The sequence below is a fragment of the Tenrec ecaudatus genome, chromosome 6, assembly GCF_050624435.1.
Source record: "Tenrec ecaudatus isolate mTenEca1 chromosome 6, mTenEca1.hap1, whole genome shotgun sequence".
In the NCBI taxonomy this organism is placed as follows: domain Eukaryota; kingdom Metazoa; phylum Chordata; class Mammalia; order Afrosoricida; family Tenrecidae; genus Tenrec; species Tenrec ecaudatus.
This window is the reverse complement of record NC_134535.1, coordinates 110,186,377-110,330,555: the sequence shown is the minus strand read 5'-3', so window position 1 is coordinate 110,330,555 and position 144,179 is coordinate 110,186,377. Positions and strand designations below refer to the sequence as shown.

Below are 144,179 nucleotides of genomic sequence, written 5' to 3'. Positions count from 1 at the left end.
GTTTCTCAACCCTCTCAGTGGTATAACCAAATTAGATTTTAGTATCCACTTAGCACCTTTACTGTTATTGGTCAGAAATAAATGAGAACTTACATAAATGAAAGCTACCACCTCAAAGGTCTTTCAATGTTACAAAGAGGAATGAGAGGGAAGATTCAATGTGGCCATGGAGTGGACCCTTCTGCTAATCCCTCTCCTATAAAGCTGCGAAAAACAGCCAGCAACTTTCTGCAGCCTGAATCTGGACCTCAGTTGAGAAACAGAAACTTCTAATTCACATCTCAGCACCTCAGAGAGAGAAATTGACACAAAAAGAACCCTACAAAAGCTGAGCCACCTCTCTCCCCAACTCTCTGAACTTTGGCTCGCAGTGAGCTCACAGGCCACCTCCTTCTCACCTACCCCGACTGAAATCCACTTCCCAGAATTGGGCAGGGGAACCTTGTGCCCAAACTTGGCTGGGAGGATTCACGGGTGACCCACTCAGCACTTTCCAGTTGATGTGGGGAGATTGAGATGGGCTGTGGACAGCTCCCCAAAGTAGGCTGGAACTCTTTGGGACTGGGCTGTGGCAGAACTTGCTTGGATGGACTTCACATTGGGAAGGTGAGGGTGAGGTGGGCCTGCGTTAGAGGAGAGAATCACTGAGGCTGACATTGACTGGTTTTCTATGGGCCAAGGTCGGATGGAAAGTGCTATCGCCTGCCTGTCTGTCGGTCCACCACCAAATAAAACCCGGAGCCTAGAATGACATAGCGTGATGGCTAGAATAGCTCTGGCCGGCATTCGGGACATGTGTTGGATCGCCTCTTCTCTCCCAGGTCAGGTTGGTCACACCTATGGTTACTTGGAACTCCCTGCAGACCTGGAGCCAGCCTCCACACCGAGATTTCAAAGGAGATAATACTTAAGTGTTTTCTACCTTTGGCTCCTGCTATGAATAGGCTGGTGCTGAACTTGGCCACCTATCACTATCAGGTTTCCTCAATAAATGTGTGGGACTTGCTTTGTATCCAGAAACAAACACATATATTAAAAGCAATACTATGTCTTGAAAACAGTGATCAATTTCTGCACAGGAGAGAAGAGAAAAGAACTCAATTGCCTGGGTTGCATACAGATGTGGCCCTGGAGGAGGCCTTAGAGGAGTGAAAGGTTTAAGATTCTCCCAGAAGGGAGATTAGGGGGAAGATATCCATCTATTTAAGCAATTGGAGGGAAAAATTGATAGAAAGACAGAAAAACACAGAGGCGGCTATGCAAGAACCCAGGAAGAGTCTATAAGACCAACCCAACAAAATAAAAAAAATTTAAACTAGAAATAATTCAGCAACTCCCAATAGAAATATAAAAGGCAAACACTAAAATATTAGAATTGGATATCCAGGCAGCCAAATATATGAAGAAATGTTTGCGCTATTAACAATAACAAATTAAGGGGAAAAAAACGCACTGCCATTGAATCAGTGCTGACTCACAGTGACCTGTTGTGGGCTTATGAGACTGAGACTGCTGTTTACAGGAATAGAAAGCCCAGTCTTTCTCCCATGTTGCTGCTTGTGGTTTTGAACTGCTAACCATGCAGATCACAACCCAGCTGGTAACCATTACACCATCAGGGCTAAATTAGCATTAGGAAAAACATAAATTAAAACAATGAAATACCACGTCACACTGACATCTTTACAAATTTAAAATAATAATAATAAAATCTGGAGAGAATGTGGAGACACCAGAATGTTCATACAGTGCTGGTGGCATTGTAGAATTGTACAAATATGGAAAGCAGTGTTCTGCTTTCTTAAACAAATACAAATATGTTATGATCTCACAGTCTCTCTACTTGGTAAATACACTTAAGAAATAAAGACAGAGCCACAAAAAGACATATGACATATGTACATATAGCGTTATTGCAGAAATGTCTATACTAGCAAAAAGATGGAAATAATAAAAAACTGCAGCGACAGAGAAATGGATAAACAGCCTCTGGTACATTCATACAACAAAATAGAATGCGTCCTTAAAATACAATGATGAGTCTTCAAACACCTTAAGACTTGGGGAAAATTAGGGAGCATTATGTTTAGCAAAGTTAGTTAATCTCATAAAGATAAATATTTTATGACATCTTTGTTACAAAGGAAAAGAAAGAAAAAATGGTTTTCACACCAAAAAGAAATATGACTTTAAAGACTATGAGAAGGGCAGGGGCAGGAGAAGGAAGAGACGGGAAAATGGAGGGAGGGAGGAGGGCTGGGGATTACAAACAAGTACCTGGAGGGGGAGGTCCAGCGTGACACTGGTGATTGATACGGGCTGTGCCACTACCGAGAATATGTGCTTCTTGATAATGCTTAGATTAAACAAGCAAAAGGAAAAAAGTAAAAATATGCTAAATAAATACCTAAGTAAATAAAGGTGTTTTTTTGTTTTAAGAAGCGGGGTCACAGCCTTTCAACTCCTCCAGATTTCTTAGCCATCAGCTCTGAGCACTGGTCGGAGTGTCAGTAAAACGAGGCAACGGAAAACTGACTGGCCTTGGATCTTTAGCAGGATACAGTTTCAATTCATTGTTGTTTTTTTAAAGGAGGAATGAGAGGAGTTAAAAGTAAAATGAGCTGATTCCAGGAACCCAAGTGGAGGGCGAATTTTGAGAATGACGAGGGCAATGCATGTATAGGGGTGCTTTACTCAATTGATGTATGTATGGATTATTAAAGGAGAAGCAGATAAATAAGTGAACAACAACCATACCTAAAGGAAATGGCTGGATTTGAAAAGCCAGTGGAACTACCAGAAAAAGAATTCAGGAGAATTATGATCAGACACAGTCAATGGATTGAGAAAGCTACTGAAAGGGAGTAGTGGGGGGGGAGGAAAGAATAGAAAAACCTTAAAAGAAACCTAGAAACCTTGAAAGAGTAACTCCAATCAGAAACCCAAATGATAAATACTAAGAGAATTATATAACTCTATAAAAGAACAGATAAATAGAACTGAAAAAAAATGGGAACCCAAATTAGTGAGATTGGACACAAATCATTTGAATCCAATTGATGAGAAGAACTAGAAACAAAAAACATGAAGCATCCGAGATAAGAAAATAACTATCCAGGCAGCTGAAATAAATGATAGATAGATAGATAAATAGGTAGGTAGATAGATAGATAGAAAGGAAATCCTTCAAAGAGCTTAATTGACACATGGCAGTAACTGCTGGCTCCAGCATAGGAACAACTGTGAGGCTGGCACAGGATCAGGCCGTTTCATTCTGTTGGGCACACAGTTGCTATGAATTGGACTCGATGGCACCTAACAACAACAACAAAATAAGTGGGAATCGAAATACTATATGACCCAGCAATACCTTTGCTGGGTATATACTCCCAAGAGACAGAACTTGAACAAATGTATGCTTTTCCATGTGCACTGAGGCACACTTCACAATAGCAAGAAGTTGGAAATCACTCAAATGCCCATCGGTGAAAGATTGGATAAATAACCTCTGGTATATACACATGAAGCAATAATATGCATCTAAAAATTCAATGACATGAGACACTTCATGATATGAATGGATCTGAAAACCCTTAGGCTGAGTGAAATTATTCAATCACAAAAGTATGAGTCCACTAATATAAGGATAAACATCTAGATGATGACAGGCTTCTGCTCACAGGTCATATAATCCGTCTCCTAAACAACCAAGTAGAGAGCCGGCTTAGAGCCTATGAGTCACACCCTTTATGTGTGAAAAGAGAGCCCACAGACTGGAAAAGCTTTCTCGGTGACACAAAGGACAAGGAGCCACTCTCTACAAACTAGAGAGCACGGCTACACCTCAATAAGGTAAGAAAAATATCCCATTTAAAAATGGACCAAAGATATGAATAAACAGTTTACCAAAAGTGACATTTAAAGGGCAGGCAGACATGAAAAAAGGCTCCAAATCACTAGCCCTCCAGGAAATGCAAATCAGAACAATGATTAGCTATCACCTTATCGACAGCCCGTTTAAAATAAAAAGAAAAAAACAGAAAATACCAGAGAGGATTTGGAGAGATTTCAATGCGCATCAACTGCTGGTGAGTCTGTAATTGTGAACCAGCACTATGGAAAGTGATGGGGTGACATCTCATGCAACCGGGAGTAGAAGTTCCTTACAATTCAATAAGGCCTCTGATGAGAATATAGCTTAAAGAAATAAAAACCATAGCACAAATCAGCATGGGCTCTCCCATGTTCTTCACAGCAACGTCCTCAATTGCAGTAAGTTGGAAACAGTGCAAAATCCCATCAGTGGAAAAGTAGATAAAGAAACTTTGGTAGATACACACAATAGAATACTATGCATCTATATTTATAGGTTCAGTTGTAGGGTAGCAGATGGACATTGGGCCTCCTCATGCATAATCCCCCAATACAATAGCACCTCGCCCTGCTAAACAGCCATTGCAGGATACCCATCTTCCCAACATGATCACTGAAGACAGACGTGTGTGTAAGCAAATGTGGTGAAGAAAGCTGATGGTGCCCGGCTATCAAAAAAAGATATAGCGTCTGGGGTCTTAAAGGCTTGAAGGCAAATAAGCGGCCATCTAGCTCAGAAGCAACAAAGCCCACAGAGAAGAAGCACGTGGCCTAAGCGAATACAAGGTGTTGAATGGACCATGTAGCAGATACAAAGGAACAAAAACAATCATTGTGTGATCACCTTCCTCACATAATTGCTGAAGACGAAAGTGTGCATAAGCAAGTGTGCTGAAGAAGGCTGATGGTGCCCGGCTACTGAGAGATATAGTGTTTGGGGACTTAAAGGCTTGAAAGCAAACAAGCGGCCATCTAGTCCAGAAGCAACCGAGCCCACACGGAAGCAGCACACCAACATAGGTGACCATGAAGGACAGAGGAGACCAGGTCTCCAACAACAAAAGTGGGGTGGTGGTGAGAATCACATCACCGTGAAAGAGGGGGAGTGCATGATATGGACCCAATGCCCACCTGTAGACAGCTGGACACCCCTTCCAGAGGGGTAGTGAGGAGGAGATGGGTCATTCAGGGTTCAGTGTAGCAACAATGAAACTCAAAACCTTCCTCTAGTTCCTGAACGCTTCCTCCCCTCCCAATCATCATGACCCCAATTCTACCTTGCCTTGCGGACCTGGTTGTACCAGAGGATGTACAGTGGTGCAGTGGGGATTTGGAGGCACAGGGAATCTAGGACAGACGAACCCCTCAACACCAGCACTGGGAGTGGCGACACCAGGAGGGAAGGGCGTGTAGAAAGGAAGAACCGATCTCGGAGATCTATGTGTCACCTCCTCTCTGGGAGATGGGCAAGGGGGAGGCGGGTGAGGGGAGACGCCGGGGAGTGTAAGATAAGATATAATAATTATTTATAAACTATCAAGGGACCAGGGGTGGGATCGGGGAGGGAGGGGGAGAGGGGGAAAAGGGGGAAACCGAGCTGATTCCAGGAACCCAAGCGGAAGGTGAATTATGAGAGTGACGAGTGCAACAAATGTATAAGGGTGCTTTGCTCAATTGATGTATGTACAGATTGTGATAAGAGCCTTATGAGCCCCAATAAAAAGATTTTAAAAAAAGAATACTATGCATCACTAAAGATCATTGATGAAAACACAAAGCATCTCACAGTGTGGATGGACCTGAAGAACATTATGCTGAGCAAAGTTAACCATTCTTCAAAGGACAAGTATTATATTGATCCCCCTATTATTAGGATAAACACCAAGACAAATTCTAAAATCTGTTGTCAAGACATGCATTCATTTCATCTGTCTTCCAAGCTATGTGCTAGCAGGTCTGCCTAATGCTTTTGGTTCAAATAGCTTCCTTTCAAGAGTTTCCAATAATTGATAACTTAAGATCAAGATATAATTGCTATTGTCATGTAGTTATAACATGTCTTAGCTCTGCAGGCACAGTTTTGCTTTGCATTTGACCCTCATTGTTCTCTTAACCTGTGTTGGGTCAAATTTTTTCATCTGTCCAAGTGAACGTCCCAAGTATGTTAGTCCAATAAGCCTTCCTAAGTATGTACATTTTCCTTTTCTCCCTAGTATTTTAAATTCTACGCCATCAGCTAGATCACTGATAGTATTATTAGCATCATCAAATGACAGACAACAGATCCTGACACAGAGTACTAAGTAAATGCTTATTTTATGAGTTAGTTAGTTCATTGTGCCAACCTGGCCGATAAACACATGTGGGATTAATTGAAGGGCGGAGGGATAAAAGGCTTAATGAGTCTCGCCTTTCTAATTCTCCAGTCTCTTGCTTTGTGATGGTCACACCAGGATGCAGCTGCCTTAGCAGTTCCCTGCTTCAGCTTGCAAGGCTGACTTCCTGCAAGACATACCCAAGGAGAATTCACATGAATCTACCCCTATGCAGCCCTGGGTGCTGGAGCAGCTGTGTGGAGACCCCGGACAGTGCTGAGATGCTTACACATTCACTGACTTGGTTTAACTCCTGCAGTCGGCATCATTGCATGTGTTTTGTGAGATAGAGGAGGACTTTGTGGATTGGTGTTGGACATATGGGCTAATGTTGGACTTGTGGGCTTGGGCAGCACTAGGTTGGAATGTTTTCCTGATGCACACTTAATCTTTACATAAAACTCTCTCTTATACATGAGTTGCTGTGGCTTTGTTTCCCTAAACTACCCTAATAGAGTGAATCAATGAATAAATGCAATACACTGTTGGACAGTGTTTCTGAAATGTAATATATTCATATAATCACTTGGGGAATCTTGTTAAAATGCAGATTCGGACTCAGTAGATCTGCTTGGAAGCTCAAGGTCCTGAATTTTAACACGATCTCGGGTGATGGAGAAGCTACCAGCACCTAATCCCCACTTTAAATAGAAGGACTAGATGGGCTACAAGGATGAGTGAAAACTCAGGTTTGTTTTGCTGGAGGGAGCTCATGATCTGGTATCAAAGGAGTTGGCATGCTCACATTGTGACCCATTTGTAATGCCATCTTCACCTTCACCTTTATAACAAAAGCACGTGAAACTTGAAGCAATTGGACATTGGGGTCCATACTGACTAGAAACATTATTTTTAAAAAGATAAGGTGACACATATATGGCTATGACAAAACCATTCTAAGTGGTATAATAAGGCACAAACCTTGGAGAATTATTGCCAATTTGGTATGTGGGGAGAGAGATCATGTTGAAACCTAGCGAATGAGTATCCTGGAACTGAGAAGGGAGAAATTGAATTTCCTTTTGCTCTTGAGAAGCCATGCAACTTTAATGAAGTCACCTAGATTAAATCTATAGTCACCTAAATCTATAGTTTCATCCTCTAGAAATTGGCACAAATAATACCCAACTTAGAGTTATGGAAATACAGTGAGGAATCACAAATAAATTTAGTAATGGTGTCTACCAGATGGTAGTCTTTATCAAAAACATATGAAGTCCTATTTTTTTCTTACACTGCTGAAATGATTCTGAATCAACTGGATGGCAGTGGATTGTTTATGTTTCTTTCTTATATTATTTCCCCAGTGAGTGAGAGAAAATAGAGTTTTGATTTATAAGTTCGATTGCTAACATATGTGAAGAGAAACAAAGATATGAAAATAAGGTAGCTAAGTGGTTTAGAGACTAGCATTTTCTTTGAATTACGCGCTAGCCTAGGAATTGGAAGAAATGAGTCTACTCTAGGCTCCGGCAGTAACTAGATGTGTGCTTTTTGGACAAGTTATTTAACAACCCTGGGGTTCTGCATAATCTACAAAATCATTGCACGCACCTGCCTAAAAACAAAATGGACCATTTCCATGATGCTGCTTAAGCCCCTGCGTTTACATCCACTGCCTTCTTTAAAACAATATAATGCTTTCAACCCTTTGATGTGTGCTTTCTTTTCATTGAGAGTAACAGTAACTGCCAGAATGGTTTAAAGTATAGTATAATTAAAACACTGCTGAAAAGAAAAGGTTGGGTTTCTTCCTCCTGAAACATCTAATAAATATCCTTAAACTATGTTGTTGCCATGTGCTGTTGAGTCCATGTCAACTCAGCATGGTGCTATGGGGCTGTGTGGAAAGCCCCAAAGCTCCTACGTGATAAATCTTCATTGAGCAAAAGGACAGGCTTTTCTCCCCCAGAAGAGCTACTGGGTGAAAGTCCTGACTGTTCTTTTAGCAGCAAACCACTCATCAGCGCACTTTCAAATTGTGACTAAACTTTAAAGAAATAGGTTAAATTACCTAACTTAAGTTTTACTTGGAAAACTTCTATCGTTTTTCCATTAGACAGATGTGTGAAATTTTACTGGTGGATTTATATCATATTTAATATGATATTAAACCACTTAGAATATACTATCACTGAAATAAAAGGAAAACAGGAAAAATATATTTTGGAAAATACTCAAGCTAACAGTGTTTTAACTGGCAAACTCAATATTTTGTTATGCTGTTTATATTTTCTCATAAATTTAAAGGTAAAAGTATGATCCTTCAAAAAATAATATTTCCAAAAAATCATAGTATTTCAATACAATAATTAATACAAAGGGTCATCTGAACTGTAGAGAGCCATCTAACTATAGGCAAATGAAATTTTGGTCTGAAATTATTTTTTATGCCTTGACACCCCTTACACACACATCTTGGTGAATCAGTTATGGGGTACCTCTTTTATGTCTTTTGTTTATATCTTTCAGAATGTCCATGAAATCAAGTTGTTTGTGTCAAATGGATTTAGTTATATCATTTCAATGGCCATGGCCCCTCTCTTTCCTAATAAACACTTTGTTGTTATAATTAATCACCCGTTTTATGAATTTCTTACTAGAGCCTGCTTTGTTTGAGCCTGGAAAATTCACACTAGTGTTTTACAAAAATGGAAAATTAAAACTTCTGCAGTGTGTGACACATATTACCGGCATAAAGACGTGCCATAACTGCTGTGTTAATATTCACTGATGTGTTAAGGTAATAACGACCCATCTGTTGTCTATGAAGCCCTTTCTATCTATAGGGATGGAAATTAATGACAGTCTCCCTGAGCTGCCTGATGTCAGAGCTCAGAAAGGGGTGAAGGGTATACAAGAGCTGGAGTACTAGTGAGCAAGTGGCGATACGTACTCCAATGAATGCTAGTTTGGGATTTTTCATGAACTTTTCTTGCTGCCAAAGGTTTTTTTAATATTGCTGACCCTGAAACATTCAAAGGTAAATAATTTCCCTGTTCTGGGAAAGCATTCTTTATTCAGACTTGATATTAAATATATAGTTTATTATATAATGGGGTAATTTGCTAGAATATTAATTTTCTAATTTCTAAAAATTTTGAAGGAGGAAATTGAGGAAGTAAAAAATTTGAAACTATTTGAAAATTGTTTAAATAGTACTAAAGGTTTATAATAGTAGAGATGATGTTCCTTATAAACTATATTTTTTAAAGAAAACTAGTTTGACATTGTTGCTTTAATTGTGTCCTAGTTTAAAATTTCATTAAGTTTGTCCTGTTTGAATCTTGATTTTAGGGCTGAATCATTCTTTTCAGAAAATTTAAGGAGTAATATCCATCCTTAAGCTGCCGGGACGTCTCGTTTTGCTGTCTGTTGCGTTAAACCATCTGAACGCTACACCCATTGAAAGGTTAATGACTTCAAAGTGTTAGGGTTTTGTCTCTGCTTAACTTGGGAAATTTAGAATTAAATGCTGCCACATAAACAACCTCCTTGGAGCCATGAGACTCCTGACTAAACCACACTTAAGGAGAGCACCTTAAACTATTGCAGTGCTCCCTAAATTCTGTGTTCTTCAAAGAACAATGCTTGTGGCTGATGAATCTCCTTGACAGGACTTTTGACAGACAGGTATGCGTAGTTCCCATCTTGTCAAGAAACAGGCCGCTCGATGTCCCAAGACCAAAGCCAGAACAAGAAGCAGGGCATGCAGAAAGGTAGTTACTACTGTGTTAACCTGATGCGAAACAAACTGAAAGCACGTAAATGAAACATGGACTTTATATCAGGTAGAATTGCATCATGCTACTTGCATAGGTTTTCTTTGTCTCAGAGAGATTTGAGAACATCCACAACATGTATATCTCCTAGAAATGGAAATACATGAAAATAACCAGGGAACAAGTTAAATCCTTAAGAAGTTAGAATCCATCTGCTGTGAGGGAGTTCTTCCATATTGCTAGCTGTCCTGTTTATGAAGCAGAATTGTACATCTATTTTAAAACCAATCTCCACGAGATTACTTCTGAGCTGCTCTGAATGTAAATTAATGCTTCTTGAAAATATAATGAGGTAGCATTCACATCAGGAATTCCTAGGAAGAGATCATTTGAAAGGTGTGGTGTCAGTTAAAATTTTAATTCACCTTGTACTTCAAATGCTTAAGTCTAGTTCCATACATATGTTATAAATAAAATAACAAGGATTTGGTAATGCCTAAATCAGTGTTGAATCCAGAGTCTTATGGGAGTGGACTTAACAGACCATGAAACTAAGGAAAATTATTAAATTTACTTTAGAAAAGAGTTTGCTTCACATTAAAATGGTCACCGTCGTGAGTTTATTTTCCTTTGCTTTGTCTTTTTTTTTTTGGTGGGGCTGGGGGTGAAAATAAATGTTTGTACCTGTATACAAAGATTTCTACTACACCTCCATTTAACAAACAGGATAAATAGACGATTTTCTTGACATTTCAGAACTTATCTAATTTACAGGGTGTTCTTCCCAGAACTGACTGTAGTTTCTAATTAGCATTTTCATGGATAAAAATAACATTTATAGTAGCATGAAGTTATTTATAATCTAGCAGAACAATTGAAGGGTGACAGGGAAATTAGCAGCATTACCTAGCATTTCTGTCAATATAGTGAATCTTTCATGCATTACAGACATTTGCTATGTATCTTTAAGCAAATTGTCTTCATGGCTGTTTACTTATCAATCAATAGTGAAGTGAAATTCATTCAGCAATAAGATCATACATAACCTTATTTATCATCATGTTATTTTTTATTCGTTTCACAATCTTTTACTTTGAGTCATTAGAAATGTTTCTTTAATAGTCTAAAAATTGCTTCCTAGTGTGTTTCTGGAAGTTAGTGTCTTTGTTCTTTGTTCATTTTTTTAAGAGGGACCACTGTCATCTTGTGCTGGGCAACCGTGTAGTGTCATTTAAAACTCTCTCAAAGCTGACAATGTCTGTCAGAAAGTCCCCAAACTTTAAATATCTTTAAAACGTAAAGGTAATAAAGTTTTAGCATTCCATGACATTTCACACAGGAGATTCTATCCTTCCTTTGGTAAAACAGTCCAAGTTTGAATACTTACATAAGAGGGGATAAAGACATGGCAAATTGATTTTACAAAGAAATGCACCCCCCAAACAGTTACTTAATCTTTGTGTGCATGACTGAGACAAAAGGATTGCTTGCCTACCAATTATTTTACACTGTTTTGTAAATATCTGCCTGTCATGTAATCCAAGGGTAGTCAAAATCATAATTATACGAAGACCCAGCTAAGCTCACCATGGGAGCTTACCAAATAAGAGAACCTGGGCAGCACGGGGGATTTTAAAACCCCTGGGAAATGAGGTGATTTTAAAGAGAGAGATTGTAGGATTATAATTTAACCTATCGGCATCACTGTTTCAAATCTCTTCGTCAAGAATATCCAGGTATATATGTGCTTCCAAGAGAAACTGTCAGCGTTGGGCAGGGCTGGGCTGCTAAGAGACAGGTTGGTGGTTTGAACTCACTATTCCACCCCAAGGCAGAGGATGGGGCCGTCTGCTTTCGATGGCCTCAGAAACCCTACGGAGCAGTCTCCTCTGTCCAAGAGGGACACTCGGACTGGGAATCCAGTGGCCGACAGTGGGTTCTAGATGCTTCGAGGTGGTCAACATTAGCTATTAGGCTATGTCTGCCCAGGTAATCGATGAAGAACGGCACCTCAAGGTAGGAACTAGTCATGTCTGTCACCTTTGTTATCCTAATATTTCTATTGGAGAGAATCTTGGATGTGCTGAATAGTCTTCTTAGAAAAACATGTTTGTTTAGGAAGCGAGTTTCACAGTTAAGGAAACTACAAAACTGAAGACTAAATATGTCTTTTAAGTAGAGAAATGACCCTCTAAGTATCATACCTCAGTTTAAAAGCCAAATACCTGGCAATTAAGTCCATTCCGGCTCATGGTCATCCATGAGGATAGAAAATTACTAACTGTCCCATAAGCTTTCCAAGGTTTCAAATCTTTGGAGCAGCAGGTTTTCCCGTCTTTCTCCCTTGGACTCTGATGAATTTGAAGCTCCTACCTCTAGGTGAATAGCCGAAAGAACTATTTTAAGATTGTTTGTTAACCTTGAGACCAATTATCCACTTGCTTCTCAGATATTTAGCACATAGAATATTTTACACTCTGTCCCAGGCATTTCCAAATGTATTTTGGGACATGCACCCTTTTAAACTTTGTCAATTTGACCCTTTATTTCTGTTATTGCTTTACATGCATTAGACTGAAATGTCTGGGCCAACTTGCAATTCCAGCTGTTTTTCCAGAGAAGTATATCATCTTTACACATTTTATGTCCAATGTATGTAGTTGTTGGTTCGCCCCTTGTACATGAAAGCATTTTTCAAATGCTCATTGGTCATGCTTAGGACACTTGCTAAGAGAAAGAAATAATGGAGCAGATAGTGTGCATAAAACTAATATGCAGGTTGGTTAATTAGATCTCAAAGTGGTCTCTTTTGCCTGAATGGTTGGCTTGTGAACCTACACTTACACTCAAGATATATCCACTTCAAGAGACTGTAAGAATTTCCTGTAGTTTAGAAGAAATCGGGGAGTAAAAGCCCTGAAATTTCAGATAAAACTTTCATGTTTGCCCTTATGCTAGCTCTGTACAGAAATATAGATAACAAACTACTCCATATACAACTGAGTGCACTGAAGTAGTTTATTAAATTTTTATCTAAATTATCTATCCCTGCTAGCTGCTTCACATTGACTTTTAGCCGCTCAATCATCTCTTTCCCACTTTACACCGACCCTATATTTTACCAATACTTTCATTTCTATGGAAATGAAACTAAAATATTTTCCTAGCTTCCTGAGATATCTGCCAAGGGGAAGTAATGTTATTCTTTGGTATCTGTTCACAATCCCATTTTGAAATCACAGTTATAAACAAAGGGTAATATAAAAATATAGTGATATAAATAATTTCTGAAATTAGAAATACATATTAAATTTCAAATGAATCATGATTATAATTTCTGAGTTCTCATAATATCGTGTAATTATTCCAAGTAGCTAGATGAAGGTGATGCATATTAATATTACTGACACTAAAAAGTCTTTCTGATTTTAACAGTTAGCTTAGTCTCTCCATTAAAGTTGTCAAAAGCACGGGAACTGAGGAAGATGATAATCATGGATTTATGCTATGAGTAGTAGAATTCCCAGAGTGCCTGTGCAAGGGATACATTGGGTTCCTTGAGGCTTTATAATGCTTCTTAGTCCCAATGCAATTATCTCAGGGAATTTAACAATAGAAATCTACTACTGCTTACTGAAAATAGTTGAGATTTGAATACGCTGTTAATTTTTCCATGTGCTCTAGCTTAAAGGTAAACCTTTGATTCTAATTCCACAACACCATGGGAAGTACATTCCTCAGGGCTTCCAATTCTGTGATCTGTGACCTTTCTTCCAAGGTGCCTCTGGGAACACTTGAACGTTAATGTCCAACATTTTCATTAGTAGTTGAATGCTTAACTGTGGCTAATCCATTTTTTTTGTATGGGAAATTAAATTTATCACTGAGATTTACCAGAATATTTAAAAGATCATTTTCTCTGCACTGTCTAGAGCTTATTTTGAATTTCTAAAGAAAAACTCATACAGTGAATGCAACACTAATCATTTAATCATCTTCTGATCAAAAATTAATGTTACTTTATAATTTTTCTAAAAATCTGACCATCATCCAAATATTTTCCTGAAAAAAATGTACTTAATTAATGAAAATATTTCCGTCAGGTTTCATCCTATAGCTGTGGCCATCCCAATGTGAGGTCTGCAGCCACCAGGTAGAAAAACGGAAGTGCAACACTGCCACTTGTGTGATGCAATGCCTGGCAAGTATTTTAGGTCGATCCGGCAAGCATCTGGGTGCCATTCTCCCACCTTCCAGTGTGGGCACCAATACATATGGCAAGAGGAATACAGCTGAGGGCTTGAACAGACACCACTGAATTACTTGCCCCGGTAGAGGCCAACACAGTTCTACAGCTCTCATTGTTTTATGTCTAAGTACTCCAGTGATTTCCTGTATGATTGAACAGTGCCTTTGTAAAGTTTAGTGTGATTATATGAGTCTGTGTGCCCCATCGTTCCCCTGTCAGACACACCTAACTACTGTATTGAGAATTATTCTAAATCTATTACTAATTAAAGTACCCGGGGGAAAGGCACTCCTTCTAAACTAGAGATGTGCTTCATTTCTATCACTCATGTCAATAGGACCTGAGTTTGCAATTAAGGAGAAAAGGGTAATTCGAAAGTTGGCAAATTATAATCAGCTAACAGTAAAATTATGTGGTTCTGATATTAGAAAACCAGTATGTATAAGTACCCTTGTTAAGCAATTGCTTTGTGCATTTGATCTCAAAAATGAAATCCATAGATAAAATCCTGCCTCTGACTCTATCAAAATAGTCTTTAAAAGCCTTTTTATGTTTTGTTTTTTTACTTACTGGTGCGAAAGGGTTATTTAAAAACATAAAAGCAATTTGTGTCCATGAGGGTCTCATTTTGTAAGACCAACAGTTAGCTTTAATCAGCGGCCTTTATCCTGCGTAAGTGACTCCCAGCCTCAGTCATCTTCTTACCCAGGCTGCTAGAAAGGCAGCTGTGTGGCTACTAATCTTCATATCTTCAATGAAAAGGTCCCGGACGCCTGGAGACCCATTTTCTTATTTAAACTGATCGCAGATTTCTGTAAGAAATTACATGTGTGTAATGCATTTGGGTTTTGGTTTGTTTATAAGGAAATTCTGGCATTGGACATAAAATGCTTTGCTTGTAACAGATCAAGGTCTTCATTCTTCCCTAACTGTTGGTTAAGTACCATTGGATATAGTATTAATTCATGAGCTGCTAACATTGCTCCATTATTATTATTGCATTATTATGCTGAAAGCACTCACATATATATGTATACATACACACACACATATATGCATATATATAATAGAAAGCCGTGTTGGTGTTTGTGACAATCTGACTCATTGATTTGGTTTTTTTACATGAAAATATTTCCTTGTGAATTGTTTATCTATGTGAGTATATGTGACAGTATAGAGATAGGAACAGATATTTTCAGGGAATTTAGGTTATAAATTACTTCCTGAGATATTTTGAAATTGAACCCAAAATTCAAATTAGACAATTAAAATACAATCTTTTAAACTTATTTGTTTAAAATTAGTCATACAAGTGACTCACATAAACACAGTGAGGGCTTCACATACTTTATGGGAAAATTCCATAATCTTTTCATTCACTTTTCCATGAATTTTTGATGCTTCCTTTGTACAGAATTATTATCACATTCATAAATAGCTTTGTTCTTCAACTTTATAATTTATTTCAATTTCCCAATTTGTCTTTCAACCCAGTTGACTTTGAGTTCACAAAAGAACAGATTGCCAGAACCTGACTTAATTGGGCAAGCCCTTAAAGGCTTTCTTTAGGGGAGAAATTGCAAACTGCCCCGAAGATTTCTTGACCTTGAAGGAGCACACTGCCATGTTGTGGAGGGGCCACGTGGCAGGCATCCGTAGGCAGCTCGAGTGGCCAAAGGCCCCAGAAAAGCAGCTGTCGTCCAGTCAACGCTGCCTCTTAGTGACCCGAACTGCTTCTGGAAGTTGAAAGCCCAGCCCTCCTCCCGAGGAGCTTCTGGTGGTTTCAAATGGCCAACTGAGCAGATCGCAGCAAATGCGGTCCCGGTTCACAACCTGGGCTCCTGATGGTCTCAGTCCTGCAATCCCAAATACCTGAATTCTGTCGACAATCATTGATTTGGGCGAAGGGTCCTGGGCTTGCCGTGCTTTAGCAACTCCTGTGAAACCTTGGTTTCAGCCGGGGAGACCTGCGTTGAGCTGTTTCTCCACGTCTGACCTCAGAACCCATGAAACACTAGATGGCCATTGTTTCAAGCCACCCCTGCCCCCCCAAAAAATGCTAACCAGGATTTCAATGAGGGTAGAGGAGTGTCCATGTAGATGATGGAGAAGCCACTATCCAAAGGGAGAAAGGTTAGCAAAACATGATGAAAACAAGGAAAGACAGTAGGAGGTTTTCAGGAGTTAAAGGCATCAGAAGTAAATACTTTTATATACACCATCCTGCAATGACTGAGATCTGTGAATAGATGTATGAACAGACACACAGGCTGAGCAGGTGGAAGAGAAAGAACTGGAGTCTACTCAAAACTGTATACAGATTTGTCAGAGGATGTTTGGTATATCCAGGGGCATGGTGGTTCTTACAGGAGGCAAAGTTATGCACCTTTATTAGACATAACCAAACACCTTGAGAGAATGAGTCGGGGACATCAAGGTCAATTGACATCATAGAGTTCGCCAAGACAAGGTTATACCCCATTTTTCAATGAGCAAAAAGTATTGTGGTTAGGTGCCACTGAGTAGGTTCGGGCTCCCTGTGAATCTATGTACAACAGAATGAAACACTGACTGGTTCTGCGCCATTTTCACGAGTGCTCTGCTGTTGGAGTCCATTGTTACAGCCACTGGGCCAATCCAACTGGCACAGGGCCTTCCGCGTTTTCACTGCCCCTCCGCTTTTTACCAAGCGCGATGTCTTTCTCTGGGGACGAGTGGCTCTTGACGACACGTCCACAGTACATGAGACTGAGTTACACCATCCTGGCCTCTAAAGAAGCAAAAGTTCATTAAAAAGACAGGAAAGAGAGAAAAGGGCAAAGTGGATGTCTGAAGAGATTCTGAACCTTGCTCCTAATTACACAGCAGCTAAGACAAATCGAAGAAATGCTGGAATAAAATTGTTGGACAGAAACTTTCAAAAGACAGCTGGAGAATGCAAAGTAAAATATTAAAATGAAATGCACAAAGACCTAGAATTAGAAACCAAAAGAACACACTCACCATACCCTAAATTGAAAGAACTAAAGAAAAACTTCAAGCCTCAAGTTGCAATATTGAATGACTCCATGGACAAAATACTGAATGATGCAGAAATCATCAAAGATGATAGAAAGACTATGTAGAGTCACTGAACAAAATTGTTTAATATTCCATCATTTCAACAGGTGGCATATGATCAAGAACCAATGATCCTAAAAGAAGAAGTTCAGGCTATACTGAAAGGAGGATCCCAAATCAAGGCTCCAGAACTGATGGCACACCACTTGAAATCCTTCAGACAGCTGAAGAAGCACTCAGTCGTTTATGCTACGAAATTTGGAAAATAGCTACTTGGCCAACTGACAGGAAGAGATCCATATTTGTGCGCATTGCAAAGAAAGGTGGTCCGACAGAATGTTCAAATTATAGAACAATATCATTGATATTTCATGCAAGTAAAACGTATTTTATAAAATTATTATTGAAACAAAACTAAATTTCATCCATATGTGGGATTGAGTAAATTCCATGAAAATAGATTTCCTGCTTGAATGGGACAAGTAAAAATAATCATGTTTCTCAATCTTGTTGGGGGGAAATGCTCTTCCATTTGAATAATGATGCTAAAATATGTCCGCCTTCTTCCCTTTCCCATTACCATACACAATGCATTTAGAACATTTAAAATACATAAACTGAATATTTTAACATTCATTTAAAAATCAAAATATCACTAAAACTATCAATATATTTAAATTTTAATTACTTTTATGAAACTATACTACTGTATATTAATACTTTAAAAATGTATTTCCCCATTTCCCTCAGCTATTCTTGCCATAACCTTAAGACACTATTAATTTAGTTACTGTCTCTAGAGAGTTACCCAGCCAGGATTTCATAGAAAGAAAATCACATCAAAACAACAACAATAAAAGAAAACACAAAAAAACTCAAACAAAAATAAAGCAGAAAATAATAAATTTAACAACAAATTTTAAGATGGGTCAAAAGGGAGAATACAACAAGGTATTAAATGTCAACCTAACAGCATGGGCATACATGTCATTTTTAAAACTACAGTGCTTGGACAATGAATGTACTGACTAAAACTTCTCTGCTCTAAAATGTTTATCAATAGTTCATAGTGACCCACAGTCTCTGGCCTTTCCAATAAGAGAAATCTAGAAATCAAATAAAAAATTCACTTATGAGGCACAAATATGCTTTGATAAGCACTCTGAAACTCCTGTTCATCAGGAGATAAATAGATTAAGTAACTGTACTCATTCAGAGCCATGAAGGAGCTCAGTGCTTTAGTTATTAACAGTAGAATGTATTTCTGAGAGACAATATTAGTAAATCAGTGCTAGCATGTGCCCTGCTATTAATATCCTGAAGGAAATAAACTACGTCAGTTTTTATTAGCTGAATTGGGCACAAACCTCAATTTCCTAAAAGATTAAATAGTTATGGATGGGTTGGCTGATATTTATAGAGGAATTTCCTCCCTGAGGATTGCATATTGACTGATTCACTCTGCTATCCAAATACAACCCAATACTTTTTTATAAGAAGGCCAGGTAATAAGGACCAGAGAATACAAATGTATGTTTTACAGGTTACAAGCGGAATCACTTGGAAAGCAGTCCAGGTGTTCTTCAGCTGAGTCGAATAGAATATAAAAGGGCAAGTCTGTGAAGAGGCTTGTTGATGGCCATTGTGCAATTTTAGAGGACTGTCTACATCTGCTTTTGAATATGTGGAAAGTGCCTATTTGGTAAGGAATCTATAGTAGGCCTCCCATCATGCCTTGGAAGGAATCATTTATAATACAACAACACATTTTCTTGCTGCTAAAGGAACCTCAGAGTAATGAGGTCCAGAGGAAACTCCCCTGGTGCTTCCAATGCCCTTGGGCATTTACTACTGATGTGAAAGACACCTATGCTGGGTCGGAGTCAGTAACGGCAGCTTCTTACAAATTTCAGCCAAGTCTTCACCTCTTCTCAGTTGTGCAGGATCGCAATAGCATCTCAGTTGATGCCAAACCTGCTATTCTCCCTGGTGACCGTGATAGTTAGGTTTATTGCGCCCACTAATGCACACATGGGCAGGATCTAATCAGGTCGCAGCTTGACTGGAGGCATCCGAGAGAAATGCTTTCTGAGGCCCGCATCCCATGTCTCTTGTCCCCTGGTGATCAGACCAGCATGCTGACATTTGAGCTAGTTCTTTGCCTTACCTGTGTGCTGCACGACCTGTGGGCTGAGCCAACCCATGGGTAGTGTCACCTTGCTGTGCATCCCTAGAGCTTGAGGCTTCTTCCAGAACTGCTTTGCCAGGCTGCTGGTGGATCACGTCAAAGCGCAATAAACCACTGGAACTCAAGACCCCATGGGGCCCCGCTTCACTACGCTTCTGTGCTACTGACTGTTGCTGACCCACCTCAACATCCCCCCGCCCCCCACCCACCCACCGCCCTGCTGTCTGTGGTCGGACTCTGCTTGTCTGGCCTTAGGACAGACTCTGCTGTGTTTCTTTGACCTTGGACCTGCAGCTTGCTTGAGTTGAAGGACCTACAATATATTAACTGTTCTATGACAGTGAGCTGAAAAGAGCCCTCTGTACTGCTGTGTGAACTAATTATCCATTATATTTCTTCTCGCTGTATAAACCTACCTACCTACCTATCTATCATCTAAAATCATAAGTGTTCTGATTTTATTTATCTAGAGAACCCTAACTAACACAGTCACAGTGTAGAAATACGTATGAGGTGAAAAGCTGCAGTATGGATCAGAAATCCGAATCTTTATGTATCACTGTTAATCTGAAATCTAAAGGACAAAGATTAAAACACTTCTATTTCTCCATGGAGAAGCCCACCGTTTTGCTGTTGATTACTCTTATAGCTTCTGACAACTGAGTAGCTTTCCTTCTGTTCCAGGGCAAAACCCCTCCAAAGACTAGGGAGAGGGGGTGGACGCATATGTATCCAACCTCACTGAAGTCCAGTGGGACATCCATGCAGCTTACGGCACACTGACCAGGGTGGCCTATCTTAAGCTCTTTTGAGCTTCTACCCCCTCGGATGTAGCATAAAAATAGCAACGAAGCCTCGGCGAGCAGCTGTGAAGACGAAATGAGATCATGTCCGTGAACACAGGTAGGATTTGGGTTGCAAGGGTTGCTGTGCAATAAATGTTGGTCCTTCACTTGCCCTTGTAGAGGGGGTCTCCCCTTTCCCTCTACAATACATGTCTCACAAGGACCGTTTTGCAACAGCAAAACAGCATTGGGCCAGTTGGTGTGGAGGGGAAGTGCACCCGTCCAGAGTAGAGGTCTGCAAGGTACTTGAGGGAACATTTAATAGGTTTTCAATGAGAGATTCCAAGTCTGAAGATGTGAATGTCCTATCTATTTGCTCAGTTCAACTTGAACTTGGTTTAAGTTGTGTGATTCAGTGTCCCAGACCCAAAACCCAGTGTTGAGCTCATGCTCACTCACAGTGGCCCCTGGGTAAGACTTCTGAGACTGGAGATCTTTGTGGAAGTCTATCGCTTTGTCTTTCTCCCACCAAGCACATGGTGATTTAGCAGCCCAATACTTAGCCCACACTGCAACCAGCTCTCCTTGGAAGTTAGGATTACTTCTACTCATTGCTGACCATCCACTGCCTTCCAACTCAGTCTTATAGGTATAGCATATTCTAAGCTTGTTTATGTATATTATTGGACTTAGTCGTCATAATAACCCTTTAAAATAAATTGTTATTCCTATTCTACAAATGAGGTGGAGGGAAAATATTACAGTAGAGGTCACACAATTAGTACTTACAATTAGTAAGTGGTGGGGGCAAGATTTTTAACTTCAACATAAGGAGGCTCAAAACTTTTGTGGGAAAAAAGTGGAATGAAAATTTACCACAAGCTTTTTGAAGTCCCACTTGTGTTTATTCCACATCTTAGCTGAGCATCTACTGTGTTCCAGATGCTCTTTAGGTGCTTGGCATGCGTCTATCAACCAGATGGACCAAATGCTCTGCAATGCTAAGGTTAGGATGGCCAAATTGTAAGAGTTATGCTCTTAATCATTAGTCCTTATACTCCCCAAACCTAAGGGCTTTGTAAAACTCTGTTACCTTCCTTTCACAGATGGTTAAATGAAACCTCTACTAATATTTTCAAGAAGATGTGAGAAACCAGGAAATAATTAAAATAAAAGTGACTGTGTGCGTGCATAGTATGTGTGTGCACACATATACATGAGGGGTACCCCCAAAACCTGATTTTTTTCCCAAAGCAACCTATCTCCCTCACATCAGAAAAACAAGTAACAAATGAGCACCATCTTGATCTTTGATTTCACTTGACAATCTTTGCTGGGGTGAGAGGACGATGGTGTTTTCTACTGACTTGATTGATGTTTGCTCTCAGGGTCAAAAGAATAGCACCATGTCTCATCACCAGTAATGACCTTGGAAACAACATCTGGGTCACTTCTGAGCTGTTCTTTCAACTCCTGCCCTGTTTCCACTTGACGCTCTTTTTCCCCGGTCAGTCAGAACCTGAGGCACAAATTTTGCTGCAATCCTTTGCATTCCCAAATCTGTTACAATTCGCTGAACTGAGCTCCAAGAGAGTGCAGATAACATCCCCACCTCTTCACTGGTCCACAGTCATTCTTCAAGCACAAGTGCATGAATTTTGTCAACTTTCATCCATTCAGGAAGCTGACAGATATCCAGAACGAGGTTTGTCAAGAATCAACATTTCATTTCTTCTGAAATGAGAAAGCCACTCATATACTTGAGTTTTTCCTGTAGAGCTGTTGTTGTAAGCTCTTCGACATCAAAACCATTTCTGCTGCATTTTTCCCAGCGAGAAACAAAATGTAACAGCTGCATGCTATCTGAAATCAGCCATCATAGAAACACAAGGTTTGAGTGAAATTTCTTTTACAAAAAAATTCACTGTGACTAGAGAGAACCTTACCAGGTGAAGCCACTGGTTGCACTAACTCAAAGAGAGCTGCTCGATGCTCACTTAGCGGGAAAAATACATACTATGAAAACTCTGCCCATAGGAGCCTTTCCCTTTTGGTAGGGGAGGTACCCCTTGTACTTATATAGGCAAACATATATATTATTATCATTTCTCATGAAAATGCCATGAGATGGTGTGTTAGTCAGGGCAGACTAGAGAAACAAATTCATGGACACATATGTGTATAAGAAAGAGCTTTATATACAAGAGCAGTTGAATTTTGAGAAAAAAGCCCAGCCCCGTATAGATCAAAAAGTGCATAAGTCTAATATTAGCCCATATGTCTGATACCAATCTATAAAGTCCTCTTCAAACTCACAAAACACATGCAATGGCACAGAATGCAGGAAGATCACAGGCCAGTGGGGGCAATGTCTTGTGAATCCAGTGGCGGTAAAAGCATCTCATCACTGGCGGGGGTCTCCATGTGGCTTTTCCAGTTCCCGGGCATGGGGTCTATCAGCATAGTGTCATGTGTCTTATCAGTACAGTGTCTCTTAGGGAGTGAGCAGAGAGAGAAAGTGTCTCCCACCTCCAAGGAGGATATACAGGAATTCCCAGAATCCTGAGGAGAAGACCAGGCCCTCACAGAGGCCTCATTGGTTATACAATGCTTGACAGGCTAGTTTTCACCCCTTCACTCTTAATCCTCTCAAATTGACAACAGATTATATAACCACCACAGACCATACCTTCTCAATATAACACTTTCACACAACTCTTTATATCTAATTTTCAAACAAATAATAATAAAATCACATCTGTACCTAACAGGATAAAACTAAAATGCATACAATTTAATATGTGACACTCTCATTTAAACATAGAATTCTATAAGTGAACAAAACAAAAATATTCTATGCCTAACAATTGCAGTTAACTAATACCTACTCGTTATTCCTATAATCCTATGAATACATTCCAACACCTATAAAAGTTTATAAGCCAACCATTTCATGTCTTTATCTGCCCCATTTGGGGTACCCAATTTCTATACTGCCCACTTACATCAACCCAGTGCTTTGAGGAGACAATTATATTCTTCGACACGAAGAATCTTCATTCCAGCTGGAAACTTGCAAAATCCACGTCCATAAGCAAAGTCAAATCAGGACAGACCCTCCATAAAATCTGCAGCCATAGGCACCAGTTCAGAGACACAAAAATCTTGTCTTCATCTGGTCAGGTTCTGATCAGCTCAGAGTGGGCTGCCTCACTTAGCCTCCCTAGGGTGTCCATGAATCTCCTTGCATTTAGACCATGGGCCCCATCACAAATTTTGTAAAGCCTAGTCCCCTTTTGCTAGGTCATGAACTTCAGACTAGCCAACCTGCTCTTATCTTCTCTAGTTTCTGTAACCAGGTCCACAGGTGTCAGTGACCAGACTCAGCCCATCTCTTTATTGATGCATTTCTGACCCTTCCACTCAACAAGTGGATCCAGATGATCTCCTAGCAAGCATTTGAGCTTGCCCACAGCCTTCCTTTAATGTTCTGTCCTAGAGAGGAGTTTTCTTCATGGTTCCAGATTTTTTCCAGTTTCTGAAAAAACTACTAAAGTCCAAACTTCAAAAAGCAAAAGTGTTCCTTTTGATTTAATCTGTCAACAGCTCCCAAGCATGTCTCAAGGAATGCAAATGTCCTGAGTACTCCAAAGTACTGGATGGGGCCTATCTTTTCAGCACCTTTTTTGCAGGTGTGTCCTAAACCCATCTAAAGATCAAATGAATGGCAAGTGGGCTTACAAGATGTCTATTTTCATAGTTCCCAAAGTTCCCAAAGTAATTTCTCTATATCCTTATATCAACAATAATAAGCAGAAGAAATCAGTATAAACAAAGTAGAATCGGATTCTCAAAACTCAATTCTTAAAACAGTCAAGTTCAATCCTTATTTAATTTACCTTAATCCTTATCTGAACTATTCCACTAATACAAAATATGGGATTAGGCCTCTTAGAGCATTAAACCAGATCCAGGTTTCCTGTCAGTCATTTTCTCTAACCAGTAGGGTCTCTGAGAAATTCAAGGGATGATCTCTAAACCTGAGCTCAAAATATATATTAACAACATTCATTTTTGCCATTTCACACAGGAATAACAACAACAAAAAAACTTTAACTTCCCATATTCTTTCCAAAAAACAACTCAGTAAACTTCATGGACATAGCTGACTTCTGACTAACCAAAGGAAAAGCACTACCAGGAGGCAGAAATCAAACAAGGATCCACTCTCCAGCTTCATGATTTGTTTCTCTAGTACCCCACTCCCAAGATACCATAATGTGTTTGTCAGGGTAGACTAGAGAAACAAATTCAACCACATATGGATATTGTTATATTGATTTACTGGTAGAAACTAAATAATAGAAAGTGAACTGATTTGCCCATGATCACAGACTTACAAAGAGTATATTTAAGATTTGAATTAAAGCTTAGCAGACACCAAGATTCTCACCATTTCTCTATTTGACATGCAAAATGTTTTTTTTTTCTTCTCCTTCCACTATGGTCTCTATTCTGTGGGCTCATGCTGACTCAACTTGTCTAGGAACTGGACAAGCAATTTATGTGAAAAATATTGATTTTCAAAATATGATTAATTTGTTTGATAGTTACTATAATAGGTTTCACCAAACCTAATTTAAGGTTGTTTTTTATTGTGCTGTTTTCTTTTAAGTTTAAATTGGAAGAACATTTGAACATTAAAACATTTTTTTTAGTATTTTCAACACTGGAAGACAGCTGGTAGCTACCTTTTATTTTCCTTCTTCCCAAATTCATTTATGTTTTCTAGAGAGTTTTATTTTATATTATACCAAGTAAAGAAATGTTTGCTTTTGTGTCTGTTTTGTTGGTTAAATGAAAATTTTGGTCAGTGAATAAAGTCATTACTATAACAAATTGTCATTACTATATTTCTTTATCTTTGAAATATTACCAGGAAGCCTCTCATGATACTCCTGCTGTTTCTGAATTTACATAAACTTTTATCTGTATTCTCTTGCAATAGATGTATCTTCAATCATTCACCGCAGTCATTCAACAAATGCTCACTAGCTTATTTGTTTCGTTGGTACTGTTCAGTGAGCCGTCTAATATACCTTTAAGAATTTCTCAGTTTCTACCTTGCATTTTGATTATGTATATTAAAACCAAAATCACTGCCAAAGAGTCTATTCCAACTCAGAGCACCCTTATAGGACAGGGTAGAACTGCCCCTGTGGGTTTCTACAACTGTAACTCTTTATGGGAGTAGAAAGCTCCATCTTTCTGCCTCAGAGCAGCTGGTGGTTTCAACATATGGATCTTGCAGTTAGCAGTACAACACGTAACCACTACACCACCACCCCCCAGTCTCACCCCACCCCAGGGTTCCTAGTTGATTACACCGGTATTATCTCCTGAGCTGACCAATAAACTACCTAAGGACAAGAATGCACAAGTCTTCTCTGTAATCCACAGGATAAAAATAAGGACCTTCTTTGCATATCACCAAATTCACTGTCCTCGAGTCAGAACAGACTCAGAGGGACCCTACAGGACAGGGTAGCACTGCTCCTGTGAGGTCCCAAGACCTCAACTGTTTGCAGGACAAGAAAGCCTCGTCTTTCTTCCTAGAGTCCCTAGTGGTTCAGACTCTGGAACTTGCTGTTCACAGCCCAATGCATAACCAGTATGCACCAAAGCTTTTCTCAAAATATATCAGACGGATAATTGTATTATATATGTAAAATAAAAAATTAAACAGGAATGGATTAGACTTTAATATGAAGTTATAAATATGAGTAGAGTGTGATGAAATTGCTAGATTGTGGCATCTTACACTCCCTTTGTAAACAGAGACAATAATAACTACCTTAGAGAATTTTATTTAAATTTAGGGATAAAATGTGAAAAGTACCTGGAACATTATTGCTGTTCTATCAGTGGTAGCTTTTATAGTCATTTTATGGACATAAAAATGGGGAATGGTGTCATAGTGGCTATTTTTGCTATTGATAGCAAACTAGAGGGATTTTTAAAAGAGAAAAAAACAAGAGGTAACAAAAGTAGGTAGCATACAGGGTGGGGAAAAGTTCAAAAATAAAGACAAAGGGAAATAAAATAATGATGATAATCTATCCAAATAATAAATAGGATTTGTGTTATCAGATATCTTAGCTGCTCCAATTCCCGGTGGCACAAAGGTCGTTTCACTGCACATCTAGAATTACAAAATTTTGACAGAACCCTTGAAGACATGGGTCCTGAAACTCCTTGATTTAATTGTCTCACTCATGTCTCTCCACCCTCTTCCTTGTCAGGGCATTCCTTTTTTTATTTATAACAAAGGTTCTGATAAATGAGAAGTGACACACTAATACTAAAAAGAGCCAACTCCACAGAGAAATCATATCCTGTTGAGTTTAGCTGAGTTCTAAGACTAGAAGGGTGGGAGATAATTCTATAGGATAGAATTTACATGGTCCAAAATGTGACCACAGCTGTAATAACTTGTCAAAGTAATTCTATCAGGTTCATGAGGGTGTGGTGGTGAAGGAGGGGGAATAAATGAGGAGCTGATACCAAGGGCTCAAGTAGAAAGAAAAACTTTTGAGAAAGATGATGGCAACAAATATACAAATGTGCTTGATACAATAGATGTATTATAGATTATGGTAAGAGTTGTATGTGCCCCCAATAAAATGATTTTTTTAAATTAATTCTATTAAAAAACTGTAGACTTCAAATAAGAAGTTCTTTATCTTCTTTTTTAATTTATTTTTTAATAGTTTTATTAGGGGCTCATACAACTCTTATCACAATACATACATACATAAATTGTGTAAAGCACATCTGTACATTCATTGTCCTCATCATTCTCAAAACATTTGCTCTCCACTTAAGCCCCTGGCACAGGTCCTCATTTTTCCCCTCCCTCCCCACTCCCCCCTCCCTCATGAGCCCTTGATAATTTTTTAATTATAATTTTGTCATATCTTACACTGTCCAACATCTCCCTTCACCTACTTTTCTGTTGCCCATCCCCCAGGGAGGAGGTCACATGTAGATCCTTATAACTGGTTCCCCCTTTCCAACCCACCCTCCCTCTACACTCCCAGTATCGCCCCTCACAGCTCTGGTCTTGAAGGGATCATCCATGGATTCCCTGTGTTTCCAGTTCCTATCTGTACCAGTGTACATCCTCTGGTCTAACCAGACTTGCAAAGGAGATTTCAGATCATGAGAGTGGAGGAGTGGGGGAGGAAGCATTTAGGAACTAGAGGAAAGTTGTATTTTTCATCGTTGCTACATCATCCCTTGACTGGCTCATCTCCTCTCCTAAACCCCTCTGCAAGGGGATGTCCAGTGGCCTACAAATGGGCTCTGGGTCTCCACTACGCACTCCCCCCTCATTCACTATGGTAAGGTTTTTTTTGTTCTGATGATACCTTACACCTGATCCCTTCGACACCTTGTGATTGCACAGGCTGGTGTGCTTCTTCCATGTGGGCTTTGTTGCTTCTGAGCTAGATGGCTGCTTGTTTGCCTTCAAGTCTTTAAAACCCCAGATGCTATGTCTTTTGATAGCCAGGCACCATCAGCTTTCTTCACCACATTTGCTTATTCACCCGCTTGTCTTCAGCGGTTGTATCAGGAAGGTGAGCATCATCGAATGCCAGCATTCTTGCATTGAGGGAGGGAGTACTTGAGTGGAGGCCCAATGTCCTTCTGCTATCTTAATACTAAACCTATAAATATAGCCACATAGATCTATTTCCCCATCCTCATATGTAAATATATTTACATATGTACATGTCTTTATCTAGACCTGTAAAAATGCCCTTTGCCTCCCAGCCCTTTCCTCTATTTCCTTTGAATTTCCTCCTGTCCCACTATCATGTTCAGTCCCCACCTGGGTTTCAGCAATTCCTCTTGGTTACATTACCCTTGATCATCTTCATGAGCTTAGGCCTTGACCATCCTAAAGACAAATGGCCTATATAATTAAAACACTTCAATAACGAGTACAGTTTTACATGAGGAGAGAAGACAATGGTTCCACTGTGGCTGTGATTGTGATAAACTGTGTTCTAGTTTGTGATGATTCACTTGTTTTTATTAGACAAATACCTACTGCTTCATCAGAAACTTGACTATAATTCAACAACGGGTCTTGAATAGAATCCCTGCAGCACACTGACTCCTTTAACTTTCTGTAACTTGAACATCATTCTCGTGCACTCTAGCGACTATTTTTTAAGTCTTCAAGATTCCCTCATTAAAAGACAAATCTCTTTGGAAAAGCAATTACCGAAATTATCAACTAATACTCTTACTGAAGCTAACAGCTAGCAAAGAGCAAAGTCCTCCTGTGAAAGTGGGATCGGTATTGCAGACACGAAATAAGTTGGTGGGGCGAGGGGGGTACGAAAACAGAAATCTTCAAAACAGCGTCAGTAGATTACATCGGGATGAATGAAGAAGAAAAGATTGAAATTTTCAGAGATTTTATTTGACTGGAATCCACAATCCATACCCATGGAAGCAACAGTCAAGAAATCAAAAGACGTGTTATACTGGTCGAACCTGCTGTACAAGACATTTAAAGTGTTAAAAAAAAATCCAAGAAATGACTTTGAGGAAAGGAAGACAAGCCTTTAATCTCCCGTAAAGAGTTATAGTCTTGGAAACCTACAGAGACCGTTCTACCCTGTCTTATAGGGTCATTATGAGTTGGAAGCGACTCAAATGGTAGTGGGATGAGCTCCTACAAGAAATGCCCCTGAAAATAAGAGGCTGTTAGGACAGAGCACTACCATACCCTTGAGTCCTAAGAAATTCAAAGTCAATTTTGGTGGTTTATTAGCATTAATTATAATTATTATGCTTCTAACTCAAGGGCTTTTGTCTACATATGAGCAGACTTCATAGTATTGAAGTAAAGCAGGCAGTTCAAAGAGTGCTTATTGGTTAGTGAAGAACAAATAGCCACTGGACACTGGAGGCTACTAGAGTATGTTATTGCGATAGTAGAAAGGACAGGGTTTCCAGCTATCATAATTTTGCTAATGTCAACTCTTTTTGTTAACTTTTTTTTTCAAAACCATTTTTTGGAGCTAATGCAGATGTCATATTATTCCAGAGATCAATCATATCGAGCACTGGTGTACAATTAATTGCCAGCACAATCACTTTCAAAACTTTCTCTTCTGCTTGGACTTGATAGGAGGACTTACCCTCCCCGCCTTTCACCCCCCAGGAGACCTTATTCTGCTTGCTGTCTTAGTTCATAGCTTCATCCATCCTTGGTTCATATACCAAACACAGAAAAATATATAACCAAAATTCAAAAGGGTTACCCCAATAACAAAATACGTATGAGATAAACCCCAATATGAATACACACACAGAGAAATGCTGAAAACAGATCAGACCCGATCTGCATCAGAGGGGCGATCAATTGACAAGGTTTTAGCAATGCAAGTCAGGTTTCTCATTTTCATCTCCTCTAGTCCTCGCTCCAATGCACTCTGTTTGGTAACCGGTTTCTTCCCGTCCCTCTCTATGGATAGAGGGAGATCACCTGAGGCTTATTTCCTGGGGAGACCTCACACAGGTATCTTGGGCTTCCACTCTCAACTCTTTTTTAAAATGTTGTATACATTTAACCCTTTTTTTCTGTCTCAATCCCATCATTTAGATCTAAAAAAGTAGTAACTTCATTGAAGAATGACATCCTCTCATGAAGATAAAATATAGTGTAAGAAAAGTGTTTATTAGATAAAAGTATAAGGCAAAAATTCCCAGTAAATTGTAGCTGTGTTTATTATGAATTAAAATAATGGGATATGGCTCTGGCCAAAGCATAAAGTATTAAAAATAGGATTTTACTATGTCACTATTTGCATGCACATTTGGCCCCATCTTGATTCCAACACTGGTGGTTGAAAAAAAACAAGAGACAAAGTAACAACACAATGGTTAGGGGATTTAAACCGCTATAACTGACAACATGCTCCAGTGTAGGATTAGTCTTCCAGAGTGCATCTGAACTTCGAAAAGACACTTTTGTGCTTCATCATGGTAAATACCATAACACAACAATTTAATGAATGCTCAAATATGGCTATTTTAGAATGCAATGTGCTTAGGCTCTTTCATATCCTCTAAATATCACACACCTCTAGAATATGCTGCCCTTCTGGGACATTTGAGTCTAGAAACTTAATCATGTAAAATAAATAATACACTGTTTTACTACTAAAATTGAGTTTACTCGCCCTATCCAGTAACTTGAGGTGAATTGTTCTTCCCTCTGAAATATACAAGACTACGGGCATAATGTTTACTCATCCAAACAGTAGTTATAATCAGTATATTTGCATTTGCAACATGTTTTTATCTGGAACTCTGCCTCAGAAAGGCTTAGGTGTTGTTACCCATCTACACACGTTCTCTGTCTTTTCGAGGTAGATAGATGGATAGATAGATAGATAGATAGATGGATAGATAGATAGATAGATAGATAGATAGATAAAAACATAAATATATAGATGATTCAATTATTTGATTAATACATCAAATAATTGATATTTCTTTAAATTAAATTATACCTTATATTTAAGGCATATATTTATGGCATAATTTAATTTACAGAAATATCAATGTATGTGATCCCAATTTTCAGATATGTGTAAGACATATTAACAGGGTGTAATTTAATATTGGCTTAAAAGGTTAGCCAGCTAATGGTTTCCCTACTAGAAAACAGAAAATGAAAACTATATTCTAACTTTGTTCTTCTTTTCCATGTACAAGAGGGCTTCAAAAACTACATGGAAATTTTTCATTATCTCTTGATTACATTTTTTTTTCGCTAACTTGATGAAGCTCTCTTGTATAAAAACAAGTTACTCTCCCACATAAATATAACAAAACACATTGTAGCAAAATCAGAGGTGGGTTCACAGCTTCAGCACATGCGGTTTGACATTGTGGTTCAGATTGACTTTGAATATTAGGTAGTCCTTCCAAGTAGCTTCATTTAGCACGGATTTTAACACCAAGACTCCCGCATGAGGAAGAGGAGCACCTCACAAAACACAAATGGCCTAAGTGCGATGAGGGAAGACATGAGCACACCCTCATTGAAATACAAGAAAGAAGATGGGTAGTAAAAGAGCCAGACCTTCTGCACAATGAAGTAATATACTCATTTTTTGCTTCACTAGGTGATACATTATTTTCTTACAAAGGTAAATGAGTCCATACAAATTAATACATGCACACCCATGTTCATTAAGGTCTTATTCACAATAGCAAACAGATGGAAACAACATGCGTGCCCACCCACCGATGTATGAATACACATGCCACGAGGCATACATAGATACACAACCGAGTGCTGGGCAAGGCTAAAGATAAGGATGAATCCACGAAACACTTCATTCCATTCATGAACTGGAGGACATGATGCTGAGGGGATAAATCACAAGAGGAGAACTATTGTATGAAGACCACTATTATAAAGAGTCACAAAAATGGTTTACCCACAGAAAGAAGCATTGCTGATGGTTACCAAAGGTGACGGGGGAGGAAGGGAAAATTCTAACTGGAGAGGGACATTTATTGATGGGTGAAGGGAAAGACATTCTGCACGAAGAAGGAGGCCAGCGCGTCACTATTAGGCAACAGACGGCATTGGGGGAGGGGGGGTGCGGGGGTGGATGAAGAGTAAGAGGCAACAACTATCACATGCATACATGATGCTGCTCTAACCGTGACAACAAATCATTTATGAGTGGACAAATGTAGACGTCTAGGCCGATATGTAAGCTGAACAAATGTGGTGTAGAATGGGGGAATATACTCAAGAGCACACAGAAGCTTGGCTGAGGACGTTTCTCTCCATGTCTTAGTACTGGCTATGTTGTCAGGAGAGACCAGGCCCTGGAGAAGGACATCAGTCTTGGGAAAGGAGAAGGGCAATGAAAAAGAGAAAGGCCTTCTACAAGATGGGTTGACACCGTGGCTGCACTGATGGCCACAAACATAAGGACCATTGTGAGGATGGCACAGAAGCAGGCAGTGTTCTGTTCTGAGGTATGGCAGACTGACTCAACAGCACCTTACAACAATAACAATAAAGATATCTAGGCATCTAGTAGAGCTTTCCGAGGTAAAGTTATACAAAATCTTCGCCATAACCAAACACCTTGACGGAATAAGTCACTGGGCTTGAAGGTCTAGGACCGCAGATCGAGGGATCATCTAGGCCAATTGCCATAAGGGCTCAAGTAGAAAAGCAAATGTTTTGAGAATGATGAAGGCAACAAATGTACAAAAGTACTTGACTTACAATGGATGTATATATGGTGTGAAAAGAGTTGTACGAGCCCCCAATAAAATGATTTTTTTAAACCCAAATAATATCCCACATTAATTTTGTTAAGTGGCAACTGGAGTCTTACAAGCCAAAAAACAGAGCTCAGAAGGCAGAAAGGGGCAGGACAGATAGGTCAATGGAAGTATGAAACGCAGTGGGGAGTTGAGAAGAGGGCTGGGCCATGGAGTGAACTGACGCTAACGTCACAAAACAAAACACGTACACATTTGTAAGACAAATATTGGTATACTATGTTCATATTACCAAATTCAAGGCTATTTCAGTGTCATAAAAATATATCAATCACATAAAGGAGTTATACAAAGCATAAAACTTTACATATTTCGAGCCCAAGATAGAAAGAAATGAGCTCCTGTGGCTTATCCTACACTGTATTCTCTTCAACAAATATGGACTTATAAATTTTAAATTCAGAGTGACTTTTGTCCATAAGGAAAACAATGTAAGCTTAAGAAAAATATATTCTAGTTTTTAACTTTGGAAAAGCATTACATTTCTAGTTGAAATAATGATAAAGCTTGCAACATGTAATGTGTGAGTTTGGGGACAGGGTCAGAAGGATAATACTCTGTCATCCTCAAGCTTGTAAATCCCCCACTAATCTAACCTACCAGTTTAGTTTTCCCCCTGTTTTATGCTCTGATTACATTACAGCATGGACTTTGATAACACTTTGGAACACTTAAACTGCAGCTGTAACACGTGAAGTACTTCTATTTTTCAAACAATAAAAATAAGTATCTGTGATATTCTCAGATTTTCAATGCAATCTATATAGATATGCATAGGCTTCTGGGGTAACTACATAATTTCATGTCAACTTGAAGATATGAAAGTGTAGGGGTGGAGTCTAGCCTGTCAATCAGGTCACAGTCTGATGGTGCCTCCTTGTGGACATCGCCTTCTCATCCGAAGGATCCTGAGAACCTCCCCCTCTCTCTCTGCTTCACCTCCCTGCAGGCAAGCCATGCTGAGACCTGCATGAGCCCTGTGATGCTTCCACTGCCATTGGATCCACAAGACTCTGCACCCACCGGCCTGTGATCTCTTTGCATTTTTCATTACTTCCTGTGGATGTGTGAGTCTGAAGAGGGATTTATGGACTAGTGTTAGACTTGTGGACTTGATCTTGAATGGGCTGGCTGTTTGCTGCATATATAACTACCTTTTTATTTTTTAAAAACATTTTATTAGGGGCTCATACAACTCTTATCACAATCCATACATATACATACATCAATTGCATAAAGCACTTCTGTACATTCTTTGCCCTAATCATTTTCAAAGCATTTACTCTCCACTTAAGCCCTTTGTATCAGGTCCTCTTTTTTTCCCCTCCCTCCTCATTTCCCCCTCCCTCATGAGCCCTTGATAATTTATAGATTATTATTTTGTCATATCTTGCCCTATCCAGCGTCTCCCTTCACCCCCTTCTCTGTTGTCCATCTCCCAGGGAGGAGGTCACATGTAGATCCTTGTAATAGGTTCCCCCTTTCCAACCCACTCACCCTCTACTCTCCCAGTTTTGCCCCTCACACCCCTGGTCCTGAAGGTATCATCCACCCTGGATTCCCTGTGCCTCTCTCTCTTACACATATATGAGTGTCACTGAATCTGTTTCTCTAATCACCCCGGCCTAACAGATCTCTATAGAATTAACTAATGTAAGAGATAACTTCCATGGAAAGTAAATGTCTAGAAAAGAATGATGAAATACATGTACGAATATGTCAGATACAATTTGATGTGTTGTTTGTAACAAGAGTTGTAAGCTCCCCCAATAAAATGATTTTTTAAAGAGAGAGAGACATAACTTCCCTTGTCAAATCATAAAAAGAATACACACCCGCTCCCACTGAGTTGATTCCAATCATAGTGGGTTACTCATTGGGCTGCTAACCACAAGATCAGCAGTTCAAACCCACTAGCTGCTCCATGAGAGGAATATGAGGTTTGCTACTCCTGTAAAGCTTTACATTCTGGGCAACCCACGGGGACAGTTCTACTTTGTCCTATAGGACCACTATGATAACGAGAATGGATACCCAAAAAGTAAACTTGAAAACCAGTTGCCCTGGAGCTGATCTGACTCTGGTGGACTCATGTTGGTTAGGGTATAACTGTACTCTGTAAGAGTTTCAATGGCTGATTTTTCAGAAATAAATTACAAAGTCTTTCTCCCAAGGACTGTCTGGATGGAGATGAACCTCAAACAGGCTGGCTGCCATCCAGACAGACACACTGTATATAATAAAACATTAGTGATGTCAAATGATGTCAAATGACTATCAGAAAGCATAACTTACTATAAGATTCTATCATCAGCAGCTCCTGCCATTGTTATTCCAAGACAAAATAACTGGAAATTTGTCTTGCTTGGTGCAATGCAGTGAACTATTTAATCCAGCCGTTCTAGCCATAGCAGTCCATTTTGTGATATACAAGTAAATCCTGCCTCTATGCCTATGATTATGATCCCATTATGGAGTACATTGTCTATTATGGTAATTAGGCACCTTACTCCAGCCACCACCACCCTCAGTCTTCTTGGTTCCCTGGTCTACATCCCATGTATAGAAATATTGGCAAAGTTTCCTTTCTTGTTCTGGATCTTTCATCTGGCTTGTCTTCTGTCTGACCTCCTATTCCTGGGTCTTGAGACAGCAGCCTACCATTTGACCCGAGTCACCAGTTTCCACAGCCTTATCAGAAAACAGTCTACCTTCCAATTCTGAGTCATCATTTTCCTGCACCCACATAAATGAAGAAAATCCTCCAGACTGACACTTGAACCACTAACTTGGACTTGCCAGCATCCATATCAACATGAACCATCTCCTGGTTTGTTTTTTAGTTCTGTGAGACGTTTTAGGTCCTATCATGGTTTCAAATAATACTCTCTAATGATCCATTTGCTGAGATCAACAATTCATTGCAATGGCCACACCAAACTTAGGGACAATATTCGCAATTACAGTGTTTATTAAGGGCAGTTAATAACTTACAATGTAAGTTTGAAATGCTTAGGATACAGGTGTTCAGTAAGGACATGTTACAGAAGTCTTTTCAAGGCTGCTAATAAATGTCCAAAGTGCATGCCACTCCACTATAAGAATTAACCAATAGGCATTCAGCTCAAGGTCTGTGGGTAAGCAAACCCAACTCCCCTAATTAAGTTCCCAGGGCCACCCACTCTGCAAGCAAGCCTTCTGTCTCAAAGCACTCAATTTTACGTGTTCTGAGAGCTGGGAAATCCACCACACTATCGTAGGCTGTGGCTCTTGGTCTTCGCTGCTGCTGCTCTGTCACTTCTCTGATGCTGTAGCTTTCTTCTGAATCACTGTACAGAGGTCGCAGGATCCAGAGGACACCCTCCACTCCTGGCTCTTGCTAGTAGTAAGATACTCCACTCCTACCTCTCAGATGATCCATTTGCACCCAACAGAAATGCGCTCCCAATGAACCCTGTTAACAATTACTCACCAGTGTATCCTATCAGTGTTTCCTGCCACTTTCTTACCCAGACCCTTGCAGGAGAAGGTCATTTGGTGAGAGTTTCGGAGAGGTTGTCTAGAAGAGTCATATTAAATAACTCACAGTCTAGAACCGAATTCACATAGAATAATTAACTCTTTAAAACCTAAAGGCCCGTGTTTATCCGAGGACAAAATCCAGAAGGTGAGGAAAGAGGGAGGGACAGCAATGGGACACACATGGAGAAGTAGAATATGGACTAGTCCACCGAGGGGACTGCAAATGAATGAGTTTCAACAAAGCGTATATGAGTTTTTTAATATGAAACATTATATGCTCTATAAACCTAGTTCAAACTAAAACCAGAAAGATTTAACAAGAAGAGTATTAAGACCACAACAATGACCTAATGACATGATAAGTCAATTATATTTAGCAGACATATAGAGAACACTCAAAATAATACAATATGTATCCTACTCCAGTGCATAAGGATCATTCTCAAGGATAGATCACATTAAGTTGTAAAACAAATCTTGAGAAGTTTTTAAAGATAGACAATGTGATTTTCCTCTCACTAAAATAGAGTGCAGCTAGAAATCAATAACATAAAAATACATAAACATAAAAATGAAACAATACATTTTTAAACTACCAATGATCAAGGAAGAAATGAAAAATTTCCTAGAGTCAAATAAAATAAAGCACAAAATATTAAACTTACGGAATGCAGCAAAGGCAATACTCAGAAGACAACTGATAGCCAAGGGGAAAAAAAGCCTAAATAAAGAAAGAAAACAGATCTCAAATCAACATCCTAACTCAACTACTTCAGGGCCTAGACCTGTGGTTCTCTACCTTCCTAATGCTGTGACCCTTTAATACAGTTCCTCGTGTTGTGGTGACACCCCCCCCCAACCATCAAATTATTTTAATTGCTACTTCATAACTGTAATTTTGACACTGTTATGAATTGGGCGACCCCTGTGGAAGGGTCATTTCTATGAAAAGTTGAAGCTTTCGCATAAAATGAAAAGCAATCTATAGATTCAATGCAACCGTAATCAAAATTTCAACTAACCCTTTATGGGAATTTTTTTTAAAGATCTTCCATTTTACATGGAATGACAAGAGACCCTGAATAGTAAAATCAATGCTAACAAAAAAGAGGAATGTAGAAGGACTCACACTTTCTGATGTTAAAATATGGTATTCAGCTATCATAACCAAAGCAGCCTGGTAGCAGTACAGTGACAGACACATAGACCAATGAAACAGAATTAAGACATAAATCCACATATCTCTATTAAGTGATCAATTTGATAGGAAGATAAAAATCTCTACAGTGAATGATACTGGGAAAATTGGATTTCCACATACAAAAGAAAAGGGAACCAAAATCATTTCTCAGATTATACACTAAAACAGATTTATAAAGCATTTCAGACCTAAATGTGAAAACTAGACCCATAAGATTCTTAGAAGTAAAAGCAGAGTCAATGTAGGCCTGACTTTCAACAGTGGAGTCCCAAATAAAACACCCAGAGCAAAGCATCAATAGTAAAAAGCAAAATAAATAAATGACATCTCAAATTCAGAACTTTCGTTCATTATAAATTTTATTTTAAAAGGTGAAGACACGTTACTGACTGGGAGACTATCTTTAGAAACCATATTTCTGACAAAAATCTAATAACCAAATTATACATAAAGCACCAACAATTTAGTAACAAAGAGACAAATAACTCAATCATAAATGGGCAATTAACTTTCACCAGTGAAGGCATTCAGATGGCTATCAAACCCATGGAAAGGCTCCCGGCTTCTTTTTGTTTTTTAAGTACAAATAGAACCTATAATGAGACACCATTTCAAACACTGGGATGGCTAATAACAAATACAATAACAAATAACAAATGTTGGGCAGGATATGAGTAAATAGGAACTCTTATTGCTGGTGGGAATGTAAAATGTCAAAGACAGTGCAGAGATTCCTGGGGGTGGGAGGGGAGTGGAGAACCTATCATATGATCCTGCGAGTCTACCCTGAAGTACACAGAGTAAATAAAAAAGAATTGTTTGAACAACACAGAAACGGCTATCACAGCAGCCTGGCCCTGCTTAATACTCGCCTGCAGGAAGGGACACAAAGTACACAAAGTAGACAGAGCTGTAGCAAAATGTGGGGAGAATCCTAGATGGTGCTGGGTCTATAAGATAAAATAGCATCTGGGTCTTAACATTTGTTTCCAAACAAGCAGTTGACACCCAAGTGAGAAGTCACCTAAGTCCACTGGGGAAGAAGCACAGCATCATCAGTCACTGCAGGACTGGATCTCATATAACCCGAAGATGAAAAATCCTGGTCAAAAGTGAAAAAGTAGAAAGGAATTTCAAATTCTCTAGGCCTGCAGGTTTCCTAGAGTTATGAAGGGTACACGCAGAGACTATTGCCCTGAGATAAACTTTAAACCAAAAATATCCCCAAAAGGTTTCTTAAAATCAAACAATAGTTTGCCCATAATAGTTTTTTTAAAAGTCTGCCTTGAGTGTTATGGCCACTTAAGAACTATCTGTCTGTGGTCTCTATGAGTCAGAATTGACTGGGTGACAGTGATTGGAGTTGCAGTAGATCAAAGCGACAATACCCACTGTGGGGAGTTGAGTCCTACTTTTAAGACCATCCCTATGTGGTGTTTCCATGGCTATAAATCTTTATAGGAACAGAAAGTCTCATAGTACTCCCTCAGAGAGGTTAGTAGGTTCAAACCAATGACCATGGGGACAGCAGCCCTAAGTGTCCCCCACTACACTACAAAGGGACATCAGCATCTTGAACACGTGGATAAGACGCTTACGGCAGTCAATGTGTGTTCATGGAGAGGAGCAACTCAGAAAAGGAGAGTGTGCATGACTGCATAACTCAAAAGGACGTGCTCGCTGAAAAGAAATAAATGACTGCCGACTGTGAAAGACTTCAAATTAATTACCATGACAATACAATAGCGAGAAAGTCTACCATTAGAATTTCCTTTTGTAGAGTGGCCTTTGTTTTATGAAAATGCTTCAGATTTCTGTGTGAAACAGAGTCATCTCACATAATTTATGGCATGCCCCTGAAGCTAAAGCTACTGCTAGGGATGTGCAAAGAAGTTTCCAGGTACGGTAAACTGCTTATGGGTAAGCAGAAAATTCTCAATAGCATACTGAAGGGAGTGGAGAATTGCAAGAAGAAAAAAACCTTATGCTGTCTCAGAAGGCCAAATATTTCATGAAAAGAATATGTTTTGAGGAAGATTTGTAAAGTTTAAGCAAACCCACCTTTGTGCTGTAAGCAAGTCCCTGAATGATACAAATGGTAGGCACACCACTTCTAAGCTAAAAGTGAGTAGTTATAACCCACTCCTCAGGCTGTGGAAGAGAACGGGCTGGAATCTGCATCCAAAAATAACAGACAAGAGCACCCTATGGAGTTGTAACAGCTGGGGTCACTGTGAGTCACAATTAGCTTGTTGACAACCAGGGGTGGTGGTGTTTATTTTTGAGTGGGGGTGGAGATGAGATGACTGCTCCTGAGCAGGGTTTATATTAGAAATTCATTGCAATTGCAAACACCTGGAACAAATGGAATGTATATGGTGTGATCAGAAAATAGCCTTACCTCCTTTCAAATTACCTAACAAATTGGTCCCAAAGGATAGTACTGATAGCACAAAGATGAGGAACTCAGCTACCAACTAAAAGGTCACAGGTTCAAGGCAACGATCTCATGATAGGAAAGATTTTGCAATCTGCTCCCAGAAAGACTACTGTCAAGGAAACCCTCTGGGGTCACTGTGAGTCAGAATACACTCACGAGCACCCAACAATACCATCAAATGAAATCGCAGACAGGCCACACCCATTTCTGTTTGTATACAAAAAAGGAGAGTCCTCTGGTCACTTGTAGTCCCGCTAAAGGCTAAATTCTGGGTTAATATAACCAGTGGACTTTGGAATTCACTCATTTACATGAACACTTCTTTCATCTCACTGCTACCGATGCAAAGCTTACAGTGGGAAAGGAGCTCCACATTATTTCCCTAGTTCCCAACCTATCTCCCCCTCATTCCTTCCCAGTGCTTAACAAAGATACTTTGTCTTTTCCAGAGTCAAAGTTTTCCCAGGAATAGATAAGAAAGCAGGAAATGTCATACATGCCTGATATTGCTGTCCTTGGGCAGCTTATTGAAAACTGATTCTTTCCCTCTTGACCACTGTAGCAAGTTCATTGAAGAACCCACCCTTCAGTGATGATTCATCACCAATGCAGCATCTTTGGCAGAAATGAATGCATCTTTTCTTTGTAAAATGCACAATTAAAATTTCTCCCCTCAACTTTACTTATGCAACATATACTTTTAGCTCCTTACTACTGAGGTGTCTTTGGCTCCAGTATGGCCCAGCCAGGACCTAAGACACCTGGACACAGCTCCATTTCAGACGTAGTCATCTGATTTATCTCTTGGTAGACAGATATGGCCACAGCTTTTTGCCTGATAAAGTTCTTAAGCATAAGTTGAACATCTGTTTTATGCATCTGTCACACTGCAGAGGATAAATATAAAGAACTCTGAGTAAACTTCTTAAATGTAGGCTCACTAAACTTGAGGTCAGGTACAAGAATTTCCCGCTCCAGACAGGAGGAAGATCAAGGGAAATAGAGGAAAGAGCTGGGAGGCAAAGGGAATTTATAGAGGTCTAGATAAAGACATGTACATACGCAAATATATTTATGTATAAGGATGAGGAAATAGGACTGTGCACATATATTTATAGTTTAGTATTAAGGTAGCAGAAGAACATTGGGCCTCCACTCAAGTACTCCCTCGATGCAAGAATACTTTCTTCTATTAAATTGCATTCTATGATGCTCACCTTCCCGACACAACCGCTGAAGACAAAGCGGGTGAACAGCAAATGTGGTGAAGAAAGCTGATGGTGCCCGGCTATCAAAAGATATTGCGTCTGGGGTCTTAAAGGCTTGAAGGTAAACAAGTGGCCATCTAGCTCAGAAGCAATAAATCCCACATGGAAGAAGCACACCAGCCTGTGTGATCACAGGGTGCCGAACGGATCAGTTATCAGGAATCAAAGAAAAAAAAAATCATATCATTGTGTGCTCATCTCCATGATAGGATCACTGAAGACAAATGGGTGCATAAGGAAATGTGGTGAAGAAAGCGGATGGTGCTCGGCTATCAAAAGAGATAGTGTCTGGGGTCTTAAAGGCTTGAAGGTAAACATGCGGCCATCTAGCTCAGAAGCAATAAAGCCCACATGGAAGAAGCACACCAGCCTGTGCGATCACGAGGTGTCAAAGGGATCAGGTATAAGGCATCATCAGAACAAAAACAATTTACCATAGTGAATGAGGGGGGCATGCACAGTGGAGACCCAAAGCCCATTTGTAGGCCACTGGAGATCCCCTGGCAGGGTACGATGTAGCAACGATGAAAAATACAACTTTCCTCTAGTTCTTCCTAAATGCTTCCTCGCCCCTCCCCCAGCCCCACTACCATGATCCGAATTCTCCCTTGTAAGTCTGGCTAGACCAGAGGATATATACTGGTACAGATAGGAGCTGGAAACACAGGGAATCCAGGGTAGATGATCCCTTCAGGACCAGGGGTGTGAGTGGCAATACTGGGAGTGTAGAGGGAAGGTGGGTTGGAAAGGGGGAACCAATTACAAGGATCTACATGTGACCTCCTCCCTGGGGGATGGACAACAGAGAAGTGGGTGAAGGGAGACATCGGACAGGGCGAGATATGACAAAACAATAATTTATAAATTATCAAGGGCTCATGAGGGAGGGGAGAGTGGGGAGTAGGGGGGGAAAAAAGAGAACCTAATGGCAAGAGCTTAAGTGGAGAGCGAACGCTTTGAAAATGGTGAGGGCAATGAATGTACAGATGTGCTTTACACAATTAATTGTGATAAGAGTTGTATGAACCTCTAATAAAATGTTTAAAAGAAAAAAATGAGGAGCTGATACCTAGGGCTCAAATAGAAAGAAAATGTTTTGAGAATGAAGATGGCGACAACTGTACAAATGTGCTTGACACAATGGATGGATGGATGGATTGTGATAAGAGTTGCATGAGCCCCCAATAAAATGATTTTTAATAAATAAATTAAAATAATGGAATATTTTCATGAACTTTTTGAAGTCCCCTCATGTTGTATAATCTCCTCTGATGCACATGGAATATTCTTCAGGATAGATAATCTTTTAGAAAACAAGGAAGTCTCAATAACTTTTAAAAACTTAACTCATACAAAATATTAAATAAAGCTAGAAATTAAAACAAAAATAATAGTAGAAGTAAAATCACATAATACACAAATATGTGAAAATTAATGCATGACTAAATAATCAATGGGTCAAAGAAAAAAATTCAAAAAGATTTAAAATGTGCCTAGACAGGAACAAAAATGAAACTATACCAAAACCTTTGGCAAGCAATAAAGAAAATATCAAGAGAATGTTACAAGGGATACAAAAAGCCTACCTTAAAATCAAAGAAAGATCCTAAATAAACAGTCTAACACTACAACCTGAGAAACTAGGGGAAAAAGAAAGACTTTCAGAAGAAAGGAAATTTAAAAGATCAGAGCAGAAATAAACAGAACAGAAAAGCAATAGGGAAAATCAACCCGGACTTTTAAGTCAATCAGTATTAATACTTGTAAACACAACAGTCTCACAAAAGTATGATAATTAAAGGACTTCATGCCCTCTGGAGACAGACAAGCCTTCTCTTCCCCTAAAGAGCGAACCTACCTATAGGGTCGCTGTGAGTCCGAATTGACGGCAAGGATGGCGAATTTGGTGTGGATTTGGGGAGGGGACCTCTGCCCTGACTGTAGAGAAAGACTTTAGAGCGACTGAGGTGCCTAGTTAGGATTTCCAGCGGACACCTGAGGGTATATGCATAGCGCAAGCTGGACAAACGATAAAATATTTCCTCTGTTGGCCAATACCAACTCATCTCAGGAGGCGCGATTTGGCGTGCCATTCAGCCATCCATAAAAATCTCTAAACCAAGGCTGGAGGTGCTTTCTGTTTGACAGTAATTTGGCCATATTTCTTTCACTGTACTTCCAAATACTGTGTGATTTCTTCGCTTTGTTTTTTACAAACTGAAGGTTTATCGCAGCACTGTGAATCTATTGGCATCATTTTCCAACAATGTGTTGGAAAGAGGTACTGCGTGACTCTAACATGTTACAGTAATTCTCACGGTATTTCATATCCTTTCATATTGCTGTTGCACACATGATAGACTGCAAAGCAGACAGACCCACAAACAGCAAGTCACGGCCATCGGCGGAGGGGGTGACAACTCCGCGAGGCTGTAAATCACCGTGGGCAGCCTGCCGCAGCTCTCGACAGTGACCGTCGGCTTAGCGGTCCAATGCTGCTCTACATCTCTGCACGGACTCCTTGAAGGCACCGCAGTAAGCAGAGTGTGAGCAGGACTTTTAGGTGCACTGAGAAACAAACAAACAAAAACATCATGTGACCCACTTGAGTGGGGATTTGCTTGATTGCAGTGGTCTGCTGTCAACCGTGGATTTCCAAGTTGTGCCTCTCCCTGCTCTCCGGAGGGAGGGAGTCCCTGGTGATAAGAAAGTTTTGTCTTGGGAGGTCTCTCAGACCTCATTCAAAGCACCTTTTCGTTTTTCTCCGTTCATACTGTAATGAATCTGTAGTCATAAAAGTGCAATATATTCGCTGTGAATCCCGTGTGTTGCATGAACACAAAGTAAGGGTGCCTGTCCGGTAGACTCCAGCACTTGTGGCCTGGGGCTGCATCATGAAGAGGGACTCATCCTGAGCTGTGTTCTAGTCAGGATCTATATTTCATACAAGTTTCACCATAGGTCGTGCTTTCCTTTGTTTTGGTTTTATTTTTAAATTAAATGAAAAGTTTTAAAGCTTGTATGGAAAAATAAATGTGTGTGATTTACCTAAAATTATTGAAAAAAAGGTGGATTTGCCACAAAACACTAAAACTCTCTGTAACACTAATATGAGTCAAGCAATATAGTTTAAGAGTAAGGATAAACTGAGTTTCTACTTAGATCCAGTATATATCTCTTATAAATACCAAAATAATAATTTCATGCTAAAAGATCAGTTAATCTGAAAAATGAATTTTTTAGAATCCTATTTCTACATGAAAGGGAAAAAGAAGCAATATCCCTGCCTCATATATATCTATTAATTTAGAAAAGATAGTATGTTCATTATTTCAAGATTAAAAATTAAAAATATTTCAAAAAATAAAAATGTAATTTTAAACTTTCATGGTGGAGAACAGTAGCTTTCAAAAGACAAGAAACTAATAATAAAGGAAAAATGTAGCATGGCTTCATAAAAATACAAATTACATAGTGGAAAGAATAGTTGAGAAAATATTCAAACATATAAGAGAAACAGGATTTATACTACTAAAGTAAAAAAAGGAATTTATACAAATTGATAAGAAAAAAAACAAGCACAGGTAAATATATAAACTAGTGTTCAAAAGGGAAAAAACACAAATAGACAAAAAAAGAATATCTCACTAGTAATATCTCATGAGTAGCAAAAAATGCAATTCAAAATAACAGAACAGCCCATTTTATATGTTAAATTAGCACACCTTTTAAGATTTATAACATTCAGTGAAGAAAGAATGGGGCTCAAGTTGCAACCTGTATTGCTTCTACATTGTTACATATCTACACAGGTAGCTTTATATTTTTATATACATATACATGAGTTGGAAGGAAACATGGAAAGAGGTGCACCAAATAGTTTTAAGGGATCTTGGGGGGGGGGGTTGTATTTTTTACAATATTTTGTTATTTGACTTTTTAACAAATTAACTATATCTCAGTTTTGAATTTTGAAAAATTCTAATGACGTGTGTGTGGGGGTGGTTAAGAATCATTTAGACTATCCTGTAATGCAACTGCATATTTGAAGAATTCAAAATACAGATCCATATATATGTATATATATAAACAAATAATTAATATTAGTGTTGCTTAAATTATGCTTTAAATAGAATTCTAGCCAGCACTATGAGAAAAGTATAGACAAGGTAATCAAAGTATAGAAAAACCCAAAGCATCTTATATTTTAATTTAAGATTGTCTTTTCCCAAGCAATAAGGATTGAATTGTAACCCACATCCCGGTAAGTGAACTACTTTTACCTTAGCAGTCACCTTGATCTCCTTTCGCTGCTGCTTCTATACTGGAAGATCATCAGGTTGGTGAAAAATTACATATTAAGTAACTGATTGTTATAAAGTAGTGCAAACATGTAAGCTAGAGCTTCTTGTTCTTCTGAGAATCGGAGTTGTAAATAATGAGATCTTTGTTTATATAACTTTTAATCCTTTGCTAAAGTTTCTTGGATTCTGAGGGCTACGTAAAACGGGTTAGAGAGATTAGCCACTTGGAACCAGCAGCTCCTCCTTGCTGTTTTGTTTCAAAGTTAACTCTTAGATGGCCATGAATCTAACTCTAATTTCATATCAAGGCTTCAGAAAAAGCAAAATTACTGTTACTAAACTTCGTAGAGCCTCAAATTTTTTGTTGTCTGTTTCCCCTCCGCATGATGAAGCTGCCCCAAACCTTTGTCGATCAGAATCACATGTTAATTCACGTTCTGATTTACTTAGTAAATTCAGATGCCCATATATTCACCCTGAGTTGCTCATGGATTTTTCTAATGTTGCTGGAATCTAAGAAAAGATGATTCCAAAAGTAGAAAGAACTTGGAAGCATTTTGTTGACTTAAACAGAAATGGCCATTTCATTTTTTAAATTATTTTACTGGCACATACTTCACATACTATACAATTTAGCCATCCAATCATATTTACATTTGTGCTATCATCAATCAATAATAGAACATGTTCTTCTTGTCCTCATGGTTATTGGCTCTCCATTTCCTCCATCCTCCCCTGCCAGTTTACCCCCAGGCAATTCTCAGTCCAGCTACTGTCTATGGATTTTCCTGTACCGGATTTCATATATAACAAATCACACAAAACACAAACAGGAAGCAAACAAAACCAACAACACTGATAAACAAATCTCATTCATTTCTGGTTTGGGACCACTGTGAGGAAAGCCATGTTTAAAGATGCTCCTCTCAGCAAGTTCGCAGTTGGCTTGGATAAGGGAAAGACTTAGCCTCTTTCGTGGTTGTGTCGGAAACTGAAGTGGTGATACCCAGGTGGTACCTGGGATGGAGCGAAAAGGATTGTTTAGATTGATATATTCACAGGGGAAAATGTTTAAATCCAGCCCCAGGACTAACTAGGTGTGATCTTGGACAAGTTCTTCAGCCTGTTTTCTTATCTAATCAAGGGATAATTATAATATGAACTTCAAAGGGCAACTGAGATTCATTCTTTTGTTTAATAATTAATATAAAATTAATAACTTTCATAAAGCAATCATTTGATCGTTGTCCAGTAATGGTTTATTGTCTAGTTTATAATAGACATTATTCTTGATGTTAAGGATATTATAATATATAAAACTGGGGGGGTTGTTGCTGATGAAAACATGGATTTTTTTTCCTGGCTGATGAAAGAAAGAAAATAAACAAGTCAACAAATACAATTCAGTCAATACAGACTCACTGCCACTGAGTTGGTTACGACTCATAGTAACCCTATGAAACAAAGTAGAACTGCCCCTGTGGGTTTCCAAGGCTCTGAATTTTCTCAGGACGTGACAGCCTGATGGTTCTCCCCCCAGAGCAGCTGATGAGTTTGAACCATCAGACCACTGTGTAAGCCACGCTGCCCCCAGAGCAACAAGTAGGACCCACTTGTGAAGAGAGTGCATGTTGTTAGAAGACTAAATAAACAATTGAATCGGAATTCTCCATTGTGAGTTTGTGCTCTGCCTCAGTTTCCACTGGTAAAGTTTCCTTCACTAGTGTCAACTATTTAAAATTGTCAGAAAAATGATAGACATGAAAAAAGGCCGACACTTGGTGTCATCTGAAAAGAGAATCAGAGGACAGCTTAAAAGAATAGAATTAGCATGTTCCTGTGAGTTCCACGGAGTCACCTCCAGCTCATAGAGACCCCTCTTCCAACAGAGCTAAATACTACCCAGTCCTGTACAATCCTCACGCCTGTTACGCTTGCGCCCACTGTGGCACTCCACCTCGTTAAGTGTCTTCCTCAACGATCTTCCGCTGCACCATCTAGATGTCCTTCTTTCAGAACCGGTCCCCCCTTCTTCCAAGGCAGATTTGTGCATTCTTCTGGCAGTCCATGGTATTTTCCACATTCTTCACTGAAACTATCATTCAAATGCATCAACTATCCTCCAATCTCCCTTATCAATTGCCCAGCATTCATATATATATATATATATATATATATACACATATACATACATATATATCAATTAAAAATACCATGACTTGGGTCAGGTGCACCTTAATGTTTAAAGGGAAATCTTCACTAAAAAAAAAAACACTTTAAAATGGGTTTTATGCAGCATACGCGCTTCTGTAACCATTGATTGAGGATCCAAGTAAGATGAAATCCTTGACAACGTCAACCTCCGGTTATCATAAAGCTGTCTCTGGGTCCCTTTGTGAGGGTGTTTGTTTTCTTTATGTTGCATTGCATTCCATACTGAAGCCTAGAGTGTCTCATCTTCGTCACTAAGTGCTTCGAATCTTCTGTGTGTCACAGGTTGTTGAGGAGCCTTCTTTGAAAGCATTTTGAAACTTTTCTTCAAATCAAAGCTAGTGCATTCCCCTTCAATAATTCAGATTCTTAAATTATCTGCTCCGCATGTAGACTGAATAAGTATGGTGAAAGGATGCCACTCTGGTGCTCGCCTTTCCTATTTTAAACCACGCAATATCCCTTTCTTCTATTCGAACAACTGCCTCTTGGTTTATATACAGGCTCCTCATCAGCACAAGGAAGTACTCTGTAATACCCATTCATTGCATTGTTAGGCACAGTTTGTTATGATTAGGGACCGACCATAAACTCTTACTGCCATCAAGACGTTTCCAACGCATGGAGACCTTGTGGGGCAGCATAGAACTGCCCCTGTGGGTTTCTGAGACTAACTTTTTACTAGAGTTGAAAGTCTTATTTTTCTCCTACTATGGGCTGGTGATGTAGCAGCCCACTGTGTAACCACCATGCTGCCAGGGCTCCTAGAGCTACCATATGACACACGAATGAGTTTATGCCCAAGAGGCTTGAAACCAATGTCATAACCAGATTTATGTATGTGCATGCTGGTACAAGAGTGAAAACAACCAAAATGCCATCAAAATAAGAATGGGTAAACAAAATGTGCTATATCTGTACATGCAATGGACTATTATTCTAATATTAAGAGAATCCAAATATATGTCACAACCTAAGTCATAAAACATTTATGTGAGGTAAGTGAATCACAAAAGCACAAATGTTGCTTTTTCTACTCAGAGGAACATAAAAAATAATAAACTCAGCATCCCGAGTAGATTCTGACTCATGGTGATCTTACATGGCGCGTCTTAGCCTGTGAATCTTGACTGGAATGCATGGACTCATCTTTCTCCCAGAGAGCAGCTGGGGAACTGCCGACCTTGCACTTGGCAATGCAAAGCTTACCTAGCACCAGGGCTCTCTAGAAGGTACCTCATTCAAAACAACAACAAAAACTCACCGCCGTTAAGTCGAGTTTGACTCCAAGTAAGCCTGGAGGGCAGCATCCAGCTGGCTTTGTGGGCTTTGGAGGCTGGCTCTCCGTGTAGCCGCTGTTCTTGTGGCTCCCAGTCTGCACCACCTGGAGATAGAATGTGGAAACATAGTATCGAGATGCAAGTTGGATGGTGGTTTCCAGTTTATGGGAATGCAAGCAGGATGTTTTTGCTTATGGGGAGGGAAAATGTAAGAAAGGATATTGGTAATGGTTGCAAAACATGATCGATGGAATGAATCCCACAGAATTGTTTATGTAATAAATGTTGCATTGGAAAATACGATGCTATCTATGTTTTCAAACCTGTATAAAAGAAAAAAAGTTATATTGGATATGGACCTGCTTCTGCTTCTACTTCTTCTGGTCAATATCCATATTCTACAGGGTAACGATGAGTTGGAATTGGCTCAAGGGTAGCTATTTGGGTTTGGGTTTTGCATAAGGGTGACAATGAAGAAATATGGCTCAGACCATATTTGGAGGTTTTGTGAAGAGTTTTTGCTGAAAGTGTTCTGAGAAGCTTTCCACAAAGGAGATGTTTGGAAAACTTTGTGGCAACACCTGAATAAACACTTGCAATAGCTAAGGCACCAGACTATAGTCCCTAGTTACTTAATGATTCTGGAATTTTTTTTAACGTTTTATTAGGGGCTCATACAACTCTTATCACAGTCCATACATATACATACATCAATTGTATAAAGCACATCCATACATTCTTTGCCCTAATCATTTTCTTTTCCTTCTTTCTTTTTTTTTCTTTCTTTTTTTTTCTTCCCTTTTCTTTTTTTACATTTTATTAGGGACTCATACAACTCTTATCACAATCTATACATATACATACATCAATTGTATAAAGCTCATCCATACATTCCCCGCCCCAATCATTCTTAAAGCATTTGCTCTCCACTTAAGCCCTTTGCATCAGGTCCTCTTTTTTTTCCCCTCCCTCCCCGCTCCCCCTCCCTCATGTGCCCTTTGTCATTTATACATCGTTATTTTGTCATATCTTGCTCTATCCGGAGTCTCCCTTCCCCCCCTTCTCTGCCGTCCCTCTCCCAGGGAGGAGGTCACATGTGGATCCCTGTAATCAGTTCCCCCTTTCCAACCCACTCACCCTACACTCTCCCAGTATCGCCCCTCACACCCTTGGTCCTGAAGGTATCATCCACCCTGGATTCCCTGTGCCTCCAGCCCTCATATGTACCAGTGTACAACCTCTGCCCTATCCAGCCCTGCAAGGTAGAATTCGGATCATGGTAGTTGGGGGGAGGAAGCATCCAGGATCTGGGGGAAAGCTGTGCTCTTCGTCGGTACTACCTTGCACCCTGACTGACCCATCTCCTCTCCTAAACCCCTGTATGAGGGGATCTCCAGTGGCTGACACTTGGGCCTTGGGTCTCCACTCTGCACTTCCCCCTTCATTCAATGTGGTATATATATATATATATATATATATATATATATATATATATATACATATACATATATACATATATACATATATACATATATACATATACATACATATATATATATACACTTACACACACACATATTCTTTTTTCTTTTTTTTTGCATGATGCCTTATACCTGGTCCCTTGGCACCTCTGATCGCACTGGCTGGTGTGCTTCTTCCATGTGGGCTTTTTTGCTTCTGAGCTAGATGGCCGCTTGTTTATCTTCAAGCCTTTAAGACCCCAGACACTATCTCTTTTGATAGCCGCGCACCATCAGCTTTCTTCGCCACATTTGCTTATGCACCCATTTGTCTTCAGCGATCCTATCATGGAGGTGTGCAGCCAATGATATGATGATTTTTTGTTCTTTGATGCCTGATAACTGATCCCTTTGGGATCACTCGCTCACTCAGGCTGGTGTGTTCTTCCATGTGGGCTTTGTTGCTTCTGAGCTTGTTTATCTTCAAGCCTTTAAGACCCCAGTCACTATCTCTTTTCTGGAATTTTTTTATACAAAAGAAACTGATTTTAGTGGACCTGAGATATAGGGATCATTAAAGTCAGAATTTACTCAATGGCAATAGGTACCCGGAATACACAAAAATAACTTTTTATTTGGGAAAAACTAATCAGAGGATAGTGCTTTATAGTCATGGGACAAGTCTTTGTAAAACAGTGATAATTGCCCTTGGTCACAAACAGCGTGTTATTTTCTTGCTTCTTTGTCTCGATAAGCTACCTCTTTTTATCAGGAACAATGCCTCTTCTTTGACAAACTATCTGAACAAGTTAAACACCCCTCCCTCAGCTGCAGTGAAACACAAGATCCTTTAAACCATCCCTGTTAGCCTTGGCTCTGCTCCCAATACCCAAAGTGATTTCTTTACTTCCAGTACCGCCTTCCCACATGTAATTTTATTCCCAAAGACCTGAGTGCAGGCATCTGTTCAGTTTGCTGCTAAGTCAGCTGAGGTTCCGGTTTCCCACTAAAGGAATATCCAGAACAATAAAACAATGTCCGAGGCCTCTTTTTTGCTGGTGAAAACCCAGTACTCTGTGTCCTGTTAAAAATACGAGTCCCGGAAACTGTCAAACAGATTCTAATCTCCAGACAAGCATATGAAGCAGTGACATTGGCTCCCAAGAGGCTTCGAGTGACCTTTTATAGCTTAGTTCTCGATAGCCCAGACCTAACCCCTGCATTCTGAATTTGTTATCTATCTAAAGAACAGGAGGTGGGGGGAATCATACAGTAAACAATCTCCCAAACCCTCCTAGAACAAGTTCTGAATGGCTGATAGAATACAGCTTTTGTGTTTTGTTTTCAAACATTTAAATTTATAAACCCGCGGTGAAAGTATAGAGCAATTTCCCTCAGAAAGGCTTCTGAAAGTATTGGCATTTCTCACTCACATTGCAAGTTCTTTTACTGTTTCTCTTCCTGCCAATCCTCATCTTGATTCAGTGATTCTGTCTGCAGGGATTGTCATTTGATAATTTCTTTGTAAATATCCTTATTGTCTGTACATAGAGTTCTGTTGCTTCTAAGATCAGAAGATGGCAAGAGAGGACTTTCTGTTTGGGGAGGGACAGTCCCTAGAGGAGGACAGCCCTATACACAGGTTTAGAAGAGAGTGCAGAAGAGGGAGACCATTAGTGAGACAAACAGATACAATGGTTTCAACAACAGGCTCAAACATAGCACTGAATAGGTAGCTGGCGCCGTGTCACATGCAATTATACATACGTGGAGCCACTGGCATCTACATCACAACATCTTACAACAAACCTTAAACTCCAGGTTCAGGTTAAAGGCCATTTTATCCTGTCGGCATGTGTGGTGTGTATCCTCAGTAGCGATATACGCATGCACACACTCTTTACAAACGTGCAGATACCAACCAATGGATGGAGAGTGTAGAACAGGACTAAGCAAATGATGGAGGATAGTTCAAATCTGGCTCACCACCTGTTTGGTTTTCAATCAAATTTTTATTGTAATATAGTCAGACTCAACCATTTACATAAGTATGGCTGCTTTCAGGATACAGTGGTTGAATTCCATGTGATAACAGATTTTATGGTCAAAGAACCTAAGCCATTTACTGTTTCACCCTTTATAAAAGCTTGCAGACACTTGTGTAGAGCAATGCTTCATGTAGCCATAATGAGCAGTAATAGTTTGTGGCAGTGCCAGGAGGAGCTCTGGAAAAATTGGGACTTAAATCTAAATAAATACCAATAAAGAGGATAGGTATTCATTATTGATGACACCTCTACCTTTCCCATGTGTGAAAGCAGCCTCTGAGATCACTGTCATGTTAAGAGCACACGTGTTTCTTCATATTCAGGAGATTCAGATCTCCCTTAAGATGAAACACATTAAGTGTTTTCTCCTCACCACCTTACACTCATTCTTGCCTCTCACTGAGAAAGAGTGAGATGTGGCCTCATAATTTTTTCCATTTTACATTTTTAATATGAGAAGTAACTATTCTATGAGTACTTCATTTGCAGATGATTTATGAATAAGCTTTCACATTCCAGCTCCAATATACAAACTCGTTGCCATTGATTTCTCATATAGAAACTTCTGCTTTCTATCCTGCTGTCTCTCATTCGCTTCTGTTTGTCAGCTTATCTATCCCTACACCAGGGCCAAACTGTGCCTTTATCTCGACTTTCATTTAGAAGTGTCCTGTTTGGGGTCTTTTACTTGATGTAAAATTAGAGCCAACTTTACAGGTTCCAAGACTGTGAATTGCATTAAATCTGTAAGTCAATTTGGGGAGAAATAATATTTGCATAAATGCGTGAATGTGGTTCCCCTACTTACGTACTGCTGTTAGGTTCCCTGGAGCCGGTTCTGACTCATAGCAACTCTATGTGCAGCAGAATGAAACACCCGTTGGGTCTGTGTCATCCTTACAAATGTCATTGTGTGAGAGTCCATCACTGTAGCCAACCTACATAGTTTCTTTATTTTAAAATAAAGGTTTTTTTTTATTTTTCCTATAGAAATAAGGCTGGAGTGCTTCTTCCACGTAGGCATGTTGCTTTTCTGCAAGATGGCTACTTGTTTAACTTTAAGGCTTTCAGATCCCAGATGCTATATCTTTTGATATCCGGCACCATCAGATTTCTTTACCACATTTGCTTATGCATTCATTTTGTCCTCAGAGATCATGCCGGGAAGTTGAGTGAGCTAGTTAAAGTTTATTGTGCCAACCTGGCCGATAAACACATGTGAGGTTAATTGAAGGGCAGAGAGATAAAGGGCTCAGTGAGCCTCCCCTTTCTAGTTCTTGGGTCTCTTGCTTTGTGATGGTCGGACCAGGGTGCAGCTGCATTAGCCAGTTCCCTGCTTCAGCTGGAAAGGCTCACTTCCTGCAAGACATGCCTGAGGAGAAGCCACAAGGACCTACTCCGATGCAGCCCTGGGTGCTGGAGAAGCCGTGTGGAGACCCCTGCCAGCACTGAGATGCTTACACACTCACTGATAGGGCTTTCCTCCTGCAGTCGGCATCATGGTGTATGTTTTGTGAAATGGAGGAGGACTTTGTGGATGGGTGTTGGAAATATGGCTTAATGTTGTTCTTGTGGGCTTGGGCAGCACTGGGTTGAGATGTTTTCTTGATGTGCACTTACCCTTTGTATAAAACTCTCTCTTACATATGAGTTTCTGTGGATTTGTTTCTCTAATGTACCCAGACTAGCACAGTGAGCATCACAGAATGCAAGCTTGTTAGAACAAAGTGATCTTGCGTGAGGGAGGGGTTGAGCAGAGACCCAAAGTCCATCCAGTTCCTCACTGTATTACCATATAAGTACTTAGCCCAATACTTCTATTTTTTTATTGTTAAATAGCTGTTTTTTTTGGGGGGGGGGGGTTTCCGGGAAAACCAGAAAACCTGCTAGACAAATTCTAAAAGAGCTGTTACACTAATACCTCTATTTTTATTAATGTTTACATATGTACACACCCGTTTATACCTCTATCCATAGCTTTGTTTCCTAGCTCTTTCCTCTGTTTCCTTTTACCTTCTTCCTGCCCTACCACCACTCACCCTTCTTCTGCCTCTTAGTATCCTCCCAGTTAGATTGCTGTTGCTCCAACATCACCAGGATCTCTCCGTCCTCCTTGTTATAGATTTTAATTCCCTAGTTGTTCTCCTGTTATGGCATTGTTTGATCACTGCTCTCTTCCCCTGCCTTCCCCTCCCTGCCCCTCTTCCCCAAGGTCCTAATACACTTTAAGAAAACAATGAGTTAGGACGTATTTCTTTTAGTTAAGGAGATTATATGATTTTGGGTTGATCTTTTCATTGAAAACTTGTTAGACTATTTAAACTTGCAATGCCACTTAAAGTTGGGGAAAGATTTTTACCTGTTGCTTTAATTTAATTTGCAGTGATGATACCACTCAAAAAAATTTTGCTTTTGAGTAATCATGATTTTTCTATGAATTTTTTAATTTCAATTTTCAAATTCAAGCCATTCGATATTTGATGCTATATTTTATTAATCTTCTTAACTTCCACCCATTTTTTTCTGTGGTTCTATCCACATCTTGGTAACCTGGCACACCTAAAGCAATAACTTTTCCTGCCATATCCAGACCTGGATGAAAGATAAACCAGAAGATGAATGATGTAGCTTCCAATGTGGCCAACATAACTCAGGACAGCAGAGGAGTTAATGCCCCATATGTGAACTTTGTCAGATGATAAATAAGAAATACAAGAAACCTAGAAATATCGACATGCCCTAATAGCCTAATAGGTTTCCAAAGTTATTTGTTCTACCACCCTTTTCATTAAATACTAAAAGAAAAAATTAGCACCGCACCCTCACAATGAAAAAATGTCCTATAATATAGGATGAAGTGTAATGCAATGCTTTTGCAACTCCCTCTGGCTCGTTCCAGCACCCCCAGCGGCCAATATAGTTAGATGTTATAGAAAAACTTGCTCATCTTTTTGCTAGCTCTGGCCCTTGCGTCTGCTTGTTGAGCCCAGTGTTGGACCTGAGCCAATGGCTGCCTATATGGCCTGGCAATCCTAGGAATGATCAGCAGTCTCCCATCTGACCAGGCAAACTTGGCTTCATTCATCTCTGCAGCCACAAACATGAGCTGCTGACATGGGTGTTTACTTCTCGCTGCAGTCTCAAGCCTGTTGTGCTTCTACCAATGTTGGGTCCATAACCTTCCAGAGTTATTTGAGTCATGAGAATCCTCCATCCTAATATCTGACTTACAGACGTAGAATGTTCCTGAAAACGGAACTTGCTAACTTTTGCAGCTATGTGAGCCACTTAGCGCGCATGCACACACACACACACACACACACACACACACTTCACTGGTTTTGATTTTCTTGAAAACCCAGCCTAAGTCACTGGCTTTCCTGCTCTTGAGAATCCCTCCAAAATCAGAATGATGAAAACTTTTGAACTTGGTGATGATAGTTGCAGAGCATGGTGAATGCAATGTCACTGAAAATATATATGTAAAAATAGTTAAAGTGGCAATGTTTTATTATAAACATTATTACAATCATTTTCTCTTTTTTGGTGCATCCTTTTAAATTTTGATACACACATATATATTTTTAATCATTTTATTGAGGGATCTTATAGCTCTTATAACATTCCATACATCAATTGTATTGAGCATATTTGTACATGTTGCCATAATCATTTCCAAAACTCTTTCTACTTGAGTCCTTGGTATTAGCTCCCCTTTTTTCACCCACCCTCATGAGTCCTTGATCAGTTATATATTGTTATTATTTCATATCTTACACTCTCCATTGTCCCCCTTCACCCACATTTTTGTTGTTCATTCCCATTATCCAACCTTGTGATGGGTTCCCCCTTTCCTCCCCTTCCCTGTCTCCAACCATCCCCTCCCTTCATGATATCACTTTTCCCACTACTGTTCCTAAGGGATTTATCTATCCTGAATTCCATGTGTTGAGAGCACTTATCTGTACCAGTGTGTTCTCTGGTCTAGCCAGATTAATAAGGTAGAACTGGGTCATGGTATTGGGAGGAGGTGGGGAGGAAGCATTCAGGAACTAGAGGAATGATGTGTTTCATTGGTGCTATACTGTATCTTGGTTGAATTGTCCCTTATTTAGAACCCTTCTGTGGGGCGTATCAAATTGTCTACAGATGGACTTTAGGTCTCTACGACAACTCCCTCATTCACATCAATATAATTGTTTGATCCCGTCAACACATCATGATCACACAAGCTGGTGTGCTTCTTCCATTTGGGCTTATTTGCTTCCCTGCTAGATGGCTGCTTGCTTAATTTCAAGTCTTACAACCCTAGATACTATATCTTTTGATAGTCAGGCACCATCTCTTTTTCACCACATTTGCTTATGTACCTATTGTGTCTTCAGCGATCGTATCAAGAAGGTGAGTAACAGAGTGCCAGGGTATTAGAAAAAATTGTTCTTGTGTTGATGGAGGTTTTGAAGAGGGGCCAAAGTCCACCTGCTATCTTAATACACTCAAATATATGTACATTGGCCTCTATCCCTTTCATTATAAATTAATATATTTACATATATACATGGCTATGGTTATTCCTCGATAAATAGATTTTGCCTCCTACTTCTTTCCTCTATTTTCTTTCACCTCCCTTCTATCAAACTACCATGCTCACCCTCCATTTGGCTCTCAGTATTTCCTCTCAGAGACATTACACTTGATAAACTCCAACCGGCAGTATATGCCCTCCTCGCCATCAACTTTAGATCTCTTGTTGTTCCCTTATCCCTGAGTTTCTAGCTTTCCACTTCCCCTCTCTGCCCCTTCCTCTCCCATGTCCCCCTGGAACGTCCAGTCCCATCGTTTTCTCCTCAGGATTGTTCATCCTGCCTATCTTATATAGATAGGCATAGAGCAATAGAAAAAGGAAAGTGAAAACAAACAAAAAACCCAATTGATAATTCCAGGTCTGTCTGCTTACCCTTATGTATGTTTTCCAATTAAGTCTGATGAGATGCCAAACCCTGTCTCTTGAGTCAGAAGTCTATTTTCATGATTTCTTGGTTTCTTTGCTGCCCTGCTGTTCTCCCTTTGCATTTCACCCTGCTGTGCATGGGGCAGACCGGGCACACTTTCTGCACAGTGTTGCCAGTGCTGTCCAAGTAGCACTATGGGTCAGTGAGGGAACGTCCTATCTCCTGTGGGGGCCGGCCCTACGATCCTCTCTGTGCACTGGCTGCTTGGAGCAGGGATGTCATCCTGGGGCTTGCTGGACAACACCAAATAAGAAATCTACACGAAGATGCACTATACTTAAACCACTGAAAGGACCAAAAATCATAAAAAACAGCTATGGGGAAAAAAGATGTCTTACCTGTAAGTCTAAGGAGAGTAGATTTATCACCAGAAGTCATTGCAGTGAGAAAGAAGTAGCACAATTTTTCAAATGAAACACACAAAAGTACACAGAACTTTATTCTTAGGAATGAAGGGGAAATCAAAAGTCTGTTTCGAATGGGCTTGAGAAAGAAGAATAAATGAAGAATTTTTGCTGCAAAGGAGAGGAAAAAGTATGCAAGGTCACTATTGACTTGGGTGACCATACATTCCCATTTTCCTGGGACAGAGCTGGTTAACTCCTCTCCTCTCAGTCTTTCTGCATTTAAAATGTGTAGTGTGCATACACATTATTTGGTCAACCTCGCTAATCATGCACAATAAGCACGTTTTATTTGGGGTGAGTAGATTCAGATTCTGAACACTGTTCATGGATTCAAACTACCACCTCGTTTCACCTGCTTCCTTTAGTCTGATTTGAGCTTTCCCTCTGGAACACTTGTTCTCACACTCACAGCCCTGTAATGACGCTTATTGCAAACATTACGACCTCTAAAATCCTGCCTAATCTGTCCACATTTTCTCTGTTCCTCACTCCTCTTGTGCTCTTCTTGTTTCCATCTCCTGCACTGTGCTCCACCCTAGTGGCCTCCTTGTGACTGCCACACATCTCATTTTAATGCCAGTGTCCTATGCACCCACTACCTCATCCTGCTCACTGCCCCAACGGCTCTTTTCCTGGACATCCACAGAGCCCTCTCTTTCTTCATGTCGTAGCTCAGATATCATCTATTCAACAAGATTTAGCTATTGATCTTAAAATTCTATAAACATCCCACCTATACTCATTGATAGCATTTTTATTGTTCTGAGTGTTCCAACTACTTAACGTCAGTTAACATCGCATTCTTGTTGCGTGGTTTCTTTGATTATTGTGTGTCTTCCTCTGGTAGGGTGAATGCATGTTTGCTTTATTCTCTAATACACAACTGAATGTTTGGAACACTAGTACATCACAAGCTCTCAAAAAATGTTTGTTGCATGGACGAATGAATTAATGAATAAAAACATTAAACAGTTTTCTTATTTGTATCCACATGACCTGAATGTATTTTTCTTAATGCATTTTATTATATTCTTTTCAATAAAAAGTCAAACAAGCTTATTGTGCAGATTTTATTAATCTGATTAATATAAACATTTAAGAAGCTAGATGAATACACTCATATTTAGAAGTATATCATATCAAATGTTCAAATAGAAATTCAGAGTGATCTGAAAGAAAAGAGAAGTCAAAGGCAGAAAAACAGTTACATTTATGTAACAATTTGGTCCCTTGATCAGATAAATCTTATAGGCATGTAAAGCAGACATAGATGGTATCACCCACTCACTGCCAGTGAGTCTATTCCAACTCAAAGATTTTAAACAATTTATTCTGGTACTTCCTGGTGTGTGATTTATCAGTCACATCTTTCTATAGACATGATGCAATCTGTAATTTGGTGCCTGTTCCTCCCACAGGGAAGAACACACTCAGCATATCTGAAACTGAGAGAACTCAAGAAAGAATTAACGCCTTGTGTTAGTCTAGGTAAACTAGGGAAACAAATCCACAGAAACACATATGTCTAAGAGAGAGTTTTATGGAAAGGGTAAGTTCACATTAAGAAAACATCCCAACCCAGTGCTGGTCAAGCCCATAAGTCCAACATTAGCCCATATGTCCGATACCAATGATGCAGACTCACAAAACACATGCAATGATGCTGACTGCAGGAGGAAAGCCAAATCAGTGAATGTGTAAGCATCTCAGCGCTGGCAGTGGTCTCCACACAACTGCTCCAGCACCCAGGGCTGTATCAGGATATGCCAAAGTGGCTTCTCCTCGGGGATGTTTTGCAGGAAGTGAGCCTTTCCAGCTGACACAAGGAACTGGCTAAGGCAGCTGCACCTTGATTCGTCCATCAGAAAGCATGAGACCCAAGAACTTGAAAGGCAAGGCTCACCGAGCCACTTATTTTTCTGCCCTTCAATTAATCCCACATGTGTTTATCAGCCAGGTTGGCACAATTATCCTAAAGCAGATGTAGATGGCATCACCCACTCACAGCCATTGATTCTATTCCAACTGATAGATTTTAAACAATTTATTCTGGTATTTCCTGATGTGTGATTTATCAGTCACATCTTTCTGTAGGCATGATGCAATCTGTTATTTTGGGACTTTACTGCCTGTTCCTCCCAAAGGGAAGAAAATGCTCAGCATATCTGAAACTGAAAGAACTCAAGAAAGAATTTAAGCCTCGAATTGAAATTTTGAAAGATTCTATAGGCAAAGTATTGAATTATGCAGGAAATATCAAGAGAGGATGGAAAGAATACACAGTCAGTGTACCAAAAAGAGCTAGTCTACCATTTCAGGTGGTATCGTATGAATAAAAAGCAATGGTGCTAAAGGAAGAAGTTCAAACTGCACTGAATGCATTAACCAAAAACAAAGTTCCAGGAATTAATGAAATATCCTTTGAAATGTGTCAGAAAGATGAAGAAGTGCTGGAAGTACTCATTTGTCTATGCCAAGAAATTTGGAAGACAGACACTAAACCAGCTTACTGAAAGAGGTCCAGTGTCCATTTCAAAGAAAGGCGAGCCAATAGAATGTTCAGACTATAGATTGATATCATTGATGTCACAAGCAAGCAAAATTTTACATAAGATCATCCAACAATAGTTGTAACAATACATTGACAGGGAACTGTCAGAAGTTCAGGCTGGATTCAGAAGAGGACATTGAACAAGGGATATCATTGCTGATGTCTGATAGATCTTGACTCAAAGCTGAGAATACCAGAAAGATTTTTTTGTGTGTTTCATTGACTATACAAAGGCATTCAACTATGTTGCCTATAATAAACTGTGGATCATATTAATAAGAAGGGAAATTCAGGAACACTTTATTGTGCTCATTTGGAATTTGTATATGGGTCAAAAGGGGGATAAAATTTGTACGTAAAGAGAAAAGGGGGATAAAATCAGGAAAAGTGTGCATCAGGGTTGTATCCTCTCACCATATTTGTTCAATCTATGTGATGAGCAAATCACCAGAGAAGACTGCAGCAACAGGGTTGGAGGAAGGCTTATTAACAACTTGCAGTAGGCAAATGACACAACCCTGTTTTCTGAAAGTGAGGAGGACCTGAAGCACTTGCTGATGAACATCAAGGATTATATCCTACAGTATGGATCACAACTCAAGATAAGGAAGCCCCAAAACATCACAATTGGACCAATAGGTAACATCATGATAAGTGGAGAAAAGGTTGATGTTGTCAAGGATTTTTGTCTTTCTTGGATGCACAATCAATGCTCATGGAAGCAGCAGTCAAAAGATAAAAAAGACATATTGCATCAGGTTAAAACTGCTGCACAAACCTTTTACTATACTGAAGAGCAAGGATGTTACTTTGGGGACTAAGCTGCCCCTAAATCAAACCATGGCATTGTCCCTTGTATCATACACATGTAAAAGTTGGGCATTGAGTAAGGAAGACCATAGAAGTATCAATGCATTTAAATTGTGGTGCTGGAGAATCATATTGAAAGTACTATGGTCTGTTAAAGGGACACACCAATCTGTATTGGAAGAAGTAAGGCCAGAGTGCTCTGTAGAGGCAAGAGAGCAAGACTTTGTCTTACATACTTTGGGCAAGTTGTCAGGAGAGACAAGTCCCTGTGGAAGGACAACATGTTTGGTAAAGTGGAGGGGTGACAAAAGAGAGGAAGTCCCTTAATGAGATGGATCAACTCAATGGCTGCATCAATGTGCTCAAGCATAGGAACATTGTGAGGGCAGTGGAGTTCTGGGTAGTGTTTTGTTCTGTGGTACACAGGGTCGCTATGGGTCACAGCTGACTCAATGCCACCTAACAACAACAGTTTGATTTCTGTACACCTTTATCCGGCCACAGAGGTCTCAATGTATGTTAATTGTCACTGCAAATCCAGCCCAAAATAATCTATTTCTATAAAGATGAGGTTTTCTATTCCTATCAAAAATTACAGTCTTGGCAGCCCTCCCTCCCATGAGAAGAATTCACTTCAGAGGACAGCACTGAAGCTATAGCTCAGGGAAAGGAACATGTCTGATCAGAGCACACAGGAGCAAACGAAGGGGGAGGGAGAGAGAATGGAACACATCCTGGCCCACCAAGCTTTGAGGACAATATTCCTACTCAGAGCAGCCAATGTCCAGAGAGGACCATAGGGTTGCCCCACCAGGAGACATGACACCCCTCACTGACCGATAGCTCTACATAAGCAAATGTGGTGAAGAAAGCTGATGGTTACCGGCTATCAAAAGATATAGCATCTGGGGTCTTAAAAGCTTGAAGATAAACAATCTAACTGAGAAGCAGCAAAGCCCACATGGAAGAAGCACACCAGCCTGTGTGATAGGTGTCTAAAGGATCAGGTATCAGGCATCGAAGAACAAAAAATCATATCATTGTGAATGAGGGGAAGTGCAGAGTGGAGACCCAAAGCCTATCTGTAGGCAACTGGATATCCCCTTACAGAAGGGTTTCGGAGAGAAGATGAGCCAATCAGGGTGCAGTATAGCACCAATGAAACATACAACTTTCCTCTAGTTCTTTAATGCTTTCTCTCCCCGCCCCAACCACGATCATGATCCCAATTCTACATTATAAATCTAGTTAGACCAGAGGATATACACTGGTACAGATAAGAGGTGGAAACACAGGGAATCTAGGATAGATAAACCCCTCGGGACCAATAATGAGAGTAGCGATACCAGGAGGGTAAGAGAATGGGGAAACTGATGGCAATGATCTATATATAACCTCCTCCCTGGGGGACAAACAACAGACAAGTGGGTGAAGGGAGACGTCGGATAGTGTAAGATATGACAAAATAAAAATAATTTATAAATTATCAAGGGTTTATGAGGGAGGAAGGATGAAGGAGGGAGAGGAGAAATGAGGAGCTGATACCAAGGGCTCAAGTAAAAAGAAAATGTTTTGAGAATGTTGATGACAACAAATGTGCTTGACTCAATGGAGCTGACTGAGACTGACACTCCCCATAGGTCTGTCGAACAGAATAGAATTGCCCCTGCTGGTTGATGGGAGGCTGTCGATTTTTACTGGAAAGCCTCATGTTTCCCTCCTCAGAGCAGCTGGGATTTCCAACAGTCGGTCTTGCAGTTAGCAGCCCGACATGTCACGCACTACAAGTCCTATAAGACACTGAGAAGGTCGCTGCCTTCAAGTCAATTATGATTCTGTAACCGGGTAGAACTATCCCAGTGGGTTTCAAAGACTGTAACTTTTAACAGGAGCAGAAAGCCTCATCTTTCTCTGGTGGTGTGGCTATACTGATGTGTTCAGGGCACTGGAAGAAAGCGTTCCCTCTGCCAGAAGCAAAAGTGTCAGGGAAAGAAAATAACCACATTTCCCCCTTTGAATTGAACTGTGTGGCTAAGCGAAGAATAGAGTCAGAAACAGAGACTGGAAAGAGGCCAATGAGGATTCTAGTTTAGTAGTTCAAGTGTAAAACTAAGACCTAAAGTAGTGCAGTCACAATCCAAACTGAATGGGGAAATGGAAACCGATCCCAAATTTATAGGACTGAATAAACTGAATTGGGGGCGGAGGGAGTAGGAAACACTTCTAGTTACTAATGGCCTGATATGACATTGAGAAATACAATAATATACCATGGTATTAAATGTGGTTTTCATGGTTGATTCAGCTCCAAAGGCTAAGAATAATATAATTGATGCCAAGAAGTTCAATGCCTTTAAAACACCAGGTAAGAGGCCCCCAAGGCAGCACATCCCCGAAGCCGTAAAACTGGTTTAGCCAGCATGGGTCCATTATTGAGGTTATAAGACATGGGTTCATTATTGAGGTTATAAGCTCACATATATATGAGCTAGAAAAATCTGTAATGTGATTTTTTGTTGAAAGTTCTAGGTATGCTCTTAGAACGCCCCGACTCTAACCCTACCCTGAGTCATACACACACAATGCACTCATGGTACAGAAGTGGAAGGAAATGAGGACCTATCAGACCCCACGCCGCCCTCACCTCCACCCCTTCGGCCCTGGCACAAATGAAGTTTGTTTAATAGAGCCATTTGGAGAACTTTGTGTGTTGTTGCAAGTTTGAGAGGTAAAGGGATTGGGACCTGATTCAGTTGAAGGCCAAGAGGCACAGTGCCACAGCAAGGGATTCAAGAATGGGAGCAATTCTGAGGATGGCACAGGTCTGGTCTCTTTTGTATAGAGTCACTATGGGTTGGAACCAACTCTATGGCACCTAACTACAACAACAAGAACAGAAGAGTCCCCTATTTGCTGAACGCCTAACACTGGATGAGCCTCCACTAATATCCTTGCATTGATATCCTAAACTTCCCCAAATCTGATATGAATTTCTAACTAAATCAGTCATCATTAAATCGGAAATGCTTTAGGGGACTCCAGAGCAGTATCTCTCTACCTACTTCCTAATTCATTCTGTAACTTTTTCTCGAACATTTACTACGAAGTGAACATTGGAAATACAAAGAAGGAGAGCAAGTAACAATTCCTGCAATTATGGAGTTTTATTGTGATGGTTGCTGGAGGGGCAGATAATAGGTAGCTATAATCCAACTACTAGACCATCAGGTAACATCATGATGAAAGGAGAAAAGATGGAAGTTATGAAGTATTTCATCTTGTTTGGACCCACAATCAATGCTCATGGAAGCAGTAGTTTAAAGATAAAATGATGCGCTGCACTGGATAAATCTGCTGCATAAGAATTTTTTGAAGTATTGAAGAGCCAGGATATTACCTTGAGGACTAAGGTGCATCTGACCAAAACCAACATCTTTCGATCACCTCACATGCAAGTGAAAGTTAGACATTGAATAAGAAAGATCAAAGAAGTAACACATTTGAATTATGGTGCTGGGGAAGACCATTGAAAGTAACATGGACTTCCCAATGAACAAACATATTTGTGTGGGAAGAAGTCCAGCCAGAATGTTCCTTAGAAGCTAGGATGGCAAGACGTCATCTCACATACTTTGAGTATGTTTTCAGGAGAGACCGTCCCTGGAAAAGTGCATCATGCTTGATATAGAGGGATAATGAAAATAAGGGAGACCCTCAGCATAATGGATTGATACAATGGCTACAACCAGGGGCTCAAGCATAAGAACGATTGTGTGGATGGTGCAGGACCAGGTTGTACACAGGGTCCTGATGAACAGCAACAACATCTAACAACAACAATAAAATGAGAGAAATCTAACTTCAGGGAAGACCAGGTGTTATTAGAATAAATAGAGAGGAAAGTGATCCATGGTTACATTCAAAGGTCAGAGGAAAAAGTCGTTAGAGAAGATTATTAGGAAGGACATATGAAAGACAAGAATATATGCAAATTCTTAGAAAAGAGAGCAAGTGATAGATACTGAGAGCTGCAAATGGGAGTCATGCAGAATGTATCACAGTGTGAGAACTTATGAAAATATAAAATCCATTGATAAACTTATTGAACTAGGCCTCCAATGAGATCACCTGGCTACACACAGGACCTATGTTTCGATTTCATGCAAATACCTACCGAGTAGGCGAAATTCAAGCCAACATACTGACTATCCTAAAGACAAAAACCTCAGGACTGTTTACCTGCCACTACAAGTGTCTTCTTATATGCACCACATTTAGGAAGTCTTATCTGACTTTCAGATATGTTCCCCAGTTCCTGAACTGTAGCACAAAGTTTATGGCTTCATACACAAATCTGGCATTGTGAAAATGCTATTCTTAACACTATTTAGAGTAATTATAAATGAGCTCAAAAGGCAGTCCCCACTTCTAGAAAGACGTTGGCTGTCTGTGCTGGTAATAAGTATTAGAATCACTTGTTTAACTGCTTACCACTTCAAGCAAATGATGTTTCATGGGTATCGGTTAATCTGTAGGTTTTCCCACCATATAGACCGGTTAGTCTCAGTTGAATAAAACTAAGGGAGCACTGGAGGCATTGGGAAACACCCCACTTTGAGCTGTTTAGTAGAGTGCAAATACTTCATTACAACACAACTCCTTAGGAAATTGGCAACAGACGGCAACGGAATAACAGCAAACCGGAAAAACATAAATAGTCTCTATAATAAAGAACATAAATATGTCACTGTAGTAAAAAAATAAATAATAAATGATGTAACTTCCTTTCAAAACAAATGAATACCCGCAAAGAAGACGTTAACTACAATAAGGTTCAGGCCTATTTCATTCAGACCCCCTACGTGCTGTTACTTACCAGGAGCTGGCAAGGAAACGTTCATTTATTTTGAGAACATGGTAAGCAACTTTATATTGTACTGCAAATTTCAAGTGCGGAAACAATTGCACATGAAAAATGACTTTTGTGGGAACGATTTTGTGGTTTCGCCTTGACTGATAAGCCGCCCTGCGTGCATGCGCTTTTTACAAATACTGGGGGAACCTTGTATTGCTCCGTGAAGTGGCAAGGCAGCAGTTGTCCCGAATTTCAGTTAACTGGGCTGAAAAGTGAGAGGCGTGGAATAGGTTGATGTTAAGATAGGAGTTTTAATTCCGAAGTCTAATTCCTGGCAGGCAGGAACCAAGAGGCAGAACTTTTGAGCAATTTGTCTGTTTTGGAAATGTTCTGTCCTGGAGGAACACTGGTTTGCCTTTTGATGGGCAACGCTCCCAGTCTCTTTCGGGGGCGCCATCATTTTTGCCCCCTCTTCTCTTAAAATCTACGAGGAAATCCGCAGGCGGGTACATATGCACGTGCGCCGCAGAAACACGGGACTCTCCCGACGGGCGGGGAGGCCAAGCCCGCCAGGCCCCCGTCGGCGGAAACGCGAACCGGAACCGGAAGTGGCCGCGGCGCGGCGGCCCCGCCCCCGGACACAGCGCCCCGCGGCCGTCAGTCCGCCGGTCGACGCGCCAGAGCATGGCGGTTGCGCGCGCTGGCCGAGCGGCGGGGCCATTCGTGGTGGTCGGCGGCGGCATCGCGGGCGTGACCTGTGCGGAACAGGTAGGCCGGGCGCCCGGCGGCTCCGCCCCCTCCCTTTGCCCCTCCCCCCCTCCCGACCCTAGAGCCGCGGCGCTCGGGGCTCCTCCCCGCGTCCCTCCCGCGGAGCCCTCCTGCCCTGGCCCCCGAGCTCCGCAGAGGACCTGCCGCCCGCTCTGCAGGCTGAAGCCTGGGGAACCCCGGGGAGCATGGGCACACCAGAGCTGGCTCAACCAGGCCGTGGCCCTTTCACAGCAGAGCAGTCAAGAGCAGGTGTAACGACTTGGACAGAAAGGGCTGACACCAGAATGCCATCTCACCGCCTCCAGGCACTCTGACTCACAGCTGATTGGGACCAGGTGGAATGGCCCCTGCGTGTTCCCCAGACTGTCACTCTTGACCAGAGGAGAAAGTCTCGTGAAATCGCAAGGTTGAACTTCACAACGGTGTTCTGAAAGAGGTGTTGTGAAGGAACCAGCAAAGGATTAAATCCTGCTGGTAATATTTTTCTGATTATAAATATATATACACATATGCATACATACAGAATATATATATATATATACATATATATATATTTGGAGTCGATATATATCCTTCAAAGGCCTTAAATTGTTTTGCTTTTATCATTTAAAGTAAACATAAGCAAACACAAATGACATAACAGAGGAAGCAATGAGTTTTTGAAATCATTTTATTGGTGGCTCTTACACCTCTTATCACAATCCATCCTTCCATTGTGTCAAGCACATTTGTACATATATTGCCATCATCATTTTTAAAACATGTTCTTTCTACTTCAGCCCTTGGTATAATCTCATTTCACCCCCCTCTCTTGAACCCTTGATAATTTATAGTTTTGTTTCATGTCTTCAACTGACTGCTGTTAAGGTTTAATGTTTGAATGTGTATTTTCCATTTATTCATCAAGTAAGCACCTATGAGTCAGGCACAGTACTAAGGACTGAGTACTCAGAGAGGGTCTGTAGCACCTCCTTACTAGGGACTCGAAGTTTAGTGGAAGAAGCTTAGATGTGAGAGAAACCCTTCTCAGTGTTAAGTGCCATGTTAGGGTACTTGTGGAATTAGTATGGAGTGGATTCGAGGAGACTTTAAAGGAGATGTCGCTTTATCCCAGTATAGAAGAATGAGTAAAAGTTCTCCAGAGAGATTGGGGGGAGGTGGGGGACACAACATTCTACATGGAGACAAGTATCTGTGATCGCTGATGAAGCGTGGCACCATTTAGTAGCATCAAGACTTAAGGAATAGTACTTGAGAAAAGTGACCAGAGAATAAGCTGGAAAGATGGGAAGAGATTCAGTGATAACGGGTTTTATAAGTCATGCTAAAAATGTATACGAATCTAAAATTAGGCAAATGATTTTAAGCAATTGAGTGAGTTGACCAGTGAAAAACTTAAAAATTACATTGAATCCTGAAAATAAGCTTCTGACTCGGCTTGGTACCTCCTCAGAACTGATTGGAAAACACTCATAAGGGTCAGCAGACAGACCTGGAACTATCTATTGTTTTTTTGTTTTTGTTCTTCTTTCACCCAATAGCTATATAAGACAGGACAAACAATACCCAAGAAACAACAGGACGGGTGGCTCTGGAGGTGGGGGTGGGGATGAGGGATTGGAGAGGAGGGGGTTGAGAGCAGTAGCTAGGAGCCAACAAACTTAGAGCTAAGGGAACAACAAGAGATCTATAATCGATGGCGAGGAGGGCATATAATGCCTGGTGGGGGTTGATCAACTGCAGTGTATCCTAGAGGAATTACTGCGAGCCAAATGGAGGGTGAGCATGATAGTGGGACAGTAGGAAGGTGAAAGGTAATAGAGGAAAGAAGTAGGAGGCAAAGCTATTTATAGAGGCATAGCTATAGGCATGTATATATGTAAATATATTAATTTATAATGAAAGGGATAGAGGTCTTTGTGTATATATGTTAAGTATTAAGATAGCAGATGGACTTTGGGCCTCTACTCAAGGCTTCCTTAAACACAAGAACACTTTGTTCTTATAACCTGGCACTCTTTGATAGTCACCTTCCTGACACAATTGCTGAAGACAAAATGGGTGCATAAGCAAATGTGAAGAAAGCGATGGTGCTCAGCTATCAAAAGTTATAGCATCTAGGGTCTTAAAGGCATGAAGTTAAACAAGCAGCCATGTAGCAGGGAAGCAGATAAGCCCACATGGAAGAAACACACCAGCCTGTGTGATCATGTGGTGTCAATGGGATCAGGTATCAAAAGGCCCGAAACAAAGAAAAATATTGATGTGAACAGAGTGGAGCCCCCAAACCCATCTGTAGACAATTGAATATCCTCCACCCCCACCCCCCACCCCCACACCCACACAGAAAGGTTACAAGGAAGGGATGAACCAGCCATGGTGTCCTATAGCACCAATGAAACACATCATTCCTCTAGTTTCTGAATGCTTCCCCCCTACCCCCCTGCTCCCCACTACCCTGACCCAGTTCTACCTTACAAATCAGGCTAGATGGGAGTACACACATTGGTACAGATAAGAGCTCGCAGCACATAGAATTCAAGACAATTAAAACCCCCAGGAACAGTAGTGGAAGTAGTGATAGCATGAGGGTAGGGGGACTGGGGGTGGGGAGAATGGGGGAAGGGACTGAGGGTGGGGAGAATGGGGGAACTCACCACAAGGTTGGATATATAGCCCTCTCCCCTCCCCTGGCAGGGGGATGAATAACCAAAATGTGGGTGAAGGGAGACAACAAACATTATAAGACACAAAATAACAATAATATATAATCCATCAAGGATTCACTAGAAGTGGTGAGGGAAGGGGAAAAGAGGAGCTGGTACCAAGGGCTCAAGTAGAAAGAAAAGGTTTTGGAAATTATGTCAACATAGGTACAAGTGTGCTTGATATAACTGAATGATGGGTTGTTAAAAGATTTGTAAGAGTCCCCCAACAAAATGATTAATAAAAAAGAAAAAATTACATTGAAAGGTTACATTGTGTTTGCCTTGGGAGTAACTGGCAGACAAATTTGAAAGTGATTTCAGTCATGTAAAGAAGCTTTGAGAACCTGATCTAGCAATGGGACCAGAAAGAGGCAAGATGAATTACAGAATAAGCAAAGGGAAAAAATTATGAGAGAGTGGTCACTCAGTACTACAGAAAGTGCACGTGGGTTTAAGGAGGTGTAGAGTACATGAGTATAATGACTTAGTGATACAAACAGCACCCAACCCCCTGCCATCAGGTCAATTCTGACTCATAGCAACCCTGTCATAGGGCAAAGCTCAATTGCTCCCTAGCTTTCCTGAGCCTGTAAATATTAATGGGAGCAGAAAGCTTTCTGTTTAGTTTGAACTGCTGACTTTGCAGTTAGCAGCCAGATTTGTAATTCAGGCACCAGGGCTAGTTTTTACTTTTAGAGGTCATTAAAAAACAAAACAAATCTCAGTTGCTATCATATCCATTCAGCCTCATAGCGGTGCCACATGTTCTGGGACAGTGCTGTGCTCGGTGGTTTTTTCAATTGCTGTGGTCTTGTGAAAGTGGATCGGGTCTGTCTAAATAAAATAGGCTGGATGAACAATCTGGAGGAGAAAACAACTCAACCGACAGTTCCGGGGAAACATGGAAGAGGGGGAGGTGGGGGGAAAGGACGTGATGTTAACAAACCCAGGGACAAGGAAACAACAAGTGATCCAAATTGGTGGTGAGGAGGGTGTGGGAGGCCTGGTAGGGCATGATCAAGGATAATGTAACAAAGAGGAATTGTTGAAACCCTGGTGGGGACTGAGCATGATAGTGGGACAGGAGAAAAGTCAAGGGAAATAGGGGAAAGATCTGGGAGGCAAAGGGCATTTATAGAGGTGTGTGTGTGTGTATATATATATATACCTCTATAAATGCAAATATACTTATATATGATGGGCAAATAGATCTATGTGCATATATTTATAGTTTAGTATTAAGGTAGCAGAAGGACATTGGGCCTCCACTCAAGTACTCCCTCAATGCAAGAATGCTTTCTTCTATTGAATTGGCATTCTATGATGCTCACCTTCCCAATACAACCGCTGAAGACAAAGCTGGTTAATAAGCAAATGTGGTGAAGAAAGCTGATGGTGCCTGGCTATCACAAGATATTGCGTCTGGGGTCTTAAAGGCTTGAAGATAACCAAGCGGCCATCCAGCTGAGAAGCAACAAACCCCACATGGAAGAAGCACACCAGCCTATGTGATCACGAGATGCTGAAGGGATCAGGTATCAGGCATGAAAGAACAAAACATCGTATCATTGTGTGCTCACCTCCATGAGACGATCACTGAAAACAAATGGGTGCATAAACAAATGTGGCAAAGAAAGCTGATGGTGCCCGGCTATCAAAAGATATAGTTTCTGGGGTATTAAAGGCTTGAAGGTAAACAAGCAGCCATCTAGCTCAGAAGCAACAAAACCCACATGGAAGAAGCACACCAGCCTGTGCTATCACGAGGTGTTGAAGGGATCAGGTGTCAGGCATCATCAGAACAAAAATATCTTACGATAGTGAATGAGGGGTGGTGGTGCAGACTGGAGACCCAAAACTCATGTGTAGACCACTGGACATCCCCTTGCAGAGGGGTCTCGGGGAGGAGATGAGCCAGAAAGGGTGTGATGTAGCAACGATGAAAAATATAACTTTCCACTAGTTCCTAAATGCTTCCTCCCCACCTCCCCCACTATCATGATCCCAATTCTACCTTGGAAGTCTGGCTAAACCAGAGGATGGACACTGGTACAGATAGGAACTGGAAACACAGGGAATCCAGGGCGGATGATCCTATTAGGACCATTTGTGTGAGTGGCGATACTGGGAGCATAGAGGGAGGGTGGGTTGGAAAGAGGGAACCGATTATAAGGATCTACATGTGACCTCCTCCCTGGGCAGTGAACAACAGAAAAATGGGTGAAGGGAGACGTCAGACGGGGCAAGATATTACAAAATAATAATTTATATATTATCACGGGTTCATGAGGGTGGGGGGAATGGGGAGGTATGGGAAAAAATGAGGACCTAATGCCATGGGCTTAAGTGGAGAGCAAATGTTTTGAGAATGATGAGGGCATTGAATGTACAGATGTGCTTTACACAATTGATGTATGTATGGATTGTGATAATAGTTATATAAGACCCTAATAAAACGATTAAAAAAAAGAAAGTTGATCACCAGGCCTTCTCATGGCCTCAGATGGATTTGACTTTTTTGTCCTTGGCTGAACTTGTAACTGTCAGTGCCACAGAGGTAGAAGCCAGGTAATGAAGGTTGGTCAAGTGGAGGAACTGGATACTGTGGTCAGAAAATACTTTTCAAGATGTTTTAAAAGTCAGGAAGAGAGATTGTATGTAACAAGGGAAATGAAGAAAGTTAAACTCCTGTTTTCTTGTTAAAGCCAGTAATATTCTAATGTCTTTCCAAAATATATACTAATAGTGTATTTACAGGGGGCAGAATAGGAGTAAAAGCACTTGGGAAAATGATGCCAAGAGTCGAAGTGATATTTTATTAAGGATTGACTGTAATTTCATCCCTTTGAAGGCAGATTACAATATTTAAAATTAAGAAATAGGGATTAATTTTACTGTTAATTGGGAAGGTTGTTTATTCTCACTCTTTGCATATTTAAATTGGTATATAAAATATTACATGTAAATAAAGGTTACTTCTGTTAGAGTGGTCTTCAAGAAGTTAGTGAAAAAAATGGAATTGAAAGAAAGTGCAGTTTTTCCATGGACATTTTTGTAACCCAGAAGCACTGTGTGGTTATGAGTTGGGCTGCCAACTGCAAGGTCAGCAGTTCAAAACCACCAGCCGCTCCTCAGAAGAAAGGCTGGGCTTCCTTCTTCCATACAGAGTTAGAGTCTCAGAAACTCATAGGGCAGTTCTACTCTGTCCTATAGTCAGTTTATTGATGGCAGTGAGTTTTCTTGAAACCCCTATGTATTACTATTTTTGTTTAGTGGATCATAATTAGTGTTCAGTACAAATACATTAATGATCTTTTATCCATGTCAGAAATTCGTGTTACCACAGCTCTATGAGTGTGAAAAAGATGAGATTGTGGGGACTTTTGATGAGAAAGTGAGTTTCTCATTTCCTAGGTTAGTAACAACTAGAGCCCAATGAGTGGGACTGCAGTTCAAAACCACAAGCTGCTCCTAGGTCGACATCGAGGCAATGAGGTGTTTTCAGCTTTGAGATTAAAAACAATATTGAAATTATATTATGCCTATTCCACCCCCATGTCATATATACCAGTACCTAAATTCATTTATAATATTTTTCTTTTTTTAATAAGTTGGCTACTCACTTTCCATCTGAAGATATTCTCCTGATAACAGCGTCTTCTGTTATTAAAGCAGTAACAAATTTCAAGCAGGTAAGAACCATTATGATTTGTTGTATTTTTATTACTGTAACTTGCTTATCAATTAGGGTAATTATAGTGGTTTCATTGTTAAAAGTGACATGTGTTCCTTAGATATGTATTTAAAAAATCAAAACTTGAAGTTCTCAAGAAGATTCTTGTGAAGAAAAGTACATTGCAAATTATATATGTGAAGGGGGTTAAAATGTTTGTGGGAAAATGGAATTAAATTTTCCATAAACTTTTTGAAGCACCCTCATGTACACACACACACAAACACCATGTATGCTAGTATGTATGTTTCTAACTAAGAGGAAAAGTGCTATTGTTTCTTTATTTCCCTCTAGTTACAGATAATGTTTCAGATGTGTAATAAGCATCTCAGAATTCTTTATAGTTCATGCATGTATAGTGCACATCATATTAGGTGTGTAAGATCATTTGCGCCATAGTATCACAGGAGAGTGGTTCCCAAACTTTTTTATCTTGCACCAATCAGTAGAAAATACGAGCTTATACCCCAATGTATGTGTATTTATTACTTTAAAGGTTATATACATGCAATATTGTGTTAAAATTACAAACTTTATGAAAGCTTTGATAAAAAATAAAAACAGTGAAAAATGTAAGTTCTGATTTTTTTCTTCCCACACTAATGCAGGCCATTGCCGTAGTTTTTAAGGCAAGTTTTCCCTTATAATACACTGATACTGGAATATCATTTCCTCCTGTTACACACTCCTAGACCAAGAGTAATTTAATGCCATATACTATATTGCTCCATTAGAACCTCTCAGTACTACAAATACCTTATTACCAAAGTATAGTAAAAATTATGGGATTGGGGGAATCAGAGAAAAAATATGGCTAATAATCTGTAACAAAAAAGTATATATTTAATTACATGCTAAAAGTGCATACATGGAACAAAGATGTATAGCTATTTGGTATGTTTTCCATAAGACTTAAATCAGTGCAGTGATTCTATGGAGTGGTCAGATGAGATCATGATCCTGTTTCTAGAAAATCATTAATGATGTTGAGAAATTATTTTGAGAAAGTATTGGAGGTAATTGTAAAATGACAGTAAACCTAAGCAGCTCTCTTTTACAACTTGACTGTGGAATGCAAGTTTCTTAATAATGTAGAGAAGACGTCTTTCACATGGTTAAATTCCTAGGCCCCGCAGTTCTTTAGAGATGAACTAAAAGGCTTACACAAGTGTTTTGACAAGGTGGAGCTTATGGAGAAATGAAGTTGCTATTTTATCATTTTATCATTTGGTTCCATTTTTCAAGTCCCTTGTATTGTTTTGCTGCATCTATACTCAGGACACCGGGCACAATTGTGGAAATGTCTCAGATACAACTAAACACCTCACAGAACTGAATTAGTGGCCTGCGAGCCCTCTGGATCATGTAGCATAACACAGTGCACAGAGACAAAGCTTGAGGAGGAATGCTTGTGGTCTCAAACGTGTGACTGCCAAGACTCCAGAAAGCAATGATTCCAAAAACCTAGTGGCCCAACGTGGACCACAAGCCCTACAGCCTGCTAGGAGAGAAATGTCATGGTGTCAGTCCACTAGTGAGCGTTCTGAACAGGGATACATTGGATGGCTGTGGTTAGAATGGGAGGAAAATGTAGCCCAAAGTTCAACTTCATAAAAAAAAAATACCAGACTTAAACGGGTCTGATAGAGACTGAAAGACCCATGAGAATATTGCCGTAAGTCACCCTTTAAATGTGGAACTGAAGCCACCCCCAGAGGCCACCTCTCAGCCAAATAACAGCCTGACGTCGCAAAGAAACAACAGCGCCTGTGAAGGAATGTGTCTTTCGGAACAAGCCAATCTACAAAACCAAGAGCAAAATCTGCCCAGAGACAGACATAAGAAGACAGGAAGGAACAGGGAAACCAGAAAACTATAAACAGGAAAAACAGGGAGGAAACAGGGAGAGTGCTGACTTACTGTAGAGATTGCCCAATGTCACAGAGCAATTCACGTCTGAATTATTGATCAGAAAACTTATGAACTGTGTTACTTTTCACCTAAAGTACAGTAAGATGCTAACAGAAAAAAACAGCATCTGACAACAGTTTGAATGCAGGAGCAGAATGTGAAAGCAGTTTGGACGCCAAACGAGACGCATAGCTTCCTTCTGCTCAGTCAGACACTAAAGTGGAGGTGGACAACAAGTGAAAAACTTCTCATGGAAATTTTTGTTGTAGAAAATATAATTGTATATGTGTTTAATGTATGATTTTTATCATTTAAAATTCCTTAAATTTATTTCTCAGTTTTAATGACTGGTGTAGTAGATATTAATAGTTAGCACTTGTACAAACAAAAGCTCTTTGGGGCCCTCAGTAATTGCAAGAGTTTTTTTTTACTCTTGAGAAATGCTAGGGCCAAACAGAACAAAAAGAAAACCTACACCAAACCCATGGCTGTGGAGACCATCGGCCTCATATGACCTTCAACTCAGTAGGGTTTCCACGCGGTGGTCAAGGAGCAGCCTGGGCAGAAGATCAGGGAACATAAGTGGTTTAGTCGGTGCTTCGAGTTGCTAAGTTAATTGTTAAGGGACAAGAGAGCAAGGAAGTAGTGAAGGGTTTGCGTGAATAAGGAATTGACAGTGGAATTGTAGCTGCATAGAAAAAAATGAGTCCAAGATGATGTTTATGGTTTTAGAAAACGGGGAATAGGAATCCAAAGATTGGATCGCAATAAATTGTTATGGTAAATAGAGAGCTGAGAATAATATGCTGTTTGATTAAATCCTCCCAATATGGGGAACAGAGAGTAGTTTTAGCCCGCATTCTGAAGCTCAGCCCTCCGCTCTATCAGTCCGCAAACTAAGGCTCAGTGACTTGCCCAGGAGCCATGGAAGTTCAGGTTTAACAGGGAGTCCAGTCTTCTTTCCCTGTATAGAATGTTATAGCTAACTTTTCTACAGTATGTACATGAACTAGAAGTGCATACAAACAAACAAGTCTTTTTATTAAGATTCTTGAAAGAATACTGTTTCAAAATATGCTCTTTACCTCTGATTTAATACAGGTTTCTAAACTATTAGAAGAATTTGATGTGGAAGAACAACCTAGCACCCTGTTAGAAACCCGCTTTCCCAACATTAAGGTTATAGAGTCTGGCGTGAAGCAGCTGAAGAGTGAAGAGCATGTAAGAAACTAGTTTTTTTTAATTTATTTTATTTACAGGATTATTTACTAGTGGTGAGCTTTTGCCTGCCTTCCTTTGCCTCTAGCTCTGCCGTTACCGCTACCACCACCATCACAATTTCAGTCCCTAACGTGTGAAGCTTAGTAACAGATTTTCATTACTATTAGGGAAAAGTTATACTTTATTTTGAATTGGTTAGCATTACATACAATTAGTTCAGCATGTTAGGTTTCAAAGTTTGAATTAGCATTTATATTTATAGTGTATATGGACATTTGGGTTAGATCCTGGTATCAGATAAGAATAATACAAAGTGCCTGCTTCAGGGACCTCTCTAGAACCAAATTAGAATAGGGAATATGTAGACATGTACACATAACATAATTATAGTGACATGTGGCACTCAGTCATTGAAATGTGATCAGAGCTCTGATCTTAGGGATCTAGGAAGACTTTACCCAGGGATTAATATCTGAGTTTGGTTTCAAAAGATGGGTGAATTTAGAGTTCTCTGCGCGGAAGAGAACATTACAGAAAAGACTGCACATTCCAGTCTTTTGGAAGAAAGGACAGAGGACAAGTGAGGATGTCAAACGGGGTGAGATGTGGATAAGTAAAGGACACTGACAAGGGCAAACACATTTTTTAAATTCTGAAGAGCCTTTTCTCTCATGATACGAGATGGATTTATATTCAATAGAGAAATCATTAAGAGACTTAAGTTAGGCAAGAGTGATAGCTTTGTTTTAGCAAAATATATCCTACAGACTGTAGGGAATCAGCTGGGATGCAGGGAGTCTCTAGTAACCACCACCAAATTAGAAGAGAGTTGCGGAAGCCCAGAGGTGCTAGAGCATCCAGCCAAGACAGACTGAACAAGGACTCATGTTGTCAGATGTCACCTGTCCAAGAGCCTCGGATGAGGATACGAATGTTTTTCTCAGGCAATTTTGATTTATGAATTCTCCCTTAGAAAACACATATATGCCACATTTGAAGCAAGTAATATGAATGGGGGAAAAAGGTGAGATAAGCATTGGCTTTTCTTCATTTGCTTTTGTTTTGCTTAAGGAAAAACATACACAGGGGTACCCTCCCCCCCAAAAAAAAAACCCAGAATTTTTTTTTTTTTACGAAGCAACCTTATGGCCTTCAAAATACTCTCCATTACACTTAACACATTCATCAAATCTGCGGTTCCATTTGCTTTCTTTTTTTGCGATTCCATTTCTTGGAAACATTTTTCAAACTCATCTTTTTGGATGGCAGACAGCACCTCCCTCGTTTGTTTCTTCAACTCTTCTACATCATCAAATCACTGTCCTTTCATGTCCCCTTTCATTCACAGAAACACAAAGAAGTCATGTGGCACAAGGTCAGATGAGTAAGGTGCATCGGGCAAGAGAGCCAGGCTGTTTTTTGCCAACAATTGGCACACTGATGGCTACATGAATGGATGCATCGCTGTGGTGGCAAAGTCAGACCCCTGTCTGCCACAAATCAGGCCTTTTTTGTCACACACACTTAGGCAATCTAAATGCACTACCAGTCGACATTTTTGTCCCTTCAGGAAGTTGACAGCCGTCCAGGAATGAGGTTTGTCATCAATTGACATTTCACCTTTTTTGAAACTAGGAAACCACTTGTACCCTTGAGTTTTTCCCATAGTGCCGTCCAAGTAAGCTGTATTCACCATCACAACAGTTTCTGTGGCATTTTTCCAGAGTAGGAAACAACATTTCATAGCCACACACTGTTCTCTTACATTTGCAATCACAAAAAAACGTTTGAACAAAACTGCTTTTATGAAAAAATTCACTATGACCAGAGAGATCCTTTCTAGGCAGTGCTACTGGGTGCACTGAGGGTGAGTTGCTTGACGCTCGCCTGGGGGGAAATGCATACAAATGCATACGACGAAAGCTCCACTCAGCCCAGCCCAATTCTGGGTTTTTTTGGGGGGTGTATCCTCTCATAATTTTGAATTCAGGTCGGTTAATAGTCTTAATAATGTTAACACATTAATCCATGTATTATCTATATCAATTAATTTTGCAAATTAATTGTGATGGAATTTTGTATGTTGGATCGCTTGGATTAGTGCTCATTGCCATTTGAAAATTATCCCACATGAAGTGCACGTCTGCGGTCTCGTCCTTGCTTTACATTTTTAGTGAATTAGAAGTAGCTTTACTTTCACGTCTGGTTCCAAGAATTTCACAGTAGCTAACAAACCCTCTGGCTAATCCACAGAAGGTGAGGCGTTCTGTTCTAGTGAAGGTCATAGCCTCACCAGCCCTGTTGTACAGGTCTGCTCTGTGCTGGGGGATAGCCGGGGGAGATGGGACTGAGAGAGGAGTAGCGTTTTCCGATTTAATGATTCAGGGTAAGGAGCCCGAGTGGCTCCTCCAGTCACTTCGTAAACTGCTTCTGTTGAAAGCAGTGTATCAAAGCCTGCTCCAGGGATCCGGTATGATCAGAATGCATAATTTTAATCACTATGCTTTACTTTCTAAACTATACTGCTCCAAACACCATAAGATATCCCCTGAAGTTTTGTACTAAATGTTCTCCAAGGAGAGGCCTAGTTTGCATCACATTCTCAGAGGAATGCAGGCCCTAGCACGGTTAGGATCACGAGATTCTGGAATGCATGCTCCCGCTGGTTGGCTTTTGTAAGCACTGCAGCAAATATTGAGTGCCACCAAGAGGCAGCTGTAGTACATTGTTTGTCTTTTAGAATCTTTATTTCAAGTGAAATAGTAACTGTGTCTTTCCCCCTTCACTGCTCTGTTTTCACAGTGCGTGTTAACAGAAGATGGCGGCCGGTATATATATAAGCAGCTCTGCCTGTGTGCTGGAGCGAAACCAAAGCTGGTGTGTGAAGGAAATCCGTATGTAGTGGGGATCCGTGACACAGACAGTGCTCAGGTAACAAGCGGGCACACCCTGCTCTACGGCGAATTCCAGGCTCTACTAACAATGTCAATGCTTTCGCTGTAGACGAAAACGGCCCATAAACTGGAAACTGTCCTCAAGTATTTACAGTGTTCTGTTACTGTCCATTTCCGTTTCTTTTTAGTTGATAATTTATGCATACTTGTGCTCTATGTTCTTTTGATGAGCAGGTTTCCCACCTCACATATACACTGATTACTGTTTGATGGGGGCGGATGTGATCTGCAACACACATAACGTAGTGACTTTCTCCAGCAAGAGCAAAGCATAGCATTTGCAAAACTTACTGATTCCCTAGCAAAGAACGGAAGATAGCAATCATAGAACGGAAAAAGTCACCTGGACAGGTGGGACTTCTGCAGAAGAAGCCTTGTACCACTTCCTGTGGTAAATGACTTCAGGATCTATTAGCTGAGAGTCTAGATGCTCTGCCTCATTCCTGGTCACAGTACCTGGTCTTATCTCAAGCATATTGCTGTTTTTGCTTGGTCACATGAGGTGACAGTTTTATTACATTTATAAAATCTTTTATGTTAATGAAAACCAAGAATGTTTTTCTTCAGTTTATTTATTTCTTAATAACTAAGAGTCCAGAGGAAAACTGAAAGTACTTGGTTGTCTAGTAACATTTTAGATTCCTATAATCAAAAATGTTCATCCAGGAGCTTGTGACTGTGGTCCAGCTTGTGAGCTTGTGACTGTGGTCCAGCTTGTGAGTTTGTGACTGTGGTCCAGCTTGTGAGTTTGTGACTGTGGTCCAGCTTGTGAGTTTGTGACTGTGGTCCAGCTTGTGAGTTTGTGACTATGGTCCAGCTTGTGAGCTTGTGACTGTGGTCCAGCTTGTGAGTTTGTGACTGTGGTCCAGCTTGTGAGTTTGTGACTGTGGTCCAGCTTGTGAGTTTGTGACTGTGGTCCAGCTTGTGAGTTTGTGACTGTGGTCCAGCTTGTGAGTTTGTGACTATGGTCCAGCTTGTGAGTTTGTGACTATGGTCCAGCTTGTGAGTTTGTGACTATGGTCCAGCTTGTGAGTTTGTGACTATGGTCCAGCTTGTGAGCTTGTGACTGTGGTCCATCTTGTGACTATGGTCCAGCTTGTGAGCTTGTGACTGTGGTCCAGCTTGTGAGCTTGTAACTATGATCTAGCCAGTCCCTCAACAGTCACAAACTCATTGACTCCTCTCTGTCATCCTCTGTGACAGTTATCAATCCCACGTTACCAATAGTAGTAGACAGATTGAGAAATCAAGTAATTTTCCTCTATGATATTAGCTAGTAAGTTTACCAAAGTGCAATGTATACTCCTGTCGTTGATCTCCAAGTCCAGTGTTCTTTACACATTCCCTTAAATTGTCCACTGCCTGGATTGAAGGCATCCACTTTGTTTTCTTGTGCAATTTAAAAGTAATCGTAATTTTTAGTGGTTATTGCCGACTTAATGAATATTGCAACAAGATTTGGGATCCCTGTAGTAGCAATGGTAACTGCACAACGTAGGAATGTAGCCACTCGCATGTCTTCTGAAAGCATTGCGATCATTCACTCTAATGAGCCAAAGAATGGCCTTGCTTTACCCACGCTCACCATTTGTTTCACCACATACAATTTTATAGAAAGCAAGGAAGTCAGAAGCTTTGCAATGAAAGCACATTGGAATGAAACACCAAGGGAACCATGGACACTGTTAATTGGGAAAGTGGTAAAGTGAGATTTATTTTGTTATCCCTTTAAAAAATAAATACAATGTTATCAGTGATGCTTCTTGCTTCAGATATTGCCCACTAGTACAAAATTCTGTCTCATCGTTTTCTTTCTAATACAGGAATTTCAGAAACAACTCACTACAGCTAAAAGAATAATGATCATAGGGAATGGTGGTATTGCGCTTGAGTTAGTGTAAGTACTTATTTTTAAATTATATCCACACATTACTGTATAGTGTATATGGTTATTGCCAGACTAGAAAACACTTTGGTTATTTGAAATTAAAGTCTATATTGATTTTCATTAGTTGTAAAGAGAAAAGCTTAATTTATTTTTAGTATTCATGTAATCTATAGTTGAAGAAATCTCCAAATGTTTAACCCATTATTATTTACACAGAAGTGCTTTCTTATGTTCAGTAGTGTTTAAACTCATTTCATCTTAATTCTCACTTTCTTCATTCGGAGAAAATTGGATAAAACCATATTTCTGTTCCATAATCACTTCTTCAAAAGTTTAGGAAAGGCTTCATGGTGTGACTTTCTCTCAGTTTAGGTGTGAAGAATGAAAAGGTCTGGCTTTCTTACTATAGAAAATGACATATTCAAATTCTGTACATATAGCTTCCATGTTCAACTGAGGCTTCTAATTCTCAATATCCTTTATTTGTTATCTCTTCTTCTTTCCAAGTGTAGGTTAATCCTTTATAAAGCATAATTTTCCACCATTATTTCACCAAACTGTACTCTGCCACTGTATCTGTGAGTACTGCAGAGAGCACAATATAAATAAGGGGAGAGGATTAGCGGGTGTCTGTGAGGCAGGGCAAGTACGGGAGTTACACGTGGTGGTTATGCAGGACTGTGGCCTGTCAGTTTAACATATTGATACGTTTAATACTATTACTTTTAAATGATAAAAGAGTTGTATAAAGCAGTTCCTGGCTGATAAAAATTAAGGAAAGAAAGTCATGGTCATTCTATATATATTGAAATACATAGGTTATTCCCAAATACATGTCTTTGACTTATGACAGGGTTCTGTTCCAATGATTCTGTTGTAAGTTCTCATGTAAGTCTAATACCTCTCTTAATTATTTTTAAGCTTCCCATTATTATTGCTCTTATTATCTGTACCTTTATCAGTAGATCTTGGAATATCTGAGACTGATGCCATCAACATGCTGCACCATTGTATGTGGTACATGTTAAAAAGATGTACAAACAAACCAAAAGAGATGGTTACAACTAGTTAGTTCATCATGGCTGAAATACTTTATAAATTGGAGATTCCCTGGGTCTTACTCCTCGTTGATTGGCAAAGATATTTAATCTGAGCACCATAACACAGAATGTTCTCCAAGTAATCTGAGCTCTGTTGGTAGATGAGTTGGCTCTAACTCATAGCAACACCGTGTACTACAGAATGAGACCTAGCTCAGTCCTGTGCCGTCTTTAAATTGCTGTTAGGCTTGACCCCAGCGTTACAGGCACTGTGTCAGTCTATCTTGTCCTGGGCTTCCTTTTTCATTGCCCCTCTGCTTCACCAAGCATGGTGTCATTCTCCCAGGGCTGGCCTCTCCTGAAAGCGTGTACAAAGCGCATGAGATGACGTCTCGTCATCCTTACTCTAAAGAGCATTCTGAATGTACTTCTTCCAAGATAGATTTGTTTGTTCTTTTGGCAGTCCACGATACTGTCGATCTCTTTCACCAGTACCATAATTCAAGTGCATTGATTGTTCTTCAAACTTCCAGTTTTCCTTATTATTTCAGTGTCCAACTTTCCCAGCATATGAGGCGATGGAAAACACCATGGCTTGAGTCAGATACACCTCAGTCCCCAAAGTGGCATCCTTGCTCTTCACGACTTTGACGAGATCTTAAGAGTGCATCAGATTTACCCAGGGCACGTGCGTCGTTTACTCTCTTGATTGCTGCTTTCATGAGCATTGAATCTGGATCCAACCAAGCAAAATAAAATAAATCCTTGACAAATTCAATCTTTCTCCATTTATCATGATACTACATATTGGAACACTTGTGAGGATTTTGATTTTTCTTTACAATGAGTTGTAATTCATACTGCAGGCTGCAATCTTTGATCTTTATCAGCAAATATTTCAAGTTCTCCTTAACTTTCAGCAAGTAAGGTTGTCACATCTCCATATCTCAAATTGTTAATAAGCTGTCCTTTAATCCATCTGCCAAGTTCTTCTTCATATAATCCACTTTCTGCTGATTTGATCAGCATAAGGGTTGAATAAGTAAGGTGAGGATACAATCCTGATGTCCACCGTTCCTCATTTTAAGCCATGCAGTCTTACCTTGTTCCGTATGCATGACTGACTCTTGATTGCTGTGTGGGCTCTGCATGAGCACAATGAACGTTTCTGGAATTCTCATTCTCCCTACGCTACTCATAGTTTGTGATGTCCCACATAGTTGAATGTTTTCTCATAATGAATAAAACCTAAGTAAACCTCTTTCTGCTATTCTTCGCTTTCAGGCAAGATCCTTTGGACACCATCAGTGAAATCCCTGCGCCACACCCTCTTCTGTATCTAACCTGAACCTTTGGCAACTCGCTGACATTGTACTGCTCCAACTGTTTTTGGATGGGTCTTCTGCAAAATTTTACTTGCATGTGATGTTAACAATGTTGTTGTTAGGTGCCATTGAGTCGGTTCTGACCTATAGGGACCTTATTTACAACAGAACGAAACACTGCCTGCTCCTGAGTCTTCTTCACAACTCTTCTTGTGCCCGAGTTCGTTGTTGTAGCCAGAGTGCCCGTCATTCCCTGACAGTTTTCCTTCCTTTCACTGTTCCTCTGCTTTGCTAAACATGATCTCCTTCTTCAAGGACTGGTCTCACCTGGCAGCATGTCCGGAGTACGTAAGAGAAGTCTCCCCCTCTTTGCCCCTAAGAAGCACTCTGGCCATACTTCTTGTGAGACACATAGGCCTGCCCTTTTAGTAGTCCAGGGTACACGTATGATCCTTTCCCAGTGGGTGACAGCCAGAGAAAAGAATTATATTGTACCCATTCTAAAGAAAGGTGGCCAAACAGAATGCTCAAATTACAGAACAATATCAATACCAGTGCTTCCTTCCAGTGCTTCATCAGCTTTTTGAAGCATTTTATTTGGAATTCCATCAATTCCTGGACCCTTGTTTTGGCTAATGCTTTCAGTGCAACTTGGACTTCTTCCTTTAACACCTTCAATCCTTGACCATGCGAACATCTACTAGTTTTTTAATCTTAGCTCTATCGATTATAGATAATGTGTTATGGCATAAAAGAGCCGCAAAAAATCAAATCTTACTAGATTAAGCAAGGGGTTCTTTACCATTTGCTGAAAAACACTATCAGGTGATCCACTATTTCTTTTTCTATTGTCTGCTTATTGATGAACTTGTTATATTATTTTGGTCTATGAAATGAAGATAGCAATTTTATACACCATAAATAAAAGTTAGAAATAGAGCAATGCATTGTTGTAAGATCAAATAAAAGCTTGTTATAGGTAGTATGACCAAGTGTCCTGTGTTGATGCAGGATAGTCCCACTGTATACCGTCTGTATCAAAATGAGTATCAGTGCCGGCGGGATGGGAAAGTATGTGATGCACTAACTACAGGGGGCTTCAGAAGGTTTTGTGAGAGAATGATTGCCAGCAGGGAACCTTCTCAGTACTCAAACCTAGAAACAAAACAGCAGGCGCCTAAAAGTTCTGGCTAGTTCATCAACAAGAATGGGAGGTGACATATATCCCATGGCCGTTGCTTGCTTCATCTGGGACCCTTGATTTTTCTGTGAACTAACATTTTCTTTAGCTATCTGGTTTGGAACTTTTGAGATGAAAGGAGTCACAGGGTAATGGTTCCATTTTCATTTATAATAGTCATTCTCTCCCTTTCCATTCCTCTTCCAGAATGTGATGAGTTGAGTATGTAGAACATTTGCTACCAAATTAATCGACTATTCTCAATATTATTGTTACATAAATTTATCCATCTATTATTGATTAATTATAACCAGATAAAATATTACTATTGGGAACCTTGAAGACACACGTGTAACTTTGTTGTATAAATTGAACACTTTGAAATGCTATTCATTGTGATGAATTTTTATCTGATATTCAATATATGTCACTTTGACTAAACTGGTTAAAATTATTGTGCTATTCTGTTGGTCTTTTTTTATTAGCTTTTATCATTCTTTCTCAATTTGCCTTAATATTTTTTTCTTTTGCCTCAGGAGATAACTTATTTGTAGATGCAATTATTTGTATTTGGACTGTTAACATTACTGTACATAACTTTCCTTTGCCACTTAGGTATGAAGTTGAAGGATGTGAAGTGATTTGGGCTATTAAAGACAAAGCCATTGGGAATACTTTCTTTGATGCGGGAGCAGCCGAATTCTTGACATCAAAGCTCATTGTTGAGAAACTAGAGGCAAAAGTTGCACATAAAAGAACCAGATATACAACTGAAGGTAAAGATAGCATCTAACTTCCTACTTCACAGATGAAACTTTTATAATGCTATAGAAAAGGACGACATGAAAACTTAGCCAAATATTCTTTTAAGAGATAGAAATACTGATCATATTTATTTCTATATCCTTCCATGAATTTTTCAGATATTCTAGAGCATTTTTATTTTATGAAAAACATGTATATGTAAAACTGGAAGTGTAATGTGATTTAAAGTAAACCAACTCATCACCAAACCATTTCATACCCATTTTCAAGTAGATGCTATACAGTTAGGCAGCACTTAACGGTAATTTTATGAAATATGCATTGAATTTAATAAGTAACACAGGTCTGACAATTTCACACTTCTAAAGTTTTAAGTAGTTTTTATGTTGGCCTACAAAATTCAACAATTTTAACTGGAGGTGCGAAAAATTGACAAAATTTTGAAAATGTGTTTTTTTGCCTTAATGTTCACCAGTTAATAAATTAAGCATTCAATTATAGTTCTCCATCGTAAAAATTAAAACCATGATTACAAATATAGATAATTTAATCATTCTATGTGGGAATTATTACATTATTACCTAAAAGCTTCAGAACACAGGCATGCCTTCTCATCCTGGCAACTTTTATATCATTTGAATTTTGAATTCATTTTGTCTCCTCAGGAAGGAAAAAGGAGGCAAGAACCACAGCTAAAGCTAGTAATGTAGGCAGTGCCTTAGGACCTGATTGGCATGAAGGCTTAAATCTTAAAGGAACAAAAGAGGTGTGTGTTCATATACTGCTTTCATATGTTGAAATAGTCTTAAATTCTTGAACTTTGTAATACAGATAGGAATTGGAAACACAGGGAATCCAGGGCGGACGATCCCTTCAGGACCAGTGCTGAGCGTGGCAATACCGGGAGGGTCGAGGGAGGGTGGGGTAGAAAGGGGGAACCAATCACAAGGATCTACTTATAACCCCCTCCCTGGGGGACAGACAGCAACAAAAGTGGGTGAAGGGAAACGTCAGACAGTAAGATATGACAAAATAGTAATTTATAAATTATCCAGGGTTCATGAGGGAGGGGAGTGCGGGGAGGAAGGGGAAAAAATGAGCTGATACTAAGGGTTCAAACAGAAAGCAAAGGTTTTGAGAATGATGATGGCAACAAATGTACAAATGTGCTTGACACAATGAATGTATGTAGGGATTGTGAAAAGAGTTGTATGAGCTCCCAATAAAATGATTTAAAAAGACTGGTTTGAAATGTAGTCCAAATTTGCTAGGTAACTATTTAAAATCTATTCTGTGAGGAAAGAATATCTAACTTGGCCCACTTACCCACTAAAACCACAGAAAAACTCACTGCCATCCACTCGATTCTGGCTCACGGTGGCCCTATGGAGGATTCTGCGCTGCATACTTCTCATGCAGCAGCTGGGGGGTTGCAGTTCGTAACCACATGCTTACCCAACAGTGGTGAACATCAAATGTATCTACAGCTGGCTCTCAGTCTTCTTTGAACATTCCATGTAGAGAGACCTCCCTACCCAAAGGACATGGAGCACACTTACCTGTTGCAGAGGTCAGTTCAGACACCTTCGATGCACTTCTAGGGTTTTAGCAGTTAGGAGCCTCTGGGTGATGGCAGTGTTAACACTCAGCTGCCACGCTTGGCTTTGACTCCACACGCAGCAACTCCTTTTAGGGGTCTGATGATCTACTTCTTGAAAACTCCGGAGCGGAGTTCTGCTCTGACCTACCTGGAGTTGTGATGAGTGGGATGGACTCAGTGGTTAACTGAAAAAATGAATTCTAATCAGATGTTCTTAATATCCTAAGTGACTATAAGCAGATAACGTACTTTTACTCACCTTACTATATTTTCATTTTTAATAGCTGTTAAAAGGCTGTGATGTTCACATATTCTGAGAGCATATGTACAGTCCTTCATTTCTGTGTATGATGTCCTCAGAGGTTTTCAATGTTTCAGATTGATGAGAGGGGGCTGGCTTTATCATTTATTTAACTTTTGCCATGCATATTAATAATTAGAATTATTTATTATAATTATGTAATTATTTTATTATATAAATTATACAAATAATATATTATATATAGAATAATGTTATATATAATATGATTCTATAATTATTTAAATTATTAATTATTAATATTATAATTATTTCTTTCTGACTCTTTAGGTCCTAAGAATTAAGAGTATTTTTAACCTAAAATACTAAAGTGTACTGGTACCTTACTAAGGTTCTGCAATAGGACAATAAATTAACAGTACTCTGCCCTGAAGAGGTTTGCATAGTATGTAACAGTGTTAATTACACACACATACCCGGAAGTATCAATGAGGCTTAGAATAAAAGCTAGGCCTTGGTGCTACCTACCAATAAATGTATCCAATCATTTCGATAATGGATGAATTCTGTTTACTACCTGATGCATAGAACGTGAGCTCCTGTATTTGGGGGCAACCAATGTATTGTCATTTGTATTCTCAACACCTCACTTGTTGACCGGGTTAGCTTCCAAAGTGCAGCTCATTGTATGGAAGTCAGCATCATGTGAGAGTTGAGGATGATCAAATCAGAGCACAAAATGGAAAGTGACTGCATCGTTATGTAACTGCCAGGTGGCATCATCATGTAACAGCCATTGATCATCACGGCTCAGCCAGGTTGACACATAGCCTTAACCATCACAGCAAGTTTCACTCTTGCGCCACACCGAGGCATTTGTTACTGCCAGATACGGTGTTCATATGCAACACAGTAAGATAGCTGATTTCCTATCGTTGTCATAAATGTGAACCGCTGGATACTGAGACAGCCAGTAAGCGGGGAGTGGGTGCATAACCATGGAACCACCTCTGAGATCTAGAACTTAATAGGACTACCCTGGTTTTCGGCCCAGGTCTCACAAGTTTTCCACTTGACAGGTTGTGATCCTACTACATTTCTGTTGTTCCCATCTAGTGGAAACTATTTGAATTTTCCTGCTCTGTCAGGTTTCTGCCTATACAAGCCCCAGCTGTCACAGGCTTAGCATAAGAATTACTTATTCCTTGTGTACAATTTCTTATTCACTGTTTACAATTCAAGTCATTCTCTTGGGAAATGTGTTGGTGACCAGTGTTTCTTTAATTTAGTTTTCTCGTAAGATTCACATTGAGAACATGTGTGAAATAAAGAAAATCTACCTTCAGGATGAATTTATAAATTTGAAAAAAGAATCCTTGATTCTTCCAAGTGACAATAAGTCAGTGAAAACAATTGATAAAGGTAAGTAATAATAAAAATATACAACTACTTATTTAAAAGGAAGATAGCATAATCTTACTATATTATAGCTTAAAATTTCAAATTTTCACATGAAATTTAAATTTGTCAATTGTACAGATTCACAAGTTTGTCCTTTGTACAAAATATTAAGCCGTAGTTTAATCATCCTTTTTTGCAAAGGCCTTTGCTTGCTCGGGGTGATTTGACCAACATAGCAGAGTCAAACAGATCTTAAAGTTTAAAACAACACATGCCTAATGCAGTTAGATGGGAAATTACTTCCAAAAAAATAAAACAAGATTAAAAAGTATCTAGTTTTAAGCTTTAAACAGGTTTCCTAATTCCCATTTTATATCTTGTGAGAGAACTATCATTTGGAGAAATACTCATCTAAACTAGTGTGGGGAAATTTCTTGACTTTTTTTTTTAAAGGAAAGATTGTTAGAATTTGATTATGAAGAGTGAGGAAAAACATACTGGAATATTAATTATCTAGTTGGACTAAACCCTTAGTACAGTATAGCCATAAATAATGGTTTTTAAAGAAATAATTTAGAACAAAGAGTTTAGAAACTCATTATATTTTTAATTGACTTTGTTAGCATTATGTTTAAATTTGAAGGAATAACATTTAGAATCGCATCATTTTATAATTAGACCAAAAATGGTTTTTTGTATTAAAAAATTATTTTGTGTGACTAAAAAATTTCCAAAGCCCAATTAGTAGGATGAATAAATGAGTTTAGAGTTTTAATAGATGTCCTTTATTAAAATGATTAGAGTTGTTTTAAAGTCATCTAATTTGCCTTGTTTGTCATTAGAGTTCCTACAACTTGATGATTACATTGAGAATAGATTTTAATTTTTCAGAGATGTGGCCAGTATACGTGGAATTAACCAATGAAAAGATCTACGGATGTGATTTCATTGTCAGTGCTACAGGAGTCACACCAAATGTAGAACCTTTTGTCCTTGGCAACAATGTAAGGAAAACAGTTTATTCAACTATTATTATTGTTTTAATTCTTTATGAAGGTCTCTAATTCTCCATCAACGAATAATTGCTTTAGCACCAAAGTGTAACTGAAGATGGCTTAAAATAAGGTTATATTCATTTCTCGATTGAAAATTTCCTTTACTGAAGAGTCTTAGCCAGTAAATATAAGCATCATCGAAAGGACGTGATACATGATTCACTTTTCTAAAGGTTAATAAGAGGCTGTTCCAAATGAGATCAAACCTACACCCATCGGTTCAATTCTGACTCACGGCCACACCATGTAGGGCAGAGTACTGTTTTCTAGGGGTTTTGGTCTCTTTAGGAGAGCAGCGGGCACCCTTTCTCCAGTGTAGTGGCAGGTGGTTTTGAACCACAGACTTTGCAGTGAGTAGCCCAGTGCTGTACTCAGAGCACCACAAGAGCTGCTTAAGAGACTAGCCACTATACTCACTGCCATTGAGACAATTCTGACTCACAGTGATCCTACAGGACACAATAGAACTGCGCCCGCTTTGGCTTCTGGGGCTATCAATCTTTATGGGAGCAGAAGCATCAGTTCGTCTGCAGGTGCTGGTAGAGTTAATCAGCTGACCTGGCAGTTCGCAGCCCAATGACTAACCCACTATGCTGCTAGGGCTCCTATAGATTCTTTAAAATGATTGTAGAGAAACTTTCCTGTGTGATTTGCTTCCTAGCATTCAAATCATGTGTTTGTGCATTAAAAGGAATAGTTTTGTAATGTAGATATATACACATATATACATACATCCATCTACATTACAGGACTAAAATCACAGCTAATCAAATGGTTATTTTTGATACTGGAACTTGAAGAACTGTGTGTAAGTAGAATTCCCTTGGAATTTGACTTGCTAGGAATGCATCTTAGATGCCTAAACTTTGCATCATTTTTTATCTTCTCCTTAAACATCAGTATCCCAAAGTGTAAACATGTGTTTTTATGTCAGAGTGAAGACGTTCGGTAGCACTTTCCTTGACACTGGTGTTTATGAGGAACATTGTTCAGTTTAATCTAGGACAAGATGGTGGCCTGAAAGTGGATGGTCAGATGCGCACATCACTTCCTGACATCTACGCTGCCGGTGACATCTGCACTGCGTCATGGCAGCCGAGCCCAGTGTGGCAGCAGGTAAGCCGCCCTGCACATTTAAAGTGAGAGAACCTGTCTGCAAATGAAACTGTCCTACCGGCAAATTCAATAGTGTCTGGTTTGCAGTTCCTCTCTTGGCTAATTTTTTTATCCACCCCCAAATCCAGACTCACTGCCATAGTGTCAATGCTGACCCTATATGACAGGGTGTAGAACTACCCATGTGAGTTACTGAGCCTGAGACTGTAACTTCTTGTGAGTAGAAAATCTCCTATTTCTCCCACAGAGCAGCTGGTGGTTTTTGAACTGCTAATCTGGCACTTAGCAGCCCAACTTGGATATGTTATTTGAAAATAAATATGGGCTGTTATTTTTTCATAAAGCGCTCTGGTGGCTTAGTGGTTATTCGTTGGGTGCCAACTAACCACAGGACCAGCAGTTACAAACATCAGCTAGTCCTCAGGAGGAAGAGGCGGCTTTCTACTCCTGTGATACTCTTGGGAAACCCACAGGCAGTCCCACCCTGCACTGTATGGTTGCTATGAGTTGGAATGGATTTGATGGCAGTGACTGTTTTTGTGTTTTGTACTTTTTCTTTCTTGTGTGCTTTATCAGTACTGCCCAGTGTAACATTCTGTGATGATGGAAATAGTCTAGAATCCTGTCTTGTCCTGTATGGTAGTCACTTACCACATGGGTCTTTGGTGTACTTAAAATACGGCTACTGTGAGGAATTTTAAATGTTCCTTACTTTTTAATTAATTTAAATAGCCACATGTTGCTAGTGATTACCACACTGGATTGTACACTAGTAGATGACCAAAAAAAGAGAAAAGACAGACTATATAACATGGCTATGAACCGTGTAGATGATAACCCATAGATGAGGTTGACTTAGGAGGGTAGAAGTTACAGATCAAAGAACCAGGCAACACTTACCTCTAAGATCAGATTCTCAGATTTACTATGATTTAAGTATGAGGTTGTAGAAGAGTTAAATGTATTTAAAGCAGCCACTGTACTGTTGTGTTTATGTATGTACATGGGTTTTACATAAAGCAGAGACAGTATCACTAACAGTGCCTTCAGCCTGCTTGGATTTTTTTAATGCTTCATAATTACTTTTTCATCTTTTCTATAATCTTCCACAAGTCCTTTCTGTGGTTTTAACCACAAATTATCAACTATAGGTTAGTATTCATGGAGTGTTTTAAAATTTTAATTCCTTACCACCACAGTAAGTTTTTTACATGTATGTTATGATCTAATCTAGGGGGAAATTACCCCTAAATAAATATAAGGGGCCTTTGTTTTGAATGAGTCTTGAATAAATCTACTGGACCTCATGTCTTTCTTTTTTTTTTTTTTTTACATTTTATTAGGGACTCATACAACTCTTATCACATAGACCTCATTTCTTAACTCAGAGAACCAATAAGGGCACTAATTAATGTTTCACATAGTTCAAGATGCAAACTCAAAGGATTTTGCAATTAGGACACACTAGGTTAGTGGTTCTCAACCTTCCTAATGCTGCGACCCTTTAGTACAGTTCCTCATGTGTGGGGACCCCTAACCATAAAATTATTTTTGTTGCTACTTCATAACTGTAATTTTGCTACTGTTCCCTGTGAAAGGGTCATTCAACCCCCAAAGGGGTTGCAACCCACAGGTTGAGAACCACTGCATTAGGTAATGGTCTAGCAGTGTGCTGTCAGGAGCCATTTCAATTAGCCATTCTGTACCTGGTCCCTTACTCTGTTGACTCTGCCCCCTTGTCACAGACTGCTTGTCACTGCCATCAAGCTAACTGGATTTATAAAAAGGGAAAACAATGAAGAATATGTACTACTCCTGATCCAAACCAAAGCCATCCTACTACTATCGAGTTGATTCTGACTCATAGGGACCCTATAGGACAGGTCAGAACTGTGGCTGAGGGTTTCTGAGTTTGTAATTCTTCATGGCAGAGGAAAGTCTCATTTTTCTCCCTGGGAATGGCCTGTGGTTTCCAACTGCACCCCCTTGTGGTGCCAATATGTAAGCAGGGCCCCGAGTCACTAGGGCCCCGAGTCACTCATAGAAATGCTCTACACTCATCTCCAAGATGTGACAGCTTTTGTAGACATGCACACATACTGGGTAAAAGGAAAAATAGTAGTTTTTTAACCTATTTAATGCTTCCAATAGGCAAAAAGTAAGAGCTGTTTATCTTCAGGTAAGAAAACTAGGGCTCAGGAAATTTAAATAACTTATCTAAATGCTTCCATCAATTATTAAAATAATTATCAAATTTAGTGTGACTAAAGATATTCTTTCTACAACACCAGAGAATCATCAAACCCTGTAAAAATACAACAAAAGGGAAATCAATACTGTAATACTGCTGTAGAGAAACACTTACATGACTTCCCAAATCCATGGCTGTCTTGGACTGGACACCAACTTTCTAGTTTCTAAGTGTGTCGTTGGAAATAGAATCAATTATTCAGTGATTAGGTTTGGCATCTTTATTAATCCTAATAATAAATTTCCAGGGGACTGACGAAATAAAATGTTATTCTTATCTACTACTATAGCCTAAAACACTCCAGCAATAGTGAAATAAAAATTGTACCTAATTAGATAATTGACTAGTGCCATCCTTTAACTTTATAGGCAAGGATTTTGATAGAATTAGCAAATGCCAAAGTCAGTTTAGTTGGTTTGGATTAGTGAGTGATTCTGTGGCAGAGACAATGCCTAGATCCAATTGCTCTGCAGTAAATATTGACCCCTTTAAAGGAACTTGCAAGATCAAGGTGATGACAGTTCACAAACTATGATAATGAAGCACGGTAGTGCATAACATGTTGCACTTCTTTCAGATGAGACTGTGGACGCAGGCCAGACAGATGGGGTGGTATGCAGCAAAGTGCATGGCTGCAGATCACCTGGGAGAGTCCATTGACATGGATTTCAGCTTTGAACTCTTTGCTCATGTAACAAAATTTTTTAACTATAAGGTAAGCAAATCAGTGCCTTTTTTGTGCTTGCTAGCCTTATAATCAAATATGATCATCTAACGTTCCTCACTACAGTAAAGCTATGTAGTTTTAATTGTTTAATTAAAAAGTAAATTCTTTTTATCGTTTCTCTAATTCCTTAACTGGTTTTATTGCTACTCTTAATTACTAATCATGTGATAATCAGTACCCATCATTTCATTACTCTGTTTTTCAGTTTAAGGAGGAAAAACCTCCAAGTTTTTTTCACCTTATGTACATTTCTTCTTTATTTTAATTTCATCATTATTATCCTACTTAGTTCTCTTTTTAAAATCATTTTATTGGGGCTCATACAACTCTTATCACAATCCATACACACATCAATTATGCATTCTGCTTGGGTTCCTGGAATCAGCTCATTTTCATTTTTTCCCTCCCCCTCCCACCCCCCTTACTCTTCCCTCATGAACCCTTAATAGTTTATAAATTATTACTTTATCTTGTCTTACACTGCCCGGCATCTCCCTTCACCCACTTTCCTGTTGCCCATCCCCCAGAGAGGAGGTTATATGTAGATCCCCAAGATCAGTTCCCCCTTTCTACCCCCCATTCTCTCCCGGTGTCGCCACTCTCACTGTTGGTCCTGAGGGCTTCATCTGTCCTAGATTCTCTGTGTTTCCAGATCCCATCTGTACCACTGTGCATCCTCTGGTCTGACCAAGTTTGCAAGGTAGAATTGGGATCATGATAGTTGGGGGTCTACTTAGTTCTCTTTATATTTATTATTCTTAGGCAAGTTTTTCTTGTAATTTAGAGATAAGGAAAATACATATATAAACATACACACAGAGGCTGAGTAAAATCAAGTAATTTGCCCAGAAAAGCTCTAACTCTGTTCCTTATTAAAATCTTAAAACTATGACTCCAGCTTAATTATGCACAGGCATGCCTTGTTTCATTGTGGTTTGTTTTAATACACTGCAGATACAGCATTTTGGTTTTTTATTTTAACAAATTGAAAGTTTGTTGCAACCCCACACCATTTAAGTCTATCAGCACAGCACCATTTTTTAATTTTAACATAGGTTGAGATGGTATCATCTGAAGATTATGTTCATTAGAGATGTCTTTATAGATTATTGGTTCTCAACCTGTGGGTCACGACCCCTTTGGGGGGTTGAACGACCCTTTCACAGGGGTCACCTGATTCATAAAATTACAGTTATGAAGTAACAATGAAAATAATTTTGTGGTTGGGGGGTCCCCATATGAAAGGGTCGCGGCATTTGGAAGGTTGAGAACCACTGCTCTAGATGGCATAGGAGTGTCTTATCCCTCACAGTGACGTTTTTAGCTATACAATTTTAAAAACAGATTTTTCTCCTGGCTATTATAGTATAACACAAAAGATCTACATAGTACATTTCCTTTGTGGTAAAATCCTATTTTCTTATCTATAGGTTGTATTACTGGGAAAATACAATGCACAAGACTTAGGTTCGGATCATGAATTAATGCTGAGATGTACCAAAGGACAAGAATACGTCAAAGTTGTCATGCAGAATGGGCGAATGATGGGGGCTGTCTTGATTGGTGAAACTGATTTAGAGGAAACATTTGAAAACCTAATTCTAAATCAAATGGACCTTTCATCATATGGAGAAGATCTGCTAGATCCAAATGTTGATATAGAAGATTATTTTGATTAAAATACAACTCAAAAACCACACCAAGTTCCATATATGGCAGAGAAATCCAAAGAAAATAAATGGAATGACAGCACTGACTTAGTGATGAACACGTGGAAGTTAAGCATTCAGAAGAGATGACTTTAGTGGACCAATATGGAAAATATGAAGTTCTAAGGACAAAATCAGTGCAAATATTTCTATGTATATTTTTCTAACATAAAATTGACTACTTATTGTTTAACAGATCCTGGATTACTTACTTCTAGGTTTTAAACAACATGTTCATTTGTGATTGAGACTTGGTGCAAATTTAGCTAGGTGCTTATCTAGTTAACCAAAATATATTCTAGAAAACTAGAGCCATTCTCTGATGAAGATTTTGTAATGTCAAAATTAGGTTTTATTTATAGTTTTATTCTACTCAAATAGAAATTATAGCAATAGCTTACTGCTATTATTATGTTGATAACTTATTCCTTTGTCGTATGGATCCTACAGCTGCTTTCAAAACCTGAAGCTATCCACATTATTCATTTAAAAAAGTCAATTGTAATGATAAAACATAAAATTTACAGAATAATGTTATCAAAAGATCACTGTATCAAAAGTTACAATAAGGCATAAAGAAAATAAGATAGTTATGTGACTTTATTCTCTTTTGCATTTTACAGCTAAATGATTTTACAAAAAATTATTTTCTCCCTTTTTACATACTAAAAAAATCACAGACAACTCATAATCTCCAATTTTTAATTGTCCAATACTTTTGAGGTAAACCCTGAAAATACAGGCCTACATCTGGATAAAATATTTATGAAACTGTTCTAAAACTTAAACTTTGGTTAACTACAAAAATAATACATGCATAAACTTTACTTGAAAAGTAAAGTTTCAGACATTGTCTCACACATCTTCAATTTTTCTTTTCTTAGCTCCTGTATTCTTAAAATCAGATTGCTGAAGCATGTTTGCAGACTTCCTCTGGAAGTTACCTGGTTTTTTTTCTTGCTTCTTTTTATCAGCTTGTTCAGAATTATAAGTTTCACAGGACGGAACCTACAAAATAATAATGAACCAAGGACCCTGGTAAAAATGCAGCTATTCGATTTCCTTAACATTGATGTCAAATTTTAAAATGAGCTCTTTCATGATTTATGTCTTTATATTCAAATTTCTACTAAAACACAAACCTCACCACCTCTTGAATACAGGGATGTGCTGTCACACGCATACACAGAGTACTTGTCATATCAGTAGGCACACTGATAAGTGGCATGAATTCTCAGGCTTGATAGGACGTGGTTTACAATGGGCATGACTTCTCAACCCATACTGATAGAACCAGTAGCATGAGGGCAGGGTGCAACACAAGATTAGACAATACAATGCAGTCCTCACATTGGAAGTCTGGAAACCCTGAGTCTGTCTTAAAAAGTCTAAAATTCTTATACTTAATAGCTACAGCAAACAAAGGCTATTGTTTCCTGCAAACCCAAATCTAAGAGGAGAACTGCCTTCTCTCTCTCGAGTTAAAGGAAACCTGGAGGTGTTCATGTCCTTTGTCACTTACTCTGGAACAGTTTTGGGTAGGCTTCTTTACTTGCATGGTGACAGTATGTGCCTCACTGTTCAGGAGATTGGCTTTAGGTCCTATTTTCAGATATGAAATGGTCGCATATGCTGTAAAGCTGTAGTCCTCTCTGCAGAAGATAAAAGGGAACAATCACAAAGGTGGGGAGGGAGTTACAGGTCATTAAGCATCAAAAATGACTACAATAATTTAAACAATACTGATGAAATACAAACTGTACGAATAAATCCTTATAGAAAGTGTTTTCATTTTGTATTTGTATGGCTTGTACACGATCAATTACAGCTTCAGTTTGCTTAGTACATAAATTTTCTGTAGAATTTAAAACTTCACATGAAGCTACTGAAAGCCCACATTAAAAAACAAACAAACAGAGGAACCTATACTGAAAGACAAGAGGAAGGGCCTGGAATGGGTGGGTGTATACTTAAGATACTGCTGTAGAAGGAAGTGCGCAATGATCTTCTCCAGGTCTTCTCGGGGAAGCACAGGAGCAACAACGCCTGCTACTCTCAGCTTGGCTGCTCCCTTTCCCATCCAAGAATCCAGCAGCTTCAGTGGAGTTAACTTTTCATTCATGCCCTCTGCCTGTTTCAGGATCTTGATTAGATCTCTGCAGTGCTCAGTTACATCCTTTTTTTCAAATGCTATAATGAAAGAGGCATGGTAAGGCAAATACAATTGAGAAATGGGGGCAGGAGAGGCTGTCCCGGGGGTTAAACCAGTTAAAGGGTAGTCGTCATAGTGAGTCACACTCGACACTCATCACAAGCTACTGTGTCCTGTATCAGGACAGGCTCCCCAAGTTCACTAGACCAAGGGTCAATCACTGCTGGGCACTATGGGATTTACAATGATGGGGCGAAATAGAAGCCTACTTGTCAGAAGGCCTATGGTATGTATAAGGGATCATGGATTGCCTGCCAGACATAGTTATGACGGTTACCACAATGTGTGCTTGACATGACAGCCAACTGTTATTCACACTTATCTGGTTGAGCCAAATTCTAAAAATTAGAGATAAGAAAGTCCTAAACAGATCTCCCCAATTATTCATTCAGAGAGTAGGACTCTGATTTATATATCAGCGCTTTGCCAATTTAGTGCAATAAACTCAAATAAGTTCTGCAGCTGCAAAGTTAAAATGTAGTGCCCTCTGCTAGCACGACATTTAGGATCCAGAGGCCTTGCCCGAGAACTGGTTCGTCCTCTTAAACACCTCTTCCTGGGATGACAAATGCTAAGACACAGTGCCAAACGGTGCCAAGTCAGAATCTAATAAGTAGTTTCTTGTCATCTAGATTAAAAAAATGTTTGCTATAATTTCTTTCCCCATCAGTAGCTGTTGTTTGTCCTTTTTAAATATATTTCTATTCAGAGAAAAAATTTCATTTCTTAAGTCTAGTATGCTCTGAATGTGGCAATATACACGTCTGTACCCATAGTTTGTCCCTTTATTTACCACTTTTGTTTAAAAGATTGTTTAAATCTAGAATATTCTCATTATAGATTTTTTTTTTAGTCTTTTAAAACCATCTTGCAGCCCTATCCTAGTTGGTGGCTCTTAAAGTTTTTAAAAACTGAACTCACAAATGTCTTTACAGCAGTTGTCACACATTTTGTTGCATGCGTCTGCGTTCCACACTTCATCAAAATGTCGAGCTATCAACACACGCCGACACCTGAAAACACATGGAGAGGAACAAACTGCTAAATGGTCTAGGTTTTCAGAGTCCTTACCTCAAAATGCAAGGTGATTCTGTTGTTTCCCTTCACCCCCATTACAGATTTCTACAAACTTAGTGGCCTAAAAGGCATTTCTCGTTCTACAAGTTGACATGAGTCTCACTTGCTTTAAATCAAGGTGTTGGTAATTCTGAGGCATACAGGAACCGAGTCTCTTCCTTTGCTCTCTTCCAGCTTCTGGAGGCTGGCTGCAATATTCCACAACTCAGGAGCCTATTCCACCAAGTGCAAAGCTGGCAAAGGGCAGGCTGGGGTCTCACGTTCAGTAACTGCCACCCTCCTTCTTCCACTTTTAAGAACACTAGTGATTACATTTGGCTAACCTGGATAATCCACATTAATCTCCCCACTTTAGGTCAACTGGTTAGCAACCTGAATTGCATCTGGCACCTTCATTCCCTTTTGACCGATAAGGTAGCAAACAAATTCCTGCAGTTAGGGTGTGAACCTCATTGTTGTTGTCGCTGCTGTTCGGAGCCAGAGTTATTTCTGACTCACCGAGAGAAACACTGACTGGGCCTGTGCCGTTCCCACAATTGTCATGATGCCTGAGCCCACTGTTGCAGCCCCCACGTCAATCCATCTCGCCAAGGACCGTCCTCTTCACGGCCCTACTTTACCAATCGTGTCCTACTTTCCCTCTGCCAAGGACTGCTCTCTCGACAACACATCCAACCTCCGTGAAGTCTCGCCGTCCTTGCCTCTCAGGAGCATTCTGGCTATACTTCTTCCAAGACAGACGTTTGTTCTTGTGGCATCTTTGAGAAGGCCATTATTTACCACAGTGTGGGGAAGTGAAATCACTTGGTTTGGCTTTTATCCAGTTGTTAAGGCTCCCACAAATTACTGAGTGGGAGCATGGGAATTAGGCATAGACGACTCTTAAGAGGGGATTGGCCAGTTTTGTGATTCAGCTCGGTGCGAAGAGAACCATCTCATACACAGAAACAAAGACTCCCACGACCACCAAGAAAGAGCTACCAGCAGTGGCATGCAAGATCCCTGTGTGAAACAGTGGCAAAAGCACAGCACTAAGACAGCATCAGGCTTCTGGGCCCCCGGAAGGAGTAAAGCTAAGTATCTTCAGGCAGGAGGCTAACTGGCTGAATGAGGTACCCTTTGGGAATTTTATCAGCACTCTAGGATCGCCATGAGTCAGAATTGACTCCAGAAAGAGTTTTAGATGGGCGCTTTCTAACACTTCCCTTAGCAAGGCGGCAGCCAAGAGGCTATGTAGCTGAGAGACTGAAGTCTAAAGAGAATTATGCCTGCTGGCATGGCAGAGCAGTGCTGTGGAAAATATCCTTAATGCTTTTTGATCCTGGGTTGTGACCTGTTAAAAATCCCTAATAATCCCCATAATTGTAAACCTTTTTGGTGTGCTCCGTGTGGTCACTGCAACACTATAACCCAGTGGAGCAGCAAAGTGCCTTGGGAGGGAAGAGGCGTGTCTGCTCAGAGGAACCAGCCTTGGGAAGATGCGGGTTAGATTCTCCATAGCCTTTGTGTAGCTAAAGGATGTCAGACGTGGCCTACACTAGTTTCGCACCATGTGTCAGAAACTCGTTGTTTTTCTTTGCTTAAGTTATCAGAGTTTCAGTTTGAGATTCAATATTTTATAACTATCGGTGAGTTAAAAGCAATTTTGTTTCTATTCTGGGTTAATAGCCCCAAAATATGCTTCACAGAGATCTACTGATCGTTTGAGAAAAAAAATTTTTTCCTTCCTACTCCTTTATCTAGATTATTGTAGCTCTGTAGGAGAGAAGTACCCGTATCTATCGCTGTCTAGTTAATTATCATTTCAACATTTTTGAGCCCTTCTGATGTAATGGACTAGGCAGCCGTGGCAGGTACTGAGTGCCAAACTAATACCTCAGTGTTAGCTCCACAGTCCTGCTGCTGCACGGGAGAGAGGTAGGACTGTCTACTTCCGTAAAGAGGTGCACACTCCGAAACCCTACACAGGTCCAAATTGACTCAACGGGGGCGGAACTGGGTCTGGTTTTATGTGATGCTCCATAGAGCACAAAGTTGGCTAAGCCCAAGAAGCCATCAGAAAGCTTCATCTCTAGTGAGAGCCACTGCATAGATGTCAACTCACTTTATAAAGTGGCCCTGCCATCAGTTTGTGTCAACACATCAGCTAGTAGGATGGTATGTGGGAATGACTCAACTTCCAAAATGCCTGTGCATTATTGTGACATTTTCAAAATTATCGAAGCATGGAGCTGTTAAGACAGCCTGAACTCACTCACCGTCACTTTGTATCAAAACCTTCCTTAAAAACAGTATATGTATTTATACATATATATGTATATATATGTGTATATATATATATGTATATATATATATGTATATATATATATATATATATATATATATATATATATATATATATATATGCCAGAGTGAATGTAGGGGGAAGTGCAGAGTGGAGACTCAAGGCCCAGTTGTCGGCCACTGGAGATCCCCTCATAGAGGGGTTTAGGAGAGGAGACGGGTCAGTCAGGGTGCGATGTACTGATGAATAACACAGCTTTCCCCCAGATCCTGGATGCTTCCTCCCCCCAAACTACCATGATTCGAATTCTACCTTGTAGGACTGGATAGGGCAGAGGTTGTACACTGGTGCATATGGGAGCTGGAGGCACAGGGAATCCAGGGTGGACAATACCTTCAGGACCAGGGGTGTGAGAGGGGCGATGCTGGGAGAGAAGAGGGTGAGTGGGTTGGAAAGGGGGAACTGATTACAAGGATCCACATGTGACCTCCTCCCTGGGAGATGGACGGCAGAAAAGGGGGGAAGGGAGACTCCGGATGGGGCAAGATATGACAAAATAACAATCTATAAAGTATCAAAGGATCATGAGGGAGGGTGGAGCGGGAAGGGAGGGAAAAAAAAGGGGACCTGATGCAAAGGGCTTAAGTGGAGAGCAAATGCTTTGAAAATGATTGGGGCAGGGAATGTACGGATGTGCTTTATACAATTGATGTATGTATATGTATGGATTGTGATAAGAGTTGTATGAGCCCCTAATAAAATGTAAAAAGGAAAAAAAAGATGTAAAAAAAACCAGTCTGAAAGGATTCTAAGATAGGTAGATACATGTTTTTTTGCATTAAAGCACACCATAGAGCTTCATACGCTGGTTCCTACCCTTCAGGCATCGATCTGCTCTCTCAGATGTCCACTTTGGGGTTCTATCGGTGTATCTACTCACTTTCCAAAGTATTCAGAGTAGCATCATACACTTCCATATTTGTGATTCCAATTGACAAAAGTGATAGAGAAGAATATGGCGTACTTGCTGATGTTCTGACAGTATGACACCATTTCATAAAGCTTCTGTTGTCCCACATTTTCCATCACCACCATTGAACTTATTCTGAATATATCTCCAAAGCCATAATATAATATACAGTCTGCTTTCATGTCATCCCGACCTGTCGGTTATGAGCAATTTTGAGATTCCATAATTAATTTTAAAAGTTCAAAGCATGCAAAAACAATACATCCCAAATTAGCTGGCAGTACTTCAGTCTATAGCTGCCTCATGCACACATTTTAGCCAGAAATGTGTGTTAATCTGCAACTACCGTCCAAAAACAAACTAAGAACAACAAAAAACAACAGGTGTTTTACCCACAATCCAGTTTATTAGAGGGAAAATATATGTATATATCTATAAGGAACCCAATTATTTAAGCTGCAAATTTTAAACCACTAATTAAAAATTCAAGGGGCCAGGAAGACTATCAAGTTTTTTAAACTCACATTACAAATTCATTAGCACTCCAGCAAAGCCTGGCGTAAAAGTTCTCTATTCTTATGAAATTGCCCCACAGCCTTCCTTATTAGTTCTAAAGTTAGCATTCAATAAGGACTACTCCTGAATTGGGTGTCACATACCTGCACGTCCGCTCTCCTGGTAGTAATTCTCCATTGACTTGCTGATCGAATGATGTATAACAAATCTCACATCTGGTTTATCAATTCCCATACCAAATGCAACCGTTGCTACGACTACCTAAAAATGTTTTAACATTTTATCTGTTAATTGACTTCAAAAAAAAAAAGGCAAATTATTCCTCTATTGAGAATAGGTACTTAACCTGAATTTCGTTGGCTGACCATTGCCTGTGAACCTTGGTCTTATCGTCTGGCTCCATATTGGCGTGGTAAGCACCTGCATGAATTCCCATATTCTGTAAGCTCATAGTAACATGCTCAGAGTCTTTCTGAGAAAAACAGTATATGATTCCTGTAAGAAAGCATGGCCAGCTGTTAGTTAGATGTAGTGCAATCCTGGAGGTTAATTTCCCACATGCACTCCGAAGGTACTGACTAATCCAGCGCTTACTTCTAGACTACTACCCACTGCCATCGAGTGGAAACCCACTCACAGGGACGAGATACGACAGAGCAGAACTGCCTTTCTCGATTTCCAAGGCTGTAGATCTTGATGGGAGTATAAAGCCTCATCTTCCTACCCAGGAACAGCCAGTGGGTTCAAACTACTGACCTTAGGGTTCGCAGCCCAATATACATGTAACCCAGAGTGCCACCAGAGCTCCAATGCAGAGAGGGGCAAAAGAATGAAAGAATTCTAAAAAGTCCAAAACTGTAAGCATATATTAATTTGGGAGTGTTATTCAAGATTTAATCACTGGTTTGCTTTAAATTAAGGCAGAAGTGAGGCCTCCCTCCACCACCAGGTTTGGTTCTTATTACCTCTTTTCATTCCCCTACCTTTATTTCCCACTACATAGTACTTTGCTCACTGTTGTCACACAGCTCCATAGATGTACACAAGTATGCTGTGAAAAAAGAGTTTTCATGTGCACATGAGATTGGGGGATACTGCATTCAAACAAAGCTAAAAGGTTTCTCTCTTTACTCGCAGGGCTAGTCCGAGCTTGAGTGTGGAGACACCCTCTGACTCTGGGGGGGAGGGGGGGGGACATGAAACACTGCAGCCTTTCTCAAACCGATCTGGCCCTGGAGCACCTTTTGCCCAGGACACCCATTAATCACTCCTTAAAAGCTAGAGACCAGCTTAGAAATGCCAACCATACACATTCTTTGCTTCAGTAACACTTGTCTATTCATCAATCCTAAAACACATAAAAATATAGGCTCAACCACATCGATGACTAACCTACCCAATAGTTACTATTTAATTCTTTACTTATTTAGTGTGTCCATTATTAAAGGGATCTTATATACCTTTAGAATTGCTGATCATTCACATCAAATCATCAAGTCAATTCTTTAAAGCAATTAAGCATAAAGAGACAAAAACAAATGAGACAATTTTATGCCTCTTATTATATTACAACAAAAAGTAATTATACCAGAGCATTTTTAACAATCTTCTACCATACACTGTTTTTGGTTTTAGTATCTTTATCAGTGCAGTATTAGTTACTCTTTTGAAAGTTATCTCTAAGTCTTCAAAGTCTATTAGTTTTCTATATTACCTGATTGATTTTTGTATCTCCCATTAATGAGTTTCACAATATCCTCAATAAAATCTTCAGTGTTTGAGGGCTTCTGCCGGACCTAAAAAAAAAAAAAAAAAAAAACTTATTTAAAACTTCTTTTAAAATAAATTTGAAAATTCACAAAAACTGATTTTAAAATAATAAGGAGCCATTTTTTTACAACTATTCAAAGGTGCTATTTTTTCCTGAACTGTCATTTTTTTTTTATTTACTTTTTTTTGAGACTTAAAACACATCATTGTCACCTCTCAGGTTTTCTTCTTGATCTCCTATTTTTAATTTGTTAGCAATAAGGAGACAGAGAATCAGTAAATACCTTCTAAAACTGAAAACTCTTTTTTCCCCCTTTAAGAAAAACAAACAATAGCACAAACAGCTATTCAATGAAAATTCAGAAATGTATTAAACCTATTCTTGGACGACGAAGAAGAAAGCATCTATTAGGCTACTTAGCTTTCAAATTTGTGTCAAACAGACTCTACGTAGGAAGAATTCGCAAACTTCAATGACACATTAATATTTCTATGATTTTAGTAGCTGACTTCAATTGAGGAAGCATGAGTCCTTAGTATTTTTCTATGTGTGTACAAAACATAACAGAAAATGGACATAAGTTTATCCAAGATTAGGCAGCAAAACAGATAAATGAATGAATCTGTAATCACTGCCTGATTTTAAAACATTTTAACCTAGTTGTTTCTCATGTAAAGTAAACCCTTTGTAATAGTAATAAATTGACATAAAGCAAAATACCTCATAATAAAGATTTGGCCGGTTAAAAGAAGCAGTAAAAGTAAAACACTTTTCAACACACAAAATTTTCTGAGCATCCTTCAAGACATGATTGGTGGCAGTTGCAGTCAACCCAATTAGTGATGTGTTAGGGAATTGCCGCTTCAGGATACCGAGTGCCTTATAATCTGAAAATAAACATAAACAGGCAGGCAAAGTGGGCCCTCTTTTCATCTTCTAAAGATTAAATTACACCTTTCACTCCTGTGCAGATAATTAATGAACACTGTAATTTCTTTAATAGGCTGGTTTTATACATTTAACTATTTCTACAGAAACGCCATTCTTGCTTAGAGATGGGGCTCCCTGAAGAAAAGGAGATACACGTAAACATTCCACCAAGGTATCTACTGGTCTCCACCTGCTGAAGAGAAGACTAAGGGACAGTGGGAGGTAGCGAGCGTATTTGAATCTATTACAAATGAAAGGAAAGAGGCTATCAGCCAAAAGTACCATCACCACCTAGTATTTTGAAAAGTTGCATGGCCAGACCAGAACAGGCTTACTGAAGGCATTATTTTTATATAACTTACTTCACAGAAACCATTCTGGGCTCAAATTTATCATACTCATCTAGATAAATTGTCCTCGGTCTCCCTTAAGTACTTGAACTATTTGGCCGATAAAGTTGAAAAAAGAAAATGTGATAAGACTGCTAAATGCTAGGAAAACACAGAGCAGAAAGGAACTTCACGGGAAGCTCTGAAGGTTTCTATCTGAGTTGAGTCTTGGAAAATGCGCAGAAATTCGCGAGGAAGAACAATGGACAGAGAAAACAGCAGACACACCGGAGGCGCCCTGCCAGGAGCCTCCTCAGCGCACTCAGGTAACACACAGTAATAGGTAGGTAGGTAGCAGTGGTTAGCAGCCAAATTCCTTAACCACTTTTACATCAGATTTTTTTTTATTCAGCTGCTAAAACCCACTGCAGTAAAAAAAAAAAAATCAAATGCTATTGAATCAGATATCTAGTACAGCAAGTGGGCAAACAATAATCCCCAGGTTGCAGAATAGAAGGAAAAACAGTTCTTTTGGGGACAATTTTGTTTTAGCTTTGATGTACCGGTCCACAAAACAATTAACAGTCTGATTATGAAGGTTCTAAGAGTCAGAAAATTGGAAATGGAAATAAAACGTTTATAGCTTGTCAGCAGACCCACAGACATAACATAAATTAGGATAATATATACCTAAAAAAACCTCAAACTCACTGTCATCAAGCTGCTTTCGATTCATAGTGGCCCTACAGGATAAAGCAGAACTGCCTCTGTGGGGCTCCCAAGGCTGTAAATCCAGGGAGCCTCACCGTTTACCCCTGGAGGGGTTTCGAACAGCAGCCCCATTCATAGCGTGCTTTGCCACCAGGGCTCCTTAGGATAACACCTAGGCATTGGTCATCAGACCACTCGGGCTGGGACTACAGGGGAAGAGTCGTAAGTCCAACAGCAAATGTGTCTGGTTCAAATAGATATGTATATACCTTGTCTAAAATATTTAAATAAAAAAAAATTTTTTTAAGAGAACAAAACTTTGGCCTAAAACCCTTCTGAAGGTAGAGAATCTAGGCTTCAGGACACAGGTGTGCCACCCATCTCTGGAAAAGCAAAAGAATAAGTAAAGACAGAGGTCAGACCCAGGGAAAGCACTAATATTTAAAGAGGCAAACCAAGAAGAGCTAAGAGGGTGAGACCGGAAAGGAGGAAAACCAAGAGCCTGGACTCCGAACAAGGAGGGGGGCGCAGTAAGGTGAGCGGGAGAAGCGGGCACAGGCTATTGAAATGGGAGAGGAATAAAGGGAGATGGAACAGGAGACACTGGCGGTGTCACCGGGCGCTTCTTTCGTAGAGCAGAGGAAGCAGAAATGATTCACGCGTTCAGACAGGTACAAAAGGTGAGAAATGGAGACAGGGAGCTTAAAAGTTGGAAGGTAAAGAACAGCAACAGGCCAATAACTCACAGAGACAGAAAATGTCAGCAGGATATTTTAGTTTGTCTTTTTGTCTTAAGGAAGGAATCAGAAACTAAAGATGCGGGAGTGCAGAACCTGACAGGGGGCAAGATCTTTCAAAAGCAGGAAAGGATGGCGTGGGAGTGGTTATCCTGATTTTATAAAGCCCTTTTGTCTTTAAAAAAGAAAAAGATTCGTGATGTTTGGAAGGAAACGTTTACGCTCACATCTGTTTTCTGGGAAGTCAGGAGCTAAGGATGAGTTAAGGCCTGAAAAAGTTGAGAATGAAAAACCTAACAAAACAATGCATTTTGTATTAAGTGTGCTGGTGCTGTTGGGTGCCACCCAGTCTGCCCGCCCGCCCACAGAGCCACCCTCACCGGTGTTCCTATGCCGAGCCCACTGTTGCAGCCCCGGGATCAATCCATCTCCTTGAGTCTTCCTCTCTTGCCCTGCCCCTCAACCAAGCGTGATGCCCTCCCTTCTGCAGGGACTGGTCTCTCCTGACAGCAAGTCCAAAGTAGGTGAGACAAAGTCGCACCATCCTTGACTCTAAGGAGCATTCTGACTGTACTTCTTCAAGTGGGATTTGTTAAATTGGGGACAAATAAAAGGTATAACTGAACATGATGATAACTGACCTTAGGTAGACATGAATGCAATATCCCTTTCCAAAAGGGTTAGTAGCCAAACAGCAGGCATGGATGGGGATGGCAGAAGCCAGCAACCGATCTGGTCCAGCGCTCACAGCAGGTGAATAGAAGAGCCAGGCAATCCAGGGGTGATAAAACAGAAGGAGCAGACCCCGTGGGAAAACAAGTGACTGTTTTGTGGGAACTGGTGCCAAGAACAAATAAGGAAGGATTAAAAGGGGGGCCCAAGGGACAGCAGGCTCTGGAGGAAAAGGGGCTGAATCAGGGAAGAAGATAGTGAATGTGAGACTGTTAGCAAAGACCCAGCCTGAGTAAAGTGCCTCAGGATTAGGCAGGTGGAGTGAAGAAAATATCTCACCCAGCGTTTGGACCGAGGGTATGCGTGGGTGGTGAAGACATGCAGAACGATGCCTAATGCATAAAGTTTCTGAGCAATTGCAAACGCCTCAGCAAATGTGAAGGTAGCAAATCCAACAAAGATGGCAGAGTGGAATGTTTGCTACTAAACATACATTTCAAAAAATGAAGTCGATTAGTGGGGAATATGGAGATTAGAAGTGCCTCTCAGCTCCCTTCACATTAGATGAACAGAAATGACCAATAAATGCTCGAGGGCAAATTTTTAATTGTAGCCAGGTTATCCCTGTCAAGCTCAGGACAAAAGTCATCTCTAACAAGAAGGCATTTTCTAAATAGCGCATAAATCCATGGCCACTGAGCTGATTCCAACTCAAAGCAACCCTCGAAAGGGTTCCTGAGACTGTCTTTATAGGAGCAGACAGGCTCATCTGTTCTCAGGAGGGCTGGTGGTTTCAACTGCCAACCTTTACGTTAGCAGTGCAAAGCCTAATCCACAGTGCCACCAGGGCTCCCTGCAACATTCAAAAGCAAAACTAATCCCACTAAACCCAGGGCCCTCAAGTGTGTTCTAGCTCATACTGACCCCAAAGGACACAGTAAAACAGTTTCCAAGCTGTAATCTTTAGGGAAGCAGATTATTTTTAGGGAGGGTCATGTCTTTCTCCTGAGGAGTACTTAGTGGCTTCGAACGGCTGCCCTTTTAGTTAGCAGTCACGTACTTTAAACAGTGTGCCAGCAGGCCTCAAAGCAGACATACCTGGTCTGAAGTCGTGTCCCCATTGACTGCAGCAGTGAACTTCATCCACAGCAATGCGAGTAAACCTTTTTGCTCCATAAGCTTTCTCTAGTCTTGACATAAACATTTTGCTTTTTGCAATTTTCTCCGGCGTCACATATATTAGCTTTAACTTGGAGTTTTTATTTACCATTTCGGCATGGACCCATTTCACATGCTCCTATTAAAATGCAAAACAGACCGATGACATCAAAACACAGTGGTGACAGGAGGACTAATCTAGCACACTGCACCACTGAGCGCTAAGTAAGGCACGCACTTCTCGAAGGCAGCAGTCGTGGGCTGTACTAGCAGCAGGGGCTTAGTTCATGAAAGTGGCAATCATGGCTCCAGATTACACTTCGCAGCAGCTGGGTAAACAGCACTTTTGTCAATTACATCCTAATTGCTGAAGACAGGAAGATAAGTTCACTTGGCAGTAAACAAAAAATTCTGTGTGAACACACTTCGGTAAAAAGCATCTATTCTATGAACACACAATCTTAAATCCATATAAATGCCAACATATGAGCTAAGTAAAATGGCTATGATTATAAAGGTGAGTTTTATTATAAAAAGTGTAACATTTTATGTATAGTCACTTCATAGATCTATATACACATTTTTTCTTTACTAGCTACATCAATAATACTATCAAACCTACTTATGATCTGGTAAGCGCAGAAGCCATAGAGCTTTGTGAAGCACTTTACTCATTACATTAAGGTTGTGGCACTGTCCCCAAAAGTATAAGGTGACATTTATTATTCGTGTTCTGCTATTATTTCAGACAGTATTTAGCAAATAAATGCCTTTTTTCCCTCCTACCCTACTCAGACCCCCAAATGTAAAGAAAATGGGATCTAAAGAGACAGTCAAACTGCTTTCCCTTACTATCAGGCAGAGACCACTGCAAGCATGAGCGTGCCGGATTGAACGCAACACTTGGCCGGTTGACCACCCTGAAGACGGAGCTGAGTTTGTTCTCGGTGCAAGTGTCTCTTACTGGTTCCCTGACAGAGACTTTGTCCCTGGCTCTTTGAATGTTATTGGGGGACTTTTCCTTCTTATGCACTGTTTGTATTTTTGTCTTTATAGGACCATTTTTTCATCCTTGCTACCTTAATGCAACTTTGTTTTCTATGGGTCTCTGTTGGGATTCCCAGCTGTGAGTGGAGGCTTAACCATACTGCTCCTGGGGGTATAGGGAATACAGGGGTGAGGGTGGATTGGGGAGTAACTCATGAAGTCGGGTGGGGGGGAGCACTAAAACAGACTGTGATTGCATAATTCATTTTAAAGTTGATTGACCATGGTGGGGGGTGTGGCTCTAAGACTGATGTGGTAGTGATTGTACAAATTCTCCTTGATAAGAGTGAATGATCGAACTACTAAATTATATGATATGTAAATGATTTGTCAATAAAGGTACTGGGGAAAAACACACACACACAGCTTGCTCTCATCATGACTAACACTTAATTTTGTTAAGAAAAGGCTAACATACCAAACATTTCAATTCATTCGAATGTCCTAGAAGTCTTAGGGAAGCAAACGTAAGACTATTTGCCTCAAACGAGGAAGGTGCAATAAAATACTGCAAGTAACACCTCCGGCTGAATAGGGAACCACGGTTCTTAAAACAGACAAAGACTGGGAGATCCCCTGAACTAGCAGCAGAGACCAGTCCCTGGAGCAGGGCATCCTGCCTGGGTAAGCAGACCTTCATCGGGATGGATCGACACGGCGGCTGCAGCAATGGGCTGAGGCCTAGGGAACAGTGCAGTGGACGTTGGCAAGGCCACACAGTCAGTCCTTTGCTCTGTGGTGCACAGCGCCACTACCAGTTCAAACTGATTCAAAGGCGCTTCACAGCATCAACTCTGAGTGAAGGCAACCAGAAAACCGACCAGGCTATTCTTCCTTTTTGTCTAACTTGCAATTCTCTGCAACTGTCTAAGCGACTTTCTCTAACCGCTACTCTCTTCCTCAGTTTTAAGACAGCATCACACTAAACGAGTTTCTCAACGGATTCCCTCTGTTGACCCAGGGGTTAGTTATGCTTAAATTTTATAAGAGTTTACCTAAAACAAAACATATGAGAAAACTAAAGGAAGTAAGGCTACTTAGAGAAATGGGTGATTCCAGTTCTGAGCAGGATATGTACAAAATGAGTACAGAATATCTTATTGAAAAAGGAAACCGTCAAAAGCTATCACGAGCTAATACAGGAAGCGGAAAGACCGTTTGAAATCGCCCGTCTATAACTCACTAGCGAATTCCTGGGCATGCTGGTGGCACAGTGATTGAGCACTCCTCGCCTGTTAACTTCAGTGCAACCCCAGCCGCTGCTCCCTGGGGCAGAGCTGTGCAGTCAGCGCCCACAGAGACTGCAGCTTTGGAAACCGCATGGGGTGAGCTCTACCTCCCTACAGGGCTGTCAAGTGAAAATCAACGTGATAGCAATGGGTAATATTTTATTATTGTTGGTTAATAAGCTACACAGAGGTTACAGTATTATTAATTCACTTTCTGCATTTAATTACATTACATAAGTAGAAATCCTTGCTTATCGTTTTAGCATGGATGATACAAGGCAGAATTTGGAGAACATTTCCTATAATGTGTCAGACCATAATTTCCTACAGTCTGTATTACAAGCACTCTGCTCTGCCCTAGTCGTGTGAAGCGGCCACAGCCAGTAAGTGAATGAACAGGCATGCTGTGTCCCAATACAATGCTACTGCCGGACACGGCTTTTCAACTGAATACTGGTCACCTCTCATCATCATTAAAAAATATTATTCAACTAATTAAAGATAGTTTTCAAACACTTAGCCTTTGGGTCATACAAAAGCATGATGCACTGAGCCAGAAATAGTCCATGAGCAGTAAGTAGCCTGCCAACTCTGAATATAAAGTTGTCAGTTTATAATTTTAAAAGCAAGTCAACTATAGTTAAGGCTTCTAATTAATAAAGAGCTTACATTGTTTTTAAAACACTAAAATTTTTTTTAAAGCAACTTACCTTAGAACTTGAAGCATTTAACATCGTAGCTGATATTCCCAATTGTTTTAAAACCATTAATTGGTCTTCCATAAGAGAGATCAGTGGACAAATTACAAGTGTAAAACCTAAAAAAGATTTTAAAAATCTATTTTAAATTATACATCAGAATAAGTAGTCACTATTCAACTTCTTTACCATAACTTATGGACTACACCCATAAATTCACTTTTTTCAACCCAATCTTCTTGCAATCTTACCCTCTTAGAGGTAGTTAAGAATCATAAGAGGTTCGTGTAAGCCAAATAAATAAACATATGATTAAAGAGAAATTTCTTTCCTTATTCACTTTCTATAAAAATGCAGATATTAATATTTCAAATGTTTAATTTGCTATTATTTTTAACCACTAGTATTGGCCATCCAAGTAAAACAAGATAAATATAGAGTTGCACCAGGAAAACATTGCCCCAAAGTCTTATAAAGGAAATACAGCAGCCTGTATTATTAAGAATGACAGCTATGAGCATTCTTCTACTTACGGCACTATATTCACTTATTCTAAGTAGAAATCAGTAAGTAGTTTTTCAACTGAAAGAAGTACTAGCAATATACCTCTTTCTTTTAGGACAGAAATGGTTCCTAACTACAAGCACTATTGTACATTGTTAAAATCATCTACCTGTTTCTGTAGTTTGTTCCTGATAACAATCTTGGGAGGAGGCAAACCGGTTGCTGCAAGACAGAGTGACACTGCCCCCAGTGGGGTTAGAGCCTTTACGCAAACAGACGGTCACACCTGCCTCCCTTGGCGCAGCTGGCCGGCTCAGACCCTGAGCTGACTCTGACTCAGAGACCATAGATGACAGTGCAAAACTGCTGCCGAGGGTCTCTGAGACAGTGTAAATGCTAGGGGCGCATAAAACCGCTGCATTTCCCCTCAGCACTTCAGGTGGGCTCAAACTGCTGCCCGTGGGTACCTGCTCAGTGGGTAATCCACTACGCCACTTGGTCTCATTTTCCAGAGAAGGGGGTCAGAAAACTAAGGTCCTTCATATTTTGCCTATAATTGCTTCATGCTATAATGGCAGAGTTGGGCAGCTGCCACAGACACTTTGTGAACTAGATCGCTGAAAACTTACTACCTGACCCTTTAAGACAAAGTCTGCTGACCTTCACTTTTCCTTACGAGTCTCCCTCAAGTCGGCTTTCGCATATGGCGAAGTCAACTGCTCCCAACTCTGGAAACTCTTCAGCCTGTGCCTTCCAGAAGCAGATGGCCAGGGATGTCTTCCTGGTGCTTCTGGGTGGATGCATACCACCAGCTTTCTGGTTTTCCACCACCTAAGCAACTTAACCATCTCCACCACCTCTGCCCCATGCCCTCGCGATCCTCAGCCAGCACCCTCAGGATTTCCAGAGAGCTTGTCAGAAATTTACAATCTTGAATCTCACACAAAATCAGGATCGGCATGTTAATAGGGCTCCCTGGGGGAATTCTTCTGTGTATGTAAGTTTAAGGAAGAACAACCAGTCCCCGTGAACTCAGTAAACGCTGGGATCAGGCCCGGTTTGCTCAGCTCTCCTTCTCCAGGGCCGAGCACTGAGCAGGTACTCAGTGAAACAATCTAACACTCGAATCCAGTCTGCCAAACCCTGTGCCAGGCATCTTTTTCCCTCCAGGTTTTTAAACTTATGTTTCAAAACTAAAGATCAATTCTCTCAGAAGTTTTTCTTCCCCCTTCATGCAAATCCTTCCGAAGTATATTAATGTAGAAATAAATACAAGGTAAACACAAGCACTGGCTTTTATATATATATGACTAGACCCGATTTTTTTAAAAGCCTAAAAATAAATCAAGAAAAAGGACATTTGGTGACCTTGAAACTAATCTTTAAGACAAAATAATCTTTCTTAACACGTACCATCTGAACACAATGCTGGTAGCTGGTAGCACAGGCTCTTCCCACCTCCTGTGGGCATCACAAGGAAGACTTCCTTCCCAGCCATCGTTACATTGATCGTTTCAAGCTGAAGCGATCTGAACCTCTGGAGTTTAAAGACGGTTTGCAGAACATCTTTAACCTTATCAGACCATGGAAAATCTACAGAGAGACCAATAAGCTAACATTAGTAAGAGTATTAGGACTGCACATGAAACATAAGTGTGAATGGCTGCTTTGGTCATAATCAGATAAATATACACTTTCAATACTTATGGAACATTTAAAAATGTTGAGGTTAGTTGAATTCATTACGTGAATCAAAGCATAAACAAATCACCTATTTCAGGAATGGGACATCAGAAAGAAATGAAAGCCGCTTTCCTGTGTAGGATTATCCCCAGAAGACCGTGCTTGATGTGGTATTTGCAAAACAGTTTCCATTTTAATCAGAGATGTAATAGTACCATAAAAAGCTCAAACACCAGTAGAAAGGTTAGGTTAGCAAATATCAGGAAATGCTGATGGGAATATCTTGATAAGAATAAAATCACCGAAAAACAATGGCACAAAAAGAAAAATCGCTTTCTTTAGTGAGCTACACTGAGTGATACGCATAAGGGTCTGAAAAAGCAAACCTGGCAGAGGGGAAGAGGCGGGAGAGAAAGCTAACCTTGTTTGTTCCAAGCATCAGGTGAAGAATCACCGCCCGCGTTGCCTGCCTCAGCCTCGGAGTCCTCCAAGCTCTGCTTGATTTTCTTTGTTAGGATGGCTTTCTTCTGAAGAAGCTCTTGTTGCCTTTCCACAAGTTCCTGAATTTGAATGTCAACTGCATGTAGCTCATTGTTTATAGACTCCAGTTCCTCGGTTAGGGCTATGGGGTGGGGGGTGGGTTAGGACCAAAGATTCCGTGATTAAAGAAAAGAAACTTTTACTACAATCTAAGTTTCCCTGCTGGAGCCGTGGTGGCACTGTCTCTTACATGTTGAATCCCTAACCACAAGGTCAGCAGGCTGGACAAAGAGGAAGCTATTTGTTTCAATAAAGATTCACAGCTTCAGAAACCATACATTACATTGCTATCAGTCAGAATCAATTTACTGGCAATGGATTTGACTATGTTTTTCCACTGTCTAAACCACAGGCAAATTTAAAGTCCTATAGCAGAGGCCTTAAGAGCATATGCTTTGGAGTCAAACAGTGCAAGAGGAAGAGGTTTTCTTCTTACTAAGTGACCCCAGGAAGACTGCATAATTGAGCCTCAATGTCCAAATCTATGAATTGAGGATAAGTTCTAATTTTCACATTATCACTATAATCAGGAGAAAGAACGCATTGAAAGTTCTTGGCATCAAAGCAAAACACCAAACTCACTGCCACGGAGTCAATGCTGATTCATAGTGACTCTACAGGGCAGAACAGAACTATTCCTGTGGTTTTGGAGACTAACTCTTTATAGGAGTAGAAAGCCTCATCTTTATCCCTCGGAACGGTTGGTGGTTTCGAACCACTGACCTCAAGGTTAGCAGCCCAACATATAACCTACTAGGCAACCAGGCCCCCAGAGTTCTTGGCACAGTGCCTGGTAAACAGTTAGCACTCAATGAATGATAGCTATTTATGATGATGATGATGTACAGAAGTGATCCAACAATATCCTGAGTCATTTATGTAAAGTGACAGGCTGAAAAGCAAAAGAAGGCTACTCTTGGCATGATAAGAAGTTGATGATTCCAAATAAGCTAATAAGTAAAAAGGAAAGCAAGTGCACTAGTAGAATTGGCATTACAATCTCATTTGTGTAATGAATTTACAAAGGAGCCACAATGTATTCAATCCAAGTCTTAAAAGAGGTCCCAGTGTGTGGTTCCAATCAATCCAGGTATTAAAGTCAAAGTGACATTCTCTTTGGCATACAATGGCAGGTTTTAAAAATGAAAGATGACTATTATGCTTTCTAATTGCTCTCCCTGAAGTAATCAGTACCCAGTTTTAAACTCTCTTCATGAGATAAAGTCTTACACTTATGATTTAATAGAGGTGGTGGCAGCTTTATATTATACCAACTGCCAGAACCCCCTTCTTTGCATAATTCTGGGTTACAGTTGGCCACAAGTGAACACTGTACAAGATTTCAAACCCAAACTTAGTGCCACAGAGGTGATTCCGACTCACAGCAACGCTCTAGGACAGGTTCTGAGCCCACAACTCTGTACTGTGACACTAGGCCACCAGGGCTCCTCTGCACAAGATGGGAGGATGGGGGAAAAAGTCGTCATCAAGTTGATTCACCCTGAGGCTCCAAGACTCTGAAGCCTCTACAGTTCTCTGAAGTATCTAGTTTCGATACCTTCCCATGCAAAACCCAGCAAGTCTTAGAAGGCGGTTATCTGTACAGGAAGATATGGCTCTGCTTCAAAATCCAAATGCTCTATGCTGTAATGCAAGTATGGGTCTCCGGGCACCAGACAGCACCCCTAATTGTCAGCCTTTCAAGCCTATCTGATCTGTTGGGTCAAATGGCCTCTGCATCCTCATTAGTGTAGACACTTACTCTAGATATGGATTTGCCTTCCAGCCTGCCAGGCCACTGCCAAACCCAACATATAAATTTACAGAAGGCGGTATTGGTCTTCTTAGTATTCCAGAACAAACTGTTTCTGACTAAAGAACTGAGATGATATCAAATAGAGTACAACAGAAAGGTCACGTTAAAGGGGTGAATTGGTCCAGCCGTGTTTCCCATCACCTTGAAGCAGCTGACCAGATAAAGTAATAGGAAGGTATTTTTTAAATTCAACTGTGGCACCAGCTGGGTGGCAATAACTTAAGGATGGGGCAATGCCTTCCAAGATGTAGTATGTTCTGTAAGTTCATGACCAGTGTTGCTTCTTGGCCAGGACACGTGGCCAGTTCATGGCCAGGATACGTGGGACTGTGAATCAAGACGCGGAAATGAAAGTGACTCCTCTCATTTCACTAGTGACTGACTCACTAGCAACATTTCTACTTCCTTTCTGACTGAAGTTTTTCTCTGCTTTATTTTGTTATTGTTGTTCAGGGTTTGGGGTAAGCTTTTCTTTATATGAAATCCAGGATAGATTAATCTACAGAGGCAGGATCTTGATCGACAAGTTTCTTAGGTTATGGCAGGAGAGGTTGGGGAGGGATCGGGAGCTAATAATAAGTGCAAGAAAGAAGAAAATGTTCTTAAACTGATTGTGGTGATGACTGCACAACTCTTACTTAATATGTTTAAACCACTGAATCTTGTGATATAAATAGAACTGTTATTTTTTTAAATAAATACTGATGCCTAGCTCCTCTATGCATTAAAACAAAACAAAAAAGAACCGAAGTGCTTGCTGAGGACAATGGACAGATATATATGAGATGGGTAGGAAAAGGGGGGTTATAAAATGTCAGCTGTGACCACATGACCAGTTGGAGAATTAAGAACTGTAACATCTATGACCTTTTCCCTGCCCCCTCACTTTGGTATTTGGAGCACATGTGGGGTGGTGGCTTAGCTGTTCAGTTGTTAACTGCAAGGTCAGCTTTTCAAGCCCACAGCCACTCCACAGGAGAAATATAAGGCTGTCTGCACCCATATAAATTTGGTATCGGAAAACCTATATTTAGGGTCAATATGAATCGGAAGCAACTCAATGGCTGTGAATTTTTTTTGGGGGGGTGGTTAGACATTAACCAAGTGTCTCTTAATTTTGCCTGGTCCCTTATCTAATTATATAGGACATTATAAAAGTAGCCAATGCCATAACTCAGGATTTAAGTTACACAGCTGGTTTTCAAAGAAGATGTAATTCATCAAGAAGAGAGGTAAGTATCAGTCAAAGATGAAAACAAGGATGTGTACCTTCTGTGTGTGGGTGTGCACAGGGTAGTGGTGCCTTACGTAGGAAAAGCAAGGTTTTGCTATTGGCTTTAAATGGAAGTGACGTATGATTCAAACAAGAGTGCACAGGTGCCAAGTAGCCAAGGCTCTTGTGACTCTGTACTGTGATAGCTAAAGAAAACAGTATTTCCCTTCATTTCCATCCCTGCATATTTCTGGGTTCAGGTTTCACAAGAGAGCTTTGCCAGGTTGTTGGAAGGAGAAAAATGCAGCCGGATCAGGTTAGTGCAGAGTCAGGACTGGCTTCCCTCTTGAAAGAGGGCTGTAGCTAGGTTCACAGCTCCAGCTCCTTCTGGGTGTCTTGGGGAAGCAGCTGTGCTGTAGCTCCTCTCGAGGCTGCCAGTATTCCTCTTTCGGCTTCCCTGAGACCTCCGCTGGGTTTGCCTAGAGCCCCAGTGTGCAGTGCACTGGCTCTCGGACAGGTCTCCTTCATCATCCAAGTTGGAAATTTTAAAGCAATGACACCTTGATAAAGAAATCCCTCTTCGTTGCATTAGTTTCCTTGCTTATGTCAATCTTCTTTTCCCAACTGCTTCCTCTGCTGACTTCAGACCCATTAGTATATATAGTAGTGGTTTTTATATACACAAATATGTGTACATACACATATACATGTGTGTGCACCACCACCCCCTACACACACACACACACGGTGCTTAACCAGTTCCCTAATTTCTATTAAAAACATCCTTTACATCCTTCAGAGTGCTTCTGCTCCACTCATCAAACCTACCTGATACAGAGGCTAATTTCATCCACCCTACAAAGTCACCATCATTGTGTTTTAGATAAAAACTTGAGGGACTAAGACTAAAAGAAACTACATCTTGTCTCTGGTAGGCATCACCAAGTCAGCTCCAACTCACAGTGACCCTGTAAATAGCCACCCCCACAATGATTGTTATGTTTGACCTGATTGTTGCAGCCACTATGTCAATCATCTTGTCAAGAAGAGGATCGTCTTCCCTGATGTCCTTTTTCCAAGCATGATGTCCTTCTCCGGGGACTGCCCCCTTCTGCTAACTTGTCCACAATATGTAAGACAAAGTCTCACCACTCTTCCTTCCAAGGAGCATTCAGGCTATTTCTTCCAAGTATGGGATAGTTAAAATAAATCAAGATACATTAAGATCATTGTTTAAAATTATACCCAATCTAATGCTTCAGAGACAGCAGAATTTCTAGTAATAGACTGCCTTGAAACGAATGATAAAAGGAAAGTGGCCACTATGGAAGCCAGCAAATCCAAAGCAGCAAACTATCCGAAGGCAATTTCATTTCAAACGCATTGCAAGTGCGTAGAGCAATAGAGCTGGTAAGCTTCTTTGAAGGGGCTCAGTCTTTTGAAGCACTTACAATAAAAGGAATCTATCTGGTGGCATGCGCAACCAATGTGGAAAGCGAGATGGAACTATGGCCAATAGATGAGGATGGAAGCCCCACACACGTGGCAATACCTCTGCTGGGTTTACACCCTAAAGAAGGACCACATGAACACACAGCTACACCTCCATCGCCATCACAGCACTGTTCCCAACAGAACAGAGTTGCATAGAGCTCAAATGCCTAAGCAAATGGCCAGAGACGTTGGTAAATACACACAATGGAACACATCCCTAAAAACAATGCCGACAGCATGGAGCACCCTCATAACATGGATGGATCTGGAGACCATGATGCCGAGTGGCGTTAGTCAATCACAGAAGGACGAAAGCATGAGTTTACTACTCTAAGGATAAAAACCAAGGCAAAGGCTTGTATCCAAAGGGGACAGAATTTAGAAGTTATGAAGGGAGGACAAGAGAGAGGAGCTGAATGGACTAGAGGGTTGGCAAATGGGCTGTGGGGAGAAGAAAGGGGACCACAAGAAGGGAAATCTGAGGAGTGGAGTGAGGTAGACTAGGAGAGGGGGCGTGAGTGGTTTGAACTAATGAATACAGAGTTCCTGGTCTGAAATATATCATCCCCACACTCAGTTCATAATAAAAAACGTTTTTTTTAAAGGAACCTGGTGGCACAAGGGGTTTGAGATCAGCTGTTTACCTCAGAATGGTGGTTGAAGCCACCTAGCCTGAAGAAGAAATTACCTGATGATGCGCTTCCACCAAGATAACAGCTAAGACAACAGTATCGCGCAGTTCTAGGCTGTAATGATGAGTCAGAGGACAACTGCAGGGCAGCTCGCAAGAACAATCAAAGCATTCTTTCTGAGGAAATGGCATGGGGGTCATGCCGGCCCTCCTCAAGCTTCCCTAGAGGGAAAGAGACGCCACCTCCACATCTGCCTCTGCCCTTACCCTTCTTTATCTGATTCTGCCACCAACCGTCCCTCCCAAGGCACTCGACTTCTCTGCTGGACTCGACAGCCCGTTGTAATGGCCTCACAAAACTCACAGACAATACTCACATTTATGGAGTTTACTAGGGAAATGAACAAGTCAAGATCCAGATCCACAAATCAATATCCCGGCACTAAGGATGTGGTCATTCTGTACTCAGCAGTGCCTCTTCTCCGCTGTGCCTGCCTTGTCTCACTCTGATTCTCAGCCGCTCAGCCCCTTGGCGCCTCCCCTGCTTGGGAAGTGTTACAAAACTCCATTGCTGATGACAAATCCTAAGGACACTGCAAGTCAGATTCCTTCCCGAAGCACCCTCTAATGGTCTTGGTGCTGTGGCTCCTGGTGCCTCTGCTGCCACCCAGAGATCTCCTACATTCCACTGGTGATTCTCCTTTCTGGACGGTTGTGTGACTCTCTCTTTTCCTGATTCCGAGGCAGTTCACTTTGTGTCCTGAGGAATGTCAAAATGACCAATTCCCTCCCTCGTATCTCTGCACCCGATTTGCATGTGCTTGGTGGGAGTTGCATATACCACGCATAGAAGAGCTATAAAGTTAAATTATTTCATAATACCATCTTAAATAATAATTATCTTTCATTATTTGCTAATTTTTAGATCATATCCCACTGATGAAGCCTGATCTCTTGTTAAAGGGAACTCAATAAAATCTGAAAATGACCGTGCTGGTCCACCTGGCTTCAGTAACATCTCTTTAACACTACTTCCTATCTCTTACCCAAGTAAATATCACTTGGGTGACTATTTAATGTGAATGAAGTTGTTACCAACTACTATTAATCCTCCCTTGGTCTGTGTGAATGAGCCATGATGGACGAGCCATCTCTATTCCCACTAGGTAGTCTATGTATAGAAGCCCTGGAGGTGCAAGTAACTAAGCACTCCGCTCCTGGCTGAACAGCTGGCAGCCGAAACCACTGAGGGGCATCTGGAAGCAAAACCTGCAATCTGCCTCCAAGAAGTCACAGCGTGGGAAACGTTATGGAATGCATTTCTACCAGGACCCAGCCGGAGGTGCCATGAGTTGGAATGGACGTAACAGGAATGAACAAAATGCATAGTTCTGTTTTCCATAAATTGTAAAGTTCTATGTGGGAAGTAGGAGTAGAGGGTATCCATATTTAAGAAAAGCATTATGTTCAAAAGTGAAAACAACACAATCTTGTTAACCCACCTGTTGAGCTCGTAAGTAGCTAAGACCATACTCTCTATATCCTAGAACGACTGACAAATGGCCAGAGTATAATCTCTCCCCTCCTGTCATTCAGCATTTAATCAGACAGAAAGGTCTTACTAACAAATACAGTACAATATAGTCATATTTATAGAAACATTAATAGATGAACAAACATGAGCGTGCTATGAGGGGCTGTCTGGGGAAGGTGATATTATGGATGTGTTTATCTTTCATGCTTTAAAGACAGGTCCTGTAACTCCACTTTCAGGAACAAAATCTTAAGAACAAAACTGGAGTAGCACACAAAGATTTAAATTCAAAGATGTTCCGTGTAGCATTATTTACATTGCCAAAACAGAAATAGCGTTTAACAAATATCACTTTGAAACAACGGAGCATCAGAAGACCGAACCAAGCCTGCTGTCACTGAATTAATTCTGTTTCACAGAACAAACAGTGTAAACAGAATTGATTTACCAATAATCTATCATCTGTGTTTCTTTATGCTTTAAAATTGTGCTAAAATTTGCATAAAATGTTATAAATTTCACTGAAAAATAATACAACTAATTGTAAATAGTACCATTAATCTACATGGCAAGATTAAAAGGATTTGCATACTTTTTTAACTTTCTCAGGTTTCCTAAAATTAAATCAAAATATATTATTTCTACAATCAGTTTTTTAAACATGCATTTTTTAAAGAAAAAGAACAATGGGAAATAAGGCAGAACTACAAAATGTAATCATCATTTCTACTAACCTGTAACGGATGCCATTTTGAAAGTAAATTGGAGATCCAAATTTCTTTCTACATAAAAAAGAACATATAAAACATTTTTAATTGCAGTTCACAATCTTAAATCGGTAACAGACTGTCATTAAAAAGCACACATAAAAAATTAAAAATTTAACTATATACTGCAGTCACTTTTCCAATAAATATTATGTGACTTGTCCCACACTAACTTTCATGGAAAATCCTCTAAGCTTAGAAGTGTCCAGAATAATTTAAACCAGTGGTTCTCAACCTTCCCAATGCCGTGACCTTTTAACACAGTTCCTCATGTTGTGGTGATCCCCAACCATAAAATTATTTTTGTTGCTACTTCATAAGTGTAATTTTGCTAGTGCTATGACTTGAGTGCCCCTGTGAAAGGGTTGTTCGACCCTGAAGGGGTTGCGACCCGCAGGTTAAGAACGGTTGCTCTAAGCCTTTTTCTCATAGATACAATTGGAATTATAATTATAGCGCTGTCTTCTAAATAACACATTGACTATTCAAATGCACTGCCTTAACTAAATTTAGGTCATCTACATTATCAAATTAATTAGCATTTTATTCACACAACTTTTTAAGAGCTGAACTCAATTGTAAAGATATTATTTGGCATGTTATACAGGGGCTAGATTTCAGAGGGAGAGACCACAGAATAGTAAAAGAAATGGGGAAGGAAAGGCATAATTTGTATTTGGTATAATGGTCTAAGGTCAGCAGTACAAACCCACCAGCAGCTCCTCAAGAGGAAGATGAGGCTTTCTACCCTTGTAAAGGGGTGGTCTCAAAAGCACACAAGGCCAAGTTCTACTCTGTTCTACAGGGTGTTTCCATGAGTCAGAACCAACTTGATGGCAGTGAATTTGAGTGAAACACATGGGCAAGTGAAAACATTATTTGGCTTACGGGTCGGGACTTTGTTAGTGTTCGCTGCCATCTTGTCGACTCCGACTCATAGTCACCCTCTTACAATAGAACACTGACTAATCGTGCAGTGGCTTCAAGATTAAGATGCTGGAGTCCACCGCTGCAGTCACTGTGTCAATCCATCTTCGTGAGGGTCTTCTTTTCTTTTGGATCCTCTCCTTTATCAAGCATGCAGTCCTTCTCCAAGGATGGTTCCCTCCTGATGACATATCCAAAATGCGTGAGACAAAGTCTTCTGACATTCTCACTTCTAAGGAGTAGTCTGACCATACTTCGTCTGTGACAGATTTGTTCATTCTTCTGGTAGTACTTGGGCACTTTCAATATAGCCAACACTGTCATTCAAATGCTCCAATTCTTGCTTGGACGCCCATATTTATTGTCCAACTTTCATAAGCATATGAGGCAAATGAAAATATCATGTGGGAACTTTAATTTCCTGTAATTCCAATTAATGCCTACTCCCAGTTCGCTAATACAGACCCAAACCAAACTAAACCTACTCCTATACAATCTGACCCATAACATGGCTATAGGGCAAAGTAGATCTGCCCCAGAGAATTCGCAAGACCATCATCTCTAAGGGCACAGACTGTCACATCTTTTCCCAGACTGGCTGGCTGATGGGAGCCACTCAGGAGTTTAAATCTTTGACTTGTTATTTAGCAGCTAAGAACTAGAACTACCATGCTACCAGGTAGTTATGGACCTCTGATATGCACACTCAGCAATTATAAAACCTAGAATGCTCTCCCAAACTCTCATGGCTAGCCTTAAGTGACTGAAATAGAACTCTGAAGTCACCAATCGGCTAGAAAAGACAGGCTGGCTGGCTTTCTAAGGAGTGGAGGGGCAGTGAAAAGGAAGAAGGCCTTCAACAAGATGAATTAACACAGTGGCTTCAACAATGGGACCAAACATAAGAACAATTGTGAGAATGGCACAGGACCAGGTGGCCTTTCATTCTGTGGTGCTCCCAGGGTCAGTTTAAGTCAGAACTGACTTGACGGTACCTAATAACAGCAACAATCAGACCCAATTGGGCAGATAACTGCAAGGTCAGTGGTTTGAATCCACCAGAAGCTCTACCAGAGAAAGAGGAAGCTGTTTACTCCCTTAAAGATTTAGTCTCAAAAAACAAAAAACAAAAAAGATTTAGTCTCAGAAGCCTTAAGGAACGGTTCTACTTTGTCCTGTAAGGGTACTATGAGTTGGAATCTACTGGAGTCCTTGGGTGTTGCTTTACCTGGAAACTGGAACAGCCACTCCACTAAAAGATTTTTAAGCAGTGGAGGAAACCTAGGGTTTCTGACTCTTTGTTTCTTTGTACACACCATACACACACATACACACACAAACACAAGCATTTGCCCATCACTGGAAATACAATTCATCTTCTCTAGACTGTAAAATTCACCAGCACGACAGAGGATATTTCTTCACCTTTGTATCCACAGAGCCTGGCAAAGTGCTTCACAGATTGGCAGAGATTAAAAGCAGATCTATCTCTCCCAGCAGAAAGGATATCATCTATAATTAATTCTCCATAAATTTAAATAACTCTTTGAATTAAACCAAGACTGCTCATAAACGCAATCCTCCTTCAAATGATGTGATTCAAAAGCAAGATACCTCAACAGGCATGTATTCGGAAATTATTGAGCTACAGTAGACCTATCAGAAGCATATACACGAACACCACAAGAAAAAACTAACATGATGACAGTCACTAATTCTATGGTGGAGGACAGTAACAGGAGGTAGCATCACAGCTAAAATCACACACACACTCCCTTGTCAGCCCCCTAAAACTAGAGACAATTACTTTAAGGACATCATCCTTTACACTGCTATGAAGAGGGGCTGGAAGAAGCATCTCCAATAAAAGCTGACTGCCAATAAACAGGCTGAGTCCTGGTGGCATAGTAGCAGGAGCTTCTCGCTCGCTAAGTAGACTCAATGTGTGAGGAAAGATGGCACAGTTCTATTCTCTCCTTTAGGGGTCGCTATGAGTCAGAAGCAACTTGAGGGTAGTTTGTTTTGCTTTCCCCCTTCCTGGTGACGGAGATCGACCTCCTTATTTATGCAAAGGGGCCTTGAGTGCACAACGCTTACAGCGATCGGCTGCTAACCGAAAGGCCCTGTAGTTCGGGAGAAAGACGCTACCGTCTGCTTCCATAAAGACTGCAGCCTTGCAACTCTAATGAGGCAGCTCTACTCTATCCCACAGGGTCCGATGGATCGCCAAGTCCGAATCCACAGGCCTCACAACGGGGATGGCTTGGGACTTGACGTCCAAATATCCTGCAAGGAAATGGCAGGAAAAATAAAAGAACTAAGGGCAACCCAACGAACGCTCCAGATCTAACTTCGATGACAGAAGCATGGTTAACGTTTCTCCCTGAAAAGGTAGGCGAGACCTAGTGCAGACCAACCTCGCCGTCAGGCAGGAGGCAGATCAAGGAGGAAGGCGCAGCCCTGACACTTCAGATCTGTCACAGGAGCCACTCCGGAACACGTGGTCACGGGCTACGTGGGCACCCTCCAGCTTCCCGGTCTCCGACCCCCCGGGACCCGGCCTCTGGAATGCTACGCACCCTTTCAGTGGAACGCCTAGAACATCTTCCCGCCACCGGCCTGTCCCTTCTTCCCAGCGTGGAGACTCCACCCTTCCGGGTCGGCCCATTGACCAATCGCACGCACCACGCTTCTCTGATTGGCCCAGCGGGGGCGGCCGCTAGCGCGTCATCGAACAAAACCATGAGCGATTGGACTAACTTGGGACCGGAGATAGCCAATGAGAAGCCGGTTCGGAGCTAGGGTGGGGTGGCTGCGTGTTTCCGGAAGACGTGGCGGCTCTCCCCTGGGCGGCTTCCCGAACTCCTCTTTCGCGACCGCGCTTCGCATCCCGCGCCCTCCGTGGTGCTCCCGCCGCGTCCCTGCCGCCGCTGTCCTCGCCACTGTCATCATGATCTCCTTAACGGACACCCAGAGTAAGCTCTGGCCCCGCGGCCACCGCCTGCGCCTCCTGGAGCCCCCACGCCCCTCGCCTGGACTGGGTCGCGCCCCCGCCCTCCGCCCGGCAATGAATGAAGTTGCGCGTGCGGGGGACGGCCTGCGGGACTAGCCCGGGCTGCGGGTCCGGGAAAGCGGCCTTGGCCGGCCGGTGCGGGACTTGCTGCGGAGGACCTGGCTGAGGGGCGAGGGCGGTGGTGGGGTCCTGGTCGCCCGAGAGGCTAGGCTGGCGGTCGTCTGTCGCGCGGGTGGTCCCGCGCGCTCGCCCTCGCTGAGACCGGCGCTTTGTTCCCGGGGCTGCCAACCCGAGGACCCGTACGGCGCCCGCGGCCCGCTTTCGGGACAACGTGTTTTACAGCCGTGGTCCTTTGCAAGTTGTTAAGTGTTGACAGGGCGGGGTGGGGGGTGGCGGTGTTTTAAATGTCACCTCCCAAGGGGCCCTTTGGAAACGTGCCCACTTTGAATATTCGCCTTTGCCACTACTTCATGCAACCTTCCAAAAGAATCTCTTGAAACGATTTTACTTTTCTGCCGGCTGATTACTACCAGCACTAGTAAAAAGCAGAAGTAACAATACTTACTGTGTTCTCCGAAAAAGATTTCAGTGGTTAATGTGTATTGTGCATTGTGGCATGTTTTATTAACATTCCTCTCTGTCTGCCAAGAGCTCCTCTGGCCGTTCTGATCGCTAACGTTGGCATTGCAGTTTAGTTTTCGACAGATAGAAATTGTCCACGTCGTACCACTTCGGAGCATTTTTTGGTCTTAATCACTTGTGTGCCCATCCAAGCCCCGTGTTTTCCTATCTTTTATGGACAGGACAGCATCATTTCGCTGCGCTTTCCTTTATTTGCCACCCCACGTGTTCCTGTGAGCTTATTCAGAGAGGCAAGATTTTAAGACTCTTTATTCTCTGGAAGTGGAAATAGAACTTAATTGTAAATGCTCCAGTTTAAAGTGGCCGGGGAGAAAGATGAGGCTTTGTCTTCCCTTAAAGGATTACTGTCTCGGGAACTCACAGGGACAGCCCTCCCCAGCACATGGGGTGCTTCCGAGTCAGAATTGACTCAATGGTAGTGAGCGTGTGAATTTAAAGTAGCGCCCAAAGGGTTAGTTAGATTCAAGCTTCGGTTGACTTGACTTGAAGGCCAAGAGCATCTGAGCAGGGCGAGGGGTGAATTTGGTTCATTCAAACCCTTGCTGAGAATTTGCTTTCCACCTCAGGCATGTTGAATCAGTCTACATTTTAGCAAGACTTTACCGGTGACTCTTGGGCTTCAAAAAGTTTGTGGGGAGATGGAATTAAAAGATAATGGGATTTTTCAGTTAACATTTTGAAGCCCCCTAGTATTGATTTGAAGTCCCATTTAGGTTCCCTTCCCTCCAGAAGTTAGGTTGGATCTGCCCCTTGAGTCTGTCTTGCCCACAACTTGTGTCCATTTTGCTCAGTTAGCCTCACTTGTTCTCATCAGAGGAAAAGATAACGTGTATTTAAGTGCATAAATGGAGTTTAGTCAGGTAGCAGTGGTGAAAGGAATTTCATCAAAAAACTAGCAAGTGTATAAAGATGCTTTTTCAATTTACCAGCTGCTTTCATATAAATCAGCATCCTATATTCTTGTGAGAGCTCTGAGGCAGATAAATTATACCTCTTTTACAAATTTATTTAGTATCCAAGATAGTCACTGTATTCTTAAAAGAAAAATAGACACTAGAACTTTTTTCGTTTACTGCATCACATTGATGTCAGAGAACACTTGATATAAATAATGAGACCTAAGAATAAATCCTTCATAGCAAAAATAATTTCAACAGTAAATAGGTATCTTACAGAATTATTATGCATTGATTTTTTAGAACTAATATGGAATTTCTTTAAAAATTAAATTGGCCAAGAACATCAACCACAGAGCTGTGCAGATAAGTTGCTCAGATTTATTCCTAATAACCTTTCTTACTCAGAATAAGGATTTTATGTCTAGATAGTTTTCCATCTCACTATATCCTCCTATTTCAGTATGTAGTTATTAAATGGATTTTTTATGTACTTTACAGTTTTAGGGGTTTCTCATTTATTGAAGACACCAGGCTGAGGAGGCCTGGTTGGCATGGTGGGTTACACTTAGAGCTGCCAACGCAAAGTCAGCAATTTGAAGCCATCAGCAGCTTTGTGAGGAAAAGATGAACCTTACTACTCACATCAAGATTTAACAGCCTCAGAAACCCACAGGGGCAGCTATGCCATGTCCTACAGGGTCACTGTGAGGACACATCGGGGCGGAATCGATTCAATGGCAGTGAGTTTGGCTTTTGGATTGGAGTATAGGGCTGAGTACTGATTTACATCCTTTCAGAAACCAGAACAAGGGGACAGAACAGCAGTTGTTCTCCTTCATTAAATTGAGGAAAGTAAAATTTTATCCTTCACTGCTTCCTTGCCAAACGTTTGAGGTGAGTGTAGATTGAATCAAAATGATTAGTGAACCAAAGCTTTTTCTCTTTCAAACTGAGTTTGTGTGTGTGTTTAACTGCAGAAGGTGGCCACCATTCAAAATTGATTTGCCAAAACTATTCTGGATTCTGATTGTGGGAGAAGGTCCCCAAACTCTGCGCCAGAGTAAATAACTATATGTGATGCTTTTAAGGGATTCTGAAATAGCACACACCCTACAAATCACACTGAAGGGCCAGCAGGTGGGAGGAGTTCCCTGTTTAACCAATCAGATCATTAAGCTGATTATAAGCAATTTTTTTTTAATGCTCCCTGGTTTGGGAAGGTATAGACAATGCTGCCTTAATAAAGAGAAGTTCTAAGTAGGATGCCAGAATGATAACAAGTATTCCCATTAGTGATGAGGGGATCCTTCCTAAAATTTATAAAATGAACTTTTTAAAATTCAATAGATTAATTTTATTAGATTATTCCTTTTTGCAAGTACCTTGTGAGCAGGAGGAATAAAGGTTTGATAGTGCACGAGAGAGAGAAATGTATTTCACCATGCATAATTCAGCTGAGTTCTATGAGTGCGTGAGGATAGGTAAGAAGGGAATTCTGAAGCTGAAAAAGAGGCATAAAGAGGCCATTCAAGACAGGAAAGACTTGGCAGGCACACGCCAGTACCAGTCTTAGCAGGTTGTTATAAACACCTCTGTCCTGCTCGACCAGCGGTTCGCAACCTGTAGGTCACGACCCCACTGGGGGTCGAAGGACCCTTTCACAGGGGTCGCCTAAGACCATCGGAAAACACATATTTCCCATGGTCTTAGGAACCAAGACCTCTGTCTCTAGGTGAGTCCACCTACATGCAGACACGCCCACATTCAAGTACCCGGCCTGAAAACTGTTACCCATGCTACACCATGCTTCAAGACAAAATTTCATTTATTTCTCATTAGAAATAAATACTTCACAGTGTATAATTACATATTTTTTGTGATTAATCACTATGCTTTAATTATGTTCAATTTGTAACAATGAAAATACATCCTGCCTAATGATTCACAACAATAGCAAATCACAGTTTTGAAGTAGCAACGGAAATAATTTTGGAGGAAGGGTCGCGGCATGAGGAAAGTTGAGGACCACTGTGCTGGACTGGGATAAAGTAGTTGGGAGGTTTTGGTTTCCGTGTTGTAGGTGTGAGCCCATTGGCTGTGGAATAAGAAGACTGGATTTGAATTCTGACCTGATTGACCACCACCACACACACGTTGCTTCATCTGAGCCTGCAAAATATGGAATGGGGCTACCTTTTACATCACAATTTTGTTTAAAAGAACCCATAATATTTGTAAAAACACTTCCTTAAATGTGTACCTGTATTCAGACAGATATTCATTCAGAACCATATTCTTTTTTTACTGCAGTTAGTGTTTATTTAATAGATGTACCAGCATCACCATTATATTTGTTGACAAACTGATCGCATTAAATGTCTTTCACCTAAAGAAACGTCCTTCGAAAGTTTATTACTGCCACAGCAACAAACGTAGCCTACCCTGAAAAACAGACACTGTAAAGCAGCCTGGCCTGGGGTTAGATTCCAGCAAACCTGGGTTCAAATGCTATCTAAACTTCAAAAGTCTCCAGCTCTCACATAACATGATACCTAACTTGTGTAAATATTGGGAGGCTACGTTTAAATTAAGACAGATAACACGCACTGCCATGGAGTCAATGCTGACTTGTAGTGACCCCTGTGGATTTCCGAAGCTGTAACTTTACAGGAGTAGAAAGCCCAGTCTTTTCCCCACGGAACTGCTGGTGATTTTGAACTGCTGACAATGCAGATCGCAGCCCAATGTACAACCACTACATCACAGGGCTCCCAGGTGGGTAAATCACCTCATAATGCCTACTCCATTGTAAATTTGCAGTACATGGGGAAAATCCCCAAAATAGTGTATAAGAATTAAGATAACCTGTGGAAAGATAGAAATTATTAGGTATATTCAAATAACTCAGTTGCCAATATTTAATCCAAACTCCAAAATAGTATTTAAAAGAACTTTATATGCTTTTGTCCATCTTTTCTTCCAATAAGCTATGCCTAAACAGCAAATTTTCTTAAGTCATTCAAACCAATTCCTGTGGACAGTACCAGCACACCTGAATTCTTCTAGACTAACTTTGAAAGATAGATGGTGGTGATGGAAGGTAGTAGCTATTTGTAGATTGAGGACATGGGAGATATAGATGTAGGTAAAATTAATAAAAATCCTCAAGTCAACAGACCATTTTGTATGGCTAGAGATTTCTTTTAAGTAGCTATAACCCAGATTTTAGATTTCTGAGGCTGGGGCATAAAAGTTAGTAGCAAATCAAAAGTCTTCAATAGTGAGAAACAAACTCGTAGGCACACATATGTTTCAAAGGAAGAAACATTAAGGAAGCATCCCAACCCAGTTCAATCCAAGCCCATATGTCCAATATCAATCTAAAGTCCTCTTCAGACTCATGAAACACATGCAAAGAAGACAAAGGCAGGATGATCACAGACGAGTGGGTTGGAAGAGTGTGTCCAGTGGCGTTGTAAGCATCTCAGTGCTGGCAGGGGTCTCTGTGGCTTCCCTGGCATTAGAGGTCTGGTTGCATCCATGTGGCTTGTCTTCTGCAATGTCTCCCAGGGAGGAGCAGAGAGAGTCAGAGAGAGAGAGGTATCTTCCGCCTCCAAGGAGGAAGTACCAGATTTCTCAGAAGGCCATGCCTACACAGAAGTCTCAGTGGCTATTTCCAGATTGAGAGCCTAGACGCCACCCCTACATTCTTAATCCTTAAATTGACACCAGATTAGGTGACTGCCAGAGTAACTTAAAATTGTGTTTCCAAAAATATAGTGGCTTATGCTCAGGCTCATCTTCATTTCAAATGTTGGAATGTAATAAAAGGATATGCGGCCATTTCCTCCAACGAGCTAGAGTGATCAAAGCGGTGACTCCGTGGCATGAACAGAGGCGTATCACTGTTACAGAAAGTTAGGGTTCTTCAAACGAAAATGTTAAGATTGAAAGAATGAATGTAAAGTCAATAAAATTATTAATCCTTACAGATACATGAACTCAGACTTCAAAGCTTAATGTTATCTATCACTGTATATTCAATACCTGGAACCGTTGCTGGGATCTAATCTGTAACTCTGGGTTCTTGAATGAATGAGTAAACGCCATGAATATTAGTAGTAGGTAAAAACAATCGAAACTTCACAGAGATGACCTTGTTCACTGGATTAAATGCGTGAATGAATTCAAAATGTAATCATAGACAAATCTGTAAGAAAGTTATCAAGAAGTTAAGGGATGACTGTCCTAAAGATTAATTTTGGGGAGACAACTACTGTGATCATCTAAATATTTCTTATTACCATTGTGAAAAGCAGTCTATAATTGATGAAGCATATTGTGTTAATAGGTTAAAGAAGGGATTGATTATAAGAGCCAAGAAACGTGAACAATGATAAATCTATGAAAGAAAACCCATATAATGTCTCATGTCAAAGAGGTTCTCTGGAGGTGGGGGATGGGTTGAGGGAGAATTACATGCCAAAGGTTTAGAACCCTAGTTACCTATTGCTATGTCTGTGAAAAATATAATTATCATTCATGTTTTAAATTTTGAAGTAATTTGTGGCTCTTAATTTGTTTTAGATCTTAATATTATTATGAGTTAGTCTGCTATGTTGGGGACCACCTCACTTATTTGACCCCAAGATAAGTGTTAAATTCTCTTAGCTTACCAGGCTCTTAATGTGACTTAATTTTCCTCTGCACTTAACCATGTAACTTATATTGCAGAAATTGGAATGGGGCTAACAGGATTTGGAGTGTTTTTCCTGTTCTTTGGGATGATTCTCTTTTTTGACAAAGCACTACTGGCTATTGGAAATGTGAGTTTTTAAATATGCATTTTAATTAAATTCTTAAGGAAATTTAACTACAAATGAATCACTACCTGCTATTAAATTTGGAGAAGTAATTCATTATAATTAATAGGTAGAAACTCCCACTCCATATTCTATTTCCATCAGGAATGAAACCTGTTAGCCTACTGTTTAAGTAATAAAAAGAAAATTCTTAATGGGGTTTTCTAATTCAGAACTATTCCATTAAGTGTCTTCTAAATGATTTACAGTGTATTAACTGGAAAAAACCCATTGTTGTCAAGTTGATTCTGACTCATAGCAACCCTAGAAGACAAGAGTAGGACTGGACCCTAGGGGTTTCTTGGCCTTAAATGTTGATGTAAGCGGTCGCCCTATCTTTATCCCATAGAAGTAGTTAGTGGGCTCGAACCACTAACCTTTGAGTTTGTACTTGAGCACTTAATCACTGCACTGCCAGAGCTTCTTAGCTTTCTTTAATTGAAAACTGCCTCTAAATAGGAATTCAAAATAGAGGACTTAATAGTCCGATGTGTTGGTAAATTTGTTAAAATATCAACTTTAAACACCTCAGAGTCCAGGTTTGATTTAGTAACCTAAAATACAGTTTTTAAAAACTTTTTAGAAAATGTATCTTTATTAATTACTGAATGCTTAGAAAGATGCTTATATTATTTATTTGAATTATGTATTATTCATTTGTAGAGGTTCAAATGTTTTAGGAATACGTAATAAAAAGTCACTGAATGACTAAATACTTTTTGAATGGTATGTTCTTTTGAGCTTTTAATTTGAAATAAGAAAAAGATAAAGGATAACAAAATTTTTGAAATTAATGTTTTAATAAATGATCATATAAACAATATTGCTGACTATGAAATTTACCTTTAGACGTAATATATATTCTTAAAAAATATTTCCCAGTCAAGAAAGCTAATGGGTAGATCAAGCCTTCAGGAAGAAGACGGGAGGCAGCCAACTGTTGTAGGTCACCATTTCTTGTCTGCTGTCCAAAATATCTAAAATGTATGTGTGTTTGAGTGCATATGGCTCCAGTCTTACTTCTGCTACCACCACATACTCTGGAGTTAGTAAAATTATCATCTTCTTTGCTGACTTTACCTGGTTTCTTGTATTGTCCGCTTGGCCATGTATCTCACTCATCCAGAGGACCTTTCCCTCTCGAGACATTGCTACTCCTCTGCTGGATTTAGCTGTGTCTGTTCAGCTCCACCTGAAGAAAGGACTGCTGCACATACCTTGTTGTAAAGCCTACTCTTTCTTGGTTTCTTTCTCCATTAAATCAGATAGAGGACTAAGAAGATTAGAATCCCACTCTTACATGCTTAGTCCACTCCTGGCCTCTGTTTCTTTGTTATATGTTACAGTTCACTCTCAGCCAGTTATCCACTTTAAAACCCAAACAAATGTACTACTTTTAATATTTAGCTTTGATCCTGCTTTTTAATTGACTGCTTTTAACTATTTTCTCTATGTTGATTTTTCTTTGTGTTCTAGGTTTTATTTGTCGCAGGCTTGGCTTTTGTAATTGGCTTAGAGAGAACATTCAGATTCTTCTTCCAAAAACACAAAATGAAAGCTACAGGATTTTTCCTGGGTGGTGTATTTGTAGTCCTTGTTGGTTGGCCTTTGATAGGCATGATCTTCGAAATTTACGGGTTCTTTCTCTTATTCAGGTAAGCCGATCATTTTCTTTTCTTTACTCTTTCAGTAAATCCTATTGTCAAGTTCGTGTTACCCCTTGTCATCAAGTCAGCTCCAACTCTTCACAGCCCTTTAGGACTGCCCCCGTAGGGTTTCCTGGGCTATGATCTTCATAGAAACAGACCGTACCACATCTTTCCACCCAGAGTGGCTGGTAAGTTTGAACAGCCAGCCTTTCTGTTAACCACTGTATCACATGCCTCTTTTCTTATTACACAGTCCCTGGTATTTGCATCACTGCAGAAGGAGACAATAATTTCCTTAAATTATTTTTAGCTTTTGTCTTGTATTACAATTGACACCATTTAATCAACTACAAAAAGTTTAATGCAGAGAAGATTGTCTAAGTAAGGGCATACGTTGTCTTGGAAACTGATTGCAATGTAATAAATTTCATTTTATTTCTGACACTATCTTTAGGATAATTCTTACATTAACCAAAAAGTTATAGAAAGTTATGTGAGTGGATAGACCCAGCATTTTAGTGCATGGAATATGATTCCTTATAGTCATGGCCCTGTTCGTAATAGAAAACTCCAGGCCACACACGATATTGGAGACTTTGAATAGTTAATATAAGCATTAGACTTTTAACCACAAAGTCTGCGGTTCAAACTCACTAGACACTCCCCAGAAGAAAGATGCCTGTAAAGCAGTGGTTCTCAACCTCAGTCGCAACCTCTTTGGGGTTGAACGACCCTTTCACAGGGGTCACCTAAGACCATCAGAAAACACATCGTTCACAATATATAATTAGATACTGTTTTGTGATAAATCACTGTGTTTTAATTATGTTCAACTGAAAATATAGCTTGCATATCATATATTTACATTATGATTCATAACAGTAACAAAATTACACTTATGAAGTAGCAACGAAAATGATGTTATGGTTGGGGTCCCCACCACACGAGGAGCTGTCTAAGAGGGTCGCTGCTGTAGAGCAACATAGTCTCAGCAAACCTAAGTAGGGTTGCTATGAGTCAGGATCCACGGATCGCCATGGGCTGGGTCAGAAGCTGACAATCTTGTGAGACAGAAGAGCCAATCCTAACCCTCACAACCATTTAAAAAATATTCAGGAACCATAAATATTTTTCACAAATAAATCGCTATTATCTAAATCATATCCTTTAAAATGTTTTGATTTTACTTCGAACTCACCTGTACGTACTGAAAGAGCCGCATGTGGCTCTTGAGCCACAGTTTGCCAGCCTCTTTGTTACCAAAGTAAATGCACAATAATCGCTGAGGCAATGCCTACTAATGGAGGAGGTCTTAATTGTTTATTCTAGAAATATATGCTCTGTGTCTTCTGTCTTTGAAGTACTCTGGTATCACAGGAGATGAACTAAGGGCCAAATCTGACTTAGGGAATTTATCTCTAATGTGGGAAGTACATGTGTAAAGAGATCAGTAGGATGTGACAGCGTATATATGTAAAGGATTTTAGGAGTATAATTAAAGAAGAAACTACATCTCGTAGTGAAAGAGAAGATACGTTAGGTGATGAACTGGACTTTGAAAGATGGGTAGCAATTCATCCTGTAATGAGAGGAAAAAGGACATTTAACTAGACAGAGAACTGGTGGCGGTGTTAGCTGCTATGGAGCTGGCCCTGGTTCAGGGCAACCCTGTGCTCCCCAGAATCTGACCGCTGTGATCCATCGGGCTTTCAGTGACTGGTTTTCAGAAGTAGATCACCAGACCTTTCATCCTAGTCTGTCTTCTGGACATGCCACTTACACCTCTTCATTATTAGTATCATGGTCACATGGGAAAAGTGAAACCTTTACTGGAGGTGTGTGGTCCAGAAATCCAGCCCAGGCCTCCCACGTAGATGGGGAGAATTCTCTCACTGAACCACAAAAAAATAAAGGGCCACATAAGAAAGAGGTGCTTCAAAAAATTCCTGGGAAAATGGAAAATTTCCCAATGGCTGCTTCTAGAAAGAAGGAGCAGTGTACTGAGACAAGCCTGTAACGAATGGACTGGACTGGGTAGAGATAGGACTGACAAGTACATTTGCAGCCAGGTGGCAACAGTTGTAAACATAGCATATTAAGCAAACTACTCCCTAGAGAGCATGCATTAAAAAGAGACAGGTAGATGGGAGCCAGTTAAGGGATCGTTGACTAGTACAAAGAGCACTGTAGGGATAAGTCAAAGAAGAATTGCTAATAAGGTTCTTGTTCAAACATGTACAGATTTATTCCATGTTAGACTCAATGCCATTGAGTCAGTGGTGGTAGCGACCCCCTGTGGGTGTCTAACCGTGTGGATCGCAGCCCAAGATGCACATTATGCCAGCGGGGTTGGAATCTGTGGAAAGAGTGTTTAAACACTGGATGGCTGCAGTCAAATTCTCTTGATAATCAGACTTCATGTTAAGGTACCTTTAAGAGAAAAGCTCAATCCAAACAGTGGCTTTCAAGGGGGCCTGCTGAACCAGTTAACTACATGGCAGAAAGGTCAGTCCAGATGGTTATAGGGACTCTTTTGAGATTCCAAGCGGCAAACGTGACACAGAATAATCACAGGGGCTAATTGTGAAGAGGTTTGAAGAAAATTAAAAACTGCATTTTGGGGGCAGGAAGGTTGGCTGAAATATTTTTTCACAAATACATCACTATTATCTAAATCATATCCTTTAAAATTTTACAATTTTACTTCAAACTCACCTGTACATACTGCAAGAACTGAATTTGTTCCCGCCATCACAATGACAGTAACAAGGGCTGTCATAAAATTGTACTGCCATGCACCCTACAGCCCTGATCTTACCACTTCAGAAGTTCCTTTACTTTCCAAAACTCAAAGACCATGGAAAGAGAACAGCATTTGGGTCCCTTGGGTATGCCAAAGTTGTTTTGATGTATAAATTAAAGGTACAAAATTCCTCGGGGAAGGTGTAGAGAGATGCAAACAATACCTTCATAATTTTCCCACTTTCTGTTTAACTTTTCTTCACTTATTCTACATTCTTAATTTAATCTTACTGCTTTCTTTTGAATTGTACCCATTATAGTATTTTCATCTCTAACTACTTGACTTTTTGCGCATTGGTCGCGTAGTATTTACAAGTTGGGCTGCCAACCACAGGTCAGCAGTTCAAAACCACCATCCCTCTCGCAGGAAGAAAGACGAGGCAATGTACACCCAGGAGCACTTCTTTTCAGGAACTCACGGGCAGGTCTAGCCTGTCCTCTCAGGTCACCATGAGTCGGCATCCACTCGATGTCAGTGAGTGGGTTTGGGAGTTTATACTACCCCTGGAGTCCCTGGGTGGGGCACACAGTGTAGGACCTGACTGCGCCCTGAAAAGTGGTGCTTATCGTCTCCTGGGAGGTGTCTCAGAAGAAAGACCCCGTGACTTTCTTCTGGAGAGTAAGCCGTTAAGCACTCTGGGCCCGGTTCCTATTCTAATATGCTTGAGGCCATCCTGAGTCGCAGTCAGGGTTTATTCTTAATTTCGTTCAGAAGAGCGTTCTCACTCGGCCCAGATAGAGATGGTGTCACTGAGCCACAGTCAGGTTAACATTGGATAAAAGCCCTGTGACTTCCATGAACTCGTATTTTGACCCAAAGGAGGAGACTCAGTAATGCTCGGCTTGTAGGCAGTTGAGAGCATACTGGACACTCGGAGCTAGTCACTGATGGTGTTCTTATTTCCATGTTCCTTTCCATATGTGTTCTCCAGCGTTTTTCTTCTGTTCCTCTGCCCCACACAACTCAGCACAGTTGGGGAAACCACCTGTGGTTGAACTGAGATCACCAGTCAGCCTGGGCATCTAGTGTAGCTTGGCTTCAAGGTCTTCAGTGTTTTTACCAAACGGAACATTTTCCGGTGAGGTTTGTTGTCATTCAGAATTCCGAGTTGACAGCATTCAAAATTGTACTAGCAGCCTTTCTGTTGTTTGGTTAGTGGTTAGTTGCGACGGTAGAGAATGTGTTCACTGTACGAACCTTCTTTCCCTCTCCCAGGGGCTTCTTCCCTGTGGTGGTCGGGTTTATCAGAAGAGTGCCAATCCTTGGATCCCTCTTGAATTTACCTGGAATCAGATCAGTAAGTAATGTGGATTTAGCTTTCTATTTTCAAGCCATCAAAATACATACTTTTGGATGCATTTTACTTATAGAAATTTGAATGGCTGATACACTTGATTGGGTAATTGATTATTTGGGATTGTCATATAAATGTTTACACCACATAGATCATGGTTACCATGAATACCAGAAAGAATAGTCATCGCTAAATGTATACAACTTGAAATTGTATTTCACTGCATCCATTTTTAACATTGTTATCTAATTTAAATGCTGTTCAGATTAATAGACAATGCTCCCTTTCTCTTTGAGGACTCAAGGTACTTTCCAATTCAATTTCATATGACCTCTAATCTTAGATACAGTCATATGGAAAGGATACGATTTTTCTTGCAAATATTTTCTTTCTCAGAGTATACATCACCAAGTAGAGTGATTTAAGACATAAAACGGAAGATTATCGTGCTGCAAATCAGTATGATATGATTCTCTTCCCAGCTCTGTCCATAACATCGACTATTTAGCTTCTGCAGGGTGGGCCTCCGTGTTTATACTGATTTTAAAAATGTGTCAAATTAGATCATTAATAAAGGTTAAAGAGAACGTTTTAAAAATTGCCAAGTGACTTCCCTACATTTACTATTCATTCAGCAAATACTTGACGCTAACCCCTAGGGCGAAGACTGTAACACTAGAGGAGGTTTGGAATGTCTTTCCAATGGAGCTTACTCACTGCCTTCTCAGAAAAAATCTTTCCTGACTCATGGACTAACCTGGGCTCTGACTAAGGCTGCACTTCTGTAGCTTTCCATGCGCACACCTATGTCTTAGCCCTGCTTCTTCATGTTCCAGTTGTCAGGAAAAGAGCGTCGCTTCTATGTGACATGTTACAGCCCTAGAGAGCAGAAGCAGACTGTATGTTTGTCACTGTTCTACCTGCTCCTGGTACCCGGCACCTTACCCAGCACACAATGGACATGCAGAACATTTTTGCTAAATGGATGAATGAAGGATGGATGGCATTTCATTGACCTCAAGAATTCCAGCTGACTTTTTTGCGTCTTGATCCCATATTTAAAAGTAAACTACATCCTTAAATTTCAAAAGCATCTGGGTAGTCTGGAATTCAGCCGAGTTGGGGACAATCTTTGAGACTAAATCTTTGGACATTTTGTAGTTCCACATCTATCCTGAACCACTGGGATAAACAAGCCTTAAATGCACATTTAAAACATCACCGATCTAGAGTCCATCATCTTCCTAGAGTTACTTACAGACTTTTGTAGATCTTCGAAGAAGAACCATAGAACTTGAACTCTGAAGGCGCTCATGCAGACTTTACCCTAGGAGAGGAAGAATAAGCTTAATCCCATTTCTATCCCTAGATTCAATTTTAGCATCAGAACTTTTCAGTCAAGGAAACCTAGAGATTTAAGTTATCCTTGAAGAGAGGATAGCTTTTCTCATTTATATTTTCTTTAAAATTCTAAGGAATAAAAAAATAATTAATTTTTAAATTTTCTGATAAATCTACAAATACATTCAGAACAACTTTTTAGTAGTCATCCAACTATTTGTAATACAGAATATTGGAATTTTGCCTATCGCGGTGTAGCCTGGTGTCGTTTGCAGTAGCCTCCAAGTAAATACAGTTGTCAATGTTTATTCTTAAAGTGACTGTTGGATTTATTAGAAATTCTAGCTATGAAATTATAAACATTATTTATATCCTTCATTTAAGGATAAGGCAGTATTTGAATAAATGGGCAGCCAGTACTGTCAATTATGTTCCCTATCATTATTTAATGATGATAAATGCTTAAGTAAAGATGTGCATAGTAAATAAAAGAAGCCGTCAAAATGATTGCTAGATTTTGATAGTATTGGAATAACTCAGATTACATTTCTTTTAATGTCTCCACTAATTAGATATTTTGGTTCAATACTGAATCCCCATTTGGAATTGCTAAAGAAAGCCAGACTGCTCTTTACTGTGGGGGTGGGGTAACCAATGTGAATAACCACTTAAATTAATGTGTACTGAAATTTATAATTAATAATTATAAATTTATGTCTGCATCATTACATCTATTGTTAATGTTGTTGCCACTTTCAGTCTGAAGTCCAGAATACACATTTAAAGTATTTTTAGTCAATAGCTGTTGTTAATGATTGAACTTAATGGAGTTAAATCTGTTTGTTCAAAGACTACATAGGCCCAGGAGAGATCCACACTAATGGTCAGTTGAAATATCTTATTGGGTTCATTAATGCATGAGTGGCTGACATTTCATTTTTTGTTGTTTACTTTTTTCTTAAGCTAGCAGTGTTATCATGTGCCCTAAGTTATTTATTCATTATTACATTTGTCATGTTGCATCTTTAAATTCATATGTATAACATGTCATGTTAAAAGCAAATTTTAGGAGAAAAAATTTATTTTAAACATTTATGTGTCAGAAGATGGTGGTGAGTAGTTCTGATTAATCACTGTCAGTCATACCTTAAATTTCCACAAATCGTGTAAAGCTGGATTTTTAAACCAACATCTGGAATATTGATAGCAGACTGTAATCCATGGGACTGTTGCTAATTGTTTTCCTTCTTTTTTCCTGTTTAACAGTTTGTAGATAAAGTTGGAGAAAGCAACAATATGGTATAACAACAAAGAGAACTGAAGACTCGTTTAACATATTGTATTATTTATAAATTCCTTCAAAGAATATTCAGCACAAAATTAAATTACATGAAATAGCTTGTAATGTTCTTTAAAGAACTTCAAAACATGTAGCCTACAAAGTACCAACAGCAATTAGCAAAGACAAAAACAGGTTTGTTCATCAAATGTTCTGAGAAGTCAGCAAGCAGACTGCAGGAGCTGAGACCCATGTTACAATCCATACTGAGACTCTCGGGGCAATTTTTCTGGTCTTTCCACGATGTGTGAAACGGCCGTCCCGACAGAACTGCGGTGCCTGGGAACGTCCAGAGGGACTGTCTCTCGGAACCAGCGCGGCACGGGCAAAGGCTTTTCCAGTTGCACTGTGTCTCTGGAAGTAAAGCATGCATCTGATTGGATTATGTCTTTTCATGTATTAAAACCGGGGGCAAGGTTTTTTCTGATGTATCAATCACTTTTTTTAAAAAAAACATGGCTAAAATAAAACTTTTGTAGTTCTTCTGAATCTTAATGTTTCAAAGTAGATGAAAATCAAAACTAACTATTCTTTGTAATATGCAAAGGTCATTCTTTAGTTTCTTTATTGCAACTGAGCAAGCACTTTTTCCTTCAGCAACACCCTCGGGAAATAGTCACCTCGTCCCATGAGTATCTGCCCGAATTGTTCACATAACAAACAGTGCTCTCGGCCATTAAGTGATCTGTTACATGACTTATCTCAGCGAAATGTGTTTTATTTATGATACTAAATGATGCAAACTAAGTGGATTTTTCCCTGTCATGTTGTAGTTATTCCTTTGTTTGCCTCCCATTTTGGCAGTAGTTTTATTATTTTATTTTTCATAAATTACAATCAGTAATGATTGGTAATGCTTACTTGTAAAACATGTAAGAAAGATGTTAAAAGGTTCAACTTGCAGCTTTTTAAAGGGCTATTCACTTAAGCTGAGTTTACCCATTTTTTTCTTTTTTCTTTTCTTAGTAAAAAATCAAAAAAGGGCATGATATATGCTTTGGATGAGTCCTCTCCATCTTGAGTAACGGAGAAAATGAGTTCACATACTGACGTTGTTTTAATGCAGTTAAACTGGCTATAGACACTAAAAAAGTAATGTGTGTCTTTCCTGCTTTTGCTTGAAAGACACTAGGAAACACTTGTTTCTTCAATAGCTGTGGGCAGTAGCAGTTCTACTGGTAGAGAGCTGGAACCACAGTGCATTGATCATAATACTGTTTGTTTTATCACCAATGAGTGCACTGTTTGCTCTCTTTTTTTTTTAACTTGTAAAGCGTTTTCATACATAAGATCAAAATTGAAATCTGGTTTTTATTTTTAAAAGTACCTTCAAAATATATGAGTTTGTTTTTTCTTAAATTTAATCTCTTGTTTCCCAGAGAACTCCCAATGTTGTTTGTCTAAAGATGGAAACACTTGGTATATCGTCTGATGGTTCATTCTTGTGGATTGCTGTCTCTTTGATACTGACATTTAACTTAGATATCGTCTGTGAAAATGCAGTGATACTGGCGAATGGAGACTCCTACCTCAGCAGTTCTTGGAATAATAAGAGATCTGGTGTTGTGTCTAACGTTCTTTCCTTTCCTTTAAAAAGGTAATGTCTTCACTTGAAGAGTGTCAAATACACACAAACACACATATGCATACATATATATACATTTGTGGGATTGACTAACAAGGTGCCCTGTTGGACTCGACTATAAATCCTTTTGACCCATATTATTTAAGATAATTCTACCTTTTTGGAGTAAGAACGGCATCTGTTAATGTAAGGAACACATGTTCTTTGACTCGTTTATAGACGTAAATTTCTACCAAGATGTTCTTTGCACTGTGACAGATTCCTTACTAGGCAGAAGCACGGGACCGATTGGATAATCTCCCAGCCCTTAACTAGTTGAAGGTGCTGGAGCAAGTTTGTTTTAAGTGAGTCCACATTTAATGTTAAGTATGACTTTGGGACTACTTTGCAGCATTGTATGTGTGGTGTTTTGTTTTTTTTTTCAGGACTATTGATGAGGCTATATTTTGAAGCATATTTTCTCATATCACTCTCCCTTTCCAAAATTAGCCTCCTGTCTTTCTGAGAAAGATGTACTTCTATTATTTCCATACACAGAGAGGAAAAGGTCTAATACTACTTAGCCTTAAATGTTTCTGTCATTGTTCAAATGTATTTTCTGTAACAAACATAATTTGGAACATTTTCTTTTCCCCTTATAAATTGTAATTTCTGAAATACTGCTGCTTTTTAAAGTCTCATGGTCAAATTACATGATCTAACAATTAAATAGTGTAAATATACTTGTCTTACCTCTCAATAAAAGGGTACTTTTCTATTAAATGTGGTCAAGTGTATCTTTATTATGAAATTTTAAAAATTGGTGTTGCAAAATAACCCTGTTCGCTTTTAGAAATTCGCTTTATTTGTGATTAGGTTCTTAGGAAATGGCCATCACATCTTTTTCTAATTTCATTTTCAAATTAAATGGGATCGTTAATAAAAATATACTTCAAGTATACAAGAAAACTCTTAATTTTACAAGCTGTGTAAAAAGAGTGTCCTTCCAATCCTACTAATAGCAAAAGAAAAGAAATTATAAAAATCAGGGTTGAAATCCAGGAGAGGGAAAATAAGAAAACTATGGAAAAAATTAATCTCGCTAAAAGTTGGTTCTTTGAAAGGATCAACAGAATCGATAGACCACTGGCAAACCTAAACAAAGAAAGGAGGGAACAAATCTCAATAGCAAGAATAAGGGATGAAGGGTCATTACAACAGACCCTAATGAAATCAAAAGGATAGTTACACAGTACTATGAAGGATGATACTCCATTGAATTCAACAATTTGGAAGACATGGACAAATTCTTGGAAAAACAATCCCTCCCTAGACTATCCTCGGTGGACATCAAGAATCTCAACAGACCCATAGCAATAGAAGAAATAGAAAAGGTTATCAAGGGATTACCAACAAAAAAATCCCCTGGACCAGATGGCTTCACTGGAGAATTCTACTAAGCATTTAGGGAAGAACTAACACCAATCCTACACAAACTGTTCCAGAACATAGAAAAAGATGGCAAACTCCCGAACTCCTTCTATGAAGCTAGTATAACTCTGATACCCAAACTGGGCAAGGATCCCACAAGAATCGAGAACTACAGACCAATATCCCTAATGAACATTGATGCAAAAATCCTTAACAAAATACTAGCTAACAGAATACAAACGTATATAAAACAAATAATTC

The 144,179-nt window shown here is 40.0% G+C and overlaps 4 protein-coding genes and 1 non-coding gene across 6 annotated transcripts; 3 read left to right on the top strand and 2 right to left on the bottom strand.

Annotated features, from left to right (window-relative positions):
• Positions 1-6,921: 6,921 nt before the first annotated feature.
• Positions 6,922-14,305, top strand: IAPP (islet amyloid polypeptide). Its single transcript, XM_075553325.1, is given in 4 exon segments — positions 6,922-6,937; positions 9,576-9,660; positions 14,117-14,277; positions 14,280-14,305. Coding segments are annotated over 4 exon segments (288 nt in total).
• Positions 14,306-54,241: 39,936 nt separating this feature from the next.
• LOC142452103 (U7 small nuclear RNA) lies at positions 54,242-54,302 on the bottom strand. The gene has a single exon (XR_012785159.1). It is a non-coding gene; the product is annotated as a U7 small nuclear RNA (small nuclear RNA).
• A 12,350-nt stretch (positions 54,303-66,652) lies between these two features.
• Positions 66,653-98,625, top strand: PYROXD1 (pyridine nucleotide-disulphide oxidoreductase domain 1). Of its 2 annotated transcripts, none has more exons than XM_075552013.1 (12): positions 66,653-66,788; positions 73,108-73,188; positions 76,242-76,361; positions 79,164-79,292; positions 81,139-81,212; positions 85,364-85,524; positions 86,179-86,279; positions 88,662-88,794; positions 89,650-89,777; positions 90,822-90,944; positions 93,773-93,910; positions 95,353-98,625. In XM_075552013.1, the coding sequence occupies exons 1-12, from the start codon at positions 66,705-66,707 to the stop codon at positions 95,599-95,601; spliced, it is 1,521 nt and encodes a 506-aa protein (XP_075408128.1). In that variant the 5' UTR covers positions 66,653-66,704; the 3' UTR covers positions 95,602-98,625. The 2 variants fall into 2 exon arrangements, with proteins under 2 accessions (XP_075408128.1, XP_075408129.1); XM_075552014.1 differs by having other exon boundaries at positions 89,665-89,777; positions 95,353-98,605.
• Positions 96,320-125,746, bottom strand: RECQL (RecQ like helicase). Its single transcript, XM_075552012.1, has 15 exons — positions 125,661-125,746; positions 122,122-122,169; positions 114,581-114,781; positions 113,890-114,069; positions 111,985-112,091; positions 108,939-109,137; positions 105,182-105,348; positions 104,405-104,486; positions 103,037-103,185; positions 102,834-102,951; positions 102,229-102,367; positions 98,765-98,856; positions 97,602-97,821; positions 97,154-97,283; positions 96,320-96,639 (listed from the first exon to the last, which is right to left on the bottom strand). Exons 2-15 carry the CDS (start codon positions 122,135-122,137, stop codon positions 96,487-96,489), a joined length of 1,953 nt encoding a protein of 650 aa, XP_075408127.1. The 5' UTR covers positions 122,138-122,169; positions 125,661-125,746; the 3' UTR covers positions 96,320-96,486.
• Positions 125,747-125,892: 146 nt separating this feature from the next.
• On the top strand, positions 125,893-143,270 carry GOLT1B (golgi transport 1B). Its single transcript, XM_075552011.1, has 5 exons — positions 125,893-126,056; positions 132,370-132,461; positions 133,974-134,152; positions 138,165-138,246; positions 140,851-143,270. Exons 1-5 carry the CDS (start codon positions 126,032-126,034, stop codon positions 140,887-140,889), a joined length of 417 nt encoding a protein of 138 aa, XP_075408126.1. The 5' UTR covers positions 125,893-126,031; the 3' UTR covers positions 140,890-143,270.
• Positions 143,271-144,179: the final 909 nt, after the last annotated feature.

Excerpts from the sequence above, each read along its gene's own strand:
- PYROXD1 (XM_075552013.1), top strand. The coding sequence starts at position 66,705 with ATGGCGGTTGCGCGCGCTGGCCGAGCGGCGGGGCCATTCGTGGTGGTC. Across the intron at positions 85,525-86,178 it reads AACCAGATATACAACTGAAG|GAAGGAAAAAGGAGGCAAGA; the intron begins GTAAAGATAGCA and ends TTGTCTCCTCAG. Across the intron at positions 89,778-90,821 it reads CTTTTGTCCTTGGCAACAAT|TTTAATCTAGGACAAGATGG; the intron begins GTAAGGAAAACA and ends AACATTGTTCAG.
- RECQL (XM_075552012.1), bottom strand. Across the intron at positions 105,349-108,938 it reads GGGACACGACTTCAGACCAG|ATTATAAGGCACTCGGTATC; the intron begins GTATGTCTGCTT and ends GTTTATTTTCAG. Across the intron at positions 96,640-97,153 it reads CTACCCAAAACTGTTCCAGA|GTTCCGTCCTGTGAAACTTA; the intron begins GTAAGTGACAAA and ends ATTATTTTGTAG.
- GOLT1B (XM_075552011.1), top strand. The coding sequence starts at position 126,032 with ATGATCTCCTTAACGGACACCCAGA. Across the intron at positions 126,057-132,369 it reads CTCCTTAACGGACACCCAGA|AAATTGGAATGGGGCTAACA; the intron begins GTAAGCTCTGGC and ends CTTATATTGCAG. Across the intron at positions 132,462-133,973 it reads CACTACTGGCTATTGGAAAT|GTTTTATTTGTCGCAGGCTT; the intron begins GTGAGTTTTTAA and ends TTTGTGTTCTAG.